This window comes from Zingiber officinale, chromosome 1A, assembly GCF_018446385.1.
Source record: "Zingiber officinale cultivar Zhangliang chromosome 1A, Zo_v1.1, whole genome shotgun sequence".
Classification (NCBI taxonomy): domain Eukaryota; kingdom Viridiplantae; phylum Streptophyta; class Magnoliopsida; order Zingiberales; family Zingiberaceae; genus Zingiber; species Zingiber officinale.
In genome coordinates, this window is record NC_055987.1 from 21008856 (window position 1) to 21153034 (window position 144179).

Consider the following 144179-nt stretch of genomic DNA (forward strand, 5'->3'; position numbering starts at 1 on the left):
AATCCAAATGTTATTTTTATATTTAGCTCTCATTAGACTCACATAGGTTGTCATGCACAATTCTATATTTATTGATTTTTAAATATTATTTTGGGTTTAATTTGATTTCCATTTCAAACTAAAATTTTAAGTCGGCATTGATTCCATATTTTATAAAGATGTAAATGAATTTTGAATTAAAAGATAAGTCATGTCAACTTAGCAAATTAATGATCTTATGGCAATCAATATTGATTAAACATCATTTAACACACACATATATATATATATATAAACTGTATTTTAATTATTATTATTATTTACTTATTTAAATTTTACAACAATTGATCGATGAAATTGACATACCCCATCTTGAGCATAGTATTTGATAATGAATTTTAATTTTTTTATTTACTCACTCCTAATTATATGGGGCAGTCATGAAAGATCATTAGAGTGACAGATTTTATCTTTTATAGAACTATAAATCCCTTTTAGGTCCTTAGGGTATAGTCGAGTTAGTTATTACATAGTACGTTTGTAGAATTAAGCAAGGATTGAATCTCTATAAAGATCGAGGAATTACCCGCTAGAGTGATGGATTTCACATTTTATAGATTTTTTTTAGAATATGTAGAACTATAAAGTCCTCCCACCCCTATCCTATTTAACGGTTGACCATAAACTGTCATTGTAGTTTACCTCTCTTCATATAATCTGAGAATAGACTCTGAGGAACTTTTGAGATGAACGTAATCATTTTTGCTATAACTATATATACTTTCTAAATTGAATGACATATTTATTACAATATGGCAGAGATCAATTTCAGATTGACGCATATCCTTAGGAAAAAACTCTATCCATCCTCTAACCACTTAACGATCGATTATAAACTGATCCCGTAATTTACCTCCTTTTATATAATAAAAAGACGGACTGTAATATTTTACCTTTTGCCACATGAAGATAGATTGTAATATATGATTAGTATGAGCATAATTATCTTTTACTATAACTATATACATGATTAGAATGTGCATGATTACTTTGTAACTATATGTCTATTTAATATCTATTTTTTACTATAATATGGACAGTGCAGGATACTGATACAAAATTATTATTTAAAAAAAACATTGAAATTTTTGTCTTCTGTGGTAAAATGATATTTCAAAAGATATTGATGCGGCAATGGAGGGAGAATCTATCTGGCACGAGGTCAACTATCAGGGTAGAGGTCAAAGTTAAGATAGTCAACTTTTGGGTGTTAAAGAGTCGAACGGAGGATCATGGCCATGGTCGGTCGGGTGGTCAGATCCTGATCGGTAGGAGATGGGTCCAAGCTGACCCTTATTTCGGATCAAGATGATACGCAAAATAGCCGACACTTAATACGGAGCAGCAAGACGTCGAGAAAAATCACATAGCTGGTTTGAATGGGAAAGATATGTTACTACACGGTCATCGCATAGAAAAACCACGGAGGCCGACGGAGCAGAGGAGTCCCGGCCGAGCTTCTACCCCGCTCGACCAAGCAGTGGGACTTGGCCATGGACGAAGTGGAGTCCCGGTCGAGCGGCTACCCCGCTCGGCCAAGCAATGGGACCACTGTAGTATCTCTCAACATCCTTTTGGGAGATAGTGTCGCTGACACGAAGCATGATCGACAAGCGGTTCGTATGGCGGAAGTTTCTACTGTCGCGTCAAGGATATGCACACCCTATTAAGGTATGGTGTTAGAGGTACTGTCCTGACAAGGCCCTTTCATGAGACATATGGGAGAGTGTGTTCATGCCTTGAGAAGCGTGCATGTTGTCCACCAGGGCTCTATATAAAGCGGGGTCCTTCACCGATAGATGTACGCATTATTCTTGAGTTCTATTGTTGCTTCGCTTTTCTCCACATTCCAGTAACTGACTTGAGCGTCGGAGGGCCAAGGTCGGGGACCTCTTCCCTATCTCGACACTTACGTCGTTTGTTTTGCAGAGTGAAGCGAAGTTCATGTCCAGTCAGTGAATTTGGCACCTCCCAGCTTTCCAGCTTCACGCTTTCGGACAGGATCATTTTGGCTCCGTCTATGGAAACACAACCTGCATCCGAATGGGAAGATGGAAAACGTTGGATGATTCACAATAGTAATGCTGATGTAAGAGGAGATCGAAGACATACTGATACATGCCCAAGCGGCAAAGATAGTGGAGCAACAGCAATAATAGGCGCTGGCCGAGCGCCAACAAGCAATGGCTAAACGCCAAGTGTAGGAGTCTGCGGCCTCAGTTGTAGATCATTCGGCTGAGCAGTGTGACTGAGTGGACCAAGTATTCGCTCGGGTAATAGCAAGAAGCCAGATGGCACGTATGGGGGCGTGCCCAATGCACTTATCTCCTTCCACCGAGCGCTGTTCAAGACCCCATCGGAGGAACTGGGCCAAGCGGACAAGAATCGGGGCTCTTTCTCAAACGACATGCTCGTTCGGGATGCGAGGAAAGGGAAGGCACCCAGGGAGGATGATTCACCCAAGCAGGTCAATCAGTAATTTTCGGAGTGGATTCTGAACAACCTTATGCCAAAACACTACACTCTATTGGCGATCGGAGAGTACAACGGAACCACCGATCTGGATGACCACTTGGCCAAATTCAATAATGCGGCCACACTTCATCAGTACATTGATGGAGTTAAATGTCGGGTCTTCCTCACCACTCTCTATGGATCGACACAATGCTGGTTCAAGAGATTGTCGGAGGGATCAATCCATAACTTCAAGGACTTCCAGGCAGCATTCCTTCACCACTTCACTAGTAGCCACTACCACCAGAAGATGAGCGTGAACTTGTTCTCGCTTAAGCAAGGGCCTAGAGAGGCATTGAGAGCCTCCATCCAGTGCTTCAATCAGGTGACGATGGGCATCCCGATGGTCTTCTCAGATGTGTTGGTGAACGTGTTGGTGCAATCGACCTCCAAAGTTTTAATGTCCGACAAATGTGTTTAAGTATGTTTAATGGAGCTTGATCATGGGAAGTCCTAGTCGTGGCTAGGCAAGGGTGAGAAGTCAACCGAGTGACTAGTCTTAACTGCGGTTAGGCAAAGGAAGTCCTAGTTGCAGGATAGGCAAGGAAAATCTCAGTAGATCGTGGAAGCCAGGTGGATTCGATAGGTCTGGAGGACCTGATCCCTATGTAGCCGAATATTGAGTCTTGGTGAGTAAAGTCAGGTGGAGAAACCCTAAGGGGTAGTAACCTTAGGTTCTGGTGAGTGAAGCCAAACAGAGAAAATCCTAGGGGGAGATAACCTTAGGTAACGAGAAGTCTTGGAGGAGTGAAGTGAGGTCATGTTCCAGAAGGGAACAAACCTTAGGTTGCTAATCCAACTGAAAAAAACCTGGAAGGTTTCAAAGTTGAGATCAAGACAATTCTACTGTCTAATATTGCTCATGCATTATATTACTGTGCTAACCTTTGTATAGCAGAAATATTCTGTTTAACTCTGTGTTCTAGGTTCGGCCTGATCGGTCGACCGAACGTAGGGATCGGCCGACCAAACCAGCTTGACTCAGACCAGAAATCAGTTCAGACCAAAGCAGAGCACATTCCGATCGAAGTTTGATCGGTCAACCGAACCAAAGGATCAGTTGACCGAACCTTGATGATGTTGGCATAGTACAAATCGATTAGAAGCAAAGATGGAAGCTATACAGATTGGTCGACCGAATGATCATCGCATTAAAGGCACATTAATGAAGAAACTTGACGAACGGGGAAAGTTCACCGTTCGATCGACCGAACAATGGGATCGGTTGATCGAATCATTAAGTGTCATCAATGCTCAAAGATTGGATTTGATCGGAGCTCAGCGAAGAAGGAAGGGAGCGGGTTCGGTCGACCGAACGTTGACCATTCTTATAAAAAGAGCTCAAGGTCCGAGGCTCAACAATGAATCCATTCACCAGTTCATCTCTGCGCAAAGTTGCTCGTACTACTACTCTATGCTTTGTCTTCAAGTAAGCTACTACTTCAATCAAGTGTCAATCGAGCATCAACTTTCATCTATTGTCGGTATGATTTTATATTGCTTGCATTATACTTAATTTCAAGTAAGATAGTAGGATGTTACTATCTTACTCATTTCATTGTACGAATTACTTCTTTCTGGAGATTTCGAAAAAAAGAGTTTTAGTGGATTGACCAACGATGCGATCAAGAACCGTGAGCCTTAGAATAGGAGTTGACGTAGGCTCTGAACCAAGTAACCGAAATTGCTCTTTACTTTCCGCTGCACTTCTTTGATTTAAATGTTGAAAAAGAAAAGAGTTTTTAAACTTACGATATTCACCCCCCTCCCCCCTCTATCGTATTTTCTCTATCCTTCATAACGTCTTCACCTAAGGGCTCACCGAAGGAGAGTTCTTCTGATTGCTCATTCGAAAGTTGCCCAGGGACTTCGGCCACCTACAAAAGAAGGTCAACGAATACATTAATGTGGAAGAAGCCCAGGCGACAAGGAAGAAGGAGACTCTCGTCGAGCCCACAAGAGCCTCTGAACAACATCAGCCAAGCATTCATCAACCCCTTAAGGGGCCTCGATCGAGAGGAGCCCCGCCACACCACGAGCCCAGGATACATGCCATGCAGCATGTGGCAGCCGCTCACCCAAAGGCTGTAAAAGGCAAGATGTGGACATCGATGTTCTGCTCCTTCCACCAGTCGGCGATGCACAACACCCAGGACTGATATGACCTGGCAGCTAGCAGACCGCCCCTGCGAGGATATCGTCGTCGATCCCTATCCCCTGATTGATGACACATACATCAATCAGCCATTCGAAGGGAAGAAGGAAGGACAACAACCGAACCACGCCACCTTCAACCCCGGCGAAGGAACAATCCAAGTCTCGCTCAAGCCTCTGCCGAGCGGAACAGGCATTCGGCTCGAGAAGAGGAGAATAGGAGCAACACCATGGGAAAATAGGAATGATCGCCGATGGGCCGACTGACGGTGATTGCAATTGAGAGAGGAAGTCATACGCTCGACGACTTGAGATTCACATCGTGACCTGCAGCAAAGAGAGGGCCGAAGGACCAGAGATCAGCTTCGGCCCTAGAGATTTAGAGGGAGTGGAGATCCCTCATGACGATACACTGATTGTCCAAGCATTAATCGCCAATTACATTATTCATCAAACTTTTGTTGACACAGAGAGTTCGGTGAACATTATATTCAAGAAGGTGTTCGATTAGTTGTAAATCAACCAGAGCGAGTTGTTGCACATTATAACTCCGCTCTACGGATTCACAAGCAATGAAGTATTGCCGATCGGCCAAGTTTGCCTGGCCATCTCGCTCGGGGAGGAGTCGCTGAAGAGGACAAGGACCACCAACTTAATTATGGTCGACGCATCATCAGCTTACAATGTTACATTGGGCTGACTGACCCTTAACGAATTTCGGGCGGTGGTATCCACCTATTGCCAAAAGATTAAATTCCCGGTGGACGACAAGGTGGGCGAGGTCAAAGGCGACAAGGTGGCCACTCGGCGATGCTACATCGAGATGATCAAATCAGAAGCAATGGCCGCTCAAAAAAACCCATGCTTGGAGGTGAACGCTATCACGGAGAAGCCTCCTACGCTGGTTTACAAAGAAAAGGAGGAGGTTCAGATTCACCCCAGCCGGTCGGAGGCAATCACCTTCATAGTCGCCGATCTGGAAAGCGCAAAGAAGGCAGAGCTGGCCGCCTACCTTAGACAAAATTATGATTTGTTCACTTGGTTAACACATGAGCTTCCTGGCATCTCGCCGAGTGTGGTTCAGCACAAGCTTCACGTCCAACCGGACGCTCAGCCGGTGAAGCAAAAGAAAAGGGACTTCAACGCGGAGCAAAACTTAATCATCTGGGCGGAGATAAAGAAACTGCTGGAGGCCGACCACATAAGGGAAGTCCAATTCCCAAGCTGGCTCACTAACGTCGTACTGGTCTCCAAGCCGGGAAACAAATGGCAAGTCTACATCGACTTTCGCGACTTGAATAATGCGTGCCTCAAGAATTTCTATCCGCTACCCCGGATTGACCAGATGGTGGACTCTACGGCGGGTTGCGAGCTGATCTGCATGCTCGACACGTATCAGGGTTACCACCAAGTGTCGCTCGCCCGAGAGGATCAAGAAAAGGTCAACTTCATCACGACCGACAGAACGTTCTACTACAACGTGATGTCGTTCGGGCTAAAGAATGTCGATGCTACTTACCAGAGACTTATGAACAAGGTGTTTCGGCGGTAGATCGGCCGCAACATGGAGGTATATATCAATGACATATTAATAAAATCCCTCCGAACTGCTGATTTATGTGCAGATATCGAAGAAACATGCTAAACTTTAAGGGCATATGGGATAAAGCTGAACCCGAGCAAATGTCTGTTCAGCGTGAAGAGTGAACGCTTCCTCAGATACAACGTCATCGAACGGGGCATCGAGGTGAATCCAAGCAAGGTGAAGGAGCTACAAGACATGCCTCCGCCTCGCAGCTTGAAGGAGGTCTAATGGCTGACTGGACGGATCACCGCGCTTTCCAGGTTCATCTCCAAGTCATCCGACCGAAGTCACCCATTCTTCAAGGTGTTGAGCTGAGTTACGAAGTTTCAATGGGACATAGAGTGCAACCGGGTGTTGGAAGAGCTCAAGGAGTACCTTAACTCCTTGCCTGTGTTAGCTAAGCTGAGCGCTGGTGAGCTGATCTAGATCTATCTGTCGTCCACTGAGTATGCGGTTGGCTCGGTGTTAGTTAGGCAGAACAGCCGCGAACAACGTCCTGTGTATTTTTTGAGCCATATATTGAAAGATGCAGAATCCCGCTACACCTGTCTTGAAAAGTTAGCTTATGCATTAGTGCTAACCGCTAGGAGACTCCGCCCGTACTTCCTGGCTCACCCGATCGTAGTGATAACCAACACTGCTCTAGGAAGAGTCCTCCTAAATCCGGAGGCATCCGAGTGATTGATCAAATGGACGACCGAGCTCAATGAGTTCGACATCCAGTACCAGCTTTGAACGACGACTAAAGCCCAAGCCTTGGTTGACTTCGTCACAGAAGTCCAGAATATCGAGCCAGATGCAACTTGGAAAATATTCATCGACAGTTCATCCACTCAGCAAGGCAGCGAGATAAGCATATTATTAATTTCACCGCATGAGGATTGGATGCAAATTTTCATTCGGCTGTATTATCGGGCCATTAATAATGAAACTGAATATGAAGCATTGATAGTCTGCTTACAGGCAGTACGGCATGTCAGAGCCACAAAAGTCTTCATTCACTCAGACTCTCAGTTAACTGCTCAGCAGTTAGAAGGGACGTTCGAGATAAGCAGTGCCTGACTCAAGCTGTACGTAGAAGCCTTCGAGAAGCTAAGAGCAAATTTCTAAGAAGTCATTATACAGAAGATCCCCTGATCAGATAATCAAGCAACAGACGAACTGGCTAAATTAGCTAGTTCATTATCCCTCGTCGTGATAAGTCAACTGATCGAACAGGTCTCACTGGTGACGCATAATGACCGGATGGAGGGAATTCCCTTCTTAAACGACTAGAGAACACCGTTGGTTGAATTCCTCCATTCTGAAAGCACACCATCTGATCAGGAAATAGCTCGTCTATTGAAGAAGAGAGTCGGACGATTTACATTGATCGGGGATTAGATTTACAAGCGGGCTTTCTCGAGGCCATTGCTTAAGTGCATTGGGTCGGAAGACGTATAGTACATTCTCCAAGAAGTGCACCAAGGTTCCTACGGAAGTCATCCAGACGGTCGTTCGCTGGTTTAGAAGATTCTCCTGGCTGGATATTTTTGGCTCACTCTCCAAGAGGATGTCACTCAGATGGTAGCCAACTGTTTGTCCTGCCAGAAGTATCATAATATCCCACAGTGACCAACCGAGGAGATGAAGGCATCCACGGTGTCTTGCTCGTTCGACCAATAGGGCATGGACATCGTTGGGTCATTCCCCATAGTGATCGCTCAGCGAAGATTCCTTCTCGTCATAGTGGATTACTTCTCCAAGTAGGTAGAGGCTGAGCCACTACTAAAATAAGTGAACAAAAGGTTATCAAATTATTTGGCAAACATCCTGTGTCGGTTCTGTTGGTACCCCAAGGTTGGTTTGATGTGATCAAATAAGTTAAGTTAGGTCCTATTGTGTTTAACCTTGTATCTAAGTGTGCAGGAGCTTTGAAGCACAAGAAGTCGAGCAAAAGACACAGCTAGAGAGAAGGACGGCACGGGAGAGAGTTGATGGGTTCGGTATGTCTAAGGGACGAGGTGCTGTGGAAGAGTACGTGGGCGGACGAGAAAGAGGCGTGAAGCGTTTCTGAGGGACGAAAAACCAGAGTAGAAGGTTGCTCGAGAAGGCCGGAAGTTGGGTTCGGGTGAGCCCTATTCCAGATGGCCGAAATCACCCAAGCGAGCGAAGCCGAAACGGAAGTCCCAGACCGAGGCGAGCAGAACCGGAGCAGAGGGTCCGGATTGAAAAAGTCAACCATGTTGACTTTGTGAGTCCGGGCGCCCGAAGTCCAAAATTTATCATCATCGACGTGGACTTTGATCGATGCGTCGGGGATAGAATTCTATCCCACTCCAAGCGTCTGGAACCCTTCCAGATACCCCGACCAAGGCTATAAATACAGCCTCGGTCCAGAAGCTAAAGAATAACAAGCATTCTTGCATCAACACTTATACACACCTTAGTTTTCATTTAGCTTCTCATTTTCTGTGCTTACACTGCTGTAAAGAGGCTTCTCCGCCTGAAGGAGAAATTAGTGCAACTCTATTCTTTGGATTAACAATCTCCCCGGTTGTAACCAAGTAAATCCTGTGAACCTCTGTCCTTTTATTTATTTAATTATTTTATGCAAGTGTTCTTTAAAGTCTGAGAAGGGTTCATTTTGTTTTATTTGTGTAGGGCTATTCAACCCCCCTTCTAGCCGGCCAATGATCCTAACAAATGGTATCAGAGCAAGGGCACTTAGGAGGAATAATCGTCGATCGAAGCATTGAATCAATGGTCAGACCGAGCATATACCCACCGAAGTTCGCTAGATAGAAAAAGAGAATGCATGTATTCTTTAAAACCGACTTTGAATTACTTTTAATAATGAAGTTCGGTTTTGTAGCACCCAAGGGTAAGGAAGAATACCAGTGGATGAAGAAAGAGTAGGCCGACTATGTGGCAAACGACAAAGCAGAGTTCCATCTGCTGAGCGTCCTTCTGCCACAAGAAGTCAACCGGATCGGCACCTACAACTCAGCAAAGGAGTTTTGGGAGAAGTTCCTTGAGCTACACGAAGGGGCGTCCGAAGCCAAGCTTGTGAGACGGGATTTACTTTGCAACCAACTCACCAACCTACAATTTGAAGAAGACGAAATGATTGCACACCTTCACTCGAGGATTAAGGAGCTCATCACCGGACTTTCGAATTTCGGAGAAAAGGTAAGCAACCGAGATTCGCTAAGGTACACTCTTAATGCATTCCCTAGAAATACAAAATGGACATCACTAGTAGATGTCTTCTATATCTCTAAGGACTTAGAATCTATTACCTTAGAAGAATTAATTTTAACTTTTGAAGTGCATGAATCGAGATGTGCATGCATGAAGGAGTCGAAGCACAACATCGCCTTCAAGGCAACAAGAGACGAACATGAGTCAGAATTCTCTCTCGATGATGAGAAAATGGTAATGATGGTAAGGCATTTTAAAATTTTATTTAAATTAAGAAAAACTAATCATCCGCGGGGTAGAAAGAAAAGGATAATCAGATGCTACTACTGCAACGAAGAAGGGCACATTAAGGACAACTGTCCTAAGTTAAGGAACAAGGATAAGGACAAAGGAAAGAAGCCTGTCCAAACAAACAAGTACAAGACTTCAAAGGCGACGTGGGATGAAATGTCGTCTGAATCAGAAGTTGAGGCTTTCTCCGGACTTGCATTAATGGCAAGTCATCAAGAAGATGAATACGAAGCAAGCTAATCTGAAAAAGAAATTAAAGAATTAAAAATAATTCTATTAAAATTTTGTCTATTAGAAGATTTTGATAAATTAAAGTTAGAAAATGACAATTTACAAAAAGAAATAAAAACTTGAAAAATCATACATGCATATATAGTATAAGTATTAGAAGATATAATTTGAACTGGTATTTTAAATATCACAAACGACAAATTAGGAAAATTTCTCAGAAATACATTTCAAAGAAATTCCTAATTAACCCAGTTGGAAGGAACCTATATTGGGTTTCAAAGACTTGTCTTAATTAAAATTGGACTTATGGCTTTTAGAGGGTACATTAAATGTTTAATTTCCTTATGAGGTTTTGTCTAGAAAGTGATTGTTACTCCAATAACCAAGAAGGCCTAGTGCCTTGCCATAGCCTGGAAGCCAAGTATTGAAATAAAATGTTTAATTGACTAACTGATAAAACATTTAATTATTAAATAATGCTTTAATAGTTACTTAAATATTTTACAGTATTCTTAATTTAGAATTTCTTTTTTGAATTTTTTTTCTTACTTAGATTTTTTTTAAGACTTAAAGTTTTTTGTAAGTATCAGATTTACTTTACTAAAATTTTTACAAAATTAGTTTTTTTAAAAAAATTTATTTAATTGAGGAAATTATTAATTGCTTCTCAATTTTTTTTTTACTTAGAACTTTTTTCTAAAATTATTGTATTTTTAGTGCTATCAAAATTATTTTCAATATTTTCAAAATCTTGATAAATTTTCCAAAATTATTTGAAAATCAAGTGTTATAAAAGTTACCCTTATAATTTTTTTGGTAACCCATTTTTTATGTGATCAAAAGGAGAGAAGGGAAGATTAAGTCTAGGGGAAGGTAGATTAAATTTTTGCACTTGAATTGCAAATTTATTTCTTTTATTTTATGTTTGTTTACCCTAACTTAACCTAGGTTGATCACATCAAAAAGGGAGAGATTGTTGGTACCCCAAGGTTATTTTGATGTGATCAAACAAGTTAAGTTAGGTCCTGTTGTGTTTAACATTATGTCTAAGTGTGCAGGAGCTTAGGAGCACAGAAAGTCGAGCAAAAGATGCAGCTAGCGAGAAGGACGGCACGGGAGAGAGCCAACGAGCTCGATGCGTCTGAGAGACGAGATGTTGTGGAAGAGTACGTAGGCGGACGAGAAGGAGGCGCGCGACGTTTCCTAGGGATGAGAATCCGGAGCGGAAGGTTGCTCGAGATAGCCGGAAGTTGGGTTCGGGTGAGCCCTATTTCAGATGGTCGAAATCACCCAAGTGAGCAGAGCCAGAGTGGAAGTCCCGGACCGAGGCGAGCAGAACCGGAGCAGAGGGCCCGGACCAAAAAGTCAACCATGTTGACTTTGTGAGTTTGGGCGCTCGAAACCCTTCTGGGCACCCGGAATCCAAAATTTATCATCATCGACGTGGACTTTGACTGACGCATCGGGGATAGAATTATATCCCACTCTAGGTGCCTAGAACTCTTCCAAATGCCCCGACTAAGACTATAAATACAGTCTTGGTTCAGAAGCTAAAGAATAACAAGCATTCTTGCATCAACACTTGTACACACCTTAGTTTTCATTTAGCTTCTCATTTTTTGTGCTTACACTACTGTAAAGAGGCTTCTCTGCCTGAAGAAGAAATTAGTGCTACCCTATTCCTCGGATTAACAATCTCCCTGGTTGTAACCAAGTAAATCCTCTGAGCCTCTGTCCTTTTGTTTATTTAATTATTTTATGCAAGTGTTCTTTAAAGTCTGAGAAGAGTTCGTTTTGTTTTATTTGTGCAGAGCTATTCAACCCCCATTCTAGCCGGTCAACTATCCTCACAAGTTCGGCATTCCTTGCCGGCTCGTCTCAGATAACGGGAGACAATTCGCTAGTCGGAGGCTCAGGGAGTTTTGTGAAGGCTATGGCATCCAACAGACATTCACTTCTGTGACCTACCCCCAAAGCAACGACCAGGCGGAAGTCACTAACCAAGAGATCCTTAGAGGCCTACGAGCTCGGCTCGACCATGCAGGAGGCAACTGGGTCGACGAGCTCCCCAATGTTCTGTGGGCCCTCCACACGACTCCAAAGGAGACGACCGGCATAACACTATTTCATCTGGTGTACGGTAGTGAAGCAGCGGTCACCATGAAAGTCAGAGTAGAATTTGACCGGGTGTAGCTCTACGACGAAGGGAACGCCGAGTGGAGACTCATGGAGCTCGTTGGTGGATGAGGCATGGGATAAAGCTACCGTTCGGTTGATGGTGTATCAGCAGCGGATGAAGCAGAACTACAACCGAAGGGTAATCTTGAGGTCCTTCCAAGTCGACGATATGTTGTGGAAGAGAATAAAGCCGGTCGATGATGTCACCATTCTCGAGACGCCATGGGTGGGATCTTATAAGGTCATACAGAAACTCTGCTCGGGAGCCTACTAGTTGGAGGACGGAGACGGAAGACAGCTTGAGCAGTCGTGGAGTGTGAACCATCTCCAACCCTATAAGGGTGGGTGAGAGGTGCGCGAGTGAATATCTGAGGTACCTGTATGTGTATGTGTGCCTTTTGGATGCAAGACAAACATGAATAAAAACACAAAGTTTTCCATACTCTTGAGCCGATCGACCAAGTTAAAAGTTAAGCAGCGACTATAAACTCTTATCTACGCATTACGACCGTTGAGCGGCGATATTAAACCGTAATCTTCATCAACCGTCGAGCGGCGACGTTAAACCCTGGTCTTCGTCAATTGTCGAGCAACGACGTTAAACCTTGGTCTTCATCAACTATCGAGCAACGATGTTAAACCCTGATCTTTATCAACCGTCGAGCGGCGACGTTAAACCCTGATCTTCATCAACAGTCGAGCGGCGACGTTAACCCCTGGTCTTTGTCAACCGTTGAGCGACGACATTAAACCCTAATCTTCTTCAACCGTCGAGTGGTGATGTTAAACCCTGGTCTTCGTCAACTATCGAGTGGTGACGTTAAATCCTGGTCTTCATCAACCGTCGAGTGGTGACGCTAAACCCTGGTCTTCTTTAACCGTCGAGTGGCGACATTAAGCCCTGGTCTTCGTCAACCGTCGAGTGGCGACATTAAGCCCTGGTCTTCGTCAACCATCGAGCAGCTACGTTAAACCCTGGTCTTCGTCAACCTTTGAGCAACGACATTAAACCCTGGTCTTCGTCAACCGTCGAGCGGTGACGTCAAACCCCAGTCTTCATCGACCATCGAGCGGCGACGTTAAACCCTAGTCTTCACCGACAGTCGAGTGGCGACCTTAAACCCTCGTCTACATTAGTAGCCGAGCGACAGCTATAAACCTGAGACCAATAAAAAATGTCTTGTCCAAGCAAGTAATACGACGCCGATCGGTGGGCCACGAAGCCACACTTAGAAGTTTTCACATTATAGTAAGCGGTTCGCAGTCCTACTCAATGCTGAGTGGTAGCACAATGATAAACAAATCAAAAAATATGAAAAGGAAAAGTCGAACGACGTAGAACAAAGGATTGACATCAAATAAAAAGGTTCGCCGAACGGGCGACCATGCATTAACACTTAATTTTTACAAGTCCAAAAAGGTAGTACAAAAAAGAGAGGGTACGCGGGAGCAGACTCACTCAAGATAATCCAAAACATCGTCGGGTAGCAACTCAGTCATCTTGTCCCGACTGATGATCTTATTTGTCAGTGCGATTGGAATGTAGCCACCGTCTTTCAGTTGGTCGAGCATCCCATCGATGGTTAGGTTAAAAAGATGGAGCGCCCGATCAGTGAGCTGCTCGTTGAAGGCGCCCGAGCGGAGGTAAGCCTTTTTCTGCACCTCAAACCGGCTAGACTCTGTGTTTTGGTAAACTTGCAGCGCTGCTCGGGAGGCTTCCAAGTCTCCCTTTAGCGTCACCAGCTCTGCATCCTTGGCGCCGAGTTGGGCCTCCACTGCAGACCGAAGTTCAGCGCGACCTCTGCCTCCTTCAGGTTCTGAGCCACCACCCGAAACTCTTTATTTTTTATCTCCAAGTGTTCGATAGCCCGAAGCTTCCTGGTGTTGGCCGAGTTAATCTTGGACTCAAAGGAGCTGACCTGTTTATTAAGCTGAGCCAATTGCATAGCCTGCTTGGTGCTTTTGCCCTTCTCTGCCTCCAACAACTCGGAGCTCTTATTCAAATCAGCATTTAGTTAGGTCATCTCGGCGCTCATCTACTCTATGTGTGTCTGTGAAGTCGCTCGAGGAGTGTAGCTGATGGACTTCATGCTCTAAATAGGCAAGCTTGTAGCACATGGCAAGACTCTCTACCCAGTATTGCAACAACGACAGAATTATATAAGTCGGATGAACAATTAAGAAGAAAAGAAGGTGCAGTATACATACCCCAATGGACATCTGGGTATGGTTGTTGGCGAGTTCCTTTGGAGCGATAATCGTTGCATGGGCTTGGACATCGACCCAGATCTGTGCGAGCGGTCCTTGAATCCTGATCTAATGCTCAAGGGTAAGGGACGTTGGGTCATCCGAACTGCGGTATTTGTCTGTCGGCAAATGAATGATTACCGTTATTTGCCTATGGCTGCTGGGGCCAGAGGGGTCTGAGGTTGCCTGGCCCGAAGACCGGGATACAGGAACCAGTTGGATGCGAGACACCTGGGCCACCATCAAAGGAGGTGCCATGAAGGCGACCGGAGGCCCGCAAATCGTCCCTTGAGGCAGCCCGGACAACGATGGTGTTTGGTCGGATGATATGGACACAGGGAGTTCTACGACTCCCTGCTCAAGAGGAGGAAGGGAGGTCTCACCCCGCTCGGAAGAATGTCGAGAGATGACCATTTTTGGGGTTTGCAAGGCCGAAGTTGCAGATCGGGAGAACCCCTCCGCTCGACGTCTCTTGTGTTGTCGAAGGGGCTCGTCGGAGGTGGTCGACTCTGAGGTGACTGTGATAGGGACCATCGACGGACGAGCGGGCAGAAGGTCCGTTGTTGCAACCGCTGCATCTCTTACGGCTGTCTGACTTCTTCCAACATTACACCCTAGCACCTATGTTCCCTCGTCGCCGAGCGGATCCTTGTTAGAGCCAACCGGCTGCAAACCGCAGCTCTCCAGCTCAGCTACGGCCGCAACGTTGATCTTTGCGTCCGCAAGCTTGCATTTGTTGGCCAGACGCGCTCGCAACATGATTTGAGCTACACAAAAGGAGGAAAAATTAGTTAGATTTAAAGGTTGGGAGAAAGAAAGAGCATACCTAGGCTGGATGGAAGCTTTGTGTGGATCGGGCTCAAGCCGAACACATAGAGGACGCCCTCCAATAGCAACTTATGGATGTGGTACTTCTAACCGACCAAACTTAAAGCTGCATGGAGGTAGTTGATCAACTTTTGTACTTCTTGAGTTCCGAAGGGTTCGACACTTCAAGTTGCTAGCTGGTCGGGAAATTTAGATGCTCGGGAAGGCGAACGAAGAAGAAGTAGTCTCTGCAATGCTTGTTGAAAGATGACATCTTATAAAAAAAAACTAAGCCCACTCGAGCTTGGAAGAGAAAAGTCCCCGGCTCGGACAATTTTGGATAATAGAAATAATGGAAGCATCGAGGGGTCAGAGGAATGTCGTGCAAGCGGAACAAGACGATGACCCCGCACAGCAGCTAAAAGGAATTCGACATTAATCGATGGAGAGAAATGCGAACATATTTACAAACGGCGAAAAAAGGGGGTGGATTGGGAAATGCAGACCGACAGTGAACTGGTCTCTAAAGAAACATAGAGAATCTGGCGGTGGTTCATGCGGCCGCCCGGAAACAGAACGAAGAATGATTTGGTAATCAGGGGGAAACTCATAAGCGGATTGCACGCTCTCAGCGTCGCCCTTGTCGAACTTGAACTCGATGGAAGTGTACTAGAGCCCAATGACGGATGCAGGGGGTTGTGAAGAGCTTGCCATCGAAAACGAGGGGGATGACGAAGAACAACGAAAAGATTCGAGCGAAAAGAGGAAGAAGCTTACAGAAAGGATCGTCGGAGAAGAAGCAGCAACGAAGTGTCGTCGGGAAGCTCGAAGACGAAGGCACGCGGAGTGAAGAAGACGGTGACACATGCGGGTTTATAAACCTAGCGGCTGATCAACCTGAGCCGTCTGATCCAGGGTTGCGAAAAACTAGGAGGAGATCTGACCATTGAATTTGAAAATGCGTCTGTCACATCACTAGTGGATAGCCACCTGTCACGTCAAACGTGCGACGACAGGAAGTGGGACACGTGGCGCTCAGTCACCAGACGACATTAATGAAGTTTAATTAAAAGGTATGGCTGCGTGCTCAGCCATAATGGCAGAGATTTGCACGGTCTTCGAGAAATCTAGATGACATCAAGGCGTTCAGCCGATGAGCAAGGAAAAGATTTTTCGCCAAGTGTTGCCTCCCATTGTCCGAGTGGCACAGATATGCGATTATCATATAGCCGAACAGTCGAGGCACAGTTGGTTTTGAGAGGCTTGGGCTGAACGACATTTACATGACCAGTCGGGCGATGCGAAGCCGAACGGCAAAGGCGTGGGAGCCACCGAAGACTCTACTGGTCTATTCAGTCAAACTTGCAGCCTCCTTTGACTAGACTTGAGGGGGATGCTTGTGATGAAGTGATGGAAGGAGGCCTACCTAGCACAAGGTCAACTGTCAGGATGGAAGTCAAAGTCAAGGTGGTCAACGCTCGGGTGTCAAAGGGCCAAACAGAGGATCATGGCCATGGTCGATTGGGCAGTCAAGCCCCGACCGGTAGGAGATGAGTCCAAGCCGACACCCATTCTAGATCGGGATGATACACAAGACAGCCGACGTTCAATACGGAGCAGCAGGACGTCGAGGGAAACTACATAGCTGGTCTGATCGGAGTGGAGTCTCGGTCGAGCGGCTACCTCGTTCGGCCAAGCAACGAGACCACTATAGTATCTCTCGACATCCTTTTGGGAGATAGTGTCGCTGACACGAGGTATGGTCGACAGGCAGATCGTACGGCGAAAGCTTCTATTATTACGTTAGGGATATGCACGCCCTGTTAAGGTATGATGTCAAAGGTACTTTTCTGATAAGGCCCATTCATGGGACACATGGAAGAGTATGTCCATGCTTCGAGAAGCGCGCACACTATCCATCAGGGCTCTATACAAAGGGAGATCCTTCACCGGTAGAGGTACGTGTTATTCTTGAGTTCTACTATTGCAACTATTACTTTGTTTTTCTCCACATTCATGTGATTGACTTGAGCGTCGGAGGACCAACACCGGAGACCCCTTTTCTAACCTAATACTGACGCTATTTATTTTATAGAGCGAAGTAAAATCCATATCCGATTAATAAAATCACCATCTCTTAATTTTTTAACTTCATACTTTCAGATAGGATGATATATCTTTACCTTATAAAGATCATTTCAATCTTTTATTATTATTTTTTCTAAACCATGAGATGTGTGTTATTTCTTATCCTGGATAGAAAGGAACAATATTAGACTTCTTACAACAGGATATGAAGTTTTAATATTTACTCGGAAGTCCTCCTTATCACTACACCAGCTGTTCGTAGATCAGCCTAATCTTGCCAAAGTCAATATACCGTAAATTTCAGCACAGACGATTTCCATTCTTCTACAAATTTTAACGATACAAGTTGGCAGTTCAGCCTTTAGTGCAACAGCATACATTTTAAGAATTAATCTACTTTGAGAAGACTGAAAAGAAACAATGGACACATCAATAATAGACAATTAAAAATAGTCAAAAATCAAACGAAAATTTACTAAACGATATGCTTCTTTATTATTTATCAAAAGTTTATTTTTTTATATATTTTTCTTAATGTAACCTTTTGATTATTTTTATTTTATTTTCTCCGTCATTTCTCTCTCTTTTCTCATTTCTCATGCAACGTTTTTCTCTTTCCTCTCTTTTTTTTTTTCATTTTTATACGTCGATTATTCTAAAAATATTTTAACATCTCTGAGAAGTCGAAATAAACAATGTATAGTGATACAGTGCATAATGGCAGGGTCGGATAGCTGACGTGGTCGGAAGTCAAACTTATAAGGCGGTCAGAAGTCAAGCCCATGAAGCGATCAGAGGTCAAGCCCATATGGCGGTCAGAAGTCAAGCCTACGTGGCAGTCAGAAGTCAAACCTATGTGATGGTCAAACGTCCGGTCTACGTGGTGGCGAAGGGTCCAGGTTACAGGGAGATCCTGGTCGGGCATAAGTGACATTCAAGGGTTAGGCCTACATGGCGAGTAGGAACTCAGAAGGTAGGACAGACAGGTTGGGATACGCGGACGAAAGACGTACAGGTTGGGATACGCGGACCACAGGTCGAGACACGTGGACCAAAGACGGACAGGTCGGGATACGCGGACCAAAGACGTACAGGTCGGGATACGCGGACCAAAGACGTATAGGTCAGGATATGCGGACCACAAGTCGGGATACGAGGACCAAAGACGTACAGGTCGGGATACGCGGGTCGATGGCTTACAGGTCGGGATTTACAGGACTAGATTCGCAGAACAAGATATACAGATACGGAACAGGATGTACAGGTTAGGATAGGCGACATAAGACTTGTAGGTCCGGATTCACAGGATAAGACAGACAGATCAGGAAACACAGATCAAGATGTACGGGTCAGGATATATGGACCAGAACATACATGACAGGACAGGAGGAATAAGGCTTACAGTTCAAGGTACACACACAGACCAGGACATACAAGACAAGACTAAGGCTTACAGTGCAAGAGCAAGGTTGTGTATACGGAACGAGACTCAAGGAACGTTAAGCGAAGGCTTTGACTGACAAGACGGTAAGCGTAGGTCTAGATTTACCGAGATCTACTGAATGACAAATGGAGGGTTGGGCGTATAGATCTGGATTTATAGGGCGACAAACACAAGCCAGGGAATGTACTAGGAAATGTGCCGGGGAATGCAGTGTTGGGACCTTTGTGCCCGCTAGAGGGGGTGAATAGTATTTCGTCGCGCACTTGTGCTTACTTCGTCTTGATATGCAGCGGAAAATAAAATACAAACACACTACAACGCTAAAACACACGGATTTACTTGGTATCAATCTCAAGATGAGGTGGCTAATCCAAGGATCCACACACGAGGTTATCTCCACTAGTGAAACACTCCTTCTCGGTCGCAGCCGGAGGCGGAGAAGCCTCGTACAAACTCACACAACAACACAAACAAAAATACAAGAAGAGAGTACAAGATACAAATGAAAACCCTACTTCTTCTTGCTTACTTGTTGCTTGTTGTTGCCTCTTGAACCTTGAGAGAACACTCCCAAGAGCCTTCAAGAACTGGCGGTGAAGATCGAAGAAAGTCGCTGAAGATCGCTGTAAGCTCGCAGGAAAGAAATCACAAAGATCTGCAGAGAAAACGCTCTGCAATGGCTATATCCTGTGCTCCCAATCGATTGAAATCAACCCCAATCGATTGCCACATCATCTCCGCACAATCCCAGCCATCCATCACCTGCATCCTGCGCAACGGTCACTTCCCAATCGATCGATTGGGATTCCTGAATCGATCGCTCGATCGATTCAGCGCTTTTCTGTGCTCTCGCGTCCGCGTGAGAGCTTCTGCTGCCCAATCGATCGATTGATCGATTGGCAACTCCCAATTGATTGGAAAAATTTAAAATAATATTTTTAAATAATATTTATTATTATTTTATTTTATTTTCTCGAAATTCATGAATTTCTACTTCTATTCTTTCCCGCACTACTGATCCAAGACCAAGTCTTGGAATAAGTTTTATTGTGTTTATTTTGCGAGATTCCTTCTTAATGGCCTACGAAGATGAGTACAGCTCCACATGCCTACCACCTCTGTCCAGCAAAAATTTTAGATACTGGAAAGACCAGATGGAGCACCAATTGAAGACCGAAGCAGAAATATGGACCATAGTCCATATTGGATTTATTCTCCCCACCGAAGAAGGTGTACCCATCACCTGTGACAAGTGGGATGCACAAACAATAAGAATATTCGAGGCAAATGCAAAAGCAACATGGATTCTCCTATGCGGACTAACAAATTCAGATCTTGATCGAGTTGGAAAATTCAACAATGCTAAGGAGCTTTGGAAGAAAGTGCTCAAGCTTCATGAAATTCTTTCAGAGGCAGAAGATCAAGATAAACCAGAGTTCGAATTCGAACACGACTTTCCAGAATCAACCTCTGAACCAGACTCAGAAGAATCGGATCAAACCGACTTCATAGCACTAATCGCAAGAGAAGAAATTGCTAAATCTAAGTCTGAATTTGAGACGACAACAGTCAAGGGGGAGGATCCTATCACGGATCTAAAAGTTAAAATTGTAAATTCAAATTGTAAATCTCTGATATCCTGTTTTAAGTGTAGGGAGAGAGGGCACTATAGAAACGAATGCCCCACTCGTAAGACTCGACCGGCACAATCGAAGGAGAAGGAGAAAAAGATGAGGAGAGGGAGGAAACACATTAAATGCTCCAAATGCAAACAAATGGGTCACTGCAAAAGACAATGCCCAAAAAGAAGACCCAAGAATCTAGAGGGAGAAATCAAGGTTAGTACATTTACATTATATGAAAATCCAGTTTTTGCAACACATGATTGCACTAGTTTAACTAATCTTGCTTGCTCTAGTACAAATTTCTCTTCAAAATTAGATATGCATACTAATAATGTAATGAATAAAATTAATTCAAATAAAAATAAGAAATTAACTCTTAGAAAATTAGAGAAACAAAGTAATATCTTAAAAGATAAAATAGATAAGTTAGAAAAGATTATTAATAAGTTAACTAATCAACAAAATCTAGACTTGGGTTATAAGTCTAAAGTCAAACTTAAACACTACAAACCAAGCTATAATCAAGTACCTTTTATTTACTAAACTTAATTTAAATATAACTCAAATCTAATTTACAAATTTAAATAAAATTATCAATAATGTAGGGGGAGGCTCCAGAATAGCTGGCACCTCCAAAACTAACTTTCCCGACAGGGTAACCAAAAGCAACCTACCCGGCAAGGTAATTAGGATTAGAATAAAAAGGGACAATAGTTTAACTTGACCAATGGTACTGGTGAAGTTTTGGATGATAGTACGTTAGGGAAGCTTAGTCTATGAATGTCTAGAAAGATATGGCTTCGATCTGGTGCATTTGGCTAAGTGGAACTGGCCGAAGCTACCCCTTACGGATCTTAACTAGTTAGACCAAGGTTTTGTACTAAGTTCAGCGGATAGGACTATTTGGAAAACCTCGAAGGCATGGTTACTCTAATGATGTCCAAGTGACTCACCATAGCCCAGAAGTTTATCCAAAGAATGCCTATTTGTTGAGTCCAAAACTAAACCTGAATCTAACACAAAGTTAAACCAAACCCTATAATTGAACCTAATTCATCTCACAAAATTATAGGATTCTCTGATTTGAAATTTAGATCAGGTGAGATGATTAAGAATTAAATTAAATTAATTCAAATCAAATTACTAAGTAATAATTCAAATCAAATTAATAATTAATAATTCAAATTAAATTGATAATCAAAATTCAACTTAAATTAAAAATCTTTTAAAAATCATTTTAAAAATCTTTTAAAACTTAATTTCAAAATTGTTTTAAAAAATTATTTAAAAATCTTTTAAAACTTAATTTTAAAATTATTTGAAAAATATTTTAAAAATCATTTAAAACTTAATTTCAAAATTATTTGAAAAATCTTTTAAAAATCATTTTAAAAATATTCTAAAACTTAATTTCAAAATTATTTTAAAAAATTATTTAAAAATATTTTAAAACTTAATTTCAAAATTATTTGAAAAATCTTTTAAAATCATTTTAAAAATCTTTTTAAACTTAATTTCAAAATTATTTTAAAAAATTATTTAAAAATCTTTTAAAACTTAATTTCAAAATTATTTGAAAAATCTTTTAAAAATCATTTTAAAAATCTTTTAAAACTTAATTTCAAAATTATTTGAAAAATCTTTTTAAAAATATTTTAAAAATAAATTTCAAAATTATTTGAAAAACTATTTAAAAATCATTTCAAAAATCCTTTAAAAATTCAAAATCATTTGAAAAATTATTTGAAACCACTTAAAAATTCATTTCAAAACCATTTAAAAATCATTTCAAATTAATTTCAAAACCTTTGAAAAATTAATTTCAAAATTACTTAAAAAGGTTAATTAATTTCAAAATATTATTCAATTAATTTCAAAATATTAATCAGTTTAGTGGGGTTTAAAATATCTTTAATTCTCAAATCATATTATCAAATTATGATTGCAATTAATTTTTAATATATTCTCAAAAGTTTAATATTTATTCATTTGAAATTCAAACTTATATTTTCAATATTTTTTTTGACAAAGACAACTCCATCTCACACTCACTCATAAGTTGAACATGCTTGTTAATCTAGAATGAGTATGATGGAAAGTTAGGAAAATAAATATCTTTTTAACCTCTCATGCTTGGACTCCTGAACCCAAAGAATTTATTAAGGCATTAATTAAGGGAGAGTGATTTTGAGTTGGTTTTAAAATTAGTTTTTTCTTTAAAATAAAAATTTGACTTGACTTCAAAATTAAAAACTATTTTTGACCTGTCTTCAAAAATTCAGGTTATTTTCAACTTAGCTTTAAAATTAAAATTATTTATGACCTGGCTTTTAAATTACAACTCTTCTAGAATGTTTTCAAAGCTAAGCCTTTATGTAAAACCTTTTTAAGCTAATTACTTAATCAAGTCTTCTTTAACTAAACTTAGTTAGATTATTCTCTAAACTTAGCTATTTGACAAGATGTTTTCTCAAGGCAATCATTTTTAAGCTGAATATATAGCTAAATATTTCAAATTTAGCTAAGTATTTTCAAATTTATCTAAATATTTTTTTTTCAAAAACATTTAGCTAAGCACTTTTTAAAGTTTTTTTTTTTAAAAAAAAAGAATTTAGCTAAGTGTTACTCAAAGTAATTATTTTCAAATGCTAAGTTTTGCTAAGTTTTTGTTGAAAATACGAAGTATCTTTCAGAAGATTTTCAAATTTAACTAAGTATTTTGACAAAAAGCTAAGTATCTTTCAAAAAGATTTTCAAATCTAACTATGTTTTCATATTTTTCTAATCTCAAAATTAGCTAAGTTACCTTTAAAGTTAATTTTCTCTTTGAAAATTAAGATAAAAATTATTAAGGCCTATATTTTATTCACTCTCTTGGTTATTTTGATATATGGCAAAGGGGGAGAGTAGGAGGAAGAAATTCAAAGAAAATTAAAGGAAATTCAAAGAAAATTAAAACGAAACTTTTTAGGGGGAGCTTCTATTAAGGGGAGCTTTGTATGTGCTTACGCTTTATTTATGCCTGTGCTTATTTATGCTTATCTTTATTATATTTTTTTTCTTAACTTTGAATTTCGGTTGCCATAATCAAAAAGGGGGAGATTGTTGGTGTAGGAAGCATCCGACGATCGAACCTAAGTTTTGATAATGACAAAGAGATTCAAAGTTAAGATTCATTGTTATCTAATGTGCTTAAATGAGGTTTCAGGAAAGTCCTAACCGCGGTTAGGTAGGGTGAAAAACCTAAGGGGTGGTAACCTTAGGTCTTAGGGGGTGGTAACCCTAGGTGAAGGAAAACCCTAAGGGGCGGCAACCTTAGGTCCTAAGGGGGTGGTAACCCTAGGTGGAGGAAAACCCTAAGGGGGGTAACCTTAGGTCCTAGGGGGTGGTAACCCTAGGTGGAGAAAAATCCTAGGGGGCGGTAACCCTAGGTCCTAAGGGGTAGTAACCCTAGGCGGAAAGTCCAGTCGGTCTGGATGACCGGACTGGCATCAGGTAATCTCTCCTGAGGGGAGTAAGTGAGGACGCGTTCCCCGGAAGAGGGAATAGTAGGCATTGGTTCAACCTAGGATTTCCGGTCAGAAATTCGAAGTCAGAACCGGACAGCCTGGGGACTGTCAAACACTTCATTTAATATATTTATCTATGCTAACTTTGTTTTACAGGATATGTTTGTGTTTTGGGACTAACATGTCTTGCAGGTACAAAAGAACAAGGTTTTCCCTCGGATGAACAGTGTCCAAGGCGCCTCCATGGAGCTTGGAGGCACCTCGGGTGCAAAGGGGTTAGCTGGCTGCGAAGTGAGGCCTGAGGCGCCTCAAATGGAGTCTAAGGTGCTTGGACAGCTTTGAGGTGCCTCAAAGGATTGATGGAGGCGCCTCCAGGCAGGGATAAGCAGTAGGCAGCAGAGCTTATCGCAGCGCAGGAAGAGGAATAGAGTTTCATGTTTGAGGCGTCTCAAATATGCTTGGAGGTGCGTCCAACAGCTTATTTAAGCAGACTCGAGCAGCACTTCAAAAAATACAATTGTCAAGTTATTCTTCAACTATTTGCTACTCAAGAGTCGACCCTAGAGTGCTGTTGCAGTCCCCGATGACCCGAAGCTTCATTTGCTATTATTCTGTTGTTGGTATTATTTCAATTTTAGTTGTACTTATTCCTACTTGTACTCATTTATGATATTTTAGTGATTGCCCAAAGTAAACGCTCAACGAGCGTGGGGCTTGGAGTAGGAGTCGCCCAAGTCTCTGAACCAAGTAAAACCACTTGGGTCTTCTGTGTTTGTTTCTTATTTCCGCTGCGTTACTCGTTGTTTTACGAATCGAACGAAATAGCCACAAGCGCTATTCACCCCCCCCTCTAGTGCTTCTCAATCCAACATTTTCATTTTCAAAGGTTAGTGAAACCTTGAAAATGCTCTCCAAGTGCCAACTTTATCAAGGTTGGGTTCACTACCCTTCTAAATAGAGTTGACACTCTCTAGACCTATTTCGGGTGTAGAGAATATGCTCCTAGAAACCCAAAACCTATTAGTGCTTCTTGGATGCTTTAGGTACTCACTAGGGATAACTTCCTTAGTCACCTTCCTAAGGACCTTTCTAGGCTTCTTAGAAGACTTGGTCACTTCTACTAGGTCACTTCTAGGAATAACTTCCCTTGTAACTTTCTTTGTGACTTTATTAGGTCTTTTTGGAGCCTTAGTCACTTTTACTAGATCAAACTTTAGGGATGACCTCCCTTGCGACCTTCTTTGTGACTTTGTTAGACTTCTTAGAAGTCTTAGTCACATTGGTCTTGTCAAAAGTACTCTTAGGGATTCCTTCCCTAGTATCCTTGACTTGACCTTTACACCTAGGGTTGGTCCCATAGTTATATGGAACCCTATGAAAGGAAGTCACATCCTTCTTGGCTTTAGGTTTGTATCTCAAACCCCTATAGCCATTGGATGGCTCTTGTCTAGTTTTTCCTAGGTTATGCTCATTTTGACCCCTAAGCACGTTTTCTATTTTTGCTAAAGTCCTTTCTAAATTATCAAGTCTTGTCCTCAAGACTCGGTTTTCACTCCATAAATTCCTAGATTTTGTTTTTTCATTGAATCCTTGAGAATGTCTATTTTTAGGCTTATCTAAAGTCCTTGGTGTTATTACCTAAGTTGTTATTTACCTTCCTAACCTTAGGTGTGGTAGATATTGTTGGGACCGATGTGCCCGCTAGAGGGGGGTGAATAGCGGCTCACCCAAATCGTTCGCTTCCTACGTTGTTAGCTTGCGCAGCGGAATAATACAAAAATAAACAAGCTAAACAAAATACAAGACAAGAAAGAATGCAAACCAAGCTACACGATCATTTACGTGGTTCGGAGATAAAGCTCCTACTCCACGGCGTGCCCGTAAGGTGGACGATCCCTATCCGTCGGTGGATTACTCCCCGGAAGACTTCCGGCTAGCTCAAACTCCTTGTGGGTGGAGAAACCTCACCACAAACTCACCAAGACCTCTTGGACACAAGGAAAACTCTTGAGCACTTGTAGACTACTAATTAGACCTTAACCAAGTCTAATTTCGTCACCTTGGCCGGCCATCCCAAGCTCCTTCTTATAGAGCTTGGAAGAAATCAGTAAGCTGATTTTCCCGTTACCAGTCGACTGGTCCTTGCACCAGTCGACTGGTGCCAGCCCAACGGCTCTCTCAACGGCTCTCTACTAGTCAAGCTACAGTGCACCAGTCGACTGATGAAACCACCAGTCGACTGCTACAGTACTGCTACAGTAAACCCTAGTTTTGGATTTTACCCCAACCTAGACCTAACCTTCTAGCCTCCTCCATCAGCCTTGCGTCCCTCGGATGCCTTCCCATCCTTCACGTCTTGCCTTCTGGAGCTTCCATCGGCCTTGTCATTGTTGTCGGGTCTTCCTTTGCCAAGAGGTCGCGCCTCCGGGACTTCATCCATTGCCAAGTCACACTTGGACTTACGTTGCCAAGACTACATGCTTGGACTTACACCGCCAAGACTCATCCTTGGACTTTCCTCCTTTGCCAAGATCACACTTGAACTTACGTTGCCAAAACTACATGCTTGGACTTACACCGCCAAGACTCATCCTTGGACTTTCCTTGTTGTACCTATATCCTGCACACTCACAATGCATATCAAATACAACAATAAACCTAACTTAAACCTTTGTCCAAACATCAAAACCTAGGGTACCTAGATTGCTCCAACAATCTCCCCCTTTTTGATGTTTGGCAACCTGTTTAAGTTAGGGAAACATAAATACAATACATATGTAAATAAATATGCAAATCAACTCATGCATAGATAATGGAACCTAAATCCCTAGGCTCCCCCTTCACCTAAGCTCCTCCTTGAGCTAGGATTTCCCGCAAAGGTAAACTTCTCCCCCTTTGCCTAAACAGTCGCTCCCCCTTCACCTAAGCTCTCCCTCGAGTTAGGATTTCTTGCAAAGGTGTATAGGTTTCTCACTTAAACCTAGACTTCTCCCCCTTTGTCATACATCAAAAAGAGCTCCAACAATATCCCAATTGTTGAAAACATGTCATCCAAATTGACCCTAAACTCATGTATTTATCCCCCATGGATCTCATACATTTAAACGAGTTGACACGGTCAAGAACAACGTTGAAAAACACTTTTAGGCTGGTATCAGTCGACTGAACTAGGTACCAGTCGACTGCCCCCTTCGATTTCCACTCACAGAACCTTACAGAAACATTCTGTGGTCGGAAACACTGTTACCAGTCGACTGGTATCTGCACCAGTCGACTGGCACCCTTTTCTGAAAAAATCAGCCTTTTCAGGCCAACTTCAGAAATGCACCAGAAATTTTCTAGACCTCCAAAAATCCCCAAATTTTGTGGAGAGGTCTATTGTACCCTTGTCTACTTGGGAAAAATATATATAAAAATATATTTATCACAGATCCCAAGATTGACACAAAATTCAAAACTAGCTAAATAGTTCAATTGAACCTTGACCTAAAGTCCTAGTTTCAGCTTCCTCTTGATGTATCTGCCCATACTAAACCACAATACTTTACTAGCATGGGTTTATATGGCATCTATACATCAACAACTAATTTTCATGCAATATAAACCCAATTCATATTTCTATGCACGAAACACATCCCAATTGTGCCAACCAAGTATAATAGAGACTCAAATCCATCTCTAATCCCTTTGGCACATCTTGGTTCACTTAAGATCATTTACCATATGTCCCAAAGACTCTTTGAGCTCTCCCTTGAGCTCTTAATCTTAGCCACCTCCCTAGGTGACTCATTTACTATGACTATGCCACTTCGGTGCACCTCAGGTGACACTTGGCCTACAAAACTCTCCTTCATAACCTTAGACACCTTGTCTTTGGTTAATTTGTCTTTAATCTTGGACACCTCATTCTTGCTATAATTATATGCTACCCTAGCATATTCCTTCTTATTGGCCTTGGATGACTCTCCCTTGTCCTTGGTAACATCTCTCATACCAATGTCATGTGCTACCTTAACACTTGACCTCCTTTTGGTCTTGGAAAAGATTTTTATGTTTTAAAGGAGTAACTCCCCCTAAAAACATGGTTAAACTTTTATCATTGCACCAACAATGACTTGGGGTTTCTAAATAATTAGGAAAACCAAAACTTGAAGTTTTGAGGTTAAAAATTCAATAATGAAACTAACCTCAACCGAAACTTCACTTTGGTTTTTCTTAACCAAACCATACTTGTTTTCATCATGAAAACTCATGTAGACATTATTTAGAGTACTTTATCAAGGAAAAATAGTTTTCTATGAAAATACTTCTTATTTTCAAAGATTGACACAAATTTGAAAACTCTTGAAAATTTCAATGTTTTCTCCTAGTTTGTGTCTAACTTTCCAATGATGATTACTATCAAAAGATAGTCTTCACCAAGGTTTTTCAAAAGTATTTTGAAATCATTTTTAAAACCAATATCCAATCACGTTCTTTGGGCTCAATGCACATGACTTGTACATTAGCTTTCCCAATGATTGGAAGACACATAACTATGTGTTTTGATGAACCTAAAACTCAACAAGATGCACTAGATTAACATCTTGAGTTTAGTTCACCATCTTAACATCTCACTTGTATCTAACGTGTATTAAAACACATACAAGTCACCTTATAGTTCTTTGTGAGATGTATATTTGGTCTTGCCCTAAACTAAGGGATCATGCATCTCTATCTAGGCATTGTAAAAATCATGATCATCCATCTAGGATGCCACTTGATATAATCCCTCTTGTTGGGATATTTACCATTTATAATAGATGTCATTTGTCCTTAAATAACAAGGGAATTAAAGTAATGCATGATGTTACATGGCATACATCAAAATAAGCAATTTTCAAAATGAAAAGCAAACTATAGCTACATGATGTATGTATGACATGACATGGTAATAAAATATGAATGCTAAATATAAATATGATGTCATGACATATGATAGGCAAACAAAACATGACAAGTTAGCATAAATAAAATTTACCTAGATTACCTATCTAAGTATTCTTAACCCTAGCTAACTCAAAATTTAACCCTAAATTGCCCATGATTTTCCATGAAAATGCCAAAACCCAATTTTGATATTTATTTTTCCTTTCTAAATTTGTGTCATTTTAACTTAAACAAATTTCTCAAAGTATGGCACATTTTACTCTTTCCAAGAGTAAATGAAATCAAATTAAAACTTAGATTTGCCTTTTACCTTTTAAGAAAAGATCAAAAACCCCAACTTGGCATTTCTTATCCTTTTCTAAATGTGTCAATTTAAATTAAGTTCAAAACCTCAAAGTTTGACACATTTCACTCTTCCAAAGAGTGAACATCTTACATTATGACCTAGATTTTTCTTTAATTACTCTAAGAAGATACCAAAATCTCAATTTGGTATTTCATATGTTTTTCCACATTGCGCCAATTTAATTCAAACATAATTCCTTAAGATTTGCCACATGTTACTCTTTTCCAAGAGTGACAATTTGGATTAAGGTTTACATTTTCCTTAATTCCATAAGAAAATGTCGAATTCCAAATTTGGCATTACTTTTGCTTCTCTCTAGTGTGTCAATTTAAATTAGATTTAACTCCTCAAATTTTGACACATTTTACTCTTTCAAAGAGTAACACTTATCATCCTTTTCATTTTCAAAGGTTAACAATCACCTTGAAAATGCTCTCAAGTGTCAACTTTCCCAAGGTTGGGTTAACTACCTTTCCAATTGGAGTTGACACTCTCTAAACCCATCTAGGGTGTAGAGAATATGTTCCTAGGAACCCAATACCTATTGGTGCTCCTTGGATGCTCTAGGTACTCACTAGGGATGACTTCCCTAGATACCTTCCTAAGGACCTTTCTAGGCTTCTTAGAAACCTTGGTCACTTCCACTAGGTCACTTCTAGGGCTAACTCCCCTTGTAACCTTATTTGTGACTTTGTTTGGCCTTTTTGGAGCCTTAGTCACCTTTACTAAGTCAACTTTAGGGATGACCTCCCTTGTGACCTTCTTTGTAACATTATTAGACTTCTTAGAAGTCTTAGTCACATTGGTCTTTGCAAAAGTACTCTTAGGGACAACTTCCCTTGTACTTTTAGCTTGACCACTAAACCTAGGGTTGGTCCCATAATTATATGAAACCCTATGAAAGGAAGTCACATCCTTCTTGGCTTTAGGTTTGTATCCCAAACCTATATAGCCATTGGATGGCTCTTGTCTAGCTTTTCCTAGGTTATGCTCATTTTGACCCCTAAGAATATTTTCCATTCTTGCTAGGGTTCTTTCTAAATTATCAAGTCTTGACCTCAAGACTTGGTTTTCCGTCATTGAATCCATAGACTTGGATTTTTCTTGACCCCTATGAGCATTTCTATATCTAGGCATATATCTATAATCCTTAGAGTTATTGTCTAAATTGTTATTTACCTTCCTACCCTTAGATGTGATAAATCTAGCATGAGGAGGGATATATTTATCCTTAGATTTATCATGCATTCTATTTTCATGATAAATAGCATTATAATGATTTAAATTTTTACTAGCATTCAAGTTAGGGTTTACCTCCCTTACTCTTGAAGCTCTCTTCTTCTCCCACTTCTTCAAGTGCACCAATTTCTTGAGCTCTCCTCTCCTTGGGCACTTTGTGTGGTAGTGACCCCACTCACCACATGTAAAGCACCTAATGTGCTTCTTCTCCTCCTTCTTCTTCCTACAACTCACATTAGTTTCTAAATTAACTTTAGTGAGTTTAGGGTTTACCTCTTTTACCTTCTTGAGTGAAGGACACCTACTCTTGTAGTGCCCCATCTTACCACACTCAAAGCATTTGATGTGGTCCTTTGTGCTCTTCTTGGTAGTTGAGGTGGAGGGTTGAGCTTCCAAGATCTCCTCTTCCTTGGATTGCTCTTCTTCTTCTTCTTCACTTGAAGATGTCGATGATTCCACTTCTTCCTCCCTTGAAGATGTGGATGATACCTCCTCATCTTCCTTCTCCTCCTCGGATGTTGACCTTATGTCAACATCGGATTGGTCCTTCTCTTCTTGGACCAATGAGCCCTTCTCCTTGGACTCCTCTACTACTTGGAATTGTGTGGGGTTCTCATGATAGGCAATGATCTTTTTCCAAAGATCACATGCACTTGTGCATTCACCTACACTCACAATGATATTAGAAGGTAGTAAATTATGCAAAATTCTCGTTACCTCCTTGTCCGCCTCCGATTGCTCTCGTTGCTCTTCGGTCCAATGCCGAGGTCGGAGGCGTTTACCCTTCTTGTCCGTAGGAGCTTCAAATGGGTCACTCAAGACAACCCATTGATTCCAATCCATTTGGAACCATGTCTCCAACCGCTTCCTCCAATAATTGAAGTCTTCTTTGTCATACGGAGGTGGAATTCGGATATCCCATCCGAGCGGTCCTTCGGACTCCATCTTCTTCTTCCTCTAGCTTCTTGCTCTCTTGGCGGTTAGTCCGTAGAAGAGCGACCTCGCTCTGATACCAATTGTTGGGACCGATGTGCCCGCTAGAGGGGGTGAATAGCGTTCGCTTCCTACGTTGTTAGCTTGCGCAGCGGAATAATACAAAAATAAACAAGCTAAACAAAATACAAGACAAGAAAGAATGCAAACCAAGCTACACGATCATTTACGTGGTTCGGAGATAAAGCTCCTACTCCACGGCGTGCCCGTAAGGTGGACGATCCCTATCCGTCGGTGGATTACTCCCCGGAAGACTTCCGGCTAGCTCAAACTCCTTGTGGGTGGAGAAACCTCACCACAAACTCACCAAGACCTCTTGGACACAAGGAAAACTCTTGAGCACTTGTAGACTACTAATTAGACCTTAACCAAGTCTAATTTCGTCACCTTGGCCGGCCATCCCAAGCTCCTTCTTATAGAGCTTGGAAGAAATCAGTAAGCTGATTTTCTCGTTACCAGTCGACTCGTGCCAACCCAACGTCTCTCAACGGCTCTCTACTAGTCAAGTTCAGACACCAATGATCGATGAAACCACCAACGATCACGATAAGATCGCTATCGCCACAAGAAACCTAGTTTTGGATTTTACCGAGTACATTCACTCAAGACTGCTCGCCGACCAACCTAGACCTAACCTTCTAGCCTCCTCCATCAGCCTTCTGGATGCCTTCCCATCCTTCACGTCTTGCCTTCTGGAGCTTCCATCGGCCTTGTCATTGTTGTCGGGTCTTCCTTTGCCAAGAGGTCGCGCCTCCGGGACTTCATCCATTGCCAAGTCACACTTGGACTTACGTTGCCAAGACTACATGCTTGGACTTACACCGCCAAGACTCATCCTTGGACTTTCCTCCTTTGCCAAGATCACACTTGAACTTACGTTGCCAAGACTACATGCTTGGACTTACACCGCCAAGACTCATCCTTGGACTTTCCTTGTTGTACCTATATCCTGCACACTCACAATGCATATCAAATACAACAATAAACCTAACTTAAACCTTTGTCCAAACATCAAAACCTAGGGCACCTAGATTGCTCCAACAGATATAGCATGAGGAGGAATATATTTATCCTTAAGGCTATCATGCCTCCTATTCTCATGATAAATAGCATTAAGATGATAAGAATTATTTCTAGCATACTTTTTATCACGTGTCAAAGGAATGGATTCATTAAATGATATATTGGTTTTTACCTTGGAAGCTCCCCCTAGACTTGTGCTTCCTCCTTTGACTTTGGTTGTTTTCTTTCCCTTTGAATATTGGCTTCGATAATGTCTATTTTGGTTGCACAAGAAACACACAATGTGTTCCTTGCTCTTCTTTGTTATGGGGTTGTCTCCTTGGGCTTCTCCTTGCCCTTGGGTACTACTTGACCCTTTTCTTGGCCAATTTTGGACACTTGCTTTTATAGTGTCCATGTTCTCTACACTCAAAGCAAATGATATAATTTTTCTTATTGACAATCGAAATTTCTATACCTTTGCTTGTAGGGGTGGCACTTGATCCTCCATTTGATTTATCTTGCATTGTGGAGGTTGAATTATCTTCATCTTCTTCTCCTCTTGAGGGTGTGGGTGCTTCCACCTCTTCAACTCTTGAGGATGTGAATACTTCCACCTCTTCCTCTCTTGAAGATGTAGAAGATATCTCATCTTCTTCCTTCTCCTCCTCTTCCTTTTTCTCCTCGAATGTTGACCTTATGTCAACATCGGATTGGTCCTTCTCTTCTTGGACCAATGAGTCATTCTCCTTAGGCTCATCCACTCCTTGAAATTGAGTGGAGTTCTCATGATAGGTAATAACCTTTTTCCAAAGATCACTTGCACTCGTGCATTCACCTACACTCAAAATTATGTTAGAGGGTAATAGATTTAACAAAGTTTTTGTTACCTCCTTATCCGCCTCCGCTTGCTCCCTTTGTTCCTTGGTCCAATATTGAGGTCGGAGGCACTTACCCTTCTTGTCCGTTGGAGCTTCAAATGGGTCCTCCAAAACAACCTATTGGCTCAAATTCATTTGAAACCATGTCTCCAACCGAGTTCTCCAAAAATTAAAGTCCTCTTTGTTATACGGTGGTGGAATCCGGATGTCCCATCCGAGCGGTCCTTCGGACTCCATCTTCTTCTTCTTCTAGCTTCTTGCTCTCTTGGCGGTTAGTCCGTAGAAGAGCGACCTCACTCTGATACCAATTGTTGGGGCTTTGTGCCTGCTAGAGGGGGGTGAATAGCATTTTATCGCACACTTGTGCTTACTTCGTCTTGATATGCAGCGGAAAATAAAATACAAACACACTACAACGCTAAAACACACGGATTTATTTGGCATCCATCTCAAGATGAGGTGGCTAATCCAAGGATCCACGCATGATGTTATCTCCACTAGTGAAACACTCCTTCTCGGTCGCAGCCGGAGGTGGAGAAGCCTCGTACAAACTCACACAACAACACAAACAAAAATACAAGAAGAGAGTACAAGATACAAATGAAAACACTACTTCTTCTTGCTTACTTGTTGCTTGTTGTTGCCTCTTGAACCTTGAGAGAACACTCCCAAGAGCCTTCAAGAACTGGCGGTGAAGATCGAAGAAAGTCGCTAAAGATCGCTGTAAGCTCGTAGGAAAGAAATCGCAAAGATCTGCGGAGAAAACGCTCCGCAACGGCTATATCCTGTGCTCCCAATCGATTGAAATTAACCCCAATCGATTGCCACGTCAGCTCCGCAATCGATTGACCGATCGATTGGGACTTCCTGAATCGATCGCTCGATCGATTCAGCGCCTTTCTGTGTTCTCGCGTCCGCGTGAGAGCTTCTGCTGTCCAATCGATCGACCGATCGATTGGCAGCTCCCGATCGATCGCCCGATCGATTGAGAAAGTCTCCGTGCTCGCGATTTCACATCCCAATCGATCGGTCGATCGATTGGGCCTTCCCACAATCACAGCACAGTCCAATCGATCAACTGATCGATTGAACCCTGGTTCAATCGATTGCCCAATAGATTGACCAGCCTGGACTTGACTCAATCTCAAGTCCAAAGTCTCCAACCCAACTCCCAGTCAACCGTGACATGTTGGGTCTCCATGCCTAGCATTTGGCCACACCCAACCAACCTCGAGCTAGCCTTCTAGCTTCCTCCATCAGCCTTGCGTCCCTCGGATATCTCCCCATCCTTCATGTCTTGCCTTCAGGAGCTTCCTTCGGCCTCATCCTAGTTGTCGGGTTCTCTTTGCCAAGTTACACTAGGACTTATCTTGCCAAGACCACATTCTTGGACTTACACCCTTTGCCAAGATCACACTTAGACTTTCCAATTGCCTGGCTCCTCACCAGGACTTTCTCCTTTGCCAAGATCACACTTGGACTTTCCAATTGCCTGGTTCCTCACCAGGACTTTCCCCTGCCTAGCTCCTCACTAGGACTTTCCAAATGCCTAACATCTAGTTAGGACTTTCCCAGTCAAGTCTCCTGACAACCTTGACCTACTTAACTTGTATTCTCATTAACCTAGTCAACCCTTTGACCATCTCCATAACCGGACGATTGCTCCAGCAATCTCCTTATATTGTCAAATATCAAAACTCAAATCTTGACTCAAGCTTGACTCAACGTTGCATGCATAGGAGGAAAGAGAAGAGAGAAAGAAATGACAGAGAAAATAAAAATAAAAATAATCAAGAAGGTAGAATGAGAAAATCACTATAAAAAAGTATGGTCGTAAACAAGCCGAGCCGAGCCGAGCTTAAAATGAATCAAACTTTTGAAATGAGTGTTCAAGCTTGACTAGGTTTATTTTTTTTTAGCATGAGCTTGTTTGAAACTTGGCTTGAGTTTGGTACGTTTAGATGTTATCAAGCTCTCAATTCAAGTTTAGCTTGAGCTTGGTTCGAGCTTGGTCTATTTAGATGTTATCAAGCTCTCAATTTAAACTTGTTTGATTGTTTAAAACTTTTAGTTGTTTGATTGGTTATTGAGCTTGATAATTTAAATTTATTTATTTATTTTATTTTATTATTTATTTAGCATATTGAAAAGAGTTTTATTAATAAATATGGTTCGTGAACATTATTTATGAACGTTGTTCACGAACGTTATTCACGAATATTAATGAGTTCAACACATATGTGTTCAAACTTGTTTGTTTAGCTTAACGAGCTGTTCAAGCTTGTTTGTTTAATTAATCTTATATATATTGAATGAACATAAACAAGCTCTTACCAAATCGAATACTAAATTTGTTCATAAACATTGGTTCATTTACAATCCTATAAAAAAATACATCTTTTGATAAATAATAAATTAAAGTAGTATGCTGACTTTGATAAATTTAGATACGTCTTTTAGTAAATTACAGAAAATTAAATCGACAAAGCTCCGACGAGCAGCACTAGATAGAACACTTCAAGTTAATCGACACTTCATCCGAGAAAGTTAGAAGGATCAGAAGGAAAAACCGGATCAAACTCCACACGATTCAACGTGAAACTCGGGTTTATATTCAGCGAATTGACGGTGGAAGCCGCAGCAGACACAGTCCCGGTGAGCTCTGACTCCGAAGCATTCGGAGCTACAACGTGAGACGGGAAGAAATTGGAGGTAGCAGGCGAAGTGAACGGTAAAGGGAAGCTCCCCATGTAGCCACTGTTCTCTGAGGCTGTTGTTGATGATAATATGAGATTTTGAGTGGAAGGGCCAGTGATTGGGGTGGAGTCGTAAGGGAAGGAGAAGGAAAATGCCATGGTTTGTTTCTGCTGCTCATGGCGAGGGCGTCCTGTGTCATAGAGCTGATCTGGTGCAGGAATTGGAGGTTCTTGCAGCATCTGCAGGCAAGTGTGCTGGCCCCGGTAAGTGATGTCGAAGACGCAGGGGTCATCGTCGGATCTCTGCACTTGCTTTGTAGCAAGGCAGCCGGCAGTGTTCCGGTGAGTGCATCTATAGTAGCCTCTGCAAAATATCGGTTAATTTTGTTTATTTTTTTTAGGTAATATGTACTTAAGAAAGAGGAGGAAGTAAAAACAAAGATCTTTATATGTTTGAGCAGTCTAACACAAAGTCACTAACTTGACTGTGAATGTAACTGCAGGCCTGCCTGAGTTGCCTAATCAAACCAAACGGTTACAAATGTCCCAAGTGCCAAAGTGAAGCGAGTGAACTGAATTAACCAACCTTGGATGCACGGCTCCAAGGATTTCCTTCTGCCCATACTTCCTCCAGCTACATCCATCTTCCAATCCCTCGGCCAATCCACCGCTGTCGGTAGTAACTCGAACTTGTCTCTTCCATTTCGGTAAATCTTTCCTGAGAACCCAAAAAGAGAACTTAATTAGAACTTAGAACAGAGATTACTAGCATAATCAGTTAAAGTACTAAAATCACTTATTCTTGCACATCTCCCTGCGTTCATGCTCCTTGACCACCCTCTCCGGGCTCTCACTCCTCGGGCTGCCGCTGTTGGACGGCGGCGGGGAATCGGATGCCGCCACGGGCAACGAAATCAGGCGGTGCGTCCCCTCAGGGCGTGAGATCAGCTTCGCCATGGCAATAGCATTCTCCAAGCTTGATCTTATCTGCTGCAGTCGAGCTCTGCTTTCCTCATTGACGGAGGGGGAGGAAGCAGCAGAAGCCTCCATGAGCTGCCTCGTTTGTCGCTCACCCTGCAACAGCAGATTCAGTAGCAATCTCACATCTCCGTGCTCCATCATTGATTAGCCCAAGAACTCTAAGATGCATGGAAACATAGAGGAGTTATAATGTCTGCGTGTGTGCAGTGAAAGCAAATGGGTTGACCGAGAATGTTCAAACTGAGAGATCAGCTTTCTAGTAGCTTGAATCTTACCCCGCGTTAGGTTTGGCAGCAGACGAGTGCCTTGGTGACGATCGAGTGCCAGGTCAAGAGAGCACCCGGAGTCCGTCACAGACCAAGCGTCCGATAACACCAATTTTGAAAAGAAAGACAAAATCTACTATTTTTAAAATCAATTTGTAAAATTAATCACTCTCAACACTCACTCTCTGTGTTCCCCAACTCACACGACACAATATTTCTCAAGCTCCATCTAATTAATTCATCTCTCCACCGCCCCCTAACTGATCATAAAACAAGTGGCATCTTCCTCGCGGCGGTGCTAAACTAGTAGCATCATTTTTTATGATACTACGATAATTGAGATATGAAAATATTATTATATTCAATACGTCTAAACATATTTTCTTTCATAATTTTATCATATATAGATGATCCGTAATTTATTTTTTCTGTATTTATTTAAAAATAAATTAACGAAGGTACTAGTAGTCACAAGGAATCAGTAAATCGTCATTTTACCACGTAAAACTAGTAGCATCAAATGGTCGCGTCGATGTCATCAAATGGACATGTGCCGTGTCATCAAAATTGTGGGAAAATGGAAATTAGAATTTATCTTATTTCTATATTTCAATTCAACTCAAATTTTGTGTTTTTTTATATCGCTTATCTTTTATGCCTTATAAAACTGTTTCAATTCTCATCAAATTAGCCTAAATCAATAATAGAGATATTTTTTTTTTGCTTAATTTAGATACGGCCAGTAAAAAGAAAAAAAAACAAAGGTTTCGTTATTACAAATTGATCTAAGAGAAAGGTTAATTTTTATCGCCTTAGAAAAAAATGATATTATAAATAAAAATACTACTTTCCAATTATTTGAACTAAATAACACTATTTTTACAAACTATTGAGATAAAAATATAGTAGTCTAAAATGAAATTAACTAATATTATCGTATAATATCACCAAAACGCAGACCTGGGATATCAATTGTTGTGTTTCATGAGATTTCACACTGTAGATTTTTTCCCCAAAAATAAAAGTAAAAGGTTTGATCTTCAAAATCTTGGATATATTTGATCAAATGCGTCATCTCTTTGATTGGAGTTAAACTTGCATACCAAACCACCAGCAAGTGGGATCAACACGTTCTCTTCACTTTTAGGAAGATTGAGGAGAGATTTCCACTTCATTCTATCTCATTTGTTAATTAGCTTATCAGTTGACGGTAGGTAATGTCGTGATTCGCATGGCAACCTACTTGAAAAATATTGTGTAAAATTTTCAACGCACCATGGAACAGCCACAGCCTGACAGGATTTTTTTTCTAGGTGAAAATATTGTATTCACAATGCAAAATTTCACAGATATCTGCTTGAAAAGAAATGCTTTGCTACCGCAGAGCCGCAAATTGCATAATGCATGTCGCCCAAGAGCAAACGACCCAATAGAGTGAATGGTGGCCCATGGGCCTTGCCTAGACACCCTTCATTAGACGTAGGGATGTAATCGAGTCGAACTCTTGAATATTTGAGCTTGACTCGTTTATAATCGAGTCGAGGTCGAGTTTTATTTAACAAATATATTCATGGCTCACAAACTTATTCGAACTTTTATCGAGTTTAAACGAGCTTAATAAGTATAAATTATAAATTCAAATATTTATTAAAAATTAAATTATATATTTAGATAAAATTATAATATTCTTATTAAAATTTATAATTCTATTATAATAAATAAATTTAATATATTTATCTATATTTTTTTATAAGTAAGAGTGTAAAATCTATAAATTTAATATCAAAATTATTATTTTTTTAATTTAAAAGTTGATTCATGAGCTTAACTAACGTGTTCACGAGCTAACTAACCGAGTATTGCGAAGCTTGAGCTTGATTTATTTATTTTAACGAGCCTCATTAAACGAGTTCAAACGAGCTTTTATTGAATCAAGCTTCGAATAATTTATGAGTGACTTGGTTCATTTACACCCCTAATTAGACGCCCTAGGATGAATCACGCGCGCCGACTGTAATGGATGACGTTACTTAAGACGACGTAAGAAGCCAGCATCAGTTACTTGGCCCCCACTCAGAAAAACGAGGTGACTTCACAGCTGACGGTCTCATCGGCAACTCAGCCGACCCTAATAAACGTCGCCGTGACTTGCCTTCGCAGTTTGCATTCACACGCCGCTCCCCAATTTTTCGCTTCGCTTCGCTTCCGTTCGTCGATCAGATCTCCCCCGCTTCGACGCGCTCGTCTCCGTCGAAATAGGCATGGATCTCTGCAAGATCAAAGTCGCCAACCCCATCGTAGAGATGGATGGTGAGCAGGACCTTGAATCCCCTTGCTTCCCGAGATCATCTTCTTCTTTTTTCTGTCGTTTCCTATTCGTTCACCCAAAGTCGATAATCTCTTTCTACCACTGATTTGGCTATCGATTGGTTGTCAGATATTTTTTCTTGGCAGAGAAAACGGCGATGAATTTTTGTTTAATTTATCGGAAACCCTATACAATAGTAATTTGAGGAATATTATTCTGAATTCTGTAAAATTTATGAGGATTCAATTATTAGGTTTGAAGTGATTTCCTTCTTTTTTTTTTTAAGCAAAGAAATTAGAAAAAGTCACTCCCCTGTTCATCTAGTGAAGCACGACTGCTTCATCTTTAGAAATTGATTGGTATTGAAATGCATTGGGAGGTAAGTTTCCTTAGTAAGCTGGACTTATATCGAACATGTTAGCATATGTGCTTCCTATGGAAGAAAGGAAGAAAAATTTGGGTCAAAGGAAGCATAACACATTTCTAAGATAAGAGCTCTTAGCATGTTTTACCATAGGAGTGTGCATGCCAGGTCTCAGTTTGATATGCTGAATGCTTTTGCATTACGTCTTGAGATTGTTGAACTAACGATTCATATGCCTATTAATGCTTACTATTGTAAATTGAAACCATTGAGAAGTCACAAGATTTAGAAATTAGATGTATGTTGTTGTCCATGAAATCATTAAAAATTCTCAAATTCATTTACCTTTTACAGTGAATAGATACAAGCTTCACGTAAGCATAGGGTATAAGACAACCGCAGATCTAATATTCAGATGGAAGAAATAATAGAAAATATATTTAAGATAAAAAATTAAAAGTACAGAATCTTATATGTGTGCCTTTGTAAGAATTGTGTAATAGTCATAAGGTCAGTTCTTCTTCAGAAACTACTATCTAATTATATTTAAAAATGCCCGGTAAGGCTGACAAGATACTTTTGGTGGATGTATCCTGTAAATACTTTCATTCATTACTATCTAGTTATATCTCTCTTAGGATAAAAGAGAGAAAAAATGTGGAATGTGAAATGGTATGGACGCACTAAAAGTCCTTTAGGCAGCATAATTAAATGAGGTGAATCAAATTATGAGGAGAGAGAGATACCTAGAAGTCTTCACCTAAAAACCTATTGGAGAAAAAAAAACCCTATAGATTTCACTCTTCATGCTTAAGGATACTTATTTCATAGAGCGAGAACCCAATGATTGGTCACTTCATATCCACCTAGGCAAAAAAGTATGCAGTTAACCATCACTACCTCAGTCGACAACTTCCCTTTTTAGTGCAAATGCCAATGTGTTCTTTAATTCAGAAAATTAAAGTTACGTATCAATTGATGAATAAACATATTGCTTGGGTTTTTTTATCTGTAGCTTAAAGTAAAAAAAGCTAAGCATTTCACCTAATAGGTTGGTCCTTTCTATTTGATGGTCTTATATTTTCATAAATTCTCTTTTTGTGGTTAAAAGATAGGGTGTAGCTGTATGTTTATTCTTGAATAGTTTATATAAATTTCTCAAACTGCATCTCTCAAACCTAACTGGCCTGATTCACCATTGAATCCACTTTATTATGTTCTAGCACATCACTAGATATCACCATCAACTATTTAGTTTTTCTTTTCTTTATTATGACCTCCCCTCTTATTTATTTGCTCAAATATATTTAGTTTGTCATTGCTTTTTAGTTCTAATATTCAATAATACTGTTCCATATTTTTGTTCTTAGTTCTCTCTTATTTATTCATACCTCTTTCTTCATGTCAGCAAAAAATTGAAAATGGATGGTCCTGCATGTAACATGATTATTTGCTAAGAATATACAAGCGTTAAGATTATGTCAAGCTAACATTTTTTTATATTCTATTTCATTGAGATTATTTAAGGCTATCTTGCTATTTATTGTTTTGCATTATGTTATCTTCTATAGGAGATGAGATGACGCGTGTAATTTGGAGACTAATCAAAGAAAAGGTGAATGATTCTTATTCTTTCAGCTATACTTTACTGATTACTTGCTCAGCCATTTTTTTTGTTTCAACTTATTTTCATCCCACTATTTGAATGCCTTGATATGTTTTGCAGCTTGTTTTCCCATTTCTCGAGTTGGATATAAAGTACTTTGACTTAGGCCTTCCAAATCGTGATGCTACAAATGATAGAGTTACAATAGAAAGTGCAGAAGCTACTCTAAAGTAAACATCACCGAGATTGTTCTGAATCATAAAGTGAAAATCATATTTTAGCTTCATCACCTACTTTTCTATAATTCTGAATATAGTCCTAGTTGGCACGTCTACTAATCTCTTATTTTCCATATCCAATGCAAACCTTTTACTCGACTCTACGTAGAAGTGGTATATGCCTTGTAACATCCACTTAATACTTATTCTTGTTTCAGATATAATGTGGCAATAAAATGTGCAACTATTACTCCAGGTATTGTACAGATAATACAATTCTGATATGAGATTCTATTTTCAGACACATTTGAATTTGATGTTTTGCATCACAAATTTTATCTTACAGATGAAACTCGTGTTAAGGAGTTCAACTTGAAAGCAATGTGGAAAAGTCCAAATGGAACCATTAGAAACATTTTGAATGGTATGATGAGTTGGTTTCTTGAAGCTCAATGTCCACTAAAAGTGTGATATTCATGAACTTTTGCATAAATGTTCTTCCTTTTTCTCCTTTTTTTCCTTTTCAAGGGACTGTATTTAGAGAGCCGATTATATGCAGAAATATACCAAGGCTTGTGTCAGGTACATACCAAAATAAATTGCATACTTCTAGTATATACCTCGATTCTCCATCTTGCTTTCCTCTTCATTATTTCTCTACTTCTCCCTCATTCATTGTACCTTGATAGGGTGGTCAAAGCCCATATGCATTGGAAGGCATGCTTTTGGTGATCAATACCGAGCCACAGACACAGTTATTAAAGGACCTGGCAAACTGAAATTGATATTTGGTATGTTCAAATGACTTCATTGTTGAATGTCCTAAACACTGAATTAGTTCTTCAGTCCATACATGCCAGGCAAGATTGTAAATTAATATAATATTCATGAACAAGCTTACTACTTAGTTTGACAAGAGCTTGTTTATATACATTTAATAGTATAAAGTATATAATATAATGAGCTTAGCTTGTTAACGTTCATTAACAAAGCTTGTGAATAATTAGTTAACAAACTTATTATCAATTTATATCAATATTGATTATGCTGTTAATTATTTTTCATTCAAATACATTAAAAATATAATACTATATGAATTTTCTACCAAATGTAAAAAAATTGGAAAAACTATACAAGTTTTATTTATTAATGATGTTTGCAGTTTGCAAGTGAGTTCAATAAAAAACTAGAACTTGCTTGCACTTGGTCAAACTCAGTTCGGTTCTTTTTTCAGATCCTTTTTTCAACTATATGAGTAAGACATGTAGCACATAACAGTTGGTTACCAGCGGTGCTTCTCATACGGCAAGAGTGTGGTTAACGATTGGGTGGTCTTGACCTCTTCCCTTGACCACGAGACAGTTATTCCTCTTTTAGAATAAAAATTGTTCACTCACCTCTGGAACCCAAAAAGTTACCTACAGACACTGGATTCTTGAGGAATTGTTATACTATACATTACTGAATTTAGATTATTAACGTCCTCTTGATTTCAGTTTGTACATGTTGCCTTTGCAGATGAATTCAATGTTATGCCTATTGGTCTTAGTGTAAGGCATTTCTCATTTACTTCTTGTCAATGTAGTTTAAGAAATGATAAATGCTCTTTGCATTAATTTTTTTGTTCAGAATATTTTCAGGATAAAACATTTTTGCTCGTCTCATTTACAGTTTATACCCCTAATGCTAAGTATAACTTGGCATCAAAATCACTTCTAAATATTTGTCTTTCCAGTTCATTGTGGTGGATTCATATACTTGGTATAGGAATAACCTTCTTTGTTTTTTATTCACTTGGACAATCCAACAAGCAGTTGACCATACAAATAGGAGATGCCACATCTATCTGACTATAATATTAATTCATTTTTGTACATGTTTCTGGACTCCGCTTCATTGTTTCTTTTATTTTGCCCAGAGGGAAAAGAGGAGCAAATTGAGCTAGAAGTGTTTAAGTTCACAGGTGCTGGTGGGGTGGCACTGTCTATGTATAATACTGATGAGGTAATACATCATAGCTACAAATTTTTGCATGTTTATATATGAGTTTAAGTATATTCTGATTCCTCATCTTTCATGAATTGTGTAGTCAATTCGTGCTTTCGCTGAGGCTTCAATGAACACAGCTTACCAGAAAAGGTGGCCACTTTACCTTAGCACTAAGAACACAATTCTCAAAAAGTATGATGGAAGGTATGAGGTTGTTGCTCCTGCAATAGTGTGATAATTTGATGTTTGTGAAGTTTGTTGGCCTAAACATTCTTGCAACACAGGTTTAAGGACATATTTCAAGAGGTGTATGAGGCTCAATGGAAATCTAAGTTTGAGGCTGCTGAAATATGGTTAGTTATAGACATGGCCTTGGTAACTCATCTTTATAAAGAGTTCATTCAGATAATCTTTTGCAGGTATGAACATCGCTTGATAGATGATATGGTTGCTTATGCTCTTAAGAGTGATGGGGGTTATGTATGGGCTTGTAAGAACTATGATGGAGATGTGCAAAGTGATTTCTTGGCTCAAGGTAGGAACACCAACTATTTCTTGAGAAAGTTTCTTTTTTTGGTTAACTAGATTATGGAAAATATTTCATAACTGCTTGATTCTTTTTCTGCAGGTTTCGGGTCCCTGGGATTGATGACGTCAGTGCTGGTATTTATACGATAATTTTATAGTTTTATTGCTACAGTTTGTTTGACTATTAGTTTTTTGCATTTAAAATAATTTGAAGAATCACGTATACAGTAGATTTAGTAAAAGGAAGACGTATAGAACTCTTAATAAAGAAGAATCGAATAACATCTGGCAGTTTTTCTAAATTCAGATGTGCCCAGATGGCAAAACTATTGAGGCTGAAGCTGCACATGGCACTGTTACTCGTCACTATCGGGTACACCAGAAAGGGGGAGAAACCAGCACAAACAGCATTGCTTCAATTTATGCATGGACACGAGGGCTTGCTCACAGGTGTGCAAGTCTCTTTTCTATGCGAAGGAGATAACTGTGTCATTAGAAACATACCATTTATCTTTAAGTTGTTTGCCTGTGCTAATCAGATTTATGTGGACATTAGCTATATCACAACAATCCGTCTTGGATCTTTTCGGTTATTCATGGGTCATGTCTTCTTCGTTAGCAATAATGCTATATCCCATAAGGATCTCTGACAAGATTTAGTTGATTTTCTAACAGGGCAAAGCTAGATAATAATGCTGCATTGCTCGATTTCACACAAAAACTTGAGACCTCTTGCATTGGAGTTGTTGAATCTGGGAAAATGACTAAAGATCTTGCTCTTCTTGTTCATGGACCCAAGTATTACACATAATTCCAACAGTTTTTGAAGTAAAATTACTTTGAAACAAATTGATAATGCTAATTTTGCTCCTTTTTCTTTTAGGGTTACTCGAGATATGTATTTGAACACGCAAGAGTTTATTGATGCAGTTGCAACAGAGCTCAGAGGAAGACTTTGTAGCAAATCAAAGTTGTAAACCCATTCTTTGCCATCTGAGATTAGACAAAAATAACTTAGTTGCACTTTCCATTGATTCAGGAAAAATTTATGGTTAGATCTCAGTATCCCTTCTTCTGACCTGTTTCTCCTGATGCCTAGTTAATTTCTTATTTTGCATTATATCAGTTGCAGTTGCAGGCCCGAATAAATTGATACCGGATGTGCCTCACTATCACGCTAAAGCAATAACGTGCAGTTTAATATGCAAGTGAACAAAATGAATATTCGCTATTAACCTGGTTCAAGGACGTCTGATGGTAATCTTTATGTTGTATAAACTTGAGTGTTGCACTCACGTGGCTGCGGTTCGAAGTTTGTTTTTGGTCATGCCACTCTGGAAAAAGAACTTTAATGGTGATCTTTATGTTATATAATTAGAGTGTTGGGCTCATCTGATTGTGGTGCCAAGTCTTTTGGTCATGTAAACTGCATCTGCAACACAATTAGTCTTGCAATCACAAATTGCACCTTATAGGTCTAAATGGTTTAATCTATTCCACGAGCTTCCCGTTAGAAGATAAAATGGAGATTTTATTTATATCCTTTTCGTCTTGTAGATATTTAAGCACAGGATAATCAAAACATGCAAATTTGTGTCAAAAGGGAAAAATTTCATGTTAGTCTGTCATCTATTAAATCGATTTTGAATTTCTATTTAAGTTCCGTTGGTAATTGATTTGCATTGTACTTGCAAATCAATGCTCTAATCGCCAATGTTATTTAAACAAACAAAAAATATTGTGGTGGTTTGCTTGCTGCGCAAACAAAGGCGGCAACGCTGTTGGCTAGGGCGTCTTCGAGGCATTACTGCGAACACAATTAAGCAAAGCAGCGAGTGATGCCGTAATGGAGGACCTTCCGACGGAGACGCCGCTGTCCTCTCGATTCTTCCAAGAAGACCTTGACAATTTCGCTGCTTCTCCTCCGCCCCTTCTCCTCCTGATCCCCAGCTTCAACCTGGACCACCCCCATCCTCCCTCCTCCTCATCTTTCTCTCGGACCCCTCCCTCGTAGTTCTCCACCGGGTTCCCCGCAAGGCCCTCATCGGTTCCCTAATCCTGCCGGAGACTTCCCTCGCTGGCAACTCACTAGAGCCTTCCCCACGCGACCAATCTTGCTACATATATGCCGGAGAAAATCTAGTCCTCGTCGCTGTTCAGTTCCCTGTTGCAGCCGCGAGGACCCGTGCCGTTGCAAAATTGTTGCTTGGGGGAATCCAGGCGGAGAGGGTTTTGGTCTTGGGCTCAATCCGGAGCCAGAACTACGGGGGGAGGTTGGATGTGGACGAAACCCTAGCTTTTAAGTTGGAGACGGTAGAGGACAGAAATTCCGAGCAACATCTGGTGCGAGGACTGGATTACTTGCCGTCTGGGAGTGTGATGGATGGTCTAGGGGCTGTCATAATTGCAGAATGACAGATGAGGAGGATAAAGGGCACGCTGGTGGCGACATGGCCGGCTAATGGTTGATCTACTGTGTTACCGATCATTCGGTCATTGATGAAGGATTTAGGAATTCTTAGTAGTCTGATAGCAATGATGAGTTTGTTGCTGGATACCCAGTTCTTCTCAATATGATTCAGATCTGTATACCTGATGACTAGGTATTTTCTTTAGCTCATCTATTTCATAGGAACTTAAGTATTCATGTTTGATTTAGCTAGATGAACACCCGCATCTTTATTAAGTAGTTCTGTAGTAGTATATGGACTTGTGGGTTCCTGCTCATTGCGCTCATTTGCAGCAAATTCAGAATTTGACTTTTTCTTATTTAAAAACTGGATTCTTTTAAATTTGCAAAAACAGTGGAACTTGCTATCTTAGTTAGGGAAATCTTTTATATGATAAATGCAACGCTAAAAGAAATAGCCACTCAAGCTTTTTATCATGGCAATGCCTATCTATGTATGCTTCATTGGATTAGCCACTGTTGAGACTCTGATTAAATTTCTCCTCTGTAACAATTAGAAACGGTTGTTTGACCAAAGTCATGATTACGCTGGTACAACTCTTCTCTATTGTCTCCATCATGGATTGAAGTGGGTAAGTGAGTGAATGGACTTAATATAGGCTCCTATAGCTCATGTTTTATCTGCCAATTTGAGCGGATCAAGGAGGGATGGCTGTTTATGCTGATTTGGTTCTTAAACACTTTACATTACATCCATCCATCGTATCAGCAATCCTTCTAATTTCATCCATCCATTCTTTTATTTGTCCTTCCAAGTAGATGGTTATCAGTTTGTTAATTTGTCCAAATTACAGTATGATGCTAATCTAGGAAATGATGTGCTAGCTAACGTATCAGAAGGTGTGATGTCGGATCCATTGTCATTGGTTTTGGCATGCTTATCCTGAATTCTCTAGTAGTTAAAATTTTGGGGGAGTACTTGGAATTCAAGGCACCAAAGACCATTAATGCTTGACTGAAGAAAGACATTATGGCTTTAAATGTTTTAATTATGTTTGATTTTTTAACATAGTCACTGAACAATACATTTCATCACAATGCTTGCTATAATTCTTTAGATTCTATGCATAAACGATAGTTATCTTAAAATATAGAAGCTTTTTATGAGATTAAACTGATTCATTTTTCTACAAAAGTAAATTGATCAATTTTGGAATCTCAAATCACACTAAAAATGCTGTTGGTGGATCCATCTGACATACATAAGAGATAGATTAGAGAGAGAAGTGAGCATTGCTTGCCATCTAACTGAACATTATTTACTTGTATTATTCTGACGATACTTGGGTTTGATTCATAAGACTCTTTTACATTTCTTTCAACCAACAACTGGCAACCATGTAGTTGCAAAATTTTTGAGGGGCACTTTGCCTCTCTTGCCACTGACTTGAGCACCCTCTGATAATACTGGGCTAAATTGTTCCATCACATGAGCAACATAAGAATATGCTTAGCAAAAGCATGTTGCTTGTCAATTACAAGTCTTAGGTACGTCTCCATGGAGTTACATGAATAGATTGTTTCTTGTTTTAAACTTAAAGATGGTGCTACGATTTAGTGTGTTTCACTTTAATTGTTTGTTTCACCTTGAAGGTTCTGTTTCCTTCAAGATTACAAGGGAATTTAGTTTATATTCATATGGCCATGTAACTCTTTCATTTGTTTCCTCCAGGTACTTGTTTATGGTAATTATTGTCCTAGTGTATCTGTGCCTCATTGTGAAAGTTGCTTTTTCTTTCAGACAAATTTGTTATACGTGGATGGATGCTTACTTTCAAGAGCTCGTGCTATTTAACATTCTTGACATTTTACTTTCATGTCCCAAAGGCTCTGGTTGATGTCATTGCAACCAGTTGTGGGGTTTCATTCCACTTCTATACAATGTGCAAGGCTGGAGATAGTTTCTAGAGATGGAACTTCTGTAATGAATATGCTTGTGACAGGTTTTCTTTAGAACATACAGAGAAGAAAATGTATTTTCAGAATTTTCTTCTTGTTTTGGGGAAATTTTCCCCATAAACCATAGTCATAATTTCTAAAAAGATATTCCTTTATTTTATGTGGCATCGCCAATATCTTATAACCGATCCAACTTGTGGTTCTGTATCTGTTTTGGCAATCTTGTATGTTTTCTTTTGATGTATTGGCATGGCCAATTTGGAAATGTTCTTTACTGATTCATTGGATGATTTTGCTCGGGATAACTTGAGTTATATTAATTCCGTGTTGCATATCTTCAAGTTTAGGATGTTTCTAGTAGTGCTCTTGTTTTGTTGATCTGTCTACCATAAGTGCTTAGAATTTTTTTCCCTACTTACAAAAATTATGCATAAGCTAATTTACTGCACTAGTAATAATCTTATTCTCTTTTAAACAGTAAACACCGGTTAGAGAACCTTCCTTGTAAAATTTCCAAATTTCATATCTCACCTCAACTTGCATCGCATCACTTTGGTTTATCATTAAGTACGCAAACATAAACACTCCAGATTGAGAAAAGCTGAAGCATGGCTTCTATCTGATGGGCTATGGTCCATGCTACTCTTGAAATTCTTTGAGGATGCCCCCTCAATAGCATTGGAATGAAATTTTTTGTTTCGCCTGAGGTGCAACATTCAGCAACATTTTTAATTATGCTTTCCTTACATGTATAATTTTGAAGGCGTCAAAAGTCTACGAGCAACTTATAGTGATCTAACCCAAGTGCTTATGCAAGTTCAGTGACTTGTATGGTGCCTTAGAGTGGGATAATTCGGCATGCCGATGAAACCATGCAAGTGGTGGATGAAGAAGACAACAAATGGAGAAGGTGGATGATTATTAATTTTTTTGATAATCCAGATATTTAATTTTTCAAACTGACTAATTTTAGAGATGATTGACCTGTTCTGACTGAAGTTTTCGGTAAGCACTAAAGAAAAGGTGAATGATTGTCATTCCCTATTTACATGCTGAATCTTTATTTTGATCAAAAAGATTGAAGTCATCTTTTTATGGTCAAAGAGAATTCATGCTGTATCTTTTATTTTGATCAAAAAGATTGAAGTCATCTTTTTATGGCCAAAGAGATTGAATCCATGCATCTTGGTGCTTGGGTATATAAGATCTCAAGCGTTACCTTAACAAGTATAAATAGTAAAGGAAAGTCAACATCAAGAGAGTTGACAATGCAAGTAGAATGGTAAACGAGATAAGTGAAGATTGTGATTCTTTTTATGCCTTTTAACCTTTATTATTATTATTTTTGCATTTAAACTATTTTTGAAGTTTTTTTTAATAATATTATGTTTTGAAAAACTAATATAATGTATCTTTCTTAATTCATAATTCTTCATAATGTGGAAACAAGTGACCCCAATGACCATGGGCTCTGCTTCCCGTGCTAGAATGTGGTGTAATCAACACATTATTAATCAAGTCGAAAGTTGCTTACTCAACTAAGCTTGTAATTATATAATATACAGATTAAATTATGTAAGCATTAAACATGCTAGTAAACAACTAATCCAATTTGTCTAAGAATCAATCATTCATAATATAGCAAACAAACAAAACCGCAATCAAATAATGTTTCACGACTACAGATCTATGTCAAATCGGAAGAAATGGCTGCATGCATGCAATTGATCCACGAACGTTGCGTACCTAATAATTATTGCAGCTAGGCTACGCCGGTTCATATAATCGGTAGCACGCAAGCAAGCTACAGCATCCTCCTTCCACCGCTACCGGACTCCCTTTGACAGTTGAAGTAGACAGCGGCGACCGGCAATCCGAGGTTGTAGAGCTCGGCGAAGTCCCTGGTGTTGAAGTTCTGGCGCCATCCCGGCGCGAACACCGTTGTTTGCACCACACTCACCTGCTGGAATAGCACAAAAACATACCGGTGAATCCCCAGATGGGGCCGTGGACTCTCGTACCTCACTATCTCCTCACCTGCATCGATCCATCCCAATTGTTCATGTGTTTTCTTTCAATTTTTCCCACTACTCCATTAATACTTGTGTACATAAATATCTCTAGAAACTAAACCATAGGCAATAAAATTTATGTTCTTTGAAAATTACCACACTTCCAAATCCAATACTTTAAAGACCATAAAACTGTTTAAATTAATAAACTTAATTTTTTGTTTAGGAATGAATAACATTCATTCATTTACTCTAGACTATATTCCTATAGTATATTTTTAGCATCCAGTCATGAAAAAAGTGCCTTTTAAAATGTCACTTTGTATATGTCTCTCAAAGAGTATCTGTGTAGGTATAAATGTCCTTGTACTTGACATTTTAATTAATCAAGAAGATTAAGGAAATAAGTGTTATTGAGTTCTCCTCCATTCTCTTTCTCTCTATAAAAATCCTCATGTTTATTCTCTCCAACAAAATAGGATCAGAGCTAAGGTTCCAATACTCAACTGATGGCCAATATTGGAGCTTCTTTTCATTTTCCTTGTCTCACAAAGGTGTTAGACTGTTACTGGAGTCTTGATATGTTGTTAAATAATTTTAACATTAGGCCCTGTTGTATTTTAATATGTATGTCTAAGTGTAAAGGGACTTAGGAAAATAAGCAGGTGTCCGTGGTAAAAGACGTAAATGAGCGAGAATGATGGCAAAGAAAAGAAGCCGACGGGCTTGGTACATCTGAGGGATGAGGAACTATGAAAAAGTACTTCGGCGGAAAAAGAAGGATACATGTGAGCGAGCAAGAAGGGCTAGGAGCATCAGAGGGATGAGAAATCGAAAGAAAGACTGTGTGAGACGATGTCTGGACAACATGTCTAGACAATCGCGAATCATCTAGGCAATAGGAGAAGGTGAAATTAGAAAATTGTCAAGTCTAAGGTTGACCATTTCTAGGTGATTGAGAAGAACTCTCGTTGCCACTTCAGTAGGAGTCGTTGTCGAAACAAATTAGAACAACCATGTCAACAAGTTTCCAAGTGATTTGAGAGCCTCTGGTCGATCGGAAGGGGCTAAGTTATCCAAAGTCGTTATTAAGCCATTGTCGAAGCAGATAAAGCTTGAGAACACGTTGGCATAGTCTAGGCGGTCGGAGAGGGTTTGGTCGACCAGAGATGCCACGGCAGCACAATGGTCAGATTGAGATGAAGGCTATAAATAGGACTGAAACTTGAAGAACAAAACACGTATAACACACACTTGTATTCATTTCCTTTCAATTCTATTTTATTCTTCTCATGCTTAACCATTGTAAGAGGCTTCTTCGCCTCCGGGTCATTTTCGAAGAGGCTTCTCCACATCATTCTTAGAGTAATAACCCGAGAGTTGTAACCAAATAATTTCTCGTGCCCTCTTTTCTTTTTATGTGTTCATCTTATTTTAATGTGTGTGTCCTTGCTAAGTCGTTAACAAGAGAAAAGATCATTTTCATTTGCATGTCACTATTCACCCCTCAAATAAAAATAAGTTAGTACAAGTTAGGAATTTAGGTCTATAAGTTAGTACTTCTTTCCTTTCTTTGTGTCCTAGGATTGGAGTCTATATAAGTATCCATTTAGTTGTATGAGAAATTATTCTCGATTATTAAATAGTTTTTTTTTTTTTTTTTTTGGAAAATATGAAGGATGGCAGTTTCTCTTATTGTTTGCTCCTCAATTTCCCCTTCTCATCGGCCCGTAGATTGCTATCATGTCTGGCATCAGTTGATATTAGAGCTAGCAAGTTCTGATTGAAAAAGTCAAGCATCAGATCCACTAAAAGGTCATTATGATCATGGTTGAGGTCACAACAATAGGTAGGTTCCGACTGAGGAAGCTTCGCACCATAGTTGTAGTACACATAACAAAATTGAGGATTTACAAAGGCAAGTTGTAGATTTAACCTAACGCTGGTGACGGGGGTGTGAGATCATGTAGATCATGAGGTATGTGATCGAGAGGATCGACATGGATACCTCAAGTTTTGAGTTGATCTACCCAAATTTTTTAGTGCATCACAGATAGAATTTTGTTGATTGGATTAACAAAGTGGAGTAGATCTTCGACTATAAGTAAGTTTCGGATCGGATGAAGATGAAGTTGATTATCATCAAACTCACGGATCGAGCAATGGTGTGGTGGGAGCACTTGCAACACTCATAAGACAAATAGGGCAAAATCAAGATAAAGGATTGGGAGAAGATGAAAAATTGTTTTCTTCCTTTTGGGTACACTTAAACTTTGTTCTATAGACGATTAGGTTTCTCCATGGAGGATGATATCTTTGATGTCCGAGATGACCTAGACTGATTTGAAGATGATTTGGAAGAATTTGACACTAAAGAATCCAAATTTGAAAGGGATAACACTCTATTTGATGTCTCACAATATGCATGCTTTAGCAAAGTGATCGTGGAGGATATTGACTTAGACGTTTTCAAAGATAATGAAAGTGTCAATGCAAGCTTAACCAGGATTGATTGTGAGTATTATTTTCCTATCATCCATGATAGAGAAGAAATTATTCCTTTTAGAGGACTTGATACAAATGAGGTTGAAGGCTTTAGTTATCTATAAGATAATGATGGCCTTTCAAACACTTTTGCAAAGTTGAATAGAGCCGTCGATGAACCCAAGATTCTTGCCGACTATGTTGTTTAGGAGACCATATCTGAGGCTAAGGAGAAGAAGCAGAGGAAGCTATGAAGGAGCCTCCAAAGCCAGCTATCGAGGAGCCTGCTCCACTAGTAGGGGAGGAGCATTTACCTACCCAATTGGTGCCTATCAAGGAAAAGGCTGTTGCGATCGAGGATGATGGTGTGAAGTTTGTCGAAGCCATCAATGAGATGGTTATCCCTGCCATTCTTATTAATCGAGCGATCCCTGGTGAGACCCCTACTCTGGAGGTCAATCCAGAGGTAGAGAATGCAACTAAGCAGCCTCACCATGCTACTAGAGTCTCCCTCTCTGACTCCGCAAAGCACCCCAGATTCGCCACTTCCCCTCTTTAGCTCTTCATCACCCCCAAGAAGGAGAAGATCAAGGCGTACATCATCACCTTGATGCTCAATGCTCGCCTCCAGTCTAGCCACAATTTTCTGAGGCCCTCGCTACCATTAGTGCCCACGATTTCCACAAAACCTGCCCTGCCCTACTAGAGCGTGCAATATAACTAGATTTTCTCTCATCGAACTTTAAAATAACAACTGAACTACTAAGTTCTATTGGCGAGGTTAATGAAGATTTTTTCTCTGCTTACTTAGGAACTGTGTTATATTTGAGAAGTGTTCTAAGACAATCAACTTATTATTTGTATTATTTATTGGAAAAATAAAGATTCATTAATTAAGTGTATATATTTAATGCATGTGATTAGATCTTAAACTCACTAATTGAATATCTGCAATATGATTCATAACATGAGAGGACTTGTAATTAGATCATAAATAGTGAGCATCTCTACATATGTAATTATGAATATATTGAAATCTTTCCTGGTCAACGAATTGATGTAGGACATCATTAATTTTGTGAGACTAGCATGAGTTATACTCCTTGGTCTAACCAAGTAGCTGTTTCTCACTGGATGGAGATATTGAGATATTGAGAGTTAAATGTAAATGCTAGTTATGGTAACTAGTTCATTGGAGTGACCTGCTGTAAGACTTTATATTGTTCTCTACATATATGGATATGTCAATGAAGCTCTTAGTACAACTTAAATGTGAGTTTCTTTTAACTTGAGATATTCAAGTCACCTTGGTTATGAAGACTTATACTTTGACATCCTAAGCAAATATCTCCATAGAGGTATGACCCCATGATGATTGGGCATAAGTCAAAGTACCCAAAGGTATTTAGATGGCTCCTAGAGAATTCACCACTTATTATGAGAAGATGTATACCCTATGGTTATTTGTCAAGATTGTTACTCAAAGTCTTTAGCCAAAATATCACATATTAAGAATATTATACTCTTGGACACATTTACAAGTAATTTGAATTCATAGGACAAGGAAATATTACTTGGGATAAGTGTGACATAGCCAGCCTAGTAGGGACTGACATATAAACCATGTCCTGAACCAAGTGGTTATAAGATGAGTAAAAGGAACGAGACATAACTCTCTGTAGCTACTGAAAGGTTCAGAAGTAGTTCTAAAATCAACCATTTGATTTTTCGGTCAATTGGGGGTTATGATTTAATACAAGGTGTAATTCATGATCGATCCATAATTAATGATTAATTATGGACGACCAATATAACCGAGAATCTATTGGGTCACATGCACTATAAGTTTATCCAAAGGACTTAAAACGAGTTTGAGAATTAGATTATCATATCAAGAAAAAACTCAGTCTGGTTGGACCAAACAAAGGGCAAATATGGAAGATATTTTATCAGAATGGAAGCGTGAATAGACCATATTTTTTTGAATACAAGATGGAACCTCTTGGTTTAATTATAAACCAAATTAGTTTGGTATTAATTAAAAAAAAATTGGTTATTGAACTAAGAGGTTTGATTTTGAACCAACTTGGTTTGGTCTTGAATGAACTTAAGGATAATGGTATGGGTTATGGGTTAATGGATATGAGTTTTGGACCTGCTCCTCTAACTCGTTAGGAGATCTATATATTGATATAGATTGGAGAGCAAATAATAACTTTTGATCAAAAACCTAATTGTTAGGTTTTCATCAAAACCCTCCTCTTCTCCTCTCTCTCTCCTTGTCATCGTCGCCGCCCATACTGCCACCGCCGACCACCACCCTTCTAGCCAGTAACCTTCTACTGACTAGAAGACACTCATGCTCTGGTAGTGGGCTCCCTCCCAGATGCGCATGAACAACAGCGAGGAGCTCATGTACCTCATGCTCCACTGCCGCCCAAGGGTTTTCCGCCAGCTTCCCTTCCATTGGGAGTCACCTACCGACCTCTGGAACCTCTTGCCGCCGTCGTTTATCCCCTTCGTTGTTGTTGAATTGTTTCGACCGTCCAACACGAATCAAGATTGTATCCTTCTCTCAGATCACGTTGTCTACGATCATTGGCTAGTACCAAAGATGAAGATAAGACTCATGGCTTTGTGAAGCCATCTTGACAATCGCTTGGCTTGGATACGGATAGAGGCGAGGCTCCAAGAGTGTCGCTTGGTTGATGTCCTTTTCACTTAGCATCATTCATCAAGTATACCTAGAGTAAAGTTATTTTAGTAAAATTTTATATTATGATCATATCTACATGAGATGTATCCTTATATACGTGTGGTATGTATGCTATAATAAATTAGATTTATTATTATTTTGAATTTTTACTACGTATGTTTATAAAACGTGTTTAAGCACGAACTCATGTTAGGCTCCCCAACAGTGGTATCAGAGCTTGATCGTGCTTCGACATGATTGTAAAATTATTTTATAGTTCGTAATTAGTCATATAATTAATTTTAAAAAATTTCTTATTTTATTAAGAAATTCTATTTTTGGAAAACTTTCCTAATTAGTTAGAAATTCTAATTTTAGAAAGTTTTTAAAATAATTTTAGAAAATTCTAAATTTAAAAGATTTTGAATTAATTAATAAATTCTAATTATATATTTCCTAATTAATTAGAAAATTATTTCTTAATTAATTAGATTATTAATTAGATTTTCTTGATTAAGAATGATTTCCTAGATAAAGTATGTAATTAAATTTAGAAATTTGTTTCCTAATTTAATTAAAGAAATCTTGATTTATGGAAATCAAATTTTTAAGACATATTTTATTTCCAAAATAAAATTATGATACTATTACATTGTTAATATCATGTTCATGCTATATTGTATGTTAAGTAGTTGTATTTTATTCTATCATAAATTATGTCATGCATACGATGTGTCATATCATTATTTATATTATGTGCGTGATGTGTCATATCATCATTTATGTCATGCGTATGATGTCATGTAGATAGTACATTTGCATGATGTGATGAGACCAAAATCTCTTATGTCAAAAATTATAATCTATACCTTCCGTTGATATGGTGAGAACCAGAGTCTAATTTCTTGTTTGAGTTGTTGGACTCACTCCAAGCTTGACCTGAAATTAGATATGTTTAAACCATTGAGATATGATATCGTGATTAATAAGTCAGTTTTAACTTGAACCATTAGCTTGTTGGGCTCACTCCAAGATTAATGTGGATAAAGGTGAATTGGGTGATATACATATGATGTATACTTGTTAATGAGTTAACAACCCAATGCTCATGTGAATATTCAATTAGTTGATAGTATAATAAGATAGCTATGTATAAGCAATACATAATCAGTATATGTGATACCTGCAACCATAGCTAAGAATAACTTGTTGAACTCACTCTAAGGTTGTTCTTATCTATGGTAAATATCAACCTATTTGGAGAAAAACCTACGATCTCCCGTATTCAAAGTAAGGGCTCTTGAATTTGATAAATGAATAAGATTCTTAAATGTATGTAAATTGTTTACATTTACATTGTAAAATTATCTCTCTCATATTTTCTTGATTTTATATTTTTAGGTTAATCATTTGATAATGACGTCTTTGAATTTGCATTTGATTTTAAACTCGAACAAATTGACGGAGTCAAACTTCTTGGACTGGCTTAGAAACTTGAGAAGTGTTCTCAAGGTTGAAAAGCTTACGCATGTCCTTGATGAGCCTCGTCCGACAAGTCTAGGAGATGATGCAACTTTGGACCAATTGTTGGCCCATTAGAAGTATACGGCTTATTCTGAGCTTGCTAGTTGCATCATGCTAGCCTTAATGACTCCTGAGCTATAGAAGTAGCATGAGCATATGGATGCTAATATTATTATCTATCATCTTTGTGAGTTTTTGGTGAGCAAGCTAAATATAAAAGGTTCGAGATCTCTAAGCTTCTCTTTTACTCAAAGATGTAGGAGGGTTCATCTATAGTATAATTTCTATTAAAGATGAATGACTACATTGAGCGATTGAGATCACTCAATTTTGCAATGGATCATGAATTAAGTATTGACTTAATTCTGTATAGTTTACCTAAAAGTTATTTATAATTTATGATGAACTATCGGATGAACAATCTTTGAATCCACCATTCTCGAAATGATCAACATGCTCAAGATTATAGAGCCTTCTGTTAAGAAAGAACATACGACTGTGATGTTAGTTGACTCCTCTAAGAAAGGTTCTAAGAGGAAATCAAAGTATCAAGCCAAAGGGAAGAAAAAGGCTAAGAAAGAAGATTCGGCTCCAAAAGGTTCATGCCACCATTATGGCAAGATGAGACATTGGCGAAGATATTGCAAGATTGATCTTAAGTCACTGAAGAAGAAGATGGAATCTGATGCCTCATCTGCTTCAGATATCTTCTTTATTGATTGTCATACTATTTCCTCATATACCTGGATATTGAATATAGCGTATGACTCACATATATGTAATAACATACAGGAGCTAAGAAATAACAGAAGGCTAGTCAAGGGAGAATCAAATTTGTGAGTTGGCAAATGAGCAAAGGTTGTAGTTATAGCCATCGGAACTTATTTGTTGAAGCTCCCTAGTGGACTTATCTTAGAACTAGATAATTATTATTTCATTTCTATATTAATAAAGAGCATTATTTCTATTTCTTGTTTAAATAGAAAGGGTTCTCATTTGATATTTAGTAACAATTATTGTTAGATAACTTTGAATGATATTCTTTACAGAACTGGAACATTTTACAATGGGGTCTATATGTTAGATATATCCAATGACATATTTAATATCTAAACGAGCAACAAGTGTGCTCGAAAGGATGACCAGTTGACCTCCTACTCATGGCATTATCACCTTGGCCATATAAGTAAGAGACACATGTCCGAATTACACAAATATGGAATTTTAGAATCATTTGAATTATATTCATTTGATATATGTGTCTCATGCTTAAAAGGAAAGATGACTAAGTTACCTTTTCTTGGAAAAGGTGAACTAGTGGGAGAGTTACTCAGCCTTATACATGCCGATGTATGTGGAGTGTGTCAACTAGAGCATTAGGAGGTTATAGCTACTCTATTACCTTTATCGATGACCACTCTTGATTTGGGTTTATATATCTATTGAGATATAGGTTTAAATCTTTGAATAATTTAAAGAATTCATAAATGAAGTAGAAAATTAATTTGGCAAAAGTATTATGATACTTCTATCTAATCAAGGTGGTGAATACTTAAGTCAAGAGTTTCAAGATTATTTAAGGAACAATGAAATATTGTCTCAATGAATTCCGTCATATATACCACAATACAATGGTGTACTTGAAAGGTGCAACTGAACCTTGTTGGACATAGTTAGGTCAATGATGAATCATACAAGTCTTCCCAAAGCCTTTTGGGATTATGCCCTTAAGATAGCTGTTTACTTGCTAAACAGAGTCCCGACCAAGGTTGTATCTACTACTCTATTTGAGAAATGGACTGGTAAGAAACCTAACCTATTTTATTTGAAGATTTGAGATTGTCCTGCTTATGTAAAGAGGATTGTATCAGACAAATTGAATGCTATGTTTGATAAGTGTTTATTTATTGATACTCTAAGGAAACTAGGGGTTACCAATTCTATCATTCTTTAAAATAAAAAGTGTTTGTTTAAGGTATACTATATTCCTAGAGAAAGAGTTTCTCTTACAGGAAAATAGTGAGAGTGAAGTTGAACTTGAGAAGTTTAAGAGACTCCAATAAACACAGAAGAGACACCTAGTCAAGAACTACAATTGATTACTCATAATGATGAGTTATTGTAGGATCGTTGCGCTAGAGGGGTGAATAGTGCTCGTGACTTTTATGTTCATTTTAAACAATCGAAGAACAATTGAGAGAAAGCATCAGAATAAATAAAAGAAAACAAATCCAATGCTAGTACGTCAAGATTTACTTAGTTCGGAGTCTGTGGTGACTCCTACTCCAAGGCCTGCACATGATAGTGCTTTTGATGGGAAATCACTAATCAACTATAAAGAGTACAAGTTCAATTCCAAATGATTACAAGTAATTAGAAAAGTAAAGAATACTGACAACTTTGAGAATGTAATCTTCAGTGCAGTCATCATCAGAGCAGTTTTTAGGCACCGTGGAGGCATTTTTTGAGCAGCACATAAAAGTGGGAGTTGTTTGGAATATTGTGTTTGAAGTGTTGGTTGAATCCTCCTTTCATAGCCCACTCTGGGCACCTGGAACCTCCCCTATATGCCCCCACAGGGCTGATGTGGCATGCTCTCATTGAAACTTTATCTGTAAAATTTATCCTTCTCCGAGCACCCGGACCACCCAGGGCTCTCAGATCGTGATGTTGTTGGAGTGTATACTAAAAGTCTAATTTTTGTAAATATTTATTTTGAAATAAAAGAATCACATTGGTCAATATCTGCATTTATTTGTTAAATATAATTGTTCAATTAATTTATATAGTAGATAACATGGAGTGTGGTGTCATACTCAGAAGATCATGTTGTCGGTTCTTTATAAATTATAAACAGTTGCTTACGACTAAGATACAAAGGAACAAACCATCGGAATAGTCATAGTGTAATTAAGTATTAGTTTATCTTGATTAATAAATTACACTGGTACACTCTAAGTGTATTGAGTATGACCATTTAGGTAAGTTTTTTTTGTACTTACTTAATAAAAGAACTGGACCTTAGTTATTATGGAAGTGTGTGCTCTTAATCCTAATATAATAACAAGCACATATATTTAATATTTATTTCTTTGACTTATCAAAGGGTGAGATTTAGCTCGATAAATCAATATGCCCGATAAGTTGGGAAATGATATTACTTATAGTGTGTGTTGTTGATTATAGAAGGAATCTGTGCCCTAGCTATCTAGGTTGAGAATGTCCCCAAGAGGAGCTCATAAGGATTGTCATATTAAACCCTACAGGTGGACTTAGTCCGACATAACAATGAAGTTGAGTGGTACTACTCTTGGAGCTAGATATTAATTAAGTGAGTTGTTAGTAACTTACTTAATTAGTGGGCATTCGTAATCTTAAACACAGGGAGACTAACACATTCATGATAAGAAGGAGTCCATAATGTAATTTGGGATTGGTGCGGTAGTGCGATAATAACTCTCTAGTGGAATGAGTTATTATCGATGAACTTGAGTTGTGTGTTCGGGGCGAACACGGGATACTCAAGCTCATCAGAAGGTCAAAACCAATTTCTCCTCTAGGTCCTTGTCGTAGCCTCATTATAACCTCAAGTTCATCCAAATGTAAAGCTCTTCTTGGTATCCAAGAAGGGGGCCGGTCCAATGCTTGGTGACCAAGCAAGGGCCGCCCACATCCTCTTCCAAGGTGCCGGTCCTATTGCTTGGTGATCAAGCTAGTAGGGGTCGGCCACAATAATTCAAACAAGGAGGGTTGTTTTGAATTTTTAAAATCTTCTCTTTATAGAAAACTATAAGTTTTAAAAGAGAGATTTTAATTTTTAAAACTTTCCTTATTTGAATTAGGCCACATGTTTTAATAGAGAGTTTTAAAAGTTTTGAAACTTTCCTTTTTTAACCATGCCCATGGTTTAAGAAAAAAAGGAAGATAAGTTTTAAAATTTAAATTTTCTATCACCATGTTAAAAAAGTAAATTTTATAAGAGAAGTTTTAAATTTTAAAACATGGTTTTAATTTTTAGAACTTTCCTTTTTAACTCCTACTTTAGGAAAGAGAGCTTGTAAAATTTTATAAGAGTTTTTCTTCTTGTAAAATTTTATTAAAAAAAATTAATTAATATTCCTTTCCTCTTATGGGGGTCGGCCACCCTTGCTTGGTGCCCAAGCAAGGTGGCCGACCATATTAAAAAAAATAAAATCATCAAATTTATTTTTGGTGATTGATTCAATCAAGAGGAAAGAAAAGGAAAATTAAAAAGGAAAAAGAAAAGCTAGAGGAAGATTTTAATTTTTATAAAAATTCTTCCCTTATTTGCCTTGGGCAAGTATTATAAAAGAAGGGGTGAGAAGGCTTCATGAGGCACAACAATTCTTATTTTCTTGCTTGGAGATCTTGGTGTGGCCGACCCCTTCTCCTTCTCCTTTCCCTTGCTCTCTTCTCCTTGGTGGTAGTGGTGGCCAGATTTTAGAGGAAGAGGAAGGAAGCTTTTGGGTGGTGTTCATCTTGAAGGATCGTTGCCCACACGACATCCAAGGCGAGGCGAGGAATACGGCAGAAGATCTCGAGGTCAGGATCGTTGCCCACACGACATCCAAGGTGAGGCGAGGAATACGGCAGAAGATCTCGAGGTCATTAGCATACAAAGAGAATGTATAATTAGTAATTATTTTTCGCATCATGCTAGTTATTTTTCTTTGTAAGAATTCCAAACACAAGAGGCATTAGATCTAGTTTTTCGAATTAGTTTTTCGAGTTTGTGTTTTCTTCTTTTTCGATTTGTGATTCGATTTTTTTTTGTTAACCTAGAGTTATTTAAGGAAATTAAATATTAGCTTTCCTTAAAAGGCTTTGTCTAGGCGGTGGTGGTTGCTCCCATATCCAAGAAGGCTATGTGTCTCGCCATGCAGTCCTGGAAGCCAATTTTGGAAATTAATATTTAATGGAATTAATAACATAGGTGGATTTGAATCAATAGTGTTAAGCTCCACTTGCGATTCAAATCTAAACCATTAAGAACAGATAAGTTAAATTTGAAATCAATGATGTTAAGTTCCGTTTGTGATTCATAATTTAACTTCTAAAGAACACAATAGGTTATTTAAGCAAAGGTTCGACACTTGTACAAAAAATTTTTATACAGTGGAATCGGTACGTTTTCCTAGGACTAACCAACATATGTAGCCCCGCTAATCAGTGCATGCCAGCTTGCTGTAAAGATCAACTTTGAGCAGTCCAGGCGCCTGGACCACTAGGGTGTCTAGCCAAGCGCCCCTCCAGGGCGCCTCTTCACTGAAGGCACCCTGGGTGCCCGGAGCAGCTCTGGGTGCCGAGACTACCTCCGAGCGCCCGAACCACCATTTTCTACTTGTATTTTCTGCAAAACAAGGTTAGTCTAGGTAAATAATATTTAAAGAATGATAATTTTTGACAGCCTTTGGACTATCCGGTCCTGACTTTGAGTTTCGGTGAAACTCTAGGTCAGATTTACGCCTATCCCTTTTCGGGGAACGCATCCTCACCTACTCCTCTCAGGAGAAATTACCTTTTGCCAGACCAATCCTCCGGGTCGTCTGGACTTTTTCTCAAGGTTTGAGACTTTAGGACTTTATGTTAGACGTCTGCTCCACGACCGGTCCAGTCTTCCATCTAGTGTCCGCAACCACCAGAATTTTCACCTAGAGTCATCGACTCTACAATTTTGCCTAAAGTCCTCGACCCACCAAGACCTAGCTCAGTTCCCCAGACCAGGACTTCGTTGCCTAACCGCAGTTAGAACTTTCCATCTGTGTAACCGTAACTAGGACTTTCCTTTACCTAAGATTTTCATGCACACTTAGTTCAAATTGTTAGACATTAAGACAACTTAACTTTGAAGCCCTTTGCCATTATTAAAATACAAATTCGATCGTCTGATGCTTCCTGCACCAATAGTTATCAACTGAACCTACTGAGACACTATCTCTTCATAGATCAAGTAGGACACACAATATTCATGTGAGATATGAATCTCACATAAGTGAATAGAATGATGTGTTACACATTGATATTGAGGAAGTTACTGATTATGAAAAAGTTCTGAAAATTTTAGAAGAAGACTAATGACTTATAGCTATAAAATCATAAATGGATTCCATATATGAAAGCCAAGTTTAGAACTTGGTAAATCCACCTGAAGGCATCACACCCATTGGGTGCAAGTGGATTTTCAAGAAGATAATTAACATGGATAATAATGTAATTACCTTAAAAGTGAGATTAATTATGAAAGGCTATCGTCAAAGGTAATTTGTTAACTATGGTGAAATCCTCTCACTAGTAGCTATGAACTAGTAACTATGATTAAATCCATTCAGATGCTTCTAGTCATATCGACTCATTATGATTATGAGATATGACAAATAGATATGAAAATAACTTTCCTTAATGAAACCTGCTCGATGACGTGTATATGATGCCCGAGTATTTCATATATGTTGAAAGAGATAAAGTATGCAAGCTTCAATAGTTCATTTATGGACTAAAGCAAGCATCCGGAGTTGAAATATCCATTTTGATGAGGTAATAAAGAGTTTAATTTCTGATAAAATCCTGACGAATCTTGTGCATACAAGAAGGTTAGTGGGAGTATGATAGTATTTCTAGTGTTGTATGTCGATGACATATTGTTTATAGGAAATGATATACCTATTCTACAGTTAATTAAAATTTAGTTGTCCGAAATATACTCCGTGAAAAATAAGGGAGAATCAACCTATATCTTCGGGATTAAGATTTATATAGATAGATCAAAATGATTATTTGGTCTTTCGTAATCTACATATATAGACCGAATACTAAAGCGGTCTAACATGTCAAACTTCAAGAAAGGTTTCATACTCATGAGACATAGAATTCATCTTTTGAAGTCTATTTGCCCATGAATTGAAGATAATAGGATTTACATGAATGAGGTACCATATGTGTCTATGATGGGATCTATTATGTATGTTTTGTTATGTATGAGGACCGATATATTGTACACTATGAGTGTCACGAGCAAATACCAGTCTAGGCATGATTCATTGGGTGGTTGTCAAGATAATCCTTAAGTACTTAAGAAGAACTAATGATGTGTTCTTGGTATATGGAGAGGGTGATATGATTATACGCAGCTATACTGATTCCAATTTTCACACAAACAAGGATGACTCTAAGTCTTAGTCTAGATACATATTTACATTGAATGGAGGCTCAATAAGTTAAAAAGTTCTAAGCAAGATATTGTTGTAGATTCTACCACTGAGGCAGAATACATTACGACTTTTGAAGCAGCAAAGGAAATGGTTTGGATCAAGAAGTTTATCTCTGAATTTGGAGTGGTTCTGACCATTGTTGAAGCATTGCCAGTTTACTGCAACAATGATGTACGTAGATAATATATGTTCTTAGGCATTGTTTGACACACATTTATTTGTATTTCATGAGTATAATATATGTTTATTGCACCTTATTTCATTATTATGTCATACTTCCACTCATTTTATTCAAAAATTTGCTCTTTACTTGTTTTCATTGACATGACGTGATATGGAGCAAAAATGGATGAAGAATACACTTTCGAGTGACTTCGGAGGAGAAAGAACATCAAACTAGGACTGTAAAATACCGAAAATAGGCGAATATTAATAAGGGAATTTTTCGGAATTTTTGGACATTTTTCGGGAATTTTTCGGAGCTCGAACGGACGAGTTAACGGGGATAAAAACGGGACCGGAAAAAAAAGCCTGTTTGTGCTACCCATTTAAGTAAGGAAAAGTTTATTTTATTTTTCTTTTCCTAATTCTTTTTCTTTTTCTTATTTTTATTTTTCGTTTTTCCCGTGTCCTCACCCAAATCTCGCCGAGTCCTCTTCTTCCCCGCGCCTTCTCCCCCTCACGGCGAATTTGCCCTAACCGCAACCGCAAGGAGGCGGTTTCCTCACTTCCTTGCCGTGCCCTAGCCGTGCGCCGCCGACGCCTCCTTCTCACTGCCTCGCCTCCGACAGTCGTTCGTCCCCTCGGCACTTCTTTTTCTCTTCTTCTCCACAGCAGCGACGTCGACTCCACAGCATAAGCCCCGGCGTCGCGTGAGCCACTGCCGACCCACTCTTCTCCGAGCCGATCCATCTTCGCCAGCCGACGAGAGCCAAGGGAAGCCGGTTGCTTCTTCTCCGACGCGACATTGCTACTGCCCGACACTGCCGGCCCTCCTTTATGCCCTAGCCTCAGCGCCGACCACCACAGTGCCATGGCCTTTTTCCCTCTTCCCATCTTCGCCAGTGCGTCTCTGCTTGGATTACATCCGGCCAAGAACAACGAATCAAACCCTGGTTCTTCCTTGGCGTGCCACTTCCGAATGCGAGTTTGTTTCTCCACAGCGAACCCCTCTGCCCTACCTCTGCCTTAGCACTAGCTGCACCTCCGATACAGAGTAGGTGAGTTTGTTAATCAAGCTGTGGTTGGCATCAGATTTGTAGAAAATGAAGTAGCATTTTCTGTATAGGTTTGTAGTGGTTATGTTTTTGGGAACATGGTTTGGAAGGAAATTGTTGATTTGATTGCTTGTTTTGTTTCCAGCAGTTGCCCTATTTCTGCAGCTCTCAATTCAGCAGTAAACGATCGGCAACAATCAACGGTTGTGATTTGAGGTAAAGTGTAGGATCGTGATACATTTTGTAGTGAATTTGGAATATATGGTTAGTAGGTTGGTTTAGGGTTTTGCCCTAAATAATTTTTAAGAATTTATTTAGCTATTTATGTAAAATATAGCTAAATAAAATATATTTATTTGTTCGTGACTTAGGACTTTGACGCGAGACGAGTAGCTCGATGTCAGATTTGGACATTCCTATTGGAGGCGGGTACTTTTGACTTATGTCATTTGATATGCTTAGTAATTAAATTAACATGTTGCATTAATTGTGTTTCTTATCTGTTTCGGTTAATCACTACCCAAATCTTACATGCTTGATTGATTGATTGGGTTTTTGCATCTCAGGTATATTTTACCTGTTTATACATGCTTATAGGGGTAGTGATATGCCATGCTTGACCATGTTCAGGACCTAGGTTTTTATACCTTCTGTGTACCTTTGATTCGATATGATTCGTATTCTAGGGTGCACTTTTCATATATACGGATTAGGTCGGGATGTTTATATGGTTATCGCCATGCATCATCAGATTCAGATGATCGCATGAGCGATAGTCCGCCCATTATTGCTGAAAGCATGCGCCGCTATACGGATCTCAACACACCACCACCATGGGTTGTGGCCATCGGGACGAGTGTGTCGCATTAGGACTCATTAGGCACCGCTGGTCCGCAGCTGACACAACGTGTTATCCAGGATTCCTCCCGCTCAGTGGAGTCGAGAGCATCAAGGCCCCCATCTTATGATTGGGGTAGGAGGATAGGTGTACTCGACAAAGATCCTCCCACTGGCCACCATCGAGTAGTGACGACATGTCCCACCCACTCGGCCTCACTTTTGTATGAGATGATCGTCCGGGGTGACCAGGACGTGGCATTATCGTGATCATTTATTTATCGTGTGTTTGTCAGGTTTCACGATTTATACCGTGATATTGTTCGATACCTATGTTATGACACATGATTCCTTATCCCCTGATGTTTGACCAGACTGCTGACCGGTTAGATCAGATTCTCCTGCTTATTTCGTTCTTATCTTTTATCGAGAGATGTTACGTGATTAGCTAGTGTTGTTTCTTTACTGCATATCAATCAGACTGCGAGTGTCGACTCACCCCGCCCATTGTTGATATTTTCGGTTGATCGCCAGAGAGTTCTTCACGGTCCCCGCACCGAGGATAGGATTCGTTTCGCTTTGGTTTCTTTTGTTCTAGACTATTTAAAACTTGTTATGTTTTAGATTTATTCCACCCATGGACGTTGTATGGATTTTACGATGTCGATGAAATCGATTTGGTTTTATTCTACATTCATCAAGCAGTAGAGGTAAGAAAAATCGATTTGGGCTTTACACGAGTGTAGTCGAGTAGGGTGGATTTGAGTCAGTATTATTATCATGGTTGTGTCAGACGTTAATATATATATAAACCTGGTGATTGATTTTATTTATTGTTATGATTCCATCGAGTATTTAAGAAATTTCGATAGGTCGTCAGCAGGGAGATGTCCAATTTTCTGACAGGACCTCCTCGGGGCGTGACAATTTAGTGGTATCGTGAGTACGCTTATACGATCTTTGTTTCGATTTCGATTTTGGATTTATCCGATACCAATTTATTGCAGTATCGCAGCAGTGGATACTGCTTTTGGAGATTTATCTGACACCGTTTTGGTATTCGGATATTTTGTTAGCTGTGCTTGAGTCAAACCGGCATTATCGGATTTTCGATATGGTTATATTTGATTTCGCCGATTTATTTCGATTTGCCATATATGCGTGCTCGGAATTTCGAGGTCAAATGGGAACCGGACAAAATACTTAACATCTCCATAAAGAATTAGGTATGTTGTTATTTTATGTTTGTTATATCGGTAGTAATATCTCAGAATTTAATTTAGACAGAGCGATCCACTGATTACGCACGACGCGTGGCCGTTCCACGCAAGTGAGACTACTTCGGATCTCGGATACGCAGAGATGCCCATTAGTGAGCCGAGGGCCGTGATGCTCAGACGCCAGGGGCCGAGACGGCCTCAAATCCCGATAGCTCTCAGAGATACCTACTTTGGCCACAACCGACAGTATCCACCTGGTATCCGCCCACGCGGACATCATCAGAGTACCATCAGGTACCCGACGCCCCGCCGCCAAGCCACGACGTATTCAAAGGCCACCACCACTGACCTACAGGTACCCACCGGCACTCCAGACCCAGCTGCCTACAAGAAAAGAGTGCACCATATCCCACCTTTTCCTACCGTACCTCAGCTTGCCACCACTTTGTTCCCTGACAAGGCCTACTTACGCCCCAGATATACATATAACAAGACGATCGGGAGTTCCTCCTCGTTTATTCTACTTATCTGTACCACCCAGATATCGCCCGTTTCCGCCCGGTTCGCAGCTCCGTCCACATACTCATCGATAGCGACGACTGTCATGCTAGGATTCCAAAGACCGGGCCGAGTTGATGAAGACTGCTTCACTCTTTTCCGGAGATCTTGATCCGAGTATGGCTCCGATAGAGACTATGGAGTTTCTTATACGGGCTTGCTGGGAGAAAGCAGCCGCTACCATTTACTTCGAGCTAATATCGGTGTGGTTACTCAATGCTCTATTATTGGTGAGCTTAGCGTCCATGGACTGTTGAGTAGAGGCTTTTGAGAGCCGCTTTCCATCTCTACTGACTCGTCTCACACAGATTTAGTCTCGAGGCGTAACAACCGCGGACCAGTATATGATTCCTCCCGGTGGCTCTTGTCATGCAGTTAGTCATGAGGACGTAACCGCACATGCATGCATATTGATGGATTGATGTCGCATCCGCACGGCTTGCTAGATTAGGGATTACATCCTACTCGATGCATTGAATCGAGCCACGACAGAAAGAGATAAGCTGTTCGCGGTTGAAAAGAAAGCATACGGTCCGACATCGAATGTCAGACTCAGACTCGGCTGTGAGCCTCGTGAGCAATCAGCTGCACCGGTCGTACTGATAGCATCGTATGGTCTCTTCGTAAATCAGCCTCTTCTTCCCTCAAGATGCTTTCCTCTCCGACAACCACCTTCTGTGTGATACTCATTGTTTCGAGATGTGGATCAGAGATCACCTCACCCGGCGTTCCTGTTGGACGTTTGCTTTGCAGCAGCCGGAGCCGAGATGTCAAGGCTCAAAGACACCGCTCCCGGAGTCAGTCGAGTGGACGCAATAGACATATCGTGGAGGGCGTAAGCCAATCTTCACACCACAGAGAGCCGACAAAGATTTGGCATGCCTTGGGGAGTACTCAGTGCTTCGTAGCACCGTAGTTTTGTCAGACCTTATTATCCGACGGGCGATGCTCGGGTACCAAATGCACAAGACGGGTCACCATCCTCTCATCCTCACATGCTTATGGCACATATCTGTACCGGGCTTACGCCAAGTGATGTTACCACCTCCTCCTCCGAGACCGGTTGTCGTGTTCATGCGATTACCGAGAGAGGATGCTCGGCCGACGGATCCGCATGCTGTACGATTTCTATTTATGCATTTATCATCAATATTTTGATTGACATCGGTAGTTCGTATTCTTTATATCCCGCACTTTACGCGAGATCGTAGATTACCCTCCGTTAGGTTCATCGATCGATCGCTCCCTAGTCTCTGATACTTTAGACGCCACCCAGAGATCGAGGTTGCCTGCTAGACTTTGGCAACATGATACTTACGTAGATCTTCTAGTATCGAGATGGTCGAGTTCGATATCATTCTGGTACGGATTCACGCTGTATCATGCTACCGTTGATCGCTGCCGAGGTGGTCACCTTCCGCTCCGAACCAACCTCGTGGAGTTTCACTGCACTGAGAGATTCGGATCTCGATTTTGGCGATTGAAGGCTGGCGCCCTACTACCGCTTTGGTTTTCGTCATCGTCGGATCAAGACCGAGACGAGTAGTTCAGCCGACTCCGACGCGCCGGAGTACCCGGATGTATTTCGTGCAGGAGCTGCCAGTTTGCCTCCCGTGAGGCTGGAGTTCGCTATTGACGATTCCAGAGAACCGCCGACATCGAAGTCCGATCGTACGGCACCAAAAGAGTCAAGGTCAAGGTTCAACCCGTGAGCTTTAGCAGGGATTTATTCTCTAGTGTTTCACCCATGGGTTCTCCTTCCTATTGTCAAGAAGAAAGACAAGACCATGAGATTATGATTGACTACGTTGAAACGAGCAAAATAAATATCCATTACCGCGATCGAGGATTTGTTCGATCACCGCAGGTACATCTGCAGTATTCTAAGATCGATCCGCGATCCGGATATCATCAATTGAGAGTCGAGACTCATGTCCGTAAGACCTTTCCGCACAATACGGTCATTATGAGTTTTTGGTAATGCCATTTGGGCTACCAACGCCCGGCGGTGTTTAAGGACTTGACGAACCGCATATTCTGGAGTATCCGATCTGTTTGTTATCGCTTTCATCGATGACATATTGGTCTACTCGCTCCGAGGAGGAGCATGACAGGATCTTCGCGGGGCCTTGGAGATTCTTCGACGACATCACCAGACGCGGTTCGTTAAGTGTGCATTCTGGCTATCCTCGCTATCGGACACGTGATTTCTAGCAGAGGTATTTCGCCGATCCTCGAAGATCGAGGCTGTCACCACGGGAGCAGCCAATCGGTCAGAGATCCAGTCGATTAGCTTGACATTACCGACGATTTGTCGAGGGATTCTCGCAGATTGCTATGCCGCTGACACGCCTACCGTGAAAGGCGTGAAGTTCATACGGTCCAGGATCGCGAGACCGCAGCCCGTGAGTCAAGCGAGATTAGTGTCGGCCCAATTTTGGTTTTACCTTCTCGAGAGGATCGAGCAAGAGGCTCGACCGCACCACCGTCCACCATCCCCGGGAAGCACGATGTATTTCATGTATCCATGCCGAGGAGATATGTACTACCCGACCAGACGTGTATCGGTTGATATTCCGCCCGGTCACCGACATTACCTATGAGGAGGTTCCGGTACGGATTCTCGACCGGAAGGAGCGTCAGTTGCGGAACAAGACTATCCGGCTGGTTAAAGTCGGATGGCAGCATCATTCGGACGAGGAGGCTACTTGGGAGCTCGAGGATACGATCCGAGCTCAATATCCCCATATTTTCACTTGAGGTATGTGATTTATTTACCGTTCAGCATTTATACTCTATAGCTGTTGTTAGAAATTGCTGATGGTAGATAATGAAATTTGGGGATCAAATTTTTATTAGTGGGGGAGAATGTAAAATACCGAAAATAGGCGAATATTAATAAGGGAATTTTTCGGAATTTTTGGACATTTTTCGGGAATTTTTCGGAGCTCGAACGGACGAGTTAACGGGGATAAAAACGGGACCGGAAAAAAAAGCCTGTTTGTGCTACCCATTTAAGTAAGGAAAAGTTTATTTTATTTTTCTTTTCCTAATTCTTTTTCTTTTTCTTATTTTTATTTTTCGTTTTTCCCGTGTCCTCACCCAAATCTCGCCGAGTCCTCTTCTTCCCCGCGCCTTCTCCCCCTCACGGCGAATTTGCCCTAACCGCAACCGCAAGGAGGCGGTTTCCTCACTTCCTTGCCGTGCCCTAGCCGTGCGCCGCCGACGCCTCCTTCTCACTGCCTCGCCTCCGACAGTCGTTCGTCCCCTCGGCACTTCTTTTTCTCTTCTTCTCCACAGCAGCGACGTCGACTCCACAGCATAAGCCCCGGCGTCGCGTGAGCCACTGCCGACCCACTCTTCTCCGAGCCGATCCATCTTCGCCAGCCGACGAGAGCCAAGGGAAGCCGGTTGCTTCTTCTCCGACGCGACATTGCTACTGCCCGACACTGCCGGCCCTCCTTTATGCCCTAGCCTCAGCGCCGACCACCACAGTGCCATGGCCTTTTTCCCTCTTCCCATCTTCGCCAGTGCGTCTCTGCTTGGATTACATCCGGCCAAGAACAACGAATCAAACCCTGGTTCTTCCTTGGCGTGCCACTTCCGAATGCGAGTTTGTTTCTCCACAGCGAACCCCTCTGCCCTACCTCTGCCTTAGCACTAGCTGCACCTCCGATACAGAGTAGGTGAGTTTGTTAATCAAGCTGTGGTTGGCATCAGATTTGTAGAAAATGAAGTAGCATTTTCTGTATAGGTTTGTAGTGGTTATGTTTTTGGGAACATGGTTTGGAAGGAAATTGTTGATTTGATTGCTTGTTTTGTTTCCAGCAGTTGCCCTATTTCTGCAGCTCTCAATTCAGCAGTAAACGATCGGCAACAATCAACGGTTGTGATTTGAGGTAAAGTGTAGGATCGTGATACATTTTGTAGTGAATTTGGAATATATGGTTAGTAGGTTGGTTTAGGGTTTTGCCCTAAATAATTTTTAAGAATTTATTTAGTTATTTATGTAAAATATAGCTAAATAAAATATATTTATTTGTTCGTGACTTAGGACTTTGACGCGAGACGAGTAGCTCGATGTCAGATTTGGACATTCCTATTGGAGGCGGGTACTTTTGACTTATGCTTAGTAATTAAATTAACATGTTGCATTAATTGTGTTTCTTATCTGTTTTCGTTAATCACTACCCAAATCTTACATGCTTGATTGATTGATTGGTTTTGCATCTGGTATATTTTACTCTTATACATGCTTATAGGGGTAGTGATACGCCCGTATTCGGGACCCAGGTTTTATACCTTGCGTACCTTGATTCGATATGATTCTACCTAGCGGTGCTTTTTATATATATGGATTAGGTCGATGTTTATATGGTTATTGCGCATCATTTGGATTCGCATGATCGATGGCGAGTCCGCCCATTATTGTTGAGCACATCGCATGGATCTTTACACACCACCACCGGTTAGTGGTCGATTCAGATGGATAGTGTTATAGGGACTCATAGGCACCGCTGGTCCTGCGGGTAGTGTGACACAACGTGTTATCCTGCAGGGATTCCTCCCGCCTTTGTACCGGAGTTGAGAGCATCAAGCGCCTCCCATCTATGATTGGGTAGGAGGATAGGTGTACACAGCATCTCGTCACACCAGACCATCGTGGAGTAGTGTGAGTGCGGACATCATGTCACCCCTACCCACCTCACTTTGTATGAGATGATCGCACCGGTGAGTGACCACGCATCCATTGGCATCGCATCATTGCATTTTTACGCATTTATACGTCGCAGATATTGGTATAATCGATACATCTGTGATTCCTTATCCCATCGCTGCTTGCGTCAGACTGGTTAGTACAAGATTCTCCTTATTTCGTATATTCTTATCTTTTATCGAGACCGTTAGTGCTGCGTGTTGTTTCTTTACTATTATCAATTGACTCTGTCGACCTGACCCTCACCCTGCGCCTCCATTCTTGATATTCTTCGAGTATCCGGCGTTCTCGGTTCCGTTCGTTCACTTAGCATACAGGATTGTTGTTTTAGTTTCTTCTTCTGACTTTAAATGTTGATGTTTTAGATTTATTCTAATGGACTTTGATGGATTTTACGATGTCGAGCTTAAACCTGATTTTTTGTACAGATGGATTATTAGTATTATTATCATATAATGAGGTGAATATATATATAAACCTTGATTTATTTTATTACCGCCTGTGGCTGAGTATTTAGTGCTTGTAGAAATTTTTGATTGTCCGTCGTACAGGGGAGATGCTGTCGAAATTTTCTCGGACAGGGACTCCTCTGGGGGCGTGACAAGGACTATGTTAGCCACTGACCAGCTGACACGATAGTGTCTCTTGGAGACATGGTCGTGTCTCTCCAGAGCCACCCTCAGAAGTCCACACGGGTAGGTCATGCCTTAAGACACAATCTCCTCAACGCTACACATGGCTAGGTCGTGCCCTGAGACTCAGTCGCGCTAGGTCTCCAGGAAGAAACATATGGCCATGTCATGCCTAGAGGCATGTCCATGTTGTGCCTAGAGGCATGGCCATGTCATGCCCAGAGGCACAACCATGCCTCTATTCACAGAAACCCCATCGCTCGGTCATGCCCAGAGGCATGGTTGTGTCTCATTTTCCAGCGAGACCCACGGGCAGGCCCTAAGCCATGATACATATGCCATGGTCGTGCCTTGAGGCACAACCGTGTGGTGGAGAAAGTGAAGGGGTTGTGCCCCTTACCTATAAAAGGAGATTTTTCACCCTTTTTGCCGATCTTGGGTTTAGGGTTCCACTCCTTTCCTTGGGAAAAATCCTAGAACCCCTTTCCTATTATTGTAAGGAGATTTAGCAAGAGGATTTGCACCCTCTTTGGAAATGGATTATTGTGCATTGTAGGGAAAGAAAAAGTAACAAATCATGCACGAAGGTGATAAGGAATCAAGCAAGAAAACTCCACCTCAAACCGAAGATTCTCGTTGTGGAGCACCAACAATGCACCAACCGCAACATTAGCTCCCCATGACTAGTGACGATGGAGCAACGATGTCAACGAGCGGCGGAGCAACAATGTCAAAGAGCGATGAAGCAATGACGTCCATGAGTTGCAGAGCAACGACGTGAACGAGCGGTGGAGCAACGACGTTGACGAGCGGCAAATTAACAACGTCGACGAGTGGTCATGACAACGACATGGTGATGATGACATGAGGATGAGAAGAGATGATATTTTTTGGGTTTTGGGGAGATTTAGGGTTAGGTTTTAATAGGATATAAAGAGGAAGAGAGGGAAAAATCATGGGAAGAAGGAAAGAAAGGTTTGGCTATGACCCTTTCTTTTACTTATATTTTTGCAAAAAAAATGAATAAGTTTTGAAAATTACAACTGATCTTGTCCGAGCACTAAGTCGACGGACGCTGGGGACGTGGCACGCTCCGCTGTCTCTGGCCGGCGATGAATATCTCCGATGGACTTGCAAAGAAGCCGAGTCGGGAGGGGTTTCCTCCGACGCTCCGACGCCAAGTCGAGGAAATGAGAGGCGAATCGTACGTGAGGATTGCGATACTGCCGATGTCCCGGGGTCCTATAGGACCCCGGGAGGCGCGAAAGACGCACGCGCGGCGTATGCTTCTCGATGTGCACGCTTCCCCAAACATATCTTAACGAGCCCATGTCGGAAAGTAGCCCCGACACCATTCCGCAATCGTCCGAGCATATCTCGGATGCGACGGTGGAAGCTTCCACCGATGATCTTCCGGCTCGGCCGCTCGCGCCTGCCAGAGATGTCTCGAGATGATGTTATCCCGCCTCCTTTGTCCTCTTGCCTCTACCGGCCGAGCGGTCTGGCCGCTAGAGCTCGCGGGTATATTTGCCCTGGTATCGGTCCGGTGGGAGGACCTTATCAGATGCCTGATGAGATTGCTCACTGTCAGTTCACCGACGGACAGCGCCGGCCATGAAACCTTTTTCCTTGACATCGAACCCGACCCTAGCTCGGGTTGTCTTCATTTCCGGGGATTCCCGGCCGGCTCATCGGTCTCGGTCCGTGGTTGAATCTCGACCTTGACCTCCACGTGTCATTGACCTTCGCCAATGAGGGTCCCCATCCTTACCACCGATCACATGCCTCCCTCAAGTCTAGTCGAAGGAGGTGCTAAGTCCGATACCGGACGCCGGGCTACGAGAGTGACACTACTCTACCGCTCGAATGTTCCTCCTCCGGCCTACCTGCGCCGCTTTACTACCGTGTCGGTGACTTCGGATTTCTTCTAGTTGCAAACTCTCCATTAAGAGAGCACGCCTGCGCCGAATGATGCTCATTAAATACACCGTGTGGCGCCACGTGTCGCCTCACGGAGTCATTGACGACTGTGTGTCCGGCGATGGGACATCGGTTTAAATGAACGCCCGATGGGCCTGGTTCTCGTGACTCCCATTTCGACGAGGTCGATCGGGCCCGACCTTATAAAGCCTTCGCCTTCTTCCTCCGCCGCACCTTTGCATTCGCGTGTCCCGCAGCCTTCTTTGGTGCTTCAGCGTTCCGGTGACTCCGATTTTCCATTTTCCGACGATTCCCCACCTCCTTCCTTCGATCCTCAGCTTCTTTGTAAGGTTCTCCCGCCTTTCTTCTCTATTTCCCTTGTGTTCTTTGTCAAGTTCTTGTCTTCTGGTCGTTGTCCCCTTCATCGTCTTCTTCCTTCTGCCGTGTGCCTTTTTCTCATTTTTTTGCTTTCTTGCTCGGTCGGACAATGGCCAGTTCTTCCCGACCCGCAGACCTCACTTTAGGCCCCTGGTATACTACCATGGAGTCTCGCTTCGATCGGCGTGACGCCGAGACCTTGCTTGATGGTTATGATATTCCGTCCGACTTTGAACTCGTTCTACCCTCACCATCCGCTCGGCCGCACCAACCACATGCTATCTCTTTTTCGGCACATTCACCCGATCACGGGTTTCCTCTCCACCCTTCTTCGTCGACGTTAATTTCTTTGGTCTCCAGAATTAGTTCCCAACACTTTTCGCCTTTTGTGTGGAGTGGTGGTATTGTTCAAGATACACCGCATTCCTCTCCGCCCGAAATTTTTATTATTTTATTATCCCAAGCATCCGAGTTGGGTACCTATCTATTCCGTGCCCGATCGTGACCTAGTCTTCGATAAACTTCCTCCTCCAATAAACATGGAAGGAGTATTACTTTATCTCTCTCCCGAGCGGCCTTCCAAACCAAAATGGCAGGACCACCCACTTCTCCGAGCTAAAGATTTAAGACCCGTGACTATCTCCACCCGAACATGCTTACTACCAAGCTCGATATCAACAAGCTCCAAGGTCGTATATAATTCCCGAGTCCGAGCCGAACTCTACTCCGCAGCGTAAAAATTTCACTGGTATGTACTTTGAGTGCTAACTAATTTTCTTCCTTTCGCAATAATATCGATGGAATCCGTGATGCTCGGGCTTTTGAAAAGCGAGGCACTGAGGCGGCCCGCTAAGGAGACGGAGCAACTGGCATCACCCCGATCGGCCTCAAGAAGGTGAGAAGCGGGACAAACGCCGGAGGAGTCGGTCATCTCTGTGCCCCTGTGGAGGTGACCGGAGGCACCACAAATGTGGAACCGTCCGTCAAGAGGATCGGGAAGGCGAGCACCCGCTAGACAAAAAGGCGCCAGACGGAGATGTCCGCGATCGCTAGTCTCTGCTCATGTGTCCAGGACGGATCCGATCGCGTGGGAAAACCCCAATGGTGGAGGAATTATCCTCCGATCGACTCCATCTTAAGCGAACCGCCGCGCCAACCCTATCGACAGTCGGGCATGACAGCCTCTTCACGCCACGGACAAGGCACCATTTTGTCCAAGTTCTGCCTTGACCACCGATCCTCGCCTCTGCCACACGACTCCCGCCGCACCATCGTGGTCACCGCACCTTCCCACCGAGGAGCTTTCGAGTCGATCGATCGACTCGAGAGCATACGATCACCATGAAGGGACCTCACAGACGTGGGACGTCCCTCCGTGGCATGATTCCGGATGCCAGCAACAGCCAATGTACCATGCAAAGAGACCACTAGGTAAGTGTGTTTTTCCAAGTCCTTTACGTCGTCTTTCCGATCGTATTAATACTCCTATTTATGTGAAAATGGGTGGAGGATATCGTGCCGATCTTAATCGATGGCGGATGAAGAGTCAAGAGGTTGAAGAGTCGGGCGACCCATCCTCCTGTGGCCCTTATATGCCGCTGCAGAAAGAGCTCAAGAGGACCAAAGATTTGTTGGAGGTCGAGCGAAAGAAGACGGCCGACTATACCGGGGTCAATTGAAAACAGTCCAAACTTGACTAGAAAATAAGCCCCCGATCGTTGGAAGAAGCATATCACGATCTGGATAAGAAAAACATCGAGGTGCGGGCCTTGGAGCAACGAGTTAAGGAGTTGATGGAGGAGAAAGGCAAGACGCTGGGGAGGCGCCAAATACAAGGACGAAGGCGAAGACCTCAGGAGGCTCTGAAGCTTCCCAGCCGCCTTCAAGGAGTATCAAGAGGCCGAGCTCTGTTCGCACTCGAAAATCATCCGCTTGAATGAATTTTATGAGAAAGTCATGTGGCGGATGTATAACCGCTTGAAAGTTGGCCTATTGCCGCCACGACGGACTACACAAGTCCAAATCGACTTCCTCACTTCGCTGCCATCCCGGCTAAAGACTACGCGATGCTCCTTTCTTCTATCCCGAAGCAGGTTTATAATTTCCTTGAATGAAGTGTTTCTTGTAATCACTCCGACTGGCTCTAATGGCCTGAATTTTAATGAAGATATGTCATCCTTTTGTTAGCTTACTCTTACTCTTTTTTCGTTAAATCGCCAATACCTGTGTCTTCCGATCGGATCGTGAACTACTGCCGTTCGCGTCCCCCACCTTTCCTTCTCGTTAATCGTCTCTCGTCCTGCCTTCCTCGCTCTCAAAAGGAATTTTTCACGAAGTATTTTCTGTAACTGGGTCGCTCGTCTGAACACACCCACCTCTTTAAATGGAATTCCCGTTAGATTTCCTGTTAGATGTTCGCGAAGTACCTTTTGTAACTTGACCTTTTGTAACTTGGGCAATCGGTCGCTCGGCTCATAGGCCGACCTTTTTATTATCTTCACCGAATCTAGGACGAGTAATGTATTATTTTCTTGCCCCTAAGAACAAGGCTTGTCGATTGCGTGTTTACCACCGAGCCAAGCCAGATTGACTGCTTATTGTCTATCCATTATAACGCCGCATTCCGACTTATTTTCGGAGGTTTATACTATCGAGTCTAAGATTTAACGTCATTATCGTCGCCGTCTTAGGAGATTTAATGTGAACTGCCGGTCTTCATAGTCTCTGACTCTAAGATTTAACGCCGTCGGCGCTTTCTCTCGGAGGGTTTATAGTCGATTCGACTTTAAGATTTAACGCCGATTTTCCGACCGTGAGGGTTTAAGTCCGGTTTAAGATTTAACGCCGCCGCGGGATCTCCTGAGGGTTTATAGTCGGTTCGACTTAAGATTTAACGTCGTGCTCTGCCTTCCCGAGAAGTTTATAGTTCGACCTAAGATTTAACATCACGACTGCTGTCCCGAGGGTTTATACTATGACTTAAGATTTAACGACTCTATTTCGCCGACTTGAGCCGGAGGTTTATAATGCCTGACTTCTAAGATTTAACGCCGCTGACATCTTAGCCGAGGGTTTATAGTCGCCGGTTCGACTTAGATTTAACGCCATCGCCGACGGTCTTCGTTTCGAGGTTTATAGTCAAACTCAACGAAGATTTAACGATAACTCGTTCCTAACCGGATAATATACGGCTCAACGACACGGGGGCTTACCGCATTTGGCGATAAATGCTCATGCCTTTGCTTTTCTTATAACTTTCATTCCTGCAGCCAAAAGGATACACCGAACGAATATTCATGAAAATATATTACATCGGCGCTGCCTTCATCCCACCCGACAAAGGGAGGTGATTTGGCTCCCATGGTCTCTAGCATTCTCATCCTCCGCAGTAGGCTCCCGGATCGGAGCTTCTCAACCACTTCAAGGGTCCCGGGCCCAGGAGCCCCCTTCCCGACCACACTTCACTTCTTCCGCATCAAGTCACCCACCGAATGCCTGGGAATCACGCTGGTTATAGTTCTCGATTCATTTTCGTAGGTCATCGACGGTTGGCGCCTCCTCGCCGATCAAGTCCTTACTCCGCCTCCGCTCTAATTATCCGCAGTCTCGATCCGACGATGTGATCGTAGCCGATTTCGATCGACGGACGGGCCGCCTCCATACACTGTGTGAATCTGTTCTCCTCTCTCCTAGGGTGCTCGATGGCCCATAGACCGCTCGTCCACCCGCCTTCCTTCCATGTGGTGAGTCGAGCTCAAGAACCGAGGATCTCCTGCTGGCTACTTGCTTGACGATCACGGGATACGCCACGCGTGCCATGTCTATATCCTCGACCATATCCTCGAGCTTCCCTTTTCCTCCACAACGCCGCCGGACCGGCCGAAGCCGACGCCGAATGCCGAACCGTGATGATTCCTGCATGAATTTCTTGACCATCTGCTCGGCTATTCTGGCCAATGGATGCACCCTCCACCCACTTGGAGAAGTAATCGACCGCCACCAATAGGAACCTCCGTTGTCTCACCATAGGAAAGGTCCACGATGTCCATGCCCCACCGGTCGAAAGCAGACACCGGTGACACTTTCATTTCCTCCGCTGCTTATGAGAGAAACTGTGGTACTTCTCGAAGAAAGGCATGTTGCGACGCCCGAAGGCATCCTCGCTGTAGGGTTGCCGGCTGCTATCGGCGCAGGATCTTCCTAGCCAAAGACCGGCCCTCGGATGACCTCTCGCAAGATCCTCGGTGTACCTCCCGAGAATATACTACCTTCCGAACCGACACACACAGAGGTCGAGAACGCTTTATAAAGTCGATATCCGAATGCGTGAACCTGCGTACGTGACTGCACTCCAAAACTCCATGATGGTTGTTCTCCAATCGCCGGGAATGTGAGGTCTTCCATCCGTCCACGTGCGCCAAGGATACTTGCTCGATTGGTCAACATGATGATGACATCGAGCTATAGCCATCACCATCCATCGCGCTGGTTCTCCGCTCGATATCTTTCCGACCACCACCCAAGCTCGGTCTTGAGTTTTTCAAAGGCCTCAGTCAGTCTTAGAGTCTTGCATTGCTTATCTCAAAGCCCATGAGTTGTTGAAGGCTGGTACTGAATCCAGTGTGATCACCACACTCGGCTCACCACATGTCATGGAAATCCGCTTATAAGGGTCATTGCTATTTGTTGCCCGATAGTCCAACTTACTTGACAAATGCATCCGCCTCGAGGCGAAGTATCAGATCCCAATCACTTCTGGTCGAGTACCATCCCGTGTCTGATATGCCTTGATCGCCGATGTCGGAAGCTTGTATTGAGCGCCCACCCGCTTAGGCTAGCTGCTCACTTGATGAGCCGTCATGCTCAGAAGTTTATAGGAAAGCCCGACCTTCTCCGTCTTCTTCTATGAAAGTGACACGATGGTAGCCAGGCATCCATGCATGAATAGTCACCCCAATGGAGTCTACCAATGATCGATCCCGGCAAGAAGTCCTGCATGCCTTGTTCTTGTGTCCCTAAATCGCAAGATTTCCACTTGTTGCCCGGCTTGAGACCAGACGACATTTATGTAGCCAACTGGGAATTGCACTTCCTTTATGTATCGGGCCCGTAAGCTTTCACTTGATAATTACATTCTCGCCACCGCTTAAAGTCCCTCTCTTTCTTTCCTCCACGTCGAGTCGTCAGTCAAACGTGAAGTTTTATGCCACGGCTACTTAAGGGCGAGACCCCTAGCTCGGTCACCAAGCACGCCGCGTCACGAGGCATTTGATTTTCTTCGGGGCCTCTGTGCTCACAAGCATGAAGGTGGTGGGCCTGCCCAGAAGAGTCAATCCACCTCCTCCTTTTCTTCAGAACCCAAGAAGGTATTATAGTATTTACCTCGACTTTACAAGACTCGAAGGGACTTGGCTTCGCCTCCTGACCATCTCCACATAGCATCTTCGAGCTGCCAGCCTAGTCTCCCAGCACCTCCCCTACTTGATCTTCCACTGAACTCGATCTCGTATGTAGAGACGGCCGCAAAACTTGCTGAGAGCCACGCCCAAGATAACGTTGTACGAGTAAGGAGCATCAACCACGATGAAGTCGGTGGTCCTTCCTGAGCTCTTCCCAACAGCAGGGGCCAGTGACTGCACGGGCAAGTAAGATTCTTCCTTAAAGGAACCTGGGGGGGGCAAGAGTTCTGGCAAAGAGTTCACCGATTGTACTGGTCGAAGCCTTTAATATTATGTGTTGACCCCGAGCTGCCCTGTCACTGAAATGCAAAGAATAGTATAGTTAGCTATTACCGTCAATGATTAGGGTCATCGCAGGGACTTCGAGGTCCCTAAGTCCCAAGCCTCGGTTGACCCTGTCTACCGCCTTTCCGGGCAATGACATGTATCCCCGCTGTCTCAAGGTGCCTTTCGGTCTCTATCTCCTGGCCTCCTACGGCCTCCCAAGAATGATGTTGATCTGCCGAGATGCGTTGCCTCTATTCTTCTCCTCCCGAGCTGATGGTCAGGCCTGCTCATGTCGCTCATGCGCCTGCTCAGTGGTGGCTCCGGTCACCGGCTGCTGGCCGAGGATCTCATTTTAGAAACGGGCTATATGTCGCCGGCATGTCGTGAAGGTGGAATCGTTACGTAACTGGGCGCAGATGATGAGTGATGGAGGGAGGCCACAACTGGTGTGTTGTGAGAAATACCGATGGAGGAACAAAACATCGGGTCCATACCTTCCCTTGGCTTGCTTGACCGAGACTTGGCCGAGATGACGGCCGGAGTGTGTCGATGAGGACGGGTTGTTTTTACTGGTCATCCTCTCTCGCGGGCCGCACGCCTGGAGGCTAGTCGGTCGCCGTGGCTGCCTTTCTCTCGCCGCCGCCCTTCCTCCACATTGATGTACCTCATGGCTCGCAACATACGCAAATATATGGTCGTAGTCCCGGGGTGGCTTCCCGGATGAGCGAGCGAATCAATCACCGCCCACGAGCTCCCTTCATCGCTTAGCATTACCCGAGGTGACCGCTGAATGTCCATGGTCACCGTTGAAGCGCTGGATGTAATCTCGGAGCGACTCCCGAGCCTACGATTGACCTGATTGACGGTGGTCGTTACTCCTTGGTAATGGCCATGACGACCGGTCGGTCTTCCTGGTGCCTGATGCTCCCGCAGGAAAATTCGGTCAAACGTCAAAGGGGTTTTTGAAACCTCGCGGATAGATCCAACCTCCCGAAACCATCCTGCCGACGATGCAGATGGAGCAAGGTACGGGCTGCCGAAAGCACTCGCGACTTTGTCGGTACATCTGCTCGCTTTCTCGTGCCTCGGGCTTCCGTACATATGATGGGATGGTAAACTGTCACGCTCATGGCATCCGAGAACGGCTATTCCCGGTAGCCCGGACGGTTGAGGTCCTTTCGCTTTTCCTTGTCTCTGGGTCGTGGTCGATCATGATGAGATCCTTTCTCGTCTCTTCGATTATTTGCGCGCCTGACAGCTCATGAGCAAGGTAAAGTAATCGTCGCGCGGCGGCTTCTATTGCGGGTGGGTGCCGGTCCGTCTATTGTATTTTGGCGAAGGCGCTTCGCCGGCCTTCGCCCGGCCGCCGATCTTGCCCGCCTGCATCCTCTTCTCGTCGCCGGACGGCTGGAGCCTCGAGCCGATCGCACCACGATTGTCCTGCTCCATGATGGCCAGTTCTTACCCGGGGAGAGCCCACCATGAGTTCAACGCGTCCTGCCCGGTTCTTCCATCGTCCTCCGCCGGATTCAAAGTGCCGTGCATCACGACATGCTGCCTTGCTTCTGGCTCGCATCTGAGGGGCCATCGAATTACCCGCTTCGACCGAGTCCAGTCACCTGATACTGCTACCGCGAAATCACATTGGGATCCGCAGCCGGCTCCGTCAGCTCAGTCATACAGCGAGAAATGAGGCTCCGGCGGCCACACTCCGGCGCTCAAGTCAAACTCGCATGAGAAGGCCAGAATGATGGCGTTCCAGGCCAACATATCACTCTTCACGGACCCTATAGGACCCGGAGGCGGCCGGACATACATGCGCCGGCGCTTCGCATGCTTCCAAACATATCCTAAGCGAGCCCCGCGATGGTAGTATCCGGATGTGGCGGTGGATCTTCATGACGTATCATCTGTATCCGGCGGATGAAGCTTCCATCGATGATCTCGTGACACGTTCTATGTCAACTATTTGTCATCCTGCTTGCAGTATGTCTCGAGAGATGATGTTATCCTGCTCCTGCGAGCTGTAAGGAAGGTGCGCCCCTGTTTCGACGGCTCAGCACAGCGGCTAGCGGGAGGACAGTCTAGTATTTCCTTTGCCAGGTTTCAGCGGGATCACCGTAGACTTCCAGTACCTTGATGATGATCGCAGTATCAAAGCAGGCAACCTACCTCCCATGACAAACTCATCTCACCATGGCCATAAACCTACTGAGCATGAACCGGCAGCTTGGGTTCTTCACCTCGGCATGTGGATTGTCGGGGTTGTCAGGTTGCGTCGTCTCTTCGAGTCCGGTCGATGATCCTCTTTGATTTCACGTGTCGTTGACCTTCCGCCAATGAGGGTCCCCCGTCCTTACCACCGGATCAACAACTATACCCTTTCCTTATATATATAACATCCTACCCCCTAAAAAGAAATTTGGTCTTCTAAATTTAATAGTTTACCTGAAGGAAAAAAGGTGAGGAAATCGTGCTCACATGCATTCCTCACCCTCCCAAGTAGTCTCTTTATCAGAGTGGTTTTGCCATGCTACCTTCACTAAACGCACTCTCTTCTTTCGAAGTTGGTGCTCTTTGTACTCTAAGATACAAACTTTCTAGCACATAAGATGGATCTTAAACATATTTTCACAACATTGAAACATGGAATATATTATGAACTCTTGCTAGTGAAGGTGGCAGAGTAAGCCTATAAGCCACTGAGTCCACCCTTCAAGAATTTTAAGGAGCCCAATGAATCTAGCTGCTAACTTTCCCTTAACACCTTTAATATGAGATACACGAAGGAATATGTGATCCCCTTTAGAGAACTCTAGCTCTTGGCATCTCTTATCTACATAGCTTTTCTAGCGACTTTGAGCGGCCAACAATCTTTGTCTAATCATCTTGACCATCTCTGCATCCTTTTGTTTGCTTTGATCAAGTAATTGATGTTCGCCTACTTCATCCCAAAATACAGGGGATCTACATGCTCAACCATATAATGCTTCAAAAGAGCCATTTGAATAATTGAATGAGAACTATTAATCTATTATTATAGGCAAATTCCACCAAGTGCAAGTGGTCCTCCCAACTACCTCCAAAATCAAGTATGCAAGCTCGCAAAAGATCCTCTAGGGTTTAAATAGTACGCTCTAATTGACCATCTGTCTGGGGATATAGAAAGCATAAGTAAAATGTAACTCAATACCCAAGGCCTTCTGTAAGCTTTGCCAAAATTTAGACATGAAACAAGGGTCTCGATCGAATATGATGATCAAAAAAATTTCATGTAATATCACAATCTCTTAGCAATAAAGCTCAATTAAGCAACTCAATGCATGTGTGCATGAGTGGATAAGAAATGTCCTGACAACTACCTAAATTGCATCATAACCCTTCTTGGATCTCGATAGCCTAACAACAAAATCCATGATGTTTCCCTTTAGGGATACAATTTTTTTTTAGAAGTCCAGCAGGTCTCTAATGCTCTGCTTTAATTTGTTGATAGGATAAACAACCAGCCACGAACTCGATCACATCTCTTTTCATATTTCACCACTAGTAATTTTTCTTAATGTTTCTGTACATTCTAGCCGAACATAGATGTACTACAAATCAAGAAAGATGGGCTTCTCGTAAAAGATTTTCCTTAACCCCGTGTGATTCTGAAACACACAATCTATCACGAAACCATAGAACTCCATCATTAAGAGAAAAATTTGATTTTGGACCATGTCCTAATTATGTACCAATTGACTATAGATATTTATCTTCTAGCTGACACTCTTTGATATATTCAACAAGTAGAGATTGTGCTGTAAGAGTGAATAAGATACAACTTTGTGTTTGACCCACCTCAGTTAAATCTAACTATGAAAATTGATGAACTAAGTCTATAACTACTACCCTGAAATGAGTTAACACTCCTCTAGACTTCTGGCTCAATGCATTTGCTACAACATTTACGTTACCTAGATGGTAATTTATGTTATAGTCAAAATCCTTCAAGAATTCTATCTATCTCCTTTAACGTATATTTAATTCCTTTTGTGTACTTTAGACTTTTATAATTTGTGTACTCTCAAATATGATACCATAAAGATAATGTCTTCACATTTTCAGAACAAATATAATGGCTGCTAGCTCTAAGTCATGTACTGGATAGTTTTCTCATATTTTTTCAAGTGTCGGGAGGCATAAGCCACTACTCGATCGTGTTGCATTAGCACTGCACTTAACCCTTAGTTTGATGCATCTATGTAGAGCATAAACTCATCTTCTCTTGACGGAATGATAAGGATGGGTGCACTAACTACTCTTCATTTGAGTTCTTGAAAACTAGCTTCACAAGATTCATTCCATGTGAATTTGACCCCGTTCTTCGTAAGTTGAGAGTAAAAGAATCAGACATACAGAAAATGACTTTTAGAATATGTTATGGCATTATGAGTTTCTAGTGATGCCTTTTAGACTCACTAATATCCTTTGGACTTAATGAACAGAGTATTTTTGAAGTACTTAGATTGGTTCATGATCATGTTCATTGATGACATTCTAGTTTATTCACAATTGAAGCACAAACATGAAGAACATTTGTGTATAGTGTTAGAGACTTTGAATTAGCCCAACCCTGGGTCGGGTCTGGCCTCGACCCTGGGTCGGGTCTGGCCCCGACCCTAGGTCGGGTCTGGCCCCGACCCTGGGTCGGGTCTGACCCAGACCCGGCCTGGGCCCGTAACTGAGTCAATGGGTTGGTTGCCCATTAACCCGATTCGTCGCGTCGAACCGACAAAATTGCATTCTTTGTTCTGCAAGGTAACACTCAGCTATGAAACCCTCTGGTCTTGTCGATTCTTCAATAACCTTTGATTATTTTCATAAATCTAAATAACAAAATAAATTTGATGAAAGAAGTGTTGATAACAAATCCAATTCATTGTATAATATTTATTACCTTTCAAATGGATACATCCAATGGAATTGGACTAGTCTACACTAGCGAGCTTCTCTATCTAAATGAATTGTCAAATGAACTGAAATGATAAAAAAAGTAGGTGGAAAATACCTTTCCAACATGTATAGTGTTTCAATAATATTCTCCTTGAGTTGTTCTAAATGGTTTATCTTAACACTCTTTGACATAATTCATTGTAAAATGCACACAGTAGAAATAGAGCATTGCATGGACCTTTCAGTAAAAGATTTCTCAATGCAACTGATAGCAATTGTTGCATTAGAACATGACAATCATGAGATTTCAGTGTAATAAGTCTACGGACATTCTCAAACACAATTATCAATATTTTCTTCAACTAGTGGTAGTATTGATTCCGATTTATTTTTATATTCGGATAGTAAATTAAGAGAATCATTAGCTAAATTTGTTTATGTAGAACATCGTTTTTAGTTTTGGATCTAAATGCATATTTGAAGATTTTTATAAAGAATCTCTTAATCTATATGCTAATCGTGTTTCTAGGACTACACCGACTCATACAATTAAAAAATTAGTAAAATAAGGAAAAAAATTTAATTGATGAATTTAGTAAATTAGATAATAAAGTTTCTTTATATGCCAATATTTGGAGTGATCATTGGTAAACACATTCGTATATGGGTGTGACTTGCCATGGATCGATAACTCTTGGAACCTCATAAAATATTTTCAATATCATTAGATAATGCTAGTTCCAATACTACTTGTATAAATAATCTAAAATTTATTTGTGAACCTATTATTGGTGATTTATTTTTTCATATTCATTGTGTTTGACACGTTTTAAATTTATGTGTTCAACATATGTTAAAATTTTGAGAAAAATATATTAAACTAATTAGAATTATAATTTTTTATTTATGATCACATCCATCTATAATGAAACAATGAGATAGGTTTTGTAAAACTAATGAAATAAGACCTAAACAATACCAACATATTAGAATTAAATATACCAATTATTATAAGATTATATAAAAAAATATTATGTTCATTTTTTTACTGAATAATAATACTAATATATATCTATTTTCACAACAATAGAATTTGTAGAAGTATTTGTAAAATTTTAAAACTATTTTATGATGCAACCAAATAACTTTTCGGTGTTTATTATCCCACCGCTCAATTAATTTTAGAAAAATTTTTCTAATATAGTATTAGTTTTAAATGAACATATTAATAATGAATCTTTATCTCATTGCATCTTAACTATGAAAACTAAATGGGAAAAATATTTTTATTTTATTCCTAAAATTTATTTAATTACATTTGTTTTAGATCCTAGATTTAAATTAGAAATTTTACAAGAAATGTTAACTTTATATTATGACGCTTTAATTCTAATTAAAGATTTTTCTTCTCCTGATCTAGTTAATATTATATATAATGTTAGAATTTATTTATATGATATTAATAATCAATATTATGTAAAATATGGAACACAAATTAATATTTCTAAAATACAACAAACTACTAGTAGTAATTTAAAACTTACAAAACACAACTTTTATTAAAAGAACGGACGAAACATCCACGAGGACCCTCAAGTTCTACGCATGAACTTGAGAATTATTTTACAATTTCTTCTGATTTTAATGAAGCAGATAGTGAAAATTTTGATATCTTAAAGTGGTGGTCATAGAACACTCAAAGCTTTCTCGCCCTCTCCGTGATGGCCAAAAAAATTTTAACTTATCCAATGTCAGCTGTTGCTGTGGAGTAAACATTCAGTGCAGCTACAACATATTAAATAAATGACAATTAACTTGATCTCCCGGCTCATTAGAAGCTCAAGCATTACTCGACGATTGGACTAGAGACAAGAAAAGAATCCAAGGAATGCAACTTTCAGATGACAAAGTTGAAAATTTTGATATTGAAGGAATGAATACGAATGAGTGACAATGTAAAGGATAAAAATGTAAAGAACTACGTGGGTTTTGATTCCCCTATACCCTAAAGGGATACGTAGGCAACTTAAATAAATGCAAGCCCCTTTTTACAATAGATTTTAATTTATAATTTGTAATTTTTAATTTTTAATTTTTTTAACATAATAATTTTGAACCGTGGTGAACCGTGGCGAACCGTGAATCGAATCGTGAACCGTAACTGTCTTGGGCGATTAAGGTTAAGGGTCAACCTGCCTGGAACCGTCGAACTGACGGGTCCAAACCGTCGAACCGTCGATTCCGAACCGTGGTTAGATCTACTTTGCATAGAGAACACCTCTATGCAAAATTCAGTAAGTATGCATTCTGGTTACCTTTCATTATTTTTCTTGAACATGTAGTTTATAGAGAAGACATATCAATGAGTCCACAGAAAGTGGAAGCAATAACCACAACATTGTCATCATGGTTTTTGTTGTGGTCTTCTCGCCCTCACGCCGTCGTCGTTGTGGTTGTTGCCATTGCTGCCACTCGTCGATGTTGTTACTTCACCACTTGTCGACTCCATGGCTCGTCGATGTCGTTGCTCTGCCGCCACTCATCATGGAGAGCTAGTGTCGTGGTTGGTACATTGTTGGTACTCCACAGCGAGGATCTTTCAGTTTGAGGTGGAGTTTTCCTGCTTGATTCCTTATCACCTTCGTGCATGATTTGTTACTTTTTCTTTCCCTATAACGTATAATAATCCATTTCCAAAGAGCATGCAGATCTTGCTAAATCTCCTTATTAGGATAATTATGAATGGGGATAAGTTGAAATAATTAGTATGAATTACCTACCAACCTAGCATGATATCTTGATTCTGATTAAATTATCATACCTTCTTTAGCTTGATTAGGAAGTAAATTATAAACCTTATTCCAAATGAAGATTTCTGTTGCAAGTCGTCTTAGGGCTTACGATGTTAAGTACACAATAATCTCATTATATCTATTAGAGAAAAAAAGTAAATAACATGCTCCTATATACCTCTATTGTTTATTTTGTCCTTTATGTTTGCTTATCCCTTTACACTCTGGTTGTTTATCTAATTGTCGTAACTATTAAAAAAATTGATATTTATAATGGATGCTGAAAAGTTAGAGATATTATAGGAGAATTTAAGATAGCTTTCTAAAAACAGAACTCTACTCTCATGGGAGTTTTAAGTGAATAAATAATAGACATGATGGTTTTGAAGAAGTTACCTAAACTCGAATAATATGAGAGGGTTTTGGTTCCACACCCGTAAGAAGTTACATAGCTTCTTAATTAAATATATAGAGAAATGAGTGTAACCCTTGTGCTATAGAACTTCAATTTTATACTTCGCGAAGGTTGTAGTTATTTATACCAAATCGATAATGAAATATTTCATTATTAATATAGAGCATTTGTTCCACGCTTTAAAGAAGACTATTTAATCTTTTTGCATATTCATAGGCTTCGGTAAAATTTGAAATGATTTTTCTCAAATTTGAAATGATTTTTCTCACTGGATGAATTGTTGGTCATTCACCATATATTTGTATGTGAGGCACCTCACAAGATGGATTGCAGGCCATTCATCCTATTTTTATGTGGATTGTGGATTGTTCATCTTATGTATGTGTTTGTATATGTGCATTCATATGATATAGTTCATATTGGGTGGATTACAAGTTATTCACTCCTTGTATATATGATATATTATATTTGGATGGTTTACGGGTTGTTCACCCTATCTATGTATGTATAGATGCATACTTATGGTGTATTTGTTATGAGTGGATTGTAGATCATTCACTCACATATGTGTGGATCTTTCTCGAATGGGTTGTAAGTTGCTCACCTTAATATTTTGATTTATATAAGTTTGTGTTCATATTAAGCGGAATATAGGTTATTCACAAACTCAATACAATGAATTGAGTTGTTGAATAAAATAAGACAATAATGTGTGAAATGTTGTAAAATGAGTAATTTAGGGAGAACTGATAAAATAAATTAAGAAGGGAATAAAAAGATAAATGACATGAAAAAGATAAATGGTAAATGATGTTTTGCCATCTTTGACATTACTTTTCGTACACATCTTTCTTATCTCCACTTTACATTTTGTGCTCACTTTCTTTTTTCCTTTGACCTCTAGATTCTTAGATTTGAGGTAATTTTCAAGATTTGGTCAATATATAAAATTGAATAGTTGTCCAGAGATACTCAACGATAGTTATAGAGATGGTTTCTACATAGTACATCTAGTTTATTTTTTACTACATAGTTTGGGTTGTTTATGCACTTGATTATTTTAGTATTTTCCATTCCATTATATGCATATGTGGTTAGTTTGTTGGTCAGGCCATGAGCATAGTAGAATCCTATGTTTGAATTTCTTGATTTAATAAAGTATTGCATGTTTATTTTTGTATAGCTTGGTGTACCCTTCTCGAGAATTATTTATGAATTTGATGCAAGGATGAATATTGTCCAAGCAGGGAGGTTATCTCTCATATAGGGATGAAGTTTTCGGGTCATGACACTTTAGCTAAAACATCACATGTTAAGAGTATTATGTTCTTGGATACATGTACAAGTAATTTAAATCTACAGGATGAGAAATATTACTTGGTGTAAGTATGACGTAGTCAACATAGTGGAGACTGACACATAAATCATATCCTAAGTGAAGTGGGTATAAGACAAATGAAAGGAATGATGCATGACTCACTATAGCTATTAAAAGGTTCAAAAGTGATTCTAGAATCAACCATTTAATTTTTTGATCAATTATAGGTCATGATGTACTACTAGGGATCACTAATGATCGATCCATAATTAATGGTTAATTATAAATGTCCAAGATAACTTGGAATCTATTAGGTCACACGTACTACGAATTTATCCGAAAGACTTAAAACGAGTTTGAAAACCAAATTCTCACATCGAGAGAAACTGAGTTTAATTGGACCAGATAGAGGGTAAATATGAAAGATATTTTATCATAATGGAAGAATAGATATGCCACGTCTTTTGAAGATGAAATGGACCCTCTTTAATTTAATTATAAAATAAATTGATTTTGTTTTAATTAAAAGAGGTCAGTTATTGAACCAAGAGGTTTGATTTTGAACTAACTTGGTTTGGTCTTGAACCAAACTTAAGGCTAATGGTATGAGTTGGGGGTTAATGGATACGGATTTTGGACTTGCTCCTCTAACTCGTTAGGGGATATATATATATATATATATATATTGATCAAAAACCTAATTATTAGGTTTTAATCAAAATCCTCCTCTTCTCCTTGTCACTATCGCTGGTCACTGCCCCTCTAGCCAACAACTCTCTTCTGACCAAAAGGAACAAAAGCATGAGTGCTCTAATCGTGGACTCCCTCTAGGACGCACACGAACAACAACGAGGAGTTGCTGTCCCTCACGAACAATGTCATCCTCGCCGCCCTTGCGCCACCGCAAGGGCTTGTCGCTAGCTGTCCTTCCACCAAGGGTCACCTGCCAACCTCCAAAATCTCTTGCCATCGGTTGTGCTACCAACAGCAAAGATGAAACGTCATGAACAACAATGATTGCTACTACCATTTATCTCCTTTCATCATGGCCGGTGATGTACATAGATTATATATGTTTTTAGGTATTATTTGATGCACATCTACTTGCATTTCATGAATATAATATATATTTATTATATCCTATTTCATTATATAATCATACTTCTACTCCTTTTTATTTGGAGATCTGTGCTTTGCTTGTTTTTATTGATAGAACACAAATTAGAGCGAAAATAGAGCAACGACATGCATTGAAGCAAACATAGAGGCAATCAGCAACCTGACCATGCCCCAGAGGGACGATCGTGCCTCCCCCAAAGCCACCCTCAGAGGTCCACATGGGCAGGTTGTGCCTTGAGGCACGGTCGTGCCTCTCTTCCCAGCATCTCCCACGGATTGGTCCTGCCATGAGGCATGATCGTGCCTCATCTTTTAGAGAACCCCACAGGTAGGCCATGCCTTGAGGCATGACCGTGCCTACCCTGGGTCGTGGCACACACGCCACGGCCATGTCATGAGGCATGGTCGTGTGGCAGAGATAACGAGGGGGCATGCCCCTTGCTATAAAAGAGGATTTTTTTTTCCTTTTTCACTCATCTTTGATTTGGGATTTCACCTCTCTCCTTGAGGAAGGGTTTTCCTCTTAGGGAAAAACTCTAGAGCTCTTCTTCTTCATGATTTGCCAAACTTCGGAGCAAGGGAACACCTCTAAAGACATCAGGGTTCAAAGATAAGCACTCTCTTCTCTTTATTTCCATATATTGAGTCGTAGTTTGCTACTTTCTGTTAGAATTTGAGAGATGTTCTAAGGCAATCACCTTACAATTTTTTCTCTTTATTTGATAAGTATGGTTTCACTATTTGAGTGCATATTATATGTTTGATTATCTTAAACTCATTTACTGAATATCTGTAATATAATTCATAGCATGAGAGAATTTATGATTGGATCACAACTCGTGATTATCTCTACATATGCAATTATAAATATATTAAAATTTTCCTAGTCATTGAATTGATGCATTTGGATATTATCAATTATGTAAGATTAGCACGGGTTATACTACTTAGTTCCACTAAGCAACTGTTTTCTCACTGGCCGGAGACATTGGGATGCAGAGAGTTAAACGTGGATGTTGGTTATGGTAATTAGTTCATTGGAGTAACTTGCTGTAAAACTTCATATGATTCTCTACATATATATAGATATATCTGTGAAGTTCTTACTGCAGCACGAGTGCAAATTTCTTTCGACTTGAGATATACAAGTCATCTTGCTCATGGAGACTTATATTTTGACATCTTAAGTAAGTATCTCATTAAGGTGTGGACCCGAGATGATTGAGTATAAGTTGAAGTGCCCAAAAGTATTTGGATAGTCCACAGAGGATTCATCGCTCCTTGTGAGGAGACGTATACCCTATGGCCACTCGTTAGGATTATCACTCAAAGTCTTTGGCCAAAGCATTACATGTTAAGAGTGCGAGACTCTTGTATATATGTATGAGCAATTTGAATCTGCAGAATGAGGAAGTTTTACTTGGACTAGGTGTGACGTAGTAAGCCTAGTGGGGACAAGACACATAGACTATGCCCTGAACCAAGTGGATATAAGATGAGTGAAAGGAACGAGGCATGACTCACTATAGTTGTTGAAGGGTTTAGAATTAATTTTAAAATCAACTATGATTTTTTGGCTAATTGGAGATCATGATGTACTACTAGGTGTCACTTATGATCATTTTATAATTAAGTAGTTAACTATGGACGGTTAAGATAAACTGGGAACCTATTGGGTCACACGTACTAACGAGTCTCTCAAAGACATAAAATAAGTTAAAGAATAAGATTCCTAGATCAAGAGATAAATGTTTGGTTGGACCATACATAAGACAAATATGAAAATATTTGTCGCAATGGAAGTGCGGATGGGCAACATCTCTTATGGAAGAGTTGGACCATATTTGGTTTAATCATGAATTAGTCATGAACTAACTTGGTTTAGTAATGAACCAAACCAAGGGGTTAATGGGCTAATTTTTGATTAAGGGATAATGAGTTAAATTTGGGCTTTCTAATCCAACTCATTAATGAGGGCTATATATTGATATGGTTGAGAGAAGGTTATACACATGAGATCATTAATTGGCTTGTAAGGTTTTTGGAAAAGCTTAAACCAATTTCTTTTCTCCTCTCCCTCTCCCTTCTCTCTTTGCCGCCGCTAACAAGGGGAAGCCTTTCTCCTTGTTATCGTGACCACCACAAGGGAGAAAACTCTCCCTTGTGTGCTTCTCTTTCTCTTCCTCTTGATCCCTCTTCTTCACTCGTTGCTAGTAACTTCCGAAGGAGAGGCTTGCACTCAGGGAGTTGTATTGAGGAGCTCAGCATAGATACGAATAGAGGCGAGGTTTGACAACATCACTACGGTTGATGCTCTTCTCATTATAGGTCATTCGTAAGGTACACCTATCGTAAATTTACTTTCCGTAAAAATTTAATTATGTAATCATATTTGGTATGTTATATCCTTGAATGTGTGTGATGCGTGTGATGTAATAATTTAGAAATTATTATTATTTTGTTTTCCACTGCGTATGTTTACGAAACGTATTTTAGTACACAACGCATCGGACATATTCTATCACTTTCTTCATCTATTGGTTGTATTATCTTGTAATGGAGTAGATCCTCCCCTTTCTAGGATGTAGGGAGTAGTTTTAATATTTTGATTAATATATGGACTATGTATATGCCATTTTCCTGTTCAATGAAGTATTTATTATTGGGATTGCAAGGTTGCAAACATAGTCCCACAAACACATGAGAAAGATCATGAGTTTATAAGAAAATATATATCCTATGGGTACGTGTTATCGCCAAGAGAAGCAAAATGCACAGTGGAGTGGACTATCATACTATGAGATATCTAAATTCTTTTCGATCCTTTAATTGGTATCGACTGACCTTACGGTCTAACCGTCTAGGTCTAACAAAATGTTATGGTCTAATCGAGCCATGAGTATATATCGATCGAATAAAGGAAGTCGGACAGTCTGAAGCATATGAAGTCCCACCACAGGCTTAGGCACAGGAAATCTTCACGTGACTGACTGCACGGTGAAGAAGTGGACGAGGATAGCGCCTTCATGGTCTTGTGGGATGGTGTGAGCAAAGCATAAAATTCCACATACACATGGAAAGATCAGCTGATAGGACACCATAAGGTACAACGTGCAGAATCACGAGCATAATATAGACGCAAAATGTGAGGTTCCCTACGTATGTTGCTTGGTTCAGAGCGAGTGCACGTATATATGTTAATATATTGTATACGAGGAGGACCGTATACCAATGCTTTTATAGTAATCTCAAAGAATTAGCTAACTAAGAGCTTAATAGATTTACACTAATTTAATGTTAGGAAGTGACTTATGTAATATAACGATGGTATGGCCAAGGAATAACCGTGTATCTCTTTAACTAGACTTCTATGCTTTTACTTAATAACATTGAATGAGAATAGTGTAAATACTACGTGTGGCCTTTAATTTTAGAGGTGAGATAACTCTAGCAATTATATGACCGGAGAGCCCTTAGTGACAAAGAGTATCTCTTTAATTAACTAGACTTTCTAAAGTTACTCCTTTACTAAATTGTGTTAGAATTATTATAGCTTACCGATAATTAGGTTAGAATCCCTACATGTAATGATGTTGGACTATTGTAGATTACTGGTGAGTAGGTTAGAATCCTAACATGATCATAAATATGGAAAGTAAGGAAGTGAACATGTACCAGGAGCATTAATCCATATCACAATGAAACTAAAAACCTAGAAACCATCTCCTAAGCATCCTCTTCTCTCTCTCCTCCCTCTCTCTCTCTTTCTCTTCTTTCTTCTCTAGTACAATCATGACCAAACCAACCTTCGATCGTCTAGATAACTTGCTTTGTGAAATCAACTAGTGCTTAATCAGCCATCGGACATGAATCGAGATTAGGTCCTTCTCTCAGATAACGTTATCTATGATCATTGGCTAGTACCAAAGATGAAGACAAGACTCGTGGCTTTGTAAAGTCATCTTAACGATCACTCGGTGTGGATACAGATAGAGACGAGGCTTCAAGAGTGTCGCTTGGTTGATGTCTTTTCTACTTTGTATCATTCGTTAGGTATACCTAGAGTAAAGTTATTTTCGTAAAATTTTATATTAAGATCATGCTTTCATGAGATGTATCCTTGTATACATATGATATGTGTGCTGTAATAAATTAGATTTATTATTATTTTTAATTTTCGTTGCACATATTTACGAAATGTGTTTTAGCACGCACTCACGTCGGGCTCCCCAACATATTGTTCCTATGCTATAGTGGGTTCCTGACACTTAAGCAGTTGTTTTAAAGGCACAACTATCCATATTTGAGGCTGGTATTCCAGTTGAAGCACTTTAAAGTTTTTAGACAAAGCGTTATAGGAAATCTTGGCCTGTAAAATTGGACACTTCATCATCTACTATATATGGATTATGATTCAGATTCTCCATAGAGTTGTATATCTCATTGTCAACATCTACCCATTCACCTCCATCTCCCTCATCATCTATTGATTCCTACAAGAACTGTCATTGTTCATGGGGCAGTTCATCGGCTTCTACCCCACGATCACTCGAGCTTGATTTGAGGAGTTTAACATGGACCCATTCACGAAGTGCATGGAGCTGGTGGAGAAGTACTTGATCGACACAAAGATGGACAAGAACAGTGTCCACAATGTTGTGCACATCGAAAGATCGGCTAAGGTTCCCAAGTTAAATAACTGCTAGTAGATTTTGCCAATTTAGTGTCAAATGATCTTCCTTGTGGGCTACCACCTGACACTACTTTAAACTCAAGGATGTGTTCTTTCAACCCGGGGTGACTAATGCAGGAGGATCCAAAGAATTTTATTATTATTTTTAGTAATTTTTATTTTTTGATAATTTTTGAGTTTTTTTATCATTGGGGTATTGTGGTAATTTCAATTTTTTAAAAATATTTTTTAAATTCTAAGTCCATTTACAATTTCTAGGATTATAAGTCTGTTAATAAATTTTTCCTTTACATTAGAATCTTTTTCATTTTTTTACAAGTTAGGAATTGGAGTTTATAAGTTAATTTTTTTTTCTTTCTTTTGTAGTAAAAGGTGATTTCTTTTCTTTCTTTGTATCTTAGCGTTGAGGTCTATATAAATGTCTATTTTTAAAGAATTATTTTCGATTATTAAATAATATTTCCTTTTTTCAGGAAAAACTGAAGGACGGCGGTTTCTATTATTGTCTTCTTCTCAATTTTCTCATCCTCTCAGCCCGCAAGATAATCACTATCCTACCCGATATCAAGAGAAATGTCTCTTAAAAAGTCTCTTTGTATGTGTCTCTTAAAGAATTTCTTTGTATGTATAAATATGTCCTTGTACTTGACATTTTAATTAATCAAGGAGATTAAGAAATAAAAATTATAGAGTTATCCTCCATTCTCTCTGTATAAAAATCTTCATCTTCATTCTCTCTTAAAAAAACAGAAAAAAAAAAAAACAGGCAAACATAGGTGAACAAATAATTGAGACAGTCTACTAAAAACACTAAAAACAAAAAGGAATTCTTTAATTTGTAGGACAAGATATATGATTTTTCATCTTACCCGAAGTTGCCCGAGCCGTTGAAGGGATATCCGTGACCAACCTACATGGTACAAAGCGCAAGTTTATTTGGCGAAAAGTTTAATCCGGGAAAAGTGCACAAACTAAGATCTTTGCTTAAATGAAAAGTCCTTTTGTTTTTTGTCTTTTTTTTTAAATAGCAACGACACATTATTTCCACTTTCTCATGCTACTTTTGATTTATGGAATATGTAGTAAAATATATAATTACTTATAGCAGATTGAAATTGATTGAGAATGAAATAGAAGTATATATTCTTTAGTTTAGCTCATAGAATAAATCACTTTATTCTTATTTTTTATTTAAAGCCATATTAGAAGCAACAAATAATGAAGAAATTTTCATCATATATCATAATAATTTCCATCATCAAAAAATATCCCTTCAAGTAGGAATTCTTATTATTGGAAGAATTGTCATGAAAGATGAGTATGAGATAGTTATTCTATGAGAATTATACTGTGGATAGCTAAATCATAGTAACAAAAAAAAAAAAAAATTAAGAAATCCATCAAGGAACGGAAAAATGAAGTTAATGACGAACCTAGAGTTAAAGTGACATTTTTAAATTTATTCAAATTATTAACTCCAAATCTCCCATAAGACTTTTACAAATATAGGTAAATAAATAAATGATCCAACAAAAATTGTGATCATGCAATCTAAGTTCTCAAGCCATTAATAACAACGACAAAATCTCAAATTCCAAAACTGACATAATTGCAAGTTTTTTTTGTACTATATTCTCCACATCCACACTTTCTAATGTTTGTCTATCATAAAGTAGCTTGAATTCTCTATTTGAGGGGTTACTTAAATTGTAAAGTCAACTAAAAAATAAGATAGATAGGAGAGGCAAATGATTCGAAGAGTCGAGTATCAAAATAATGAAAAGTTAATTGAGAAGTTGCATTTGTAGTTTTGTGTCATTCTTCCTTGGTTGGAAAAAAAAATGTCCTTGAATATTTATCTCATAAGACACAAGTTAAAGATAAATGAAATACAAATTCTCTTTAAACATTGGTCTTGTAAGTATTTTCATTAATTATTTAAAGAATTATGAACGTCAATTTACTTGAGGCTTGAGTTTGCCATGATGAACAAAGGAAAGAATTCCTACATGGAATTCAAATAAAATTTCTTTCCTATAAGCATTAGGCTCCATTGTTTACTAAACATGATCTCTATATTTATCATTTTTTATGCGTTTATGAATTGTTTATATATATATTTGATATTTTTTTACTTGTCTTTTGGCATTACTGATAAAGTTTTGAGTGATGGAAAGAAAAGTTGGATCAAGAAAGTAGTTGAATTGCAAACATACACCACCTCAAAGAGTCTGAATGGTTACTTGACTTGATGAGTAAACAAATTTAGCATGAGTTAAAAGCAAATTATATTAACAAAGATTCTTATCAACTAAGTTTCTTGAGATATTTCTCAAACTGATGGTGACAACTAAGTTTTCTACATAGTATGTGTAAACATGGCCAACTCGGGATCTTGGTAAGATCGAATATTTTGTTAAACTCTATATAGTTTCACTATTTTTTTAAATAAAGATTGACTATATGAGAAAGAACCCAAATTATTCTTCAAACAATTACAATTTAAGCTATTTTAGAAAGCCTTCATCAACTTCCATAATATAATCATTCTACCTTTGAGTGAGTAGTAATTAGTCAATGATAAAAAAACAATTCTAACTTCTTCTATGGTGCATTAGATATTTGCAAGGGTGAGTAAGGTTTGGAATGTCCTTTAGCAACATGGCAAGTTTGATATCTTTAGGTGATTCTTCAACAAAGTCAAAATTTTATCTAGCCAAAAATTTCATTAAGTCTACCTTCACATGTTTATTGATAACAAAATGACAGTCAATGAGCAATTAGGAATAATTTGTTAAAATAGAAATGAGAACTAAACAAGAAGACAATGTCGAAGTAGAGGACAGAACTAAACAAGAAGACAACTCTTTATTGCTCTTCCTCTTCATGCACATAAAGGATGACACCATGCCCTATTTATACTACTCCATGGTAGACTACTTCCTTACAAGATTTAGAATGTTCATGATTCTTATAAACTCTTCTCCACATTAAAACTTACAAGTTGTCATTCTTGAATAATCTAAAAACTTTCTTCAAGTTAGTGTTGATGATATAGCTAACATAATTTAGAAAGACCAGTATCTTAACATACTTCTTAAATCTTATCATAAAATTATTTGAACACTTCAAATTTCACCCCTTTTTACCTGCATAGTGTTGAGAATATCTTCTAAACAATATTATCTTTCAAGACGAAATGAGTGTGTTATTTCTATGAAATATGATTTTATGCATTGATCTAAAGCACTTGTAGCATAGACTATATATACAATATTAAGTAGACCTCAATTAAGGATCAGCTATTTATATTCAAAAATAATAAAATATAATTTAATTTATATGGCCTGGATGAAGCACATATGTGATGTCTAATTCTGCCATGCTTCTAAAGAAGAAATCATTAAATGAGTTGATTAATATTGTGTATAATAGATCTAATGTCATTCCGCTCTATCCTGGACCCACAAGAGTTTCGTGCACTGGATTATCTTTTAATTGGTTAATGCTTAGTCGATTGAATTGCTTGTCCTAGGTTATTTATGACATGTGAATTAATATTGTCTCATAAGGGAAGATAAATATGGTTTTGCCCCGGAGTAGAAGATCAAGGGCGTCTGGATTGATGGATAGAATAGGAAGAAAAAGGGTGGAAATCGAATACCCACTTTTATTAATTGTTCATAGAAATAATACAGATTCACTAGAGAATGGTAAGTAGAGTAGAAAATACAGTAGCTAAAACGATTCCGAAGAAGAAAGACTTGGGAAGACAGTGTCAGGGTGTTTTAAAACGATGTTTACTTTTGTTATCCTTCAGCTCGAGCTCGTACTTTGCAATAACATACTTGAAGAGAAAGCTAGATAGAGACGTACAGTCTCAATTCTCAAAGACGGAAATGAAAATATACAAAAAAAAAAAATTAAAAAAAAAATCTATCTGCGTGACGACATTAATAACTCTTTTTGGGGGGAAATTAAAGCACACCAATTATCAAACGGAAGAGAAGGCGATTAAGGGGCAAGTGATGGTACCAGTGCAAATATTCTCTCAGGGCAGGTTCGCTTGGACTCGGAGCATCCGGATCTACCATGATCTGCAAATTAAGCATGCATGAACGATAACACACTGGAAACTGGATGGTATTTAATTAATATTAGTCACTGAGAAATAATTAATTAAAGTCGAGGGCTCACGAGTGTGTAAAGATTGTCGAGATCAGTTCCTACGACCTCGACCCTCGGCTCCTCGGCCACGGCTGACGGCTTCATCTCGCATCCATTGGTAACCTCCCGGGAGTTGTAGATGACCCTGAGAGCCACGCTTCTCGTGAAGGGATCCACCACATCTCCCACCACCCTTCCCACCACAAGGGAATCCCTGATCTCCCTTTGCATGATCTCTCTTTTTGTTTCCCGGCCCGATCGAGAAAAAGAAAGAAGAGAGACAGAGCGGAAGACAAGAAGAAGAAGGAGGTGGATCGAGAAAAAAAAAAATAGCTAAGAGATACCTGAAACGAAGACTTCCCAGTCTGTGGTCCATTTTACGAAGGAATATTTTTAAATTGCCAAGTAATTAATTCAACGTCCCTTAATTTAAAAGAATAAAAGAAAATAACATTCAGCAGTAATATTTTTATTTGTGGGCTCGGAGTCTTATCCTATTTCCTATTTGGTGATGAATTTTGCGTGGAGCCAGCGATGGTCTACAGCGAGGGCAGGAGGGATGCACTTCGATTAACTTTGTTGCCGAGTATAAAGCCACATCACTTCCTGTCCGGAGGTGATGCTGACGCATGCGTGCTCGGCGAGGGAACACGCCGGTCCTGGGAATCTATTGGAGACGTTTACCGTCGCATTCGAACCTTAATGACTTCGCGTCGCTATCGCTGGGTGTTGTCGTCGCCCCATTGGAGGGCCGGGAGATCCAATGGGAATGGTCGGGGGACCCAGCGAACCAGACGAGGAAGGCGCTGTCGAGTCGCCATTGGACGACAGCGGATCCGGGGCTTCGTCCATCCACATGAATGCACGCACATTGTCCACGATTCGACCGTGCGATATCGGATAATGGGGGTCATGGGTCAATCTATCATTGCTCCTCTAACTCGAGCATAATTAATTATGCATATATACGTTCTCGACATGCAAAAGATCAGAAGGAGAAAAAGTCTTTAATTAATTAATTAATTCAAAAGTTTGATAAAGGAGTTCCCTAGCTTAATTTTAAATATTTCACGAGGATGCTTATTCTAGTTGAGCGTTCCAATTTCTTATATTAGTTTTCACGTTCAACTACTTGGATTTGCGTGTAAATAACTAGATGATGTAATAGTTAAAGTTAAGATGTACGTATCTAAATGGATCATTTTTAACATGGCTTAACTTTCCATTTCTCATAGGCACAATTTTCAGTATAAATCCGATCTATCCTAGAGTCGGATGGACCTCCAGACCTCAGCTTCTCACTTGTCATAGACATGACTCTTAGTATAAATCCGATCGTCCCCAGAGCCAGTCAGACCTCCAAGGTTTAGCTCCCTGCTTCTCATGGGCATGATCCTAGTATAAATCTGGCTGACCGCATAACTGGTAGGACCTCCAAAGTTCAGCTCCCTACTTTTCATGCGCATGACTCACCACGTAAATTCGATCGATCCACGCCGATCAAACTTTAACGGGGCTTGGCTCCCCACCTCACATGGACATGACTCCAAACCTAAACTCGATCGGCTCCAAGCCAATCAGACTCCCTCTAGGAGAGAGCATTGTTAGAGAATTACAATCACTTGTCGAAGAATAACGGTTACCCATCAGAAAATATTCCACTACTTTGACATATACATGCAACGGAGCATTCCTCTGCCTTGAGGAAGGTCGTTGTACATCCTTCACTACTCGATATATTCTAACACCAGACATTCTCTGACGCCTTATTATTGTGGAAGTTATGAGAGGTGATATATAAAAGGATCCTCTCCGTTGGCCAGATACGTGTACACGTACGCACACACATCCACACTATTATTCTATTATTCGTTTTCTTCTCTGTTTTTCACCGGGGCTATGGTTCTGACTTGAGCATCGGAGTGTCTGTGCCAGCAATGACCTCCTCCGTAGTTCTCACTCTAACGTTCATGTTTGCTCTCTTTGTAGTGTATGCAGGTATGCGGTTTTCAACTCCAGGTCCTTTCTCCATCAACATTTCTATCTTCTTATCGACTGCTCATCTACTTAACTTTCGGATGGAATCAAATACAAATTGAGTGGTAAAGGCCTTAGGATGATCTGTGCCCTCGTTTATGGGAATCATGCTCACAATTGACTTTGAAAAAAAAAAACAAAAATCATGTAAAATCTTCTATATTTAAACAGTTATTATGATCCTGTTATAATGCTATCTAATATATAACTACAAAGGACTAAAAATTAATTACAATCTCTTTTCCCCTGCATTAAAAATATAATGTGTTACAAATTGCCTATTTACTTGGGTGGAAACCTAAGTCCAGAAATTTAAATAATTTTATTTTTTATTCCGACAAATTAAATATCTTAGAGATGACGAGAAACAAATTTAGAGATTCCTTTTATCCATCATTTTAGATCCACCTAATTAAATTAGATAGAAATAATTAATAACAATGTATTAATTGTCTTGTCTAGGACTATGACTTTCATGAGTTAAAGAAGTTTGTCATAGTTGGGGCTCGAATTGCGGGCGCCTGAGTGATAATCTAGATATCCTACCGCTGCACCATAGCTCCGGGGGCGAAGTTTCCTCAATAGAGTTACTAAACAAGATGAATATGTGGTGTATACTCTGATAGAATGTTATTAATCATAATAAGAACGTACGTAGCTCCGCGTGTGACCACAATCTCTTATACAACATTGTGCAATAAGCTATCTAGCAGGGAGATTAATCAGTTCATCCCTACCTTAGCTTGTACATACACGAGAAAGACTATATATATATATATATATATATATATATATATATATATATATATATATATATATATATATATATATATATATATATAGTGCACATATTTTGATCGAGTGCATATATAATTAAAGAGACGATAGAGGATACATGAGCTAGATTGGATACATTCTCCGGCCACCAGAGCCGGACTCCCGCTGACAATTGAAATAGACAGCGGCAACCGGCAAACCCAAGCTGTAGAACTCGGCAAAGTCTCGGGTGCTGAAGTTCTGCCTCCACCCAGGCGGGTCAACAGCTTGCCGCCCCGGCTGTTTGAACAACACAAACACAAACCGGTGAATTCCCATCGTCGGCCTCGGGCTACAATAGGCCATCACCTCTTGCCCTAATCAAATCAAGACGGCCGGCCATCATTAATTAGATAGTCTTTTAAGATTTAATCATATTCATGACTCACCGAATGTTGCTCCAGTTGTAGATGGAATGTCTGTCACCAGCCTGCGTGCAGTTTAATTAAAAGATTGAATTCAAACCCTAAAAGTAAGTTAATTATTGCTATATATATATATATATATATATATATATATATATATATATATATATATATATATATATATATATATATATATATATATATATATATATATATATATATATATATATGGGGATGGAGTGACTGATTAATTACCAGTGGAGGTATTCCCTTAGGTTTGGTTCACTTGGACTCGGAGCATCTGGGTCTACCATCACCTACAAGAATATTTATACATACGTACGTACACACCAATCATTTAACTATACAAACATGATCTGGGTTGACTTGCATGGATACGTACGAGCGTGTAAAGGTTTCTGAGATCCGTGCCTCCCACTTCAACCCTGGGTTGGTTGACCACTTGTGACGGCTTGAACTCGCGCCCACTGCCCACATCCCTCGACCCATAGGTCACCCTAAGTGTGACGCTCCTGGTGAAGGGATCCAACACATCACTAATCACCCTCCCCAGCACCAGTGGATCTCTTTCCAAGTTCATGTTAAATCTCAAAACTTGATTTATATCAGCACTTAAACTTCTCCTGTGGCATGTAAATATACTCTCAACTCACCTATATATATATATACAATCGTGTCCAAAGTAAACGCCAAACTCTATGCTCGAATCTATTTCCATAATTTGATTAGATTAAAGTGCAAACAACTGGAATCTTATACAACCTGTCGAGTGGCGAGTAGAAATGGCGTTAAAAGTCAGTGACCACCAAAAGGCGTCGCTCTTTAGAATGCTATTCTCCGTTAACGGCCTCAGGCATTGCCCTTTGTGCCTTCAGAATGCTATTCTCTGTTTATGGTCATGTTTAAATTCTTCTTTCGGATTGCAGAAGTCTACATATGCGCATAATCAGAAGAACAAAAATTAAGAAGTCGGCCGACAAGAACCGACCATTCTTTTCATTCTTTTCTAGAACGGCGACTGCTAGAAGATCTATGTTGTAATGGTGCTTATATTAGCTGGACGAATCTTAATTTGCCTTTGCCTGTGATGGAGTTATAAAGGGTGGCAAGGATAAGCCTTTTGCACGAGCGGTGTAGCTAGCTTGGAGATCATGCAATGGTGGGTCGGTTGGACAGATTGAAGAGGATCGATGGTGTTGTCTTGAAGCCGGAAATAGGTAGAAAAATTTACTCGCACTTGCCTTACAAGGGATGAAGCTTTCATATGGCTATCACAAATTAAAGAATTAATATTTATGCATGGTTTCTTACTCAATCAGGCCATTTTTTTTTTCCCGATAACGACGCTGATGAAAAGCCAAGATATATATCGATGCTTTGTCTATAGATATACATATAAGCAGGCCTAGGTAAAACCTCCACTGAGGCTGGCTAACATGGAACACAATCATTATTTGACAAGCACCACTTGTTTTTTAACTATCAATTCATGAATAACTGTTTTCAGCTAATATTAAGCTTAAACTTGCCATTTATTATTTTTTGCAAACATATAATTGGCTTAAAGAAAGAGCTAATATAATGGTTGGAGTTCAAATTTGGTGTGGTGTATCAAGGTGAAATGTGTACTGCATGTCAGTTTTGAGAACTTGTATACCTATAGCTTCCTCCTCTTTTCTGTTGTTGTCCAGTTATTTTTGGATTTTCACAAGTACTAGATTATAAACTTCTCCAAATGGGAAAAAAATTTTATATTATTATTCTTATTAACAAACAAAAAAAGTGTTAAAAGGTCTTAAAAAGAGTGGGGGCAAGACTTACCTGGCAATAATTAATTCGGACATCGGAAATGCTATATATGGGCCGGCCCACTGGTTAAGCCTGAGCTTGTGGCTGCGTCTCCTCTTGTAGTCTTGTTCCTTTCAAGTTTATGGATTACGGATTTGGCAACACTTTTAAGATGCCTTGAGCTCGTCTGTTTGGAAGTATATACCATGACTACGACTTCGTCTCGTCGATTGCTCTCTTCTTCGTTCTTTGTTGCACCCTTTTTTCTCAGTTCAACCTCTTGAGAGTTTTTGGTTTTCTCCAATCTCCCATGCTTCTCGTTCAATTGGTTTTGTTCTCCGTTGGGGCATGAGAAATCTGATTCCTTTTGGGAATATATATATATGTTTCATTGGCCAACTTCGTACTGAAGAGCTCTGACGGTGTAGAAAGAGTAGGTTGCTATCCCTTCACCGCAAGGTATGTGGTTTTCAATTCATTTATGCTAATTCCAGTGTTAAGCCTATGTTTTTTTTTGAAGTTCCAGTGTTAAATTAATATATAAACTTTTAATCCAAATTATCTTCAGGCCGTCTAGATGTTATGGAAGTGTTGCATTACGATAAATCCTCAGAAAACCATTCTAATATTGATGTTATGCAATAGATGACACTCTCTCATTGAACAATACGTGTAACTAGAGTTCTTTTGGATTGTAACATTTCAAGTCAGAGGAAAGAAATTCATAATATAGACTGAATCTCAACAACGATATACATTCATTTTTTTTTTCCAGAAATATAGATTCGACAGTCTAACTTCCAAGCTTAATTAATCAAATAAAAGAGGCTCATTAACCTTAGAAAACCTTAGGAGGCCGGCCTCATAACCAAGATATTGCTCAGATTTTGGTAGGACTGAGGAATCCACACTAATTAGTTGGGTTGGTGGATGCACCTTGTTCTGTAAGAAGTGGCTCGGGATTTGATGAGCAGCGAGGAGCTTATCCAAGATAGACCAGTCCCAATTTAATGTCTCCTGGGGAAGGAGAGTTTTTTCTGATGCCAATTTTACTAGTTTCTTAGAGCATCTAATGTCCATGGAAACTGGAGGAATTGAAGTAACGGAACAGGGTTCAGAGTCTAACAGCTGTGGAAGATCTACTGAGCCATTTAAGGAGAAGTTGGTTGGGATGTGGAAGCTCTGTTTTTGCTCCAATGGATAAGAATCAGTAGCTGTTGATTTGAATTGATTTTCGTCGGCCACTGCGTCGGGTAAGATGCCCCTCTGGTAGCTCCTCTTTCGAAAAACCCTGCAGACAACCCATCCATCTTCCTGCAGAATTTGAAAAAGTTGCACTTGAGTTCAGAATTTTCAGCTACCCTAATGAAAGCATCATTAATCTAGTGTAGCAAGCAGTAAAAAGGCTATTATGGTTAACATTATAATCTTATCCGCCATTAATCTAAAATGTGGTTAAGATCTATCATTTGCTTTGACATTGTTTTACACAGGTTGCCAATGTCTAATGCAGCCTTCAAATTCTTTTCATCTCGAGTATAATTATTCCAAGCACAGTAGGGAGCTTAAGATCTATATGATTGGCAATTATATCTAGAGTAAAATAGTAAAATCCTAAAATATATTGCATTGCCCTTTTTCTTTAATCAGAAGTATAATGAGAAAAAAAATGCAATAGTATTTCTCATACATCTTATAAACACGATTGCTCTAGAGAAGAATGGTGGAAAAGTTATATGTTAACTAATTTCTTTAGAATAGTTGTTCTAGTATCTTGACCTGTGAACTTTCATTTGCTAGACGATACTCATGCATAATCCAGTCCGTCTTCTGACCATTAGGAGCTCGTCCAATATAGAAGACTAAGGTTTTTCTCATGCCAATTGTTGTTGAGTTGCTGATGTGTATGACCTTATCTCTCCCAGTTGCCTTCCAAAAGCCTGCAGCAGTTGCACGATTGGTTCGTGTTCCAGTCGGATACTTCTTGTCCTTGCGGCTAAAGAAATACCATTCATTTTCATGTTGAGACCCAGATCCGATTTTGCACTGGTCTGCGTAAAAGAAAATTCCATATTAGTTTTCAGTGATATGATAGCCAAGAAATTAAGGATCTTTAATTCCATGGTTTCCTTTACTAGTGTAACTCGAGCACTGACATCATGATCATAGATAAACTGAGTTCCTATTCTATCTCATTAATTGATAACACAAACCTTCGAGATCCCATGGTTCAAGCTTATTGAGATCAACATCCCTTATGACATCAAGATCGATAGCTTCATAGGCTAACTTCTTTCTCAGATAATAGTAGAGGAGCTCCTCATCTGTTGGGTGAAAACGAAAGCCGGGTGGTACAATCAACTGCCTGCTGCTCATCATCATCTTTTTCTGATACTCTGCCACGAGGAAAGCAAATGCACAGTGGCTGAGTGAAAATTTTAAGCTTGCAAAAACACATTGGAATAAAGTCTAAGCTATTGATCAGGATCTCTGCTCTTCAAACTTGCAGAAGAACAAGATTAAAGTTTCAAGCAGGGATGACTCAGATTAAAGCAAGAAGTGTACCTGGATCTTTTTTTCGTAAGTTGCTGCAAAGGACAAGAACGAGAGCCAAGTGTTGGTTATCCTACAGAAAGGTGAGCTTTTAAAGAGAGGAGCTTAGCGCTTTGCATGCTTGGTCACGAGAGAGGACTACTGATGAGCTTAATTAATAATGTCTCAGCTATGCAGGTGCAAACAATTAACAGTTTCAATGTGGTGGCGGTCAAAGATTATTGGTTGTGGACAGTTCATTGAGTCTAAGAAGAAACAAGGAAGTTGTCGATCTGTGAGCAAGGGACCTGTCGTATAGAATTCCTTCTAAAGAAGAGTGAAAGTTAATGACCTGCAATTAGGCAAGGGAAAGATCAAAAATTTATTATTGCGTAATGCTTTTAATTATTGTAGTAAAAAGATGATCATCTCTCATAGCCGACTCTCACAGTCCGTCTGGAATCAGCTTATAGCCGCAATCAAGCGGCTACGAATACATAAGGCTTTTAATGCTACACAGACTGATGGAATGAAGGAATATATTTAGCGATGCCACATTCCATTTCTATTCTGCAGTCCCCTTCATTCCCTACCCACGTCTTGTTTATTCATTAAGTTGTTTTCTCTCGCTAAACTGCCTACCCTCTGTATTTTAATCCTCTTGAAGGGATGGATTAGTGGGGTTCTTAATCGTTCCAACCTGTATTCAGACACTCTAGTCAATTTGTCAAATTACGGCAAAAACAAAAACTCTTCAGATAATTGAGGCATTTTCATTTGCATGGCACGTCAACAAAGAGTGAGCCGGCAGAATCCTTGAATTCTGAAGGATGTTGATTGTGGTGGCGTTGCACGTGCAACAAAGATCCAGCAGCGGCAGTGTCACGCAGTACCCTCGATTCGAGGTTGACTCGAACAGAACATTTATGATCTCATCCTGGTCAAACTTATGTTTTTAGGTCCTTAAAGTCCATCTATCCTTATTCTTCGCCTAGATTTCTGAGTTCTGTCCCGTGGCGTTGGTGTCTTACTCGTCTATAGTTTAATTAATCTTCATTGACTTTGTCTCGCGCTTCTGTTCTCGTAATTACGATTTACAATGTCGACTTTTGTCAAGCCCAGCATGGTTATGGGAGGGGCCTACGTGTGGCCGTGGTGCTACGTGCATGCCCTCTGCGGATTACGACGGATATGACTGATCCTAAGGACCGATTGCGTAAAGGGCCCTTATTTTACTTCTTTTTTTTTTTAAAAATCTTTTATTACATGAGCCACTGATTCGTGTGCGAATTTATAACTAACTGTCTCATGTGTTATTTTAGTTTTATGAAGTTTGGTCGGGCGCTCGGGCAAGTTATGAACTGGGCTGACTACTTGTCCATTAGGCCTGATTTCCAGCCCAAAATTTGATACAAGTAACTGAAGAATTTGGTAAATGTTCGAGTGGCAGAATTTCATTTTTTTTTTTAACGAAACAAAAAAAAATCGACTGTGATTTAACATATTATTAGTGTATTTGAACATCAAGTCAATTATTTTTCAAAGAATGGAGAGCTATCACTGGTTTTAACATCAACTTTCTTTCTATTAGCAATTTGAAACTGTTTAATAGGATTAATCAAAGAGAATAGTGGGCCAGCTCTTATCATTTTAACCTATGAGAATCTTCTCTATCCTGAACACTGATCAGAGTAATCTCGGTAAGATGCCTAAGATGCCATTTTAATTTGCTTAAATCTGTCATCTCAAATCACCTATTATATGTTGAATCTCATGGTGGTGCGATCTAACACGGGCAGAATGACAGTATAATATTATTTTAGTAATGTTGAGACTAGAGTTAGACTCTATCTCTTTAAGATGAATTTACTTCGCAGATGGTGCTTATAGAACACGACAATCATCTATCATGACTTTATCTTATGATAGCAGCACTGCAAATCGTAAGACCTCCAAACCAAAGAAGCATTTTAAACTCTCCAAATACAAGTATGGAATCCAATGCTTTGCTTTGAATTGGAATCAATCAAATGAGAATATGAGAGATCTTATTCATACCAAATGAAGAGGTAGAAGAACCTCTTGATTTAATTAGATCTCATCCATCCAATTTAAATCGGATAATCTAGATCACATCCCTTACCAAGGGGCATGATTGTTAGGGTGTATACTAAAAGTCTAGCTTTTGGTATAAACATTTATCTAGTAATAAGAATCACATTGGTCAAATGTCTACATTTATGATAAATGTAGTTGTTCAATTCATTTATATTGTAGATAACATGGTGTGTGTCACAATATCACGAGGTTGATCGACACTTATAAATTATAATTAGCTCACCACCAAATGGAAAGAACAAACCAGTAAGAATCGTAGTAATTAGTCTTATCTTGATCGTATAATTACACTAGTACACTTGGAGCATTATAGGTAATTAGGCGTTCTTTTTATCATCGATTTTATAAACAAAGACTTTTATTACGAGAAGTGTATGCTCTTAATCCTAATATAATAAAGCAAATATATTTGATATTTATTTCTTTAATTTATCAATGGGTGAGATTTAGTTCAATGAATCAATGATAAGTTGGGAAATGGTATCACTTAGTGTGTGTTATTGATTATATAGAAGGAAACGTGTCCAGAGATACTAGGTTGATAATGTCCTCAAGAGGAGCTCATAAGGATTGTCATGTTAAACCCAGGTGACATGATGATAAGGTTGAGTGGTACTACTCTTGGACTAAGATATTAATTAAATGAGTCAGAACTCACTTAATTAGTGGACATTCGATATCTTAAACACGGGAGACTAACACACTCATGATAAGAAGGAGCCAAATGTAATTTGGGATTGGGTAGTTCAATAATAGTTCTCTAGTGGAATGAATTATTATTGATAAAATTAAGTTGTGTGTTGGCGAGCACGAGATGCTTAATTTTATCGGGAGACCAAAACCAATTCCTCTCTCGGTCCCTATCGTAGCCTCTTGTATAGAGATTTATACCCACCACACCTTCTTTTGACGTCAAGCCATGAGCCTTGAAGGCTCGAGTACACAGTGGTTTGGTTTGAAGGCTTGGCCAGCAAAGCTTGGAGCCCAAGCTTGAGGTGGCACACATCATCAAAAAGGATTTTATTAAAATTATTTTATGTGGATATCATAGTTTTAAAAAGAGAGTTTAAAAATTAAATCTTTCCTTTTAAAGCTCTACAAAGATTAAGAAAAGATTTGAAATCTTTCCTTATTTGTAGATTGAAAGGAGATTTTATTTTAAGAAAACTTTCCTTTTTAACCATGATAATAATTTAAAGAGAGTTTTAAAAATTAAATATTCTCTTTTATTAGTTTCTATTAAGAAAAGATTTGATATCTTTCCTTATTCATAGATTGAAAAGAGATTTTAATTTTAAGAGATAACTTTCCTTTGAAATTATCCACATGTTTAAAGAAGAATTTTAATTTATAAAATTTTTATTAACCACCATGAAGGAAAATTATTGGAGAAATTTTTATAAATTTGACAAATTAGAAGTTTTAATTAATTAAAACTCTCTGTTTATACTTGTATGTAAATTGAGAATAGGAAAATTGTTTTTAATTAAATAAATTTTTCTTTTCATGAAAAGAATTAAGGAAGTTTTAATTAAATTTCCTTATTTGCCAAGACCAAGGATTATAAAAGAGGGGTAGGGGCCTTCATGGGTGATCAACTCTATTATTCTTCTCCTCTCTTTTCCTCCTTGGTGGTCGACCCTAGCTTCTTCCTCTTCTCTTCTTCTTATGGCCGGCGGCAACCTCTTGGAGCTCTTGATGGTGGCTGGTTCTAGCTAGGAGAAGAAGGAGAGAAAGGTGGTTTTGTTTCTTGCATCCCTTGGAGCTTGGTGGTGGTGGTGGGACCTCTACTTCTCTTGGAGAATTGTGGTGGCGAAACTTGTTGAAGAAGAAGGTGCTTCAACGTCCGAGGTTAGAAGAGGAATACGGTAGAAGATCAAGAGGTCTTTAGAAGGTATAACTAGTAATTTTCCTTTCCGCATCATGCTAGTTATTTATGGAAATAATACCAAATACAAGAGGCTTACGATTCTAGAATTTCAATATGTTTTCGATGTTGTGTTCTTTTGTTTTTTCTTTTCCTTGTGATTTGATTGTTCTTTTCGGTTAACCTAAAGTTATTTTAGGAAATTAAATATTACCTTTCTATAAAAGGTTTTGTCTAGTCGGTGGTGGTTGCTCTCATATCCAAGAAGGCCTGTGCCTCGCCATGTCGATCTTGGAACCAATTATGGAAATTAATATTTAATGGAATTAATAACTTAAGGTGATTTGGATAGTTTCGCAGGAGACCCAAGTCAAAACCTAAAAGAACGAATAGATTAAGTTTGGATCAACGTTAAGTTCCGCAGCAATCCAAAATTTAATTTAAAAGAACACATGGTAGCTAAGGTACAGGTGGAACCAATTTGATAAGTTTTAAGAGTAGCAACCAACAATTGGTATCGAGCTAGGGTTTTGCCTCTGTGTATTTGGTATTAGTTTAATTATGCACATGTCATATAATTTAGGGGATAATAGTAGGATGTTCTGATCGAGGATCCAACTATAGCTTAGTTTTATGTGATTGGACCTTGGACATGTCAGGGCATTTATATGTGTGCATGATTGTATTATAAAAAGGAGCTGTATTTAGTTTTATTAGGATTTTATTTTTGATCTAGATACATGTACATTCCTTTATGGAATATAGGATCAATATCTATTTATGTCATGGATCGAATCTTGCAAAGTGTGGAACCTTCTAAGGACCCGGGCGTAGCAAAGAGACAAGGAGCAAGATGGGACACCAAATATGGCGAATATTGGGATGAACACAAGGGAACAATAGAGATAAAAGCCATAATAGTTGAAAATTAGATTTTTATTTATTGCTTTTATATTATGTGTGCATGTTAGTTTACAAGTTTAGTAGGCTAGCATAGTTAAAATTCATAAATAACTAAGTGGGAGAGGATTTTAAAATCCCATGGTCTCCATTCTTGGTTTGTAAGTGATGCAAACAAGCTTGCGCGTTGGCTCAAGTGCCTTCCTCCATAACGGATGAGCTTGTTGCGGATGATCACACTAAAGTTCCATTTTGGATGACTATAGGAAGTTAATTAAGAGGTGTGATCTTCCCCAACGGAAGGGCATAATCTTATTAATGGACTTAGTGTCAAGTAATGGTATACACTTAGACACATCTAATAGTATCCTCCCCATAGAGTCACTGCTATTATTTGTGTGACCAAATGAAACCAACTATTAATTTTTCATAAAACTAGGTTGACAAGATAATAAAATTAAAGGGTTAAACCCTCTTACAAATGATTAATTTTGTCCTAACGTGGTATACAAAATTAACAGTGTTTGAGATAATTTTATTTGTCATAAAGTTACGTTGACAAGATAGTTAATGGGTAAACCCTCCTCTTACAAATGTTGATTTTGTATACCCCACACTAACGTGGCATGCAAAATCGGTGTTTTGAGGTGTTGGTAAATTTAAATAGTATTGTTAGAGGAATCAATATTATTTTAAATTTAGAGTCTTGACCAAATATTTGATTAAAGATAGACCAACTATTAATTTTATTCATAAAGTAAGGTTGACGAGATAATAAATTGAATGATAAAATTTCCTCTTTGATGTATCGTCCACACTAACGTGGCATACAAAATTCATGGGGATTTTAAGGAGTTGGTCTTAACCAAATATTTTGTGATTCTTAGGAAGATGGTCAATCCCTAGCTGATATACTTTAGGATAGACTTAGTGGTCCCAATTATAATTGATTGGAAATAGAATTTGGACATTAAGGTAGATCCTCTTAGAACTAAGAACAATATAGGTGTATTTTATTCATTAGTTGATACATGTTTAGGAGTTATCTCACGGTTGGTGTGTGTAGATAGGCCATCATGGATCATCTGTAATTCATTGCAGGTCCGAGAAACCGACAACTAAATGAAAATAAAAAACACGTGTACCAAACACATAGTGGGAGAGGTTTATTCTCTAATAGGAATAATATTTGGATTATTAGGAATTGTCTTTACCTAAGTTAAAGAAGATTTCGTTTTCTAAACTATTATAGAATAGATATTGTGTCTATTTTGATAACAAAGTTGTTATCAAGAAAGCAAGTTATCTATTCTGGTATGTTGATTGACAATTTATAATCCAATAACTCCCATGATGCAACAAATGGAAATTAATAACACATCTTCTAACTTAAGAGAAAGCAACCGAAAATGAACCAATTATATCTTTAACATCTAAGGCTAGGTTATATTAACATAGGATTCATTGGTAGGATGAACTTTTGGGTTCATTAGTAGGAAATCTTTCCAGTCTTACTTGAAGGAAAATAACCAAGAAGCTTTTAAGTCCAAGGGTATGGAGTCAAAGATATGTTGAAATTCATTCCGATTTGTGTGATCCTATGACTATCCGGAACAAGAGGTAGTATTGAATATTTCATCTATTTTATAGACAACTATTCAAGATACAAATAAATTTACTTAATACCATAAGACTAAGTACTTTGATTAGTTCAAAGAGTACACAATGCGGAGAAATGTTAAAGTAAATGTCACTGGTAAGATCGTAGTGGCAAGTACCTTGGGAGAATTTAGAGTCACTTATCAAAAGTAGGATTCAACAACTAATCGCACTGAGCGTAGAATGGTGTAGTAGAAAGAAGGTAAAGGACTTATGAAATAATTAGATAGATGATGAGTTATTTAAAATTACCAAATTTGTTTTAAGGATAAACTCTGATAACTAAAGTGAACATAGTACCTTCCAAGTTAGAACTCTACTCATATAGAATTGAATAGGTGAAAACCTATTTTCAGATTCGGGTAATCCGGCACATATGTTAAAGAGAGACAATGATAAGTTGGATAGGAGTTCACTTGTTTGTAAGTTATCCTAGATAAACAAAAGTAGGTTTATAGTCTAAAAAATAATTGTTAGCATCAATGACCGATTTTTAGAAAAGGACTATATAATGAACCACGTGCTCATAAGTAAATTTGTTCTTAAGGAAATATAAAGGACATGTCTAACCTAGTACCAATGTATAAGATGAGATACCACAAAAAGCGCAACACGTATCACAAATTGATACACTGTAGTGTCTGTAGTGGGAGGAGGGTTGTTATAACCTAAATAGGTTCATGTTTGGGAGAGTTTTTGACTCGATCCTCGGGCGTAATCCGATCATATGATGAAGCACTCCAATTAAAGATGCATCTTGGCAAAAGTAATGAATAAAAGAATTAGAATATGTATTCTAATAAAACTGAAGCTAGTAAACAAAATGCGGTATAAAAATGTCTATAATAGGAAAAGAGGATGACAGCGAGTAACTTTCAAAGCAAGGCTTGATGAAAAGGAAACTTTTCACTTGTAGTCATGCTTAAGTCTATCGGATTCTTCTATCTATTTGGCAAGAGGATGTCAAGACAAGATTCCTTAATGGAAGAAAGCATCCATATAAAGCAACGAGAAGGGTTCATTGAAAGGGCTAAGCATCTTGTAAAAGTCCTATGGAAGTTTCAAGGTCTTGGAACATCCGGTTTATCAAAGTAATCCAGATCTATGGATTTATTTAGTAACCGGATAAGTCTTGTGTATACAAAAGGTATTATACGTAGATAACATTTTGGTAGTTGGAAACAATATCAAAATATTGTTGGGTTGGTTGTCCAAATAATTCGATATAAAGGACTTGGGAGAATGTATATATTTTGAGATCAAAATAATAAGGGATCGAAAGAAAATATATTTTACTTATCCCAAGCTTGATACATCGGAAAATCCTTGCGTTTTAAGCATGCAAAACTCCTCGAAGGTTTCTTACTTTAAGGATGGAGTAACTTTATCTAAAGATATGTCTCTGTAGACATCAAAGGAGATAAAGGAAATAAAGGTTCTTTATACTCTCTTTATCCACTGTATGCATATGCGAATCGGATCTATGTCACAAAGGCAAGGCATTTAAGAATATCAAAGTAACTCGAGACAATGGACAAGGATGCATATGAATAGTACGCAAGCATTACCTTAGCTGATTAATCTCGCTCTAGTAATGGGTTGCATGGATTTTGACTTCCAATCGGATAGGGACAATAATAAGTCAACCTCGGGTTTTGTGTTTACTTTAGGAGGTAAAGTCATAACTATGGAAGAGTGATAAGCATAGGTATTTTTCTAGACTCCACCATAGAAGCTTAGTATATGACAAGCCTCCGAGGTAGCTGAATGACTCAATAATCTCAAGATAGACTTAGATATGATTTCTTGTTTGTCCAAAGATTATTACAATTTATTGTAATAATATTGGTGCGATAGCAAACTCGAAGAAACCATAAGTTTATAAGGCAAGTAAACACAATAGAGCATAAGTACCACCCAATACGAGAAACGTGCCTAGATTGCATCGGTGATGACTATAGATCCTTCCACAGAGGTCCTTAAGGCAAGAGCTTTTGATGGACATGTTGAAGGGTTAGGAATCAGATGTATGGCAGCATGCCCACACGTATAAGTGGGAGATTGTTAGGGTGTATACTAAAATTCTAGCTTTGGTATAAACATTTATCTAGTAATAAGAATCACATTGGTCAAATGTCTACATTTATGATAAATGTAGTTGTTCAATTAATTTATATTGTAGATAACATGGTGTGGTGTCACATGAGGATCATGTTATCGACCTTATAAATTATAAGCAGTAGCTCACGACCAAAATGGAAAGGAACAAACCATTAGAGTCGTAGGTGTAATTAGGTATCTATCGATCTATCTTAGATAATTACACTAGTACACTAAGTGTATGATATGAGTAGTTTGAGGTCGCTTTTATCTTGATTTTATAAAGCACCTACGTAGTGATTATAGCATTTAATAATATAATAACAAGCATATACAATGATATTTATTTCTTTAATTTTTAATTTCTAGTGAGATTCAATAAGCCCGATAAGCGGGAAATGGTATATCTTATAGTGTGTGTTGTTGATTAATGGAGAAGCTGTCCTAGAGATACTAGGTTGATCCTCAGCCTGGAGAGGAGCTAGTGAATCATGTTAAAGGACCTAGTCCGACATGATGATAAGGTTGAGTGGTACTACTCTTGGACTAAGATATTAATTAAATGAGTTGTGGATACTCACTGATATCTTAAACGGGAGACTAACACACATGATAAGAAGGAGCCAAAATGTAATTAGGTAGTTCTCTAGTGGATTATTGAATAAAATTATAGATAAAATTAATTGTGTTCGAGCAGGGATTTATACGGAGACACCATTCCTCTCGGTCCCTCGGCCTCTTGTATATAGAAATTTATACCATACCATCTTACCCAGCCAATAGCCAGGTAAGCTTGATGGCCGCAAGCTAAAGGTAGGTATGTGGTCGCCCAAGCTTGGGAGCCCAAGCTTGGCATCATATTAAAAGATTTTTATTAAAATTATTTCTTATGTGGATATCATAGTTTTAAAGAGAGTTTAAAAATTAAATCTTTCCTTTTAAAGCTTTCTACAAAAGATTAAGAAAAGATTTGAATATTATTTGTAGATTGAAAGGAGATTTTAAGAAAACTTTTTTTAACCATGATAATAATTTTAAAGAGAAGTTTAAAATTAAATATTCTCTTTTATTAGTTTTCTACAAAGATTAAGAAAGATTTGATATCTTTCCTTATTTTAGATTGAAAAGAGATTTTAATTTTTAAGAGATAACTTTCCTTTGGAAATTATCCACATGTTTAAAAGAAGAATTTTAATTTATAAAATTTCTTTTTATTAACCACCATGAAGGGAAAATTATTGAGAAATTTTTATAAATTGGAAAATTAGGAAGTTTTAATTAATTAAAACTCTCCTTGTTTATAACTTGATGGTATGTAAATTGAGAATAGGAAAATTGTTTTAATTAAATAAATTTTCTTTTCATGAAAAGAATTAAGGAAGTTTTTAATTAAATTTCCTTATTTGCCAAGACCAAGGATTATAAAGGAGGGGGTAGAGGTGCCTTCATGTGGGTGATCACTATTATTCTTCTCTCTTTCCTCCTTGGTGGCCGGCTAGCTCTTCTCTTCTTCTTCTTAAAGTCTCTCTGGAGCTCTTGATGGTGGCGGTTCTAGCTAGGAGAAGAAGGAGAGAAAGGTGGTTTTGTTTCTTGCATCCCTTGGAGCTTGGTGGTGGACCTCTACTTCTCTTGGAGAATGGGTGGCGAAACAAGGGAAGAAGTGCTGGTGGTTCTCATCTCGGGAGATCGTTGTCCACACAACGTCCGAGGTTAGAGAGATACGGTAGATCAAGAGGTCTTTAGAAGGTATAACTAGTAATTTTCCTTTCGCATCATGCTAGTTATTTATGGAAATAATACCAAATACAAGAGGCTTACGATAGAATTTCGAATATGTTTTTGATGTTGTGTTCTTTTGTTTTATCTTTCTTGTGATTTGATTGTTCTTTTCGGTTAACCTAAAGTTATTTTAGGAAATTAAATATTACCTTTCTATAAAAGGTTTTGTCTAGTCGGTGGTGGTTGTTCCATATCCAAAGCCATGTGCCTCGCCCGTCAGTACTGGGAACCAATTATGGAAATTAATATTTAATGGAATTAATAATAAGGTGATTATGTTCCGCAGGGGACCCAAGTCAAAACCTAAAAGAACGAATAGATTAAGTTTTGGATCAAACGTGTTAAGTTTCGCAGGCGATCCAAAATTTAATTTAAAAGAACACATGGTAGCTAGGAAAAGGTTCAGACCTTTGTACAAAATTTTTGTACAGTGGAACCTCTAGGTTTTCCGAGTAGCAACCAACAATGTCTCTTCATTTGGATACCTTCCTTTTGAAATCAATGGTTGAGATTGAGCTATTCGAAAGGGCACTTATGTCTTCTCATATGGATGAATCAGACTTATCAATTTTGATCTAATGATCTAGATTTAATTTCTCATTCACATCAATTTTTCAACAATCCCTCATATGAATGAAAATTAATGATGCATGCATGTTGACATTAAAGGAGAGTTCAATTAAAAGATTATTGCATCAGGAGAGCTAGTTTTTCACTTTCAACTTTCCGTAGTAGAGTACCATCGGATTTACTAGGCTGCTTAGTGAACACGATGTTTTGAACTACTCAGTCATTCATGTAAACCAAGATAATGATAATACTTACACGATAACATTTCTCACTTTTTATAATTCTCACTGTTTTATCCGTTTTGGCCATAAATAACATCTTGGATTCATTAGTATTTTATTGAAGTGGTCTTTCTTCATATTTATATAGGTGCCCTCCTATAAAGACTATCCTACCATACTCTACTTATTCAAGTATAGAAGTTATTAAAAGTTTATAACTTAACATCACTACATATCGTAGGTAGCACTTTTCCATCTTAGAAATGAGAGGGGAACTAGTTCAAGTGCTCACATGAAATTTCATAATTTTGTTGTCCCGTTGAACCAAGATTTTGGAATATCCAATCAATAAGATTGGGTTACCACTATGAATATTCTTAATTGTAGATTTTTAATCTCATTCCTCTTGATGTACAGTATATTTGATCTCTATTTAACCTTTTGTAAATGGATCCGCCAAGTTATTTTCAATTTGACATAATCAATAGAAATAACTTCATTAGAAATCAATTGTATAATGGTATTGTGTCGTTGATAAATATGTTGTGATGTACCATTGTACATGCTATTTTGTGCCCTTGTAATTGTCATTGATTATCACAATATATCATCACGACAGACACTGCTTTGCCCAACATGGGATATCCTCTAAGAAGTTACTAAGTGATTCAACTTCTTTGGCGGCTTTATCTAAGACTATAAACTCACATTCCATAGTTGATCGAGTTATGCAAGTATATTTTGTGGATTTCCATGACACGGCTCTACCATCAATGGTATATATGTATCCACTGATTGATTTAGACTGTTTTGTATTAGATATCCAATTTACATCACAACAACCTTCTAGTACCGTTAAATATTTTGTATAATGTAATCCATCTTCTAAGGTGTATCTTAAATATTTAAGAACTCTTATTAATGCTTTCCAATGGTCATCATTTGGATTACTTATAAATCTACTTAATTTGTTGACCGCATAAGCAATATCCAGACGTATATAGTTAGTGATATACATCAAACTATCAATTATCCTTGAATACTCCAATTGGGATATATGTTCACCATGATTCTTAGCCAAATACATGCTTAAGTTCATCGATATTTTTATAGGAGAAAGATTATATGCATTAAATTTTCTTAGTACCGTCTCAATATAATGACATTATGAAAGGATAAATTTATCTAATGTCTTATCAATTTTAATCTCATGTATAACATTCGTTGTACCCATATCTTTTATATTAAAGTTTAGGTCAATATCTTCTTAGTAGTTATGATTATATCATGATTACTACCTATAACGAACATATTATCTACATATAGACAGATAGCAACAAACGAGTCAGGTGTGACTTTGATATATATGCATTTGTCGCACTCATTTATTTTAAATCCATTTGACATCATAGTTTTGTTAAATTTCTCATGCTACTATTTTTGTGCTTATTTTAGCCCATATAGTAACTTTACAAGTCCGCACACCTTATTTTCTTGTCCTAGAGCGACAAACCTTTCAGGTTGCTCCATGTATATTTCTTCCTCTAATTCACCATTTAGAAATATTATTTTCACATCCATTTAATGTATCTCAAGGTCATGTATTGTAGCAATAGTAATGACTACTCAAATGAATGTAATCTTTGTTACTGGTTAATATGTATCGAAGAAATCAAGACCTTCCTTTTGTTTGAATCCCTTTGCCACTAGTATTGCCTTATACTTATCAATAGTTCCATCAGCCTTATAATTCTTCTTTAAGATCTATTTATATCCCAAAGGCTTGATTCCAAGTGGAATATCCACCAATTTTCAAGTATTATTTTGCATGATGAAATTTATTTTATTATTGATGGCTTCTTTCCAAAAGCGAGCCTTAAGATTTGATAAGGTTTCGCTTATTGTACTTGGTTCATTTTCTAATATATAATCATGAAATCATGACACAATGAATTTACTATTTTAGCCCTCTTACTGCATCTTAGTTTTTCATTATTTCCAAGATTATCCTTATTCGCAATACAGTATTCCTTGATTCAGTTGTTGTTCCAACACATATATCAAGAACTATTGATTTGTGCACCAAAAATCGATATACACTAGTATTATTGTCATATCCAATAAATATATAATCGATTGTCTTTAGTCCTATATATTTTGGTTTACTTTGGCTTATACACTTCCATCTTAGCCAAACATCATCATAATTTTAGATATTTATAAGAAGTCTTATGACTCTTCCATAACTCATAAGGAGTTTTCTCTTTCTTTTTATGAGAGATTTTATTTAGAATATGATTTACTGATAAAATAACTTCCATCCTATAAATTCTAGGGTAAGCTTGGACTTATCAACATAACATTCATCTTTTCTTTAAGAGTTCGATTCTTACGCTCAACAATCCCATTTGATTGAGGAGAGTAAGGAACTGTTGTTTGATGAATAATGCCAGATTATGCACAAAATTAATCAAATGAACCATCATATTCTCCTCCTCGATTACTTCCAATCCTTTTAATTCATTGACTAATTTGATTCTTAACTTCATTCTTATAATGTTTGAATGCTTCTAAGGCTTCATCTTTGCCTTCAATAGATACACATACAAGTATCTAGTGCAATCATCAATAAAAGTAATAAAGTATTTTTTGTCTTTTCTAGTTTGTATGAATTTTAAATCACATATGTCACGTGAATTAACTTTAGAGGGGTTGTGCTTCTTTCCACTGAATGGAAAGATAACTTTGTCATTTTAGCTTCAACACCTATTTCACATTTATGTGTTGGATCAACATTAAATATTGACAATATGTTTAAATTGATAAGTCATCGTAAAGTGTTATAATTTACATGTCCAAGTTTAACATGTCATAAATTAGAACATTCAATCAAATAAGTAGAATTTATAATTTTATTATCATTAAAATCATGATGTACAACCATTATAATCATTTTGAATAGATCGTTCTTCATGAACCCTTTGTATATGAATTAACTATTTTTTATCAATACATATTTATTTTGACTCAAACACTAGTCTAAAACCATCTTTGACAAGATTTCTTCCAGATGTTTGGAACATAAAGCACATTAATTAGTATCACTTTTTACCTGATGTCATCTTCAGTATCACCTTGCCAAGAATAATAATGCTGGAATTTGTAAAATTACCCGTGATTAATTTTCTCCCATTAATAGGAAATTACCCATTAGAATTAAGTTAAAAATTGGGTCTTATCAATGTAAATATGTTGTGTGACACCAATATCGACCAACCACTACCTTGGATTATCTACCAAGTTGGCTTCAAATACAATGGCAGTCAAGTCTAATTCTAACATGTTTATTGACACTGACTTATCTATAGTTATGTGCACTTGAGTGACTTTCTTTGGACATCAACAGTCTTTGGTCTTGTGATTTAGTTTGTCATAGTTGTGACATATTCCTTAAAACTTCTTGGTCTTCCCTTGGCTCTACCCTCTGTTGGGATACTTTCTCTTCTTTCCAGTGCTTCGTTCCATCAAATTTGCCTATACAAATATAGGTATTTTTGTTGATTCCGATTGTTTGCGATTGCCTTCTTTAATTCATAATCTTACAATCAGATCCTCAAGTCCCGTCTTCTTTCACTTGTGTTTTAGATAATTTTTAAATTCCTTCCATGAAGGTGGGAGTTTCTCAATTATCCTAGTAACTTGAAAGAACTCATTCATTGTCATGCCCTCGACATAAAAATTATGTAGGATCAACTGCAACTTTTGGACTTGAGTTATCATGATTTTGGGATCAATCATTTTGAAGTCTAAGAATTTACTGATAATGAATTTCATCAGTTTAGCATCTTCTGTTTTGTATTTTCTTTCAAGAGATTCCCATAACTCCTTTATAGTTGACATTGGACTATACACGTTGTATAATATATTGTCCATGTTGGTGCGGTTAGCACTAACGATCTAACTCAAGTTTTGATGAATGACAAAATAGGTTAAGTTTCTAGTTATCTAACACTCGATCAAGTGCGGAGACCAGCCCGGTCCAGCACCGACGGAAACGCTGAACTGGCAAGCGCCAATCCGTGGATAGTCGGCATGAAGTCCAACTAGGTGATCGGCGAGTTGATCGAGAAGTCAGTCGGCAGAAGGGCGTTCAGAACATCGAACATAAGTGGAGCCGGGAGTATTTGTGAGGACACGTTCCCGGGAAGGGAACATTAGGCGTCGATTTGACTTAGATCCATTTCGGATATTTAAGTCGAGATCGTGACTAGATTCCGGTCTCGAGGAGATGGAATCTAGCTAATACTCTACTTGTTAATTTTAAACTGTGCCAACATTTTGTTTTGCAAGATATATATATCGTATGTTTGCCTCCGGACTAATATTTTCTTGCAGGAAGGAAGTTGCTGGAGAGCCAGGGTCCGGGCGCCCAGGATGGATCCGGGCGCTCGGAACAGGTCCGGGCGCCCGAAGGTAAATTTTATCCCCCAACAAGCCTCGCTATGTGGAGCATCCTGGTTGGGTCGGCTACGTCATATTCAAGGCGCCCGAAGGGATCCGGGCGCCCCGAACCTCCTATATAAGGAGGGTAAAGGCTGAAGCTCAATACAACAACGAAAGAACTACTCTTCTGTGCTCCTGCGATGTTGTGAAAGCTCTACGACAAAAGTGCTAGTTTGTTTTGTCTTTCTTTTCTTATTGTTGGGATTTCTTCGCTAATTAATTCTTGTACTTAGTTTGTAATAAACTCTCAAATTATTAGTGATTGCCCATCGAAAGCACCCTTGTGTGCGTGCCTTGGAGTAGGAATCGCCAAAGGCTCCGAACCAAGTAAATCATTGTGTTTGCTTTAGCTTGTCTATTTTTCCGCTTTTTTATGTATCTCGATAATTTTTAAATCGCTATTCACGACCAACAAGTGGTATCAGAGCAGGTACTGCTCTGATTTGGTGCAACCACCAATCAGACAAGGGGTGAAACCTTTTTCATTTTGTTTTCAGTTTTTTCCATAATTTTCCAAACTAGTACTATTACCTTTTTAGAAATTTTTTCCATTTCTATTAATCTGATTTGCTGCAATACCAATTCAGTTTTTCAGTTTATCTTTTCTTCTCCTGCACTACTAATCCAAGACCAAGTCTTGGGACTCTCTTTGTCTATTTTTTTCTTTGTGTGCATGTTAATTATGTCTCAAATTGAAGGCTTCAGTACAATACGCCCTCCCCTATTCAACGGGGATGATTTTCTGTAATAGAAGAAGCGGATGGAGGTTTACCTGAAGACTGATTTCGACCAATGGTTTAGCGTCACAAGAGGCTACAAAGCACTAGTCGACAACTCCGGAATTCCACTGGACCCGGAATAGTGGACTCTGGACATGAAGAAGAAAGCGTCAACGGATTTCAAAGCACTCAACACGCTTCAATGCGGACTGACGAAGGAAGAATTGAACTGGGTAGGACCGCACCATAACGCAAAGGAATTGTGGGACAAACTGATCGAACTGCACGAAGGGACAAACGACTCCAAGGTAACGAAGCGCGATCTTTTGTTAAATAAATTATTTAATATTAAAATGCAGGAAGGAGAATCGGCGAGTTAGCTTCAAGCGAGGATCAAGGATATCCTCAACGGACTCCACGCGATAGGCCATCAAATGGAGAACTAGGATTTAATAAGGTATGCATTAAATGCCTTTCCATGTAACAACTTGTGGACATCCATCGTGGATGCCTACAAGATTTCAAAAAATTTATCAAAATTAAAATTAGACGAACTATTTTGTGAATGAGAATTGCACGAGCAAACTAACGTCGAGACCGAGAAAGGTGTAGTTTTGTTTGCAGGTTCATCCAAGGAAAGAACGAAAAATAAGCCTGAGGTTGAGGATAAGTCTGACCAGGACTCTGAAGACGAAGAATACCTGGTGAACCTGGTAAGGAAAATATTCACCAGGAGAAAGAAAAACTTCAACAAGAAGGACCTGCAAAAGATCAACTCCCCAAACGAACTGAGGAACGTGACTTGCTTCGGATGCAACAAGAAGGGTCACTACAAGAACAACTGCCCAAAACTAAAGAGTGACAAGACAAAGACATCCAAAAAGAAGGCTCTCAAAGCAACTTGGGACGACTCTTCCTCAAATGAACCAGAGTGTAAAATACTGGAAAATGGAGAATAATGATAAGGGAATTTTATGAAATTTTTAGAAATTTTTTGGGAATTTTTCGGAGCTCGTATGGACGAGATTACGGGGATAAAAGTGGGCTCCGAGAAAGCCTGTTTAGGCTACTCATTTAAGCGAGAAAAAGATTTATTTATTTATTTATTTTCTTTTCCCTTTTTCTTATTTATTTTCTTTTCCTCCCCGTTACTGTGTCGTTCCATCTTCTTCTTCGCGTGCCCCGCGCCGATCCGTGCCCTAACCTCCTCTACGCCGAAACCGCCATCTCCTCTTCTCCTTTCTCTTCCGATGATACCACACGAGTGTCGACCACCTTGCTCCTCACACACGTCCGACGCTACTGCCATTGTGAGCCGCCGCCCGGAGCCAGGCCGCCAGCGACGCCGGCCACCTTCTCCTTCTTTCGGCATCCGAGCGATCCTTTGCCTAGGTGTCGATGCCCCCGACGCCCTCTCTAATTTCCTCAGTGCCGCCGACCTCCCCTGTGCCCTAGCGCTACTGTTTCCCTCTGCCCTAGCGACGACAGCCGACTGTCGGCGCCCCTTTCCGGCGCCTCCTTCCTTCCGAGCAGTGCATATTTGACCTAGGGCTCAAGTTCACCTGCACATCTCTTCCCTTTGCCTGATTCAGTCACATAAGTTCTCTGTGATAGTGCTTATTTAGGGTTTTCGGTGGCCGGATTGGAGGTAGGTTTTCCTCCTGTATTTGGATTTAGGAGGTGATTAAAGCTCAATTTGAAACTTCCTTGTGTGGATCTCGGTCTTGAGTGAGTTGTATCCATTGTTGATACTGGTGATTGTAGATTCTAAGGTTAGTAGGATTATGTAGATTGGATTAGCTTTAGATTTTTTTTATCTAATGTTATGATTAGGGTTAAAGGCAATTAACCCTAGTTAATCGTTGGATTTAATTTAGGAAGGTTGAGGTTTAGGGTTTAGGGTTTTTCCCTAAATTGTTTTTAAGGATTTTTATTTAGCTATTCATTTAATTTGTAGCTAAATAAAAATATATGTTTGATATCACAGGACCTTGACACGAGACGAGTATCGTCACTGATGATCAGGACTTTTGGGCGGTTAGGTGACTACTTTATGTCATTTGATATGCATAGTAATGTTTTTAACAAATAGCAATGATTGTATTTTATTTTTGCTGATTCGTATATGCCCTTTTATTTTTATACACATCATGTTATTATTTAATGATTAATTATTTATAGGGTAGTGACACAACCATGTTATATATTATGTTCAGGACCTAGGTTTTTAATACCTTATCCGATCCGTACCTTTGTATCGCCATTTTCATTTTATGCATGCCGTACGCTGATTTATGCTTTTAGATCACGCACGCTATTATTTTATTACGCCATCGATCGGTCATTATTGCCGACGACGATTACAGCTCGCACGCGCCCCCGCTTTGTGCGGCTGTATGATGCATGCGGTGGTACGCACCGACACTCACGGCACGCCACGCCGTCTGCGCTGTATATATTCCCCGGCTCGTCAGCTTGTCAGGACAGTAGCATCCCTCATCGTGTCTGCGATAGAGCGAGATTATGCCACTCGCTCACTGGACCACTCACGGTTGGTTGCAGACACGTACACGCACAGTGTTGTGTCCGTGGCATCCTACCGATCCACTCGGGTGAATTGTGTGAGATTGGCTAATCTCAGCATGATAAGGTGTGGTCGTTGTGACTTTGCACTGTGATCATCATTTGCGATGTGTTCTGTGTTGCCATTTATTCCGACGAATCGCGACGCCGTTGAATGCGATCTTATGACACATTCGGTCCTCATCCCGAATTCATGTCCTAGCAATCGTTTTCTCCTGCTTTCGCCAGCAGATCTGTGCTGGTTCTATTTTCTTTATTCCGTACGCACATTAGATTAGTGCTTGTTAGTCTACGATCTTTATGCATGCATATCACTGTTACACGAAAGAGAACTCACCCTGCGGATACTATCTTCTGTTATATGAGTCGGAGTCATGTGTAACGGAGTTTTTGGAGTATCGTCATTGTAACCATTCTCTTTATTTGCGGGTGTCTGTCATATTGTTGCACCATCCCACCGCTCGCATTTGAAGACTGTCATTTGTTGAGTTTGTGCTATTGCTGTTCGGTTCCGCTAAGCTAAGCTTCAGTCAAGGTAAGGTTTTGCCGGAGCAGCCGCCTTGAATCCCGGTGCATATGATGTGTACATTTGCAGTGTGGTGTATGTGGTTTTGGTGGGTGTTACGTATAGCTAGCGGTTGTAGTAAGGCTCGATATATAAACCGGTATATCAGATCAGAGAGAATCAGAGTTTAAACCGGCATATGATCGAGACAGTCTTAGTCTTCACTGTTTGATTGGCCGTCAGATTTCAGTAAAACCGATTAGGTCGATGCCCTCGACTAGTTACGCCTTATGCTTTCTCCGGCGCTGGAATCTTCCGTACGCAGTCGGTATGCTCCACTTACCAAATGGCAAGTTACTGTGACTCGCAGCATGTGCGGCACTCAATGTTCCAGCGAGCGACCCTCGGCGCCTCAGATTTCAGTTGAACTGGTGCCTAAATACCCAATATTGCCGCAGAAAACAGAGTTCGAGCGTACACAAGCGAAGGCTACTGTAGTTCATAAACAATCTCATCTGCAGATAAACAGCAACGAGTCGCACCCAGGAGCCACGAGGTAGTGCTGGTCGTGGCCTAGGCCGACGCTCGGGGTCGCCTATGAATTATCGTGTAAGACAGGTCCGCCCGCTCAAGCCGTCTCAGCCCTAAGACTATCGGGGATCAATGGCCAGATCTTGGTCAGCCTGTGTCGTCGCTTGTGGGCTACCGGCGGAGACTATAATCGTGAATAATTGATCCCGTCTACCGCTTTACGGCGCGCGTGCTCGCGGCTTATGTCATTTACCGAGGCCCAATGAATCACGTCGTGAGACGTGATGCTGTCGACAGGAGTGCACCGATTGGTCGCTTTTCGCAGCCAGAGTCTGCCTGATCAGCAATGCGTTTTACCTCCAGATAGGTCCTCTCGATTTTGCCCTCAGTCATAGACGAACGTCTCAGCCTGAATGCCCAAAGCTTGCAATCGATTCGAGCTGGCCTTTCCTACCTTGATCAACTCGAGGTAGGGACGCACCCTGACTCTGAAAACGGAATAAGTCAATCGGCTTGAGCCACCACGGTCCGATATATAAGGAACTACGCCCAAGGAACACATCCAGGACGGCGGCCGCCTGACGCCAAATGGCAGCCTAAGGCAGCCACGCACACATCAGTCCACCACCACGATAGGCCCTCAAGGCGAGTCGAGGCCCTCGGGCAGTCGAAGGACGAATCGAAAGACGGGTCCGAGCCTGAATCGAGCCACGAGTCCGTACTCGTTTCCGAAGGTCCCGATGAGGTAAACTTTAATTTGAATAGAAAATTCTTTAAAATAACTGCATGTCTAAATAGTAAATTAATTACATTAGAAAAAGAAAACAAATTGCTCCTAGAAGAGAATCAAAATCTCAAGAAACAAATAAAAAATCTAAATCTAACTCAAGACTTAATACTTGAGGAGGAAAATTTATCACTAAAAATAGAAATTAATAAATTTAAAGATCTCTTAGAAAAATTTATAACAATATCTAAGAATTTAGATCTAATTTTAAATAATCAAAAAGTAATCTACAATAAAACCGGACTTGCCTACAAGTCAAGCTCAAATAAAACATTTAAATCATTAATAACCCAACACAAACAATCAAGTAAAGCTTGGGTTCCGAAAGCGTGCCTAACCACGCAAGTAGGATTTAACCAATACTACATACCCAAAGAAAAAATATATTATATAAAATCAAATCAAAAACCAAAATACAAATCTAGACCAACAAATTCAAAATCTAAATACTTTAAACCCCACCAAGACTTAGAATATCATCAAGTCAATTATAACTATAAAAAGAACAGACATAACCAAGAACTAAAAATAAAAAATAAAGGCCAATAATTCAGGGGGAGTCTCCAGAATAGCTGACACCTCCAAGACTAACCTACCCGACAGGGTAACCCAACCGAACCTACCCGGCAGGGTAATTAGGACTAGTTAGAAAGGGACCAAGTTTAACTTAACCTATGATACTGATGAAATTTTGGATGATAGTACGTTAGGGAAGCTTAGTCTATGCATGTGTAGGAAGATATAGCTTCGAACTGGTGCATCTGGCTAAGTGGAACTAACCGAAGATACCCTTTATGGATCCTAACTCGTTAGACCAAGGTTTTGTATTAAGTTCAGTGGATAGGACTATTTGGAAAATCTTGAAGGCATGGTTACTCTAATGATGTCTAAGTGACTCACCATAACCCAGAAGTTTATCCAGAGAATGCCTATTTATTGAGCCTAAAGATAAACCTGAATCTAACACAAAGTTAAACCAAACCTTAAAACTAAACCTAATTCATCTCACAAAATTATAGGATCCCCTAATTGAAAACATAGATCGGGTGAGATGACTAAGGACTCAATCAATTAAAATAAAATTGAATTAAAATTAATTCAATTAAATAAAACTTAAATTAATTAAATTAATTAAATTAAAATAAATTAACTTAATTTAATTAATTAAATTAAAATAAATTAACTTAATTAACTTAATTAAATTAAATTAAATTAAATTAACTTACTTAAATTAAGTTAAATTAAATTAACTTAATTAAATTAAATTAAATTAATTAAATAAAATCAAAATAAATTAAATTAAAATAAACGATCATAATGTCTATGCACATCAGTCTAGAAGATTGAAGTTTTGTTAAAAGAAAACTTATCGAATGAAGATGAGGTGTTAAGTTGTATGTGTAAAAAAATGATGGAGAAGTTTGACAAGTATTAGACTCAATATAGCATGGTGCTTGCATTTGGAACTATGATCTTGACCCATGAATAAAGCTTTTGATGTTAGAATTTTTTTATTCAAAGGTTGAAAGTGATTCTCTTGAATGCCAAGAAAAGATGGATTTTGTGAAGGCAAAATTGTATAAGCTTTTTTGACCAGTTGATCCTGTCCGAAATCTGAGTCAGATGAAAATCGTCTGAGATGGTGCTAGTGTTGACGGAGAGGCGACTTTGACACACCTAGCGTATGTGCACCGGAAAAACAAACCCCCACATGAAACTTAGGCACAGTGGTAAAGAAACTAGCAGTACTTAGGCTCTACGCACACTCAAACAAGCACACGGATCGTTAGAGACCAGAGACTAGGGAAAAAGTCCCTGGCGCAGGCCCTCTGAGGCTCAAGTTAGGTACTTTTTTCCCAGAAGAACGGTGTACGAAGGAAAAAAGAATTGTAAAAGATGAGTGTGAATGTGCGCATACCTGGCTAAGTAAGAGGACCTCCCTTTTTATATGACGCTGTGCACCTTTAGAGCATGCATGTTGTCAGAGAATGTCGGGTCTCAGGGTCTGTCGGGTAAGAGAGGATGTACGGTGGCCTCTTATTGGTGGAAGGAAGGTTTCATTCACAGGTGATAGCAGACCACTAGAATATTCCCTGATGTATGGTAGTTATTCCCTGACAGGAGGTTGCGATTCCCTGACATTGTTGTCGCTTAGTGCTTTCCACCCCGTCCGGCTGTAGCTATAGATAGTTCGGGTTGACAGTTCAAATGTACCACTCAACTTGAGTTTTGATGAGGAGGATAAGTTGTGGCGAGGACCCCCCATCTTTCATGCCTTGATCGCTAAAGGGCCGACCGGGAGTTGTCTTAGTGAAAGTACGAGGCCTGGTTACACGGCTTGAGCTGGGGAAGTTTGATAAGTCGGGGACATGTCAGGAAGACTATGAGCTCTATCTTATGTCTTAGATCTGGCGGACCTGCCCTGCCTATGCCCGACCAGGAATTATACCGCTGATGACGTGAGGCGGTCTAGCTTGCTCTTTCTCCTGACTGTTGTCTGTCACTCTCCCTTGACTTTTTACTGTCACGTCCCCTTGACTATTGACTGCCCTTGATTCCTATGCCCCCTTAACTTTTAACTACTTGGCCTTATCGGGCCCCACCTTTATGCACCGTATCACAAGCTTTCCCTCCAAGTCTAGTTAAAGGAGGCTCAAGTCTGACTGACTAAACCCTATCACACTTGTGACTCCACCTGTGTATAGGGACGGGTGTGTAGCTGATTATCTTTGCCAAGACTGAAACCAGTATCTTTGTCACCGTGCTGCTATCGACCCAATGAAGGTGGCTAGTCATAGTATTGCCATAGGCCCGGCGATGTTGGAGCAGATGAAGATGATCCTACGTTCATGTTGTTGATGAGTGTTCGTAAGAGCAATGCTGGCTCATACGTTGCGCCAAGGTGGAAGTCAGTAGACCGATCGAGAGGTCGTTGGTCATGAGAGCATGCTCACTTATAACTCACGTTGGGGCGAGAGTCTGGAAAGTCGACCAAGATGTCGTTGGTCGTGAGAGCATGCTCACTTATAACTTGTGCTAGGGCGAGAGTCTGAAAAGCCGACCGAGAGGTTGTTGGTTGTGAGAGCATGCTCACTTATAACTCGTGCTGGGGCGAGAGTCTGGAAAGACGACCGAGAGGTTATTGGTTGTGAGAGCATGCTCACTTATAACTCGCACCGGGGTGAGAGTCTGGAACGTCGGCCGAGAGGTCGTTGGCCTCAAGAGCATGCTGCTTATAACTCCCGTTGGGATGAGAGTTTGAGACACTGATCGAGAGGTTATTGGTCGTGAGAGCATGCTCACTTATAACTCGTACCGGGGCGAGAGTCTGGAAAGTCAATCGAGAGGTCGTTAGTTATGAGAGCATGCTTACTTATAACTCGTGCTCGGGTGAGAGTTTAGAAAGCCGACCGAGAGGTCGTTAGTCACGAGAGCATGCTCACTTATAACTCGTGCTGGGGCGAGAGTCTGGAAAGTCGATCGAGAGGTCGTTAGTTACGAGAGCATGCTAAATTATAACTCGCGTTGGGAAGAGAGTTTGGAAAGCCGACCGAGAGGTCATTAGTCACTAGAGCATGCTTGTTTATAACTCGCGCTGGGGTGAGAGTCTGGAAAGCCAACCGAGAAATCATTGATCATGAGAGCATGCTCACTTATAACTTGCGTTGGGGCGAGAGTCTAGAATGTCGACCGAGAGGTCGTGCTCACTTATAACTCGCGCTGGGGTGAGAGTCTGGAAAGTTAACCGAGAGGTCGTTGGTCACGAGAGCATGCTCGTTTATAACTCGCACTGGGGCGAGAGTCTGGAAAGCCGACCGAGAGGTCGTTAGTCGCGAGAGCATGCTCGCTTATAACTCGTGCTGGGGTGAGAGTCTAGAAAGCTGACCGAGAAGTCGTTGGTTGAGAGAGCATGCTCGCTTATAACTCACGCTGGGACGAGAGTATGGAAAGGCGACTAAGAGGTCGTTAGTAGCGAGAGCATGCCCACTTATAACTCGTGCTGGGGCGAGAGTCTGAAAAGCCAATCAAGAGGGCGTTGATCATAAGAGCATGCTCACTTATAACTCACACTGGGGTGAGAGTCTGAAATATCGACCGAGAGGTCGTTGGTCGTGAGAGCATGTTCACTTATAACCCACGCTGGGGCAAGAATCTGGAATGTCGACCGAGAGGTTGTTGGTTATGAGAGCATGTTCACTTATAACTTGCACTGGGGTGAGAGTCTAGAATGTCGACCGAGAGGTCGTTAGCCGTGAGAGCATGCTCGCTTATAACTCATGATAGGGTGAGAGTCTGGAAAACCGACCGAGAGGTCGTTAGTCATGAGAGCATGTTCGCTTATAACTTGAGTTGGGGCGAGAGTCTTGAACGCTGACCGAGAGGTCATTGGTCGTGAGAACATACTCACTTATAACTCACACTAGGATGAGAGTCTGGAACGCCGATCGAGAGGTCATTGGTCGTGAGAGGATGCTCACTAATAACTCGTTCTAGGGCGAGAGTCTAGAAAGCCGACCGAGAGGTCATTGGTCATGAGAGCATGTTCGCTTATAACTTACGCTGGGCCGAGAGTTTGGAAAGCCGACCGAGAGGTCGTTAGTCGCGAGAGCATGCTTGCTTATAACTCGCATTGGGGAGAGAGTCTGGAAAGCCGACCGAGAGGTCTTTAGTCACAAGATCATGCTCGCTTATAACTCGCGCTAGGGCGAGAGTCTGGAAAGCCGACAGAGAGTTCGTTGATTGTGAGAGCATGCTCACTTATAACTCGCACTGGGACGAGAGTCTGGAACGCTAACAGAGTGGTCGTTGGTTGTGAGAGCATGCTCACTTATAACTCGCGTTGGGGCGAGAGTCTGGAATGCCGACTAAGAGGTCGTTGGTTGTGAGAGCATGCTCACTTATAACTCGTGCTGGGGTGAGAGTCTGGAATGCCGACCAAGAGGTCGTTAGCCACGAGAGCATGCTCGCTTATAACTCGCGATAGGGTGAGAGTCTGGAAAACCGACCGAGAGGTCGTTAGTCATGAGAGCATACTCACTTATAACTTGAGTTGGGGCGAGAGTCTTGAACGTTGACCGAGAGGTCATTGGTCATGAGAGCATACTCGCTTATAACTCACACTAGGAAGAGAGTCTGGAACGCCGATCGAGAGGTCATTGGTCGTGAGATGATGCTCACTAATAACTCGTGCTAGGGCGAGAGTCTAGAAAGCCGACCGAGAGGTCATTGGTCATGAGAGCATGTTCGCTTATAACTTGCGCTAGGGTGAGAGTCTGGAAAGCCGACCGAGAGGTTGTTAGTTGCGAGAGCATGCTCGCTTATAACTCACGCTGGGGAGAGTCTGGAAAGCCGATCGAGAGGTCGTTAGTCACAAGATCATGCTTGCTTATAACTCATGCTAGGGTGAGAGTCTGGAAAGTCGACAGAGAGGTCGTTGATCGTGAGAGCATGCTCACTTATAACTCACACTGGGGCAAGAGTCTGGAACGCTAACCGAGTGGTCGTTGGTTGTGAGAGCATTCTCGCTTATAACTCACGTAGGAGCGAGAGTCTGGAATGTCGACTAAAAGGTCGTTGGTTGTGAGAGCATGCTCACTTATAACTCGTGTTGGGGCAAGAGTCTGGAACGCCGATCGAGTGGTCGTTGGTCTTAAGAGCATACTCACTTGTAACTCGCAATAGGGTGAGAGTCTGGAAAATTGACCGAGAGGTCGGTAGTCATGAGAGCATGCTCGCTTATAACTCACATTGGGGTGAGAGTCTAGAATACTGATCAAGAGGTTATTGGTCGCAAGAACATGCTCGCTTATAACTCGCACTGGGATGAGAGTCTGAACACCGATCGAGAGGTCATTAGTTATGAGAGAATGCTCACTTATAACTTGTGCTAGGGTGAGAGTCTAGAAAGCCGACCGAGAGGTCATTGGCCGTGAGAGCATGCTCGCTTATAACTTGCGCTGGGGCGAGAGTCTGGAAAGCTGACCGAGAGGTCATTTGTCGCGAGATCATGCTCTCTTATAACTCGAATTGGGGAGAGAGTCTGGAAAGTCGGTCGAGAGGTCGTTAGTCACGAGAGCATGCTCGCTTATAACTCACGCTGGGATGAGAGTCTAGAAAGCCGACAGAGAGGTCGTTGATCATGAGAGAATGCTCACTTATAACTCGCGTTGGGGCGAGAATCTGGAACACCGACTAAGAGGTCATTGGTTGTGAGAGCATGCTCACTTATAACTCACACTGGGGCGAGAGTCTAGCGCCGACTAAGAGGTCGTTGGTTATGAGAGCATGCTCACTTATAACTCGCATTGGGGCCAGAGTCTGGAACGCCAATCGAGAGGTCGTTGGTCTTGAGAGCATGCTCACTTGTAACTCGTGTTGGAGCAAGAGTTTAGAACGTCGACCGAGAGGTCATTGACGGTCAAGGGAAATGAGCCCGTGGACTTAACCTCTGCGGCCCTTAAAGTAATCTGCGATCATAACTCCTACCTCACTACCTCGCGATTAGTCCTTGACTAAATTTGAATTTTTCTTTGATTCCGAGGTGGGGTGAGGAGCCAAATTCTGATCAATGACTCTGGCCACCTTCTATTCCTTTTCCCGAGGTAGCCGCATGAAATTTTGAGTCCTCGAGGCATGGTCTCCCTGAGGCATGGTGCCAATGCTCTCATATTAGCACTATGATTTCCCTGCCCTTTTCATCATAAATGTCATTTTATAGAAAACTACCACGCATCCCACTTACTCCTTCTGATATGATGTCTGACGCACGCTTTCTACACACGACCCTATAGCGCTTCTCTTTCTTTGATCTGATGGCTACCTTGCGTCACACTATATCGATTGCCCGGCTCGAATCCCTATATCTTTTAAGGGTTTTGGTTTAAAACCCCTAAAGGCCTCAAGCGGCTATTCATCGGCACTTCCTCTTCCTTTGACCTTTCTTTCTCCACTTGTTCCTTCTTGTCCTTTGTATATCTCCTTTATAAGTGCCTCTTCTCCCTCGTCTTCTGCTCCTGCATTTTTCAATTTGGTAATGGCCAAAGAAAAGGTAGTCCCCTGGTATGCATACTTCCATTCTGATTTTAATATGAGTGGCATTAAGTCGGTACACTTTAGGTTGTAGCTTTTGAAGCATACAAGCTTCACCTTCCTGGGCCTGACGACCATCCTTGTCCTCCTCCCTTCGGTTCGTGACTTTCTTCAAGGACCAATTTCTTGGTGGTCTGTACTTTCCTATCCCTTCCTTCTTTTCATCGTTGAGTCGGTATTTTGGTATCCCTTTATCTCAGTTCACCTCCAATGCCTTCCGATCCATGTGTGGACTGATAATTCTGTGTCATCTATACGATATTCCTTTAACTCCTTAACTTTTTCATCATTTCTATTCCCTCAAGAGATCAGAGCCAGGTGTTTTTATGGTACAATCTAGGACCGAGTATAAGTTCTTCAAATGCATGTCTTCTTCTAATAAAGGCTAGAAGTCTCGTTTCTTTTATATACAGTTACCTGAGTCTGTGGCTTGGCTTGTTGAATGGTGTCCCAATCTTCCCTCTCCTTTTGAGTTAAGTGACCATCAGCACTGGCCAGATTGTTTCACAGCTTCTAGGAAATTGCATGGGTGCAACTCCGACTCTCTTCCTTGCTATGAGAAAGCGTGTTGTACACCTTCTGGCTAAGCCCCATCCGGACACCTCTGACTGCCCCTTTTGGTAAGATCAAACGACTCTCTTTTCTTGTATTCACTAACTGAGGTATTTTTCTTTACCTGCAGAAGTCATCATGTTCAAGGTTTTTGCCCTCAACTCCTCCGTAATGCCTAACGACATCCTGAGGAAGCGAGGAAGAGAAATTATGTCTGGCCAGGAGGTTCCCCAAGCCAGCGTCTCCGCAGGGACCTCCTCTCAGCGGTCGGGGGAGCACGAGGCTCCCGAGGATGAATCTCTCCCTTTGGCGTAGCTTCCCACCGAGGTAACTGCTGGTGAGAAGGCGTCTATTTTAGCCTCCGAGTGACCCTTGTGCCTCCAACGCAAGAGGCGACATGTCACTCCCTCAATCCAATCTTCCCTCCAGAGGTCGCCTTTGTCACGAGTGTTTGTCAAGGCCAAAACTTCCACCTGGGAAAGCACTCTAGCTTCTTCAGAGGCTGCGAACTCCTCTCGTGTCCCTACCTCAGTCCAGGAGCAGACTGTTGGTCCCTTTGGAGGCCGGCAAGAGGGGAGGGGTGAATTGCCCTACAAATTAAAATTCGAACCTTTCTCGGATTTCAACTATATGATGAACACTTGTAATAAATAAATAAAAGAGACTAAGTAAAGAAAAGCAGACACTAGAGTTTTACTTGGTTTGCAATCAGGGGATTGCTAATCCAAGGAATGTAAGCGCACTATCTGATTCTCCTCTGGGCGGAGTAGCCTCTTTACAACGTTAACAGCACAAATGAAAAAAACAGAATTGAAAGCACAGAAAGAATTGATTACAAGTTAGTTATTTTTTAAGCTTCTAGACCAAGGCTATATTGTTCGAGGAGCCCGGAAGGGTCCAGGCGCCCTGGGGATAAAACTTATCCCCAATGTTCAGATCGAGTCAAAACTCGATCTGGTCAATTCTTTCCGGGCGCCTGGAGGGTCAGGGCGCCTGAATGGCTCCGGGCGCCCGGACCACAAGTCAACAACGTTGACTTTTTTCCGGTTCCACTGCTCCAGTTCAGCTCGTCTTGTTCGCCCCGGCTCCGCTAGCTTGGGTGATCTTGGCCATCCGAATAGGGCTCACCGAACCAAGTTCCACTTCTCCTCGGCGGCCTTCCTTCCGGTGTTTCCCTCCGAACACCGCTTCTTCTAGTCGTACTCTTCCGCTCCACCTCGTCCCTCGGACGACACTGCCTCGCCTTCCCCCGCCGGCTCTCTCCCGTGTGCAGCCTTCCTGCCTTCGCTCGACTTTCCTGTTTCTAAGCTCCTGCGCACATTGACACAAGGTTAAACAAACGCAGGACCTAACTTAGCTTGTTTGATCACATCAAAACACCTTGGGGTTCCAACAATCTCCCCCTTTTTGATGTGAGCAACCCAAGTTAAGTTAGGGTAAACATATGCAATAAAAACAATTTATATTTAAATAAGTCCAAATATTTTTCAATTGAAAAATTATAGTACCTCCCCCTAAACTTAACATACTTCTCCCCCTTTGATTACATAAAAATTAGGGTTATAGACAAGTCTAAGGTAAATTCAAACAAAAACTTTAAGTGTAAAATATTTGATAATGTCTAAGTAAAGACACTCTTCAGAATTTTTCTTTCGAAAAAAAAAATTTAAGTAAAACATTTTTCAGATAAAACAGTCATAAGTGTTAAAAAAAAATTTTAAGTTTGAAACTTATCTCAACATTCCCAAAAAAAATTTTCTAATTAAAAAAAAAAATTCTAAGTTAATTTTCATAAAAATTTCTAAGTCAAGTTAAAAATTTTTTTTAAATATTTTCTAACACAAATTGAATAACTCTTTTAAAGCATTAGGTAATTTAAATTAATACTTTTTCAGTTAGTCAATTAAACTTTTCATTTCGATACTTGGCTTCCAGGTCGTGGTGAGGCACTAGGCCTTCTTAGTTATTGGAGCAACAACCACTTCCTTAGACAAAGCCTCATAAAGAAATTAGTTGTTTAATATCCTTGCTGAAAATGCTAAGTCTGATTTTAATTTTAAATTAAACAGGTTTTTGGAACCCAGTAGAGGTTCCTACCTACAGGATTAACCAGGTATTTCCTAGGTATAGATTTTTGATATATTTCTAATTTGAGTTTGATGAAATCTATAATACTAATTTAAACCTCTATAATTCCTAAAAGTAGAAATATTTGAACCATTAGATTTTTTCAATCTTTCTATTTCTTCTTTTAGTTTTTCATTTTCAATTTTCAATTTTTCAAAATCCTCTATAAGACATGATTTTGCCAAAATTCTCTTTGTTTCTAAAATTTCATTTTCTAATTTGGCATTTTTATTTTCTAATTTATACATGGATTTAGTCATAGCTTTGATACCAGAGTAAAGTTCATCAAGGGGTAAGAGGCATACCTCACTTACTATACAGCCCTTGACTCTTCTACTTCCATCCGAGGTCGCCCCTTCATCGATCATTGGGTTCTAATGTACTTTGTCCTTGTAGCTTGCCATCGTGCTATCCGGCATATTCTTGAGCTTGATCGGATGAAGAAGTCTTCCCAAGTTGCTTTTAGGTTGTGTTTCTTGGGTGCCTTCATTTTGACCTTCTTGAGTTACGGGTCTTCCCTTAGGTGTCCCTCCTTCGACACTGGTGCACCGTATCTTTCTTCTACCTTTTGATTCTTTTTATTCCGCATTTTAAATTTATTAGATCTAAAAACATTTGAAAGTTTCTTACCATATACGCTTCTTGATCGTCTTGGCTGACTCGGGTTCATCCTTATTGGTTGCGTTCAGTGCCAACCATAGTTGTGTCCTTTGATATCTCTACACATCTAGTTTCGTGTAATTCAAGGGTGAGAACAACTCTTCTAAAGTACTTACCTCGGTCTTTTGAGATGTAGTAAGCATCGACGATTGATGTCCATTCGAGTTCTTGGACGCATTGGCGTAGGCGTATAAGTGCCAGTTTGTTACCGTTTCACCAAGGTTCTCGAGACCGTAACTAGTTCTTTTACCTTTGCATGTAGAGGCTACTTTCTCACCTTTCTCCAGACGGATCAGTTTGTTGCGGAGGATGTCCCTTCTAGCGAGCTTTGCTTCGGACGTGTCTGAGTTCAAGAACTTCTCCCAAAGTTCTTTAGCAGATAAATAGTTTCCGATGCGGTTGACCTCTTGAGAACCCCAGCTGGTGATCCGCCCTATATGCTCAGTCTACAACTGACTCATTCCTCTTTTTTGTCCAATTCTTTTCTTTTTCCATCTTTATCATTGAGCTACAAAATCATATTTCACAATAAACCAAATTTCAAAATCTTTTTAGGAATACCTCCATCGGCTGCTGAACCAAGTTCCTCGAATTTTGGTGGAGCGATGCTTGGTACCATCTTGTTGCTTGGATCGTGGTTAGTCCTCTGAGCGCCTTGCTCGATACCACTTGTTGGTCCCTTTGGAGGCCGGCAAGAGAGGAGGGGTGAATTGCCCTACAAATTAAAACTCGAACCTTTCTCGGATTTCAACTATATGATGAACACTTGTAATAAATAAATAAAAGAGACTAAGTAAAGAAAAGCAGACACCTTGGTTTGCAATCGGGGATTGCTAATCCAAGGAATGTAGCACACTAACTATTCTCCTCTGGCGGAGTAGCCTCTTTATAACGTTGACAGACAAATGAAGACAATGAAAGCACAAAAGAATTGATTACAAGTTAGTTGTTTTGCACGGACCAAGGCTATATTTATAACCTTGGTGGGCGCCTGGAAGGGTTACAGGAGATAAAACTTATCCCCAACGTCGATTGAATCAAAACTCGATCTGGTCAATTTCTTGCCCACGCCCAGGAGCAGGCCGCCGGGGCTCGGCCTGAGCCAAAGTCAACAACGTTGACTTTTTAGCCTCTCAGCTCCCTGCCTCGGTCAGGGTCTTGTTAGCCCTCCGGCTCAGCTTGGGTGATCTCGGCCATCCGGAATAGGGCTCACCAGACCCAAGTTCGACCTTCTCCTCGGCGACCCTTCCCGCTCCCTCGACGCTCGCTCCAGCGCGTTCCTCGCACCTTACGGTTCACTCGCGGTCTCCTCGCCCCTCTCGACGCCGAGGCCTCGACTCTCTCCCCGTAGTCGCTTCCCTTCGCAGCCCGTCTTCCTTCCGCTCGACTTCCTGTGTTCCTAAGCTCCTGCACACTTAGACACAAGGGTTAAACAAACGCAGGACCTAACTTAGCTTGTTTGATCACATCAAAACACCTTGGGGTTCCAACACAGACATCATCCCGAGCGGAAGGCCAGCCCGGGACTTCCACAGCTTTTGTTCCTCCTTCCTCGAGCCAATGATCACCCACGGCTCCTATACCCCCTTCTTGCCCCAAGGAGCGATCCAAGGGATGGTATGCTTTGACCTCCTCATTTCAACTGTCGTCCCTTCAAGTACTGGGTCCAATCCCTTCCTCCAACACTTCTCCCAACTGTTGCAGGTACAACTGCATGGTGCCTTGGTCGACTCATGGAAGAGCATCGTCGACCAGATTTTAGAATACTCTCAACTGGACTTGGCTGACCAATTTTCCCAACGAATAGTGTCGGTATGTGTTATCTGCTTCCTTCCCATTCCTCAAGACATCTCTAATCCTACATTCTTTACAGACCTGTGTCATGGGGTTGAGCCTCTCCCAGTATGTAGCTAGTCTGCATTGAGAGAATGAGTCCTTGAGGGCTTGAATTCAAGAATTGACGTCTCTTGCAACCGCGGGCTGGGCTTTTGACCTAACAACCCCCGAGAGCTTGATTCAATCCCACCTACAGGCGATGGAGGACTAAACCCAAATTGCTCGGGACTTGGACCATGCAGAGTCTGAGAAGGTGAAGTCCCTAGAGGCTACCCTGAATACTAGTGCATCCAAGCTTAAGTTCGAGGGCCTAAGGTGCGTTCAAATCCTGGTCAACTTGGAGGTGAGGGACACAGAGGTTACCAACCTCTCCTCACAATTACGGGACCTCCAAAAGGCACATGCCTCCCTACGGACAGATCTGGCAGCTAAAATGGTAGATCTGTCTGCTAGCGCCAACCGGGAAGCCACCCTTCAGAAGCAATTGGATGCGTCTTAGGCTACTCTCAAGTCTGTGCAAGTGGAGCTCTTGGCATCAAAGGTGGAGACAGCAGCTGCTCGCCATGAGTTGGCTAGGGCACGGGACGACGCACACAAGGCCCAGGAAGAGCTGAAGGACTATCGAGTAGGGGAGGACTCTCGCCTCGCAGCGCACAAGGCCTCCTTCTTAGCTTCCAAGGATTTTGGGGCTAAGGTAGGTCGCCTTATTGATTAGATGCTATGTTATGATGGTGAAGGGGCTTTGGGGCAACTGCAAGAGAAATGTTTGCTCCGGTCGACTCCTCTTGAAGACTTCCTGGACCAGACCCATCTTCTCAACGAGCTCCCCAAAGAACCCTTCCTCATTTTTGAATAGTCTGTGCTGTCTTGCAACTATCTTTATTTTGGACAACAATGTAATGTCACCAACTTCCCTTTGAACTCTGAACTTGTAGTTATCGAAGATGTTGTGATCATGAACCTGCTGTTAGTGTGTCGTACTGTGCCGAAGTGTCTACTGGGTTCGCTTAGGACCCTTTGACATTTCCCCTTATACGGCTAAGTGAGAGGTTAAGTGCCCAACCCCTTCATGGATGCCTGGTCGGCTTATCACCCGGGTAGGCATCGTTGAAAGAAGGATCACCTTGTATCCATACCAACTACCCACCCGGTCACAGATCACAGTGATTCTAGAGTCATCTCGCCTGCCTAAGTGAGGATTACTGTGGCATCGTCTGTTTCCGATCTCATAAAGACTTCCACTCCTTTTCTACCACGTGTCCTTTGATCCAACTTTTTCTGACAAGACCACTTCTACACGACATTCCAAGACGATCCAACAGCCAACATCACTTCTATGCCTATGGTTGACTCCGCCTACCTCATCTACGGATCGCATGATTAGCGCTGATGTCGAGGTATTCTTCCGGGTGTCCCCCTGATAATTATAAATAATCTGTTCGACTTCTCCTTTAGACTCCCCACTGATAGCTAGAGTCATCTTCTTTTCTCTCCTATCTTCCATGCTTTTGCCTTCTCTTCTTCCTTTTGTAACTTCTTCATGGATCCCTTAGTGCCTAGGTACACTCCCAGAGTCTCGACCTTCAGCGGTGTAGATTTGGATGTTCTCCGCTTCGCGTATAAAGTCTCCACGGCTATGCATATCATCATACCTTCTGAGGTCCATCAACTCTTTCGACCTCCTCAAGGTATGTGGCTTTTTTCAAAGAACATATTATAGCCAATCTTCATTTTCCTATCCACCCCTTCTTCTCAACAATGAGTCGCTACTTTCGCATTCCCCTTTATCAGTTTACTCCTAATTCCATGAGAATTCTGTGTGGGTTTGTTCTCCTTTACGAATTGTGTGATATCCGTTGGACCCCTCACTTGTTTCACTGCCTTTTTACCCTCGACGCCATAGTGAGGGTCTTTTTCGCTTCTATCCACGTACTCGGACTACCCTTTTTGCTCCCCTTCCCTCTGTAGGGGATCTAGTGGTTGGCTAGAAGGGGGTTGAATAGCTTGGACACCCCCAAGTCGATTACTTCTCTACAAGGTTAGTGCGTAGCAGAATATACTAAACAAAACAATGAGAGCAAACAAGAAAGAACACAAATGCTAACACGATTCCTTTACGTGGTTCAGAGAGTGCTTGTTCCTACTCCACAGCTTATCCTTGAGGTGGACGAACTCTTAATTCTTTAGTGGATTAGTCCCCGGCAATCTCTAGCTAGATCTTACTCCTTCTTGGTGGAGTACAACCTCTCACAAGGCTCTCTTGCTCCTACAAGATGGAACTTAGGTTTTGGAGGAAGAGAAAGACTTGAAAGCTTT

At 40.2% G+C, this 144179-nt stretch overlaps 5 protein-coding genes, 2 long non-coding RNA genes and 1 pseudogene across 10 annotated transcripts; 4 read left to right on the forward strand and 4 right to left on the reverse strand.

The window, feature by feature from the left end:
* Positions 1-35666: 35666 nt before the first annotated feature.
* On the reverse strand, positions 35667-37328 carry LOC122020360 (probable WRKY transcription factor 41). Its single transcript, XM_042578261.1, has 4 exons — positions 37238-37328; positions 36778-37120; positions 36568-36699; positions 35667-36345 (listed from the first exon to the last, which is right to left on the reverse strand). Exons 2-4 carry the CDS (start codon positions 37101-37103, stop codon positions 35820-35822), a joined length of 984 nt encoding a protein of 327 aa, XP_042434195.1. The 5' UTR covers positions 37104-37120; positions 37238-37328; the 3' UTR covers positions 35667-35819.
* Positions 37329-39300: 1972 nt separating this feature from the next.
* LOC122020347 (cytosolic isocitrate dehydrogenase [NADP]-like) lies at positions 39301-45723 on the forward strand. Of its 3 annotated transcripts, none has more exons than XR_006122196.1 (16): positions 39301-39538; positions 41472-41515; positions 41627-41736; positions 41943-41980; positions 42071-42148; positions 42253-42306; positions 42414-42515; positions 43643-43728; positions 43814-43917; positions 43998-44066; positions 44133-44248; positions 44342-44376; positions 44549-44691; positions 44917-45039; positions 45125-45292; positions 45374-45723. XR_006122196.1 is itself a non-coding variant. In XM_042578251.1 (15 exons), the coding sequence occupies exons 1-15, from the start codon at positions 39490-39492 to the stop codon at positions 45216-45218; spliced, it is 1245 nt and encodes a 414-aa protein (XP_042434185.1). In that variant the 5' UTR covers positions 39301-39489; the 3' UTR covers positions 45219-45296. The 3 variants fall into 3 exon arrangements, 1 of the variants encoding a protein (XP_042434185.1); XR_006122195.1 differs by having other exon boundaries at positions 39302-39538; positions 45368-45723; XM_042578251.1 differs by lacking the exon at positions 45374-45723 and having other exon boundaries at positions 45125-45296.
* A 150-nt stretch (positions 45724-45873) lies between these two features.
* On the forward strand, positions 45874-46844 carry LOC122020367 (annotated as a pseudogene).
* Positions 46845-50205: 3361 nt separating this feature from the next.
* Positions 50206-101547, reverse strand: LOC122020374 (protein HEADING DATE 3A-like). 2 transcript variants are annotated; one of them, XM_042578294.1, is made up of 4 exons: positions 101229-101547; positions 101067-101128; positions 97901-97941; positions 50206-50573 (listed from the first exon to the last, which is right to left on the reverse strand). In XM_042578294.1, exons 1-4 carry the CDS (start codon positions 101427-101429, stop codon positions 50437-50439), a joined length of 441 nt encoding a protein of 146 aa, XP_042434228.1. In that variant the 5' UTR covers positions 101430-101547; the 3' UTR covers positions 50206-50436. The 2 variants fall into 2 exon arrangements, with proteins under 2 accessions (XP_042434228.1, XP_042434220.1); XM_042578286.1 differs by having other exon boundaries at positions 50206-50647.
* LOC122020390 lies at positions 65026-66197 on the forward strand. Its single transcript, XR_006122209.1, has 3 exons — positions 65026-65774; positions 65917-65987; positions 66143-66197. It is a non-coding gene; the product is annotated as an uncharacterized LOC122020390 (long non-coding RNA).
* Positions 71284-72495, forward strand: LOC122020385. Its single transcript, XR_006122208.1, has 3 exons — positions 71284-72072; positions 72215-72285; positions 72441-72495. It is a non-coding gene; the product is annotated as an uncharacterized LOC122020385 (long non-coding RNA).
* Positions 101548-104095: 2548 nt separating the features above from the next.
* On the reverse strand, positions 104096-105063 carry LOC122020395 (protein HEADING DATE 3A-like). Its single transcript, XM_042578317.1, has 4 exons — positions 104820-105063; positions 104672-104733; positions 104441-104481; positions 104096-104368 (listed from the first exon to the last, which is right to left on the reverse strand). The coding sequence occupies exons 1-4, from the start codon at positions 105015-105017 to the stop codon at positions 104136-104138; spliced, it is 534 nt and encodes a 177-aa protein (XP_042434251.1). The 5' UTR covers positions 105018-105063; the 3' UTR covers positions 104096-104135.
* A 1972-nt stretch (positions 105064-107035) lies between these two features.
* Positions 107036-108617, reverse strand: LOC121996815 (NAC domain-containing protein 76-like). Its single transcript, XM_042550937.1, has 3 exons — positions 108439-108617; positions 108005-108276; positions 107036-107539 (listed from the first exon to the last, which is right to left on the reverse strand). Exons 1-3 carry the CDS (start codon positions 108605-108607, stop codon positions 107036-107038), a joined length of 945 nt encoding a protein of 314 aa, XP_042406871.1. The 5' UTR covers positions 108608-108617.
* Positions 108618-144179: the final 35562 nt, after the last annotated feature.

Bases quoted from the DNA above. Each gene is read 5' to 3' on its own strand.
- LOC122020360 (XM_042578261.1), bottom strand. From the start codon at position 37,103: ATGATGGAGCACGGAGATGTGAGATTGCTACTGAATCTGCTGTTGCAG. The intron at 36,700-36,777 runs GTGATTTTAGTA...TTGGGTTCTCAG, and splicing joins AGGGAGATGTGCAAGAATAA to GAAAGATTTACCGAAATGGA. The intron at 36,346-36,567 runs GTTGGTTAATTC...GATATTTTGCAG, and splicing joins CTTGGAGCCGTGCATCCAAG to AGGCTACTATAGATGCACTC.
- LOC122020347 (XM_042578251.1), top strand. From the start codon at position 39,490: ATGGATCTCTGCAAGATCAAAGTCGCCAACCCCATCGTAGAGATGGAT. The intron at 42,516-43,642 runs GTATGTTCAAAT...TATTTTGCCCAG, and splicing joins CAAACTGAAATTGATATTTG to AGGGAAAAGAGGAGCAAATT. The intron at 44,377-44,548 runs GTATTTATACGA...TTCTAAATTCAG, and splicing joins GATTGATGACGTCAGTGCTG to ATGTGCCCAGATGGCAAAAC.
- LOC122020374 (XM_042578286.1), bottom strand. From the start codon at position 101,429: ATGCAAAGGGAGATCAGGGATTCCCTTGTGGTGGGAAGGGTGGTGGGA. The intron at 101,129-101,228 runs GTGAGCCCTCGA...CTTAATTTGCAG, and splicing joins TCGACAATCTTTACACACTC to ATCATGGTAGATCCGGATGC. The intron at 50,648-97,900 runs GTAAGATGAAAA...GGATCGATGCAG, and splicing joins AACGGCTCGGGCAACTTCGG to GTGAGGAGATAGTGAGGTAC.
- LOC122020395 (XM_042578317.1), bottom strand. From the start codon at position 105,017: ATGAACTTGGAAAGAGATCCACTGGTGCTGGGGAGGGTGATTAGTGAT. The intron at 104,734-104,819 runs GTACGTATCCAT...ATATTCTTGTAG, and splicing joins TCAGAAACCTTTACACGCTC to GTGATGGTAGACCCAGATGC. The intron at 104,482-104,671 runs GTAATTAATCAG...AACTGCACGCAG, and splicing joins CTAAGGGAATACCTCCACTG to GCTGGTGACAGACATTCCAT.
- LOC121996815 (XM_042550937.1), bottom strand. From the start codon at position 108,607: ATGATGATGAGCAGCAGGCAGTTGATTGTACCACCCGGCTTTCGTTTT. The intron at 108,277-108,438 runs GTTTGTGTTATC...TCTTTTACGCAG, and splicing joins TGAACCATGGGATCTCGAAG to ACCAGTGCAAAATCGGATCT. The intron at 107,540-108,004 runs GTCAAGATACTA...CAAATTCTGCAG, and splicing joins TAGCAAATGAAAGTTCACAG to GAAGATGGATGGGTTGTCTG.